This window comes from Numenius arquata, chromosome 3, assembly GCF_964106895.1.
Source record: "Numenius arquata chromosome 3, bNumArq3.hap1.1, whole genome shotgun sequence".
NCBI classification, from domain to species: Eukaryota; Metazoa; Chordata; class Aves; order Charadriiformes; family Scolopacidae; genus Numenius; species Numenius arquata.
The window spans coordinates 21,192,984-21,337,162 of NC_133578.1; the positions used below are offsets into that span (position 1 = coordinate 21,192,984).

The 144,179-nt window shown below is 36.4% G+C and overlaps 2 protein-coding genes across 3 annotated transcripts; both read right to left on the minus strand.

Annotated features, from left to right (window-relative positions):
* Nucleotides 1-4,904: 4,904 nt before the first annotated feature.
* Nucleotides 4,905-43,845, minus strand: TTC21B (tetratricopeptide repeat domain 21B). Its single transcript, XM_074145037.1, has 29 exons — nucleotides 43,825-43,845; nucleotides 43,501-43,630; nucleotides 42,323-42,433; nucleotides 40,880-41,046; nucleotides 38,553-38,675; nucleotides 36,434-36,591; nucleotides 35,953-36,037; nucleotides 34,308-34,406; nucleotides 33,510-33,702; nucleotides 32,389-32,486; nucleotides 31,666-31,866; nucleotides 30,095-30,224; nucleotides 29,471-29,628; nucleotides 28,027-28,251; nucleotides 26,990-27,228; nucleotides 26,603-26,674; nucleotides 25,974-26,115; nucleotides 23,966-24,104; nucleotides 22,394-22,500; nucleotides 19,613-19,801; nucleotides 17,395-17,505; nucleotides 15,769-15,850; nucleotides 14,863-15,013; nucleotides 14,196-14,357; nucleotides 13,614-13,809; nucleotides 11,599-11,823; nucleotides 9,832-9,952; nucleotides 7,467-7,534; nucleotides 4,905-5,766 (listed from the first exon to the last, which is right to left on the minus strand). Exons 1-29 carry the CDS (start codon nucleotides 43,843-43,845, stop codon nucleotides 5,689-5,691), a joined length of 3,981 nt encoding a protein of 1,326 aa, XP_074001138.1. The 3' UTR covers nucleotides 4,905-5,688.
* Nucleotides 43,846-48,801: 4,956 nt separating this feature from the next.
* LOC141462802 (sodium channel protein type 1 subunit alpha) lies at nucleotides 48,802-116,311 on the minus strand. 2 transcript variants are annotated; one of them, XM_074144845.1, is made up of 26 exons: nucleotides 116,045-116,311; nucleotides 108,737-108,855; nucleotides 103,845-103,934; nucleotides 102,914-103,042; nucleotides 102,113-102,204; nucleotides 100,932-101,204; nucleotides 95,080-95,143; nucleotides 93,920-94,061; nucleotides 93,558-93,764; nucleotides 92,770-93,075; nucleotides 91,662-92,042; nucleotides 90,353-90,485; nucleotides 89,263-89,501; nucleotides 86,811-86,984; nucleotides 85,830-86,186; nucleotides 84,638-85,120; nucleotides 81,091-81,208; nucleotides 79,471-79,625; nucleotides 75,509-75,682; nucleotides 73,248-73,370; nucleotides 60,274-60,555; nucleotides 53,155-53,208; nucleotides 52,679-52,816; nucleotides 50,939-51,043; nucleotides 50,304-50,574; nucleotides 48,802-49,964 (listed from the first exon to the last, which is right to left on the minus strand). In XM_074144845.1, the coding sequence occupies exons 1-26, from the start codon at nucleotides 116,309-116,311 to the stop codon at nucleotides 48,802-48,804; spliced, it is 6,039 nt and encodes a 2,012-aa protein (XP_074000946.1). The 2 variants fall into 2 exon arrangements, with proteins under 2 accessions (XP_074000946.1, XP_074000947.1); XM_074144846.1 differs by lacking the exon at nucleotides 102,113-102,204 and adding an exon at nucleotides 102,303-102,394.
* Nucleotides 116,312-144,179: the final 27,868 nt, after the last annotated feature.

A 144,179-nucleotide genomic window follows, 5' to 3' on the forward strand; every position in this document is an offset into this window, starting at 1 on the left:
AGCACTTCATACATGATGAAATATACCAGGGGAAGCTAGCCACTTACACAATGAAACCATCACCCTGCTGTTACCAAATCGGTGCGGTACTGCGGGCAAATGCTCGGGCGGGGTAAGTACGTGGCAAGAGACACCTCCCTCAGTCAATACTTTTGGTTTGGACAGTGCATTCGGCTGGTGGCCAGCACTTCCCGGAGACCCATTTGCCCAGCTGCCAGGCAGGCAGCAGCAGCTCCCTTCTCCGTAAGCCGGAGCTCCTCGCCCCGTTTCACGTTCGCCCAGAGCGGGGCACGCAAGGCTGGGCCGTCCCCGGTCCCCCGGAAGGCCCCTGTGGGGCTGGCTGCCTTGGTGGGATTTGAGGGGGGCACAGTGCGTGTGAGGGGCTGCCTGAGGGGGGTCTCTGAGGGGGATCCCCGGGCAGGCTGCAGTCCCACGTCCGCCCCACGACCTTTCCCTCATGTCAGGACTCCGTCCTGCCTGTTGTGCCCCGCTCCGGGTTCACCCGGACGGTCGGCGATGAACGGATGAGAAGCGGCACCGGGCGCTGGCCCGCCGCGGCCCCTCACCAAGGAGGAGCGGAGCCGCGCGGGGGCTCCTGAGGCCAGCGGGGTCCTCCCCGCCCGGCGGTCCCCCCACTCACCTCGTCTGGCGGTAGGAAGGCGATGGCGCTGCCCGCACGACCGGCAGCAAGCACAGGGAGAACCGGGTGCCGCTCCCGCCCCGGCCGGGAGGCCGCCCACGGCGCCAGGAGGCTGAAGCCGGGCGGGCTGCTCTGCGGCTTCCGCTCAGCGGCCGCCAGGTGCGCGCGGGGCTGGGGGCGGGGTGGGGGGAGGGAAAGGGAGACGGCCCTGCGCCTGCGTGGGGCCCCGCCCTCACCTGGCGCCCAGGTGCGCGAGGCGGCGGCGGCGGGAGCGGCGCGCGAGCCCCGGCGGCGGGGGGGGTGAGGAGACACCGGCCTCGGCCGCGGGACCGGGCCCAGGGGCTGTCGCTGGAAGGGACTCAGTCCACGCGCGGCCCTGGAGCGGAACGCTGTACTCATCCCCCTCGCCTCCCGTGCCCCCAGGAACATGTAATTTTTAGACAATTGCATAATGCGCGCCGCAGCGGGGCACGGCCATCGCCGCGTGCTCCAGCATCCACAGGGCAGATGGCGGTTCAAGCACCACCCCAGGGTGCTGGAGTATGTTTTGTTTTTGGGTGGTGTTTGTTTCTTTTTTTTTTTTTTTTTTTTTTTTTTTTTTCTTCTTCCAATGACCCAAGTGTTATGCCGTGTAAGACGTGTCTGACCAGCACTCCCGGCTCATGCTGCTGGGAGAGAGAACACCAAATCCCTCAGAGGTGAGATCAGAGTTTGAGAAAGGAGATCAGGCTGGGCTCCCCTCCTCCACCAGGAGAAGCTTCCCGGAGGGAGAGATGTAAAATCACTTTTCTATAAATGCATGGTTTAAATGTTAAAGGAACAATCACATGAAGTTTGCTCCTAACTTCCCTTAATATAGCGTAGTCTCCTTTTCTTCCTACTTTCACATAAAAGCAGCACAATTAGGGTCTCAGGCCAGCACGTCAAAGGTGGTACCTTTCAGCATGCTGAACTGCAGGCAGCTGAATTTTCCAACAAATTTTCGGGGAGTTAGCAAGTTATCCTGATTCTACAGCCGTGACAAAAGTGTTGATACCACTATTTTATGATTTAATTCACCTTCCCCTAAAATACTTAATGAAAATTTAGACCACAATTAATCAATATGTTCTGGTATTTCTAGCGCGGAGAGAATCCTTCCTTTTGCTTTTGAAAGTTGAGGCCTGAACTGCAGCAAGTACTGCATCACCCGAGACATGTAGCCAACATTCAACTTTTTGTAGCTCGAACATCAAGTAAGGCAAATTTCTAGTGTGAACATTTAAAAAGCTGCTGTTTTTCTAGAATAAAGCCTACATTAACAGGCATACTGTCCCCTTTAAAACAAAAGAACAACCCTTTAGACCATTCACTTAGCTCCTCTTTCAGCAAGCACCATATAATGTAATTACCAAACCAAGTCTTTGCAGAGATAAAAGCATGTGATTTTTGCAATAATTGTCCAGTTCTAAACATTTTCTGGCATGTCGATGTTTCCAAAAAAAAAAAAAAAAAAAAAAAAAGGTTCTGATTTCACTGCAAGATGAAGAGGTATAACCAGAGTGAAGAAGCCAGAAATCAAAGTCACAGTTGTAAGGAACCTAAACTGACAAAACAGTGATCTTACTTTAAAAAATGGCATAGTCACCGATGGAAAAGTAATTGCTAGTGCAATTTTTCCTTAATTCTTTTCTTATTTTTTTTTCCTGTTCAGCATTGTATAGGGAACACACTAATGATTTCTTTATGATCCATTTCCGAAGAGCCAGAATCCACCCTCACTACCAAGACTTCCCTGAAACGTCTCCTGGACCACTTTCAAAAACAATTCATTCAGAAAGTTTTCAACAAATTCTCTAACACTATAAACTCTGTTTAAACTATTACGTTTCTAAAGCTACTCCTCATCAACAAGATTAAGGTTTAGGTTACTAAACCAGAGTTGCCCGATTTATGAGCCTTTCTAAAAAATGGCTGTATTCACATTTGCGAAATGACCCACAACAGTCAAACCTAGTCCAAAAACAGGGAAAAAATGGAAAATTATTTCTGGTCTATTTTTCTCTAAGAGCCTTGCTAGTTTAGTTAATTTAGATAATTGTACCAATTATTTTACTTAATGATACTTTCTAGACCATCTTTCTAGTATTGGCACAAATCTGAAAAAGCAGCAGGGAATTTAAATAAAAGTATTTAGTACACTGTTACCAAAAATGTTTACATAAAGTCTAGAAAATATGTACCTGCAAGGGAACCGGGGGGCAAGAGAGGAGAGGAAGAGACACCTATGGCTTATGTTGCTATAGCTGTAAGATGCTTAGATTCCCAGTTTCAGTGAATGAATCAATGAAAACCACAGCTTCACTCTCCTCTTTTATTCACCACAGGCAAAATGGGAAGATGGGTTGCTAAGCAACACCACACTAAAGACTGCAGCTCTTTGAAATTAGCATTACTGACTCCCCTCCATCCCAGGAGTCTCTTCCATTCAAGCCCATTTATTAAGGAAGGGGCTAAAAAAAAAAAAAGAAAAAAAAAGCAGCTACCAGGACATGCATTTTTAAAATAAGAAACTGTAAAAGCTGAAGGAAAGCTGAAATTAACACTCTCAATTAGTTGGAGTAAAGAGAAATGAAAAGAAGCCATCGCTTCTACTGAGAAAGTAAAGATTTAGTAAGGAGAGAAAAACTTTAAATTGGATTACATAAACCCAAAGGGAAACAGAAAGGCTATTTACTTCTTCTGGGAATACTATATTAAAGTAAAAATTTCTCTAAAGAAATATTTATAGACACCCTTTTTTTTTTAAAATCCAAAGATGTACCTCATTTGCACTCTTCTTTTAAAGACCTCATCCATAAGAAGACACTAATGGCTAGATATGCTCAAGATGGCTAATAGGGAATTCAAAAATCTTTTACCTGCATCATATACGAATAAAGTTTTTTACCAAAATTTAGTCACAAAAAGCTCAAAGTCTCAATTTAATCTATCAACTGATTTCTGTATCTTACCATTGTCATGACCTAATCTGTTACCCATCCTATGAACGGGTAATGTCCATCCTATGCTCATGATAAAAACAAAATAAAGTAGATGTAGATGCAGATTAGTCTTGCCTTTTTTGAAAGCATCTCGCATGTTTTGATGTAAACCCACCTGTTTTTAGTCTAAACTTCAGCTAAATGTTATTCCAATGCTATTGAAGAAGTAAAAACACACTGATCCTGTATGAATAGGGCTGTGTACAAAGAAATGCTGTTTTACTGGAAGATGCCTTGAGAAAGCCTATGTACTTATTCTTTTAGCAGTGGGAATAAAACCAAAGCAGCATAGTTTAAGAATTCATAGTCTGCTGATTGCCACAGCCCAGCTCCCTTATAGTTTTCCCCAGCCTCAACGTTTTCCAGATCCTTCCATGTTCCTCATTCCACTCCCATACCATTTTTTCACCAATCTCCTAAATCATCTTCCTCATAGCTCCACCACGCTGCCCAACTTGCAGGCAAAAAACAGGAAGCCTGTACTGTGTCTGGTACAGTTCTGTACATACACACTGATTGCCAGTGGTCAAACAGAAGGGATAAGGCTACAGCGTAAGTTTCAAGGTTCCATAGGGAAGGAGAGGCTGTTTATTTGGGTCTTTTCTCAATTCTAATATTCACACAAATCTTGTAGAAGAGTTACAGTCCTGATACATCTCTACTCATTTTAGTTCAGCTGACCAGCAGCTCAAAGGTTACTGGAATGCAGAGCCTGGAAACCACCAGTAGGTAGCATCATCACATAAGTGATGTACGCCAATCTATTTAGGAAATAAGGCTATAAAGTTATTACCCAAGATACAGCACCCAGTTATTGATAAGCAAGATTAGATAGGATTGCAAGCAGGCTCCCTTTTGTAGCCTTAGCATTCAATTGTCATAAAAAAGAAACCCAAAAATCAAATGAAAGTGACTTTACACAGTGCCAGCATGAAAAGATAAAGATACCTGAGGAAGAAATAGAAACTGGTTATTTTAAGAAACTTAATCACTAGTATTAAGAATTCCCTTTTCATGCCAAAACATTACTTTTCTAGTCAAATACATACAACACCAAGTGCTGTTTGAAAACTAAATCCAGCAGCGTAACAGTGTTTTTTGTAAGGCATTTTTTTCAAAAATCCTGCATCACTGAAAAACCCTGATCCTTCTCCTTTCTCTCATTCATTTCTGACATGCCATTGCTCCCTTAAAGATCCAAAGGTATACTCCCTATGAAAGACAAGACCATAGTCCCCTGTAATCAAAAAAATTTCTCCAGATATGTATTTTATATGGATTAAACAAAATGAATGTCAACTTCTGCATTTAATACTGTACTGCCTACACATACAGTGTTGAAAGACTAAACACTTCGATTTGAAGTCAAACATTTCTCTTCATGGCAATCTGACACATGGCTAATAGCATGAGTAGAAAATAAATTCTGTGTAAGACTTGCATGATCTATAAAAGTCTTTACTGAATATTTACATAAGGTCTTAACTTTAAATATTAAATTTTCATTAAAGATGTAAGTTTCATTGAGAACAATGTATCTATCTGGTTTTTCAAGATTAAAAAAATAAAATGTGCTTATGAAATATGTAAAACAAAAAGCCATACTTTAGAAATATACATGTAATAATAAAGATTACACTCTAATTATGAACAAACAGTTTACATGAACTGAAATCCAGCATCTTAACAATGCACCTGCACTAGATAGAATAGGCGGTTGTTTTGGGTGCTATGTCAAATGGACAAAACAAAATACCGAGCTAATGCTTTAAAGCATTGTTTTGTAATGTTGATAGCACTTTACATAATACTGCTTACATGCATGCTCTCTTCTGAATAAGAATAAATACAATTTCTTTCAGGGCTGCAGATTTTTCTTGAAAATAATCCAGATCTCTAGTATAATTAAGTTAATCATATTCACAATAGTTTTGTGCTGATATGGTCTCTGTCACTGCAGTATTTCATCCATAGTTTCCGAAGTCAGATTAATCAAACAAGTCTGAGCCATACAAAAAAAAAAATTCATGCTCTTAGTGATGCACGGGCCTTGTCAAGTATTTCCTTTCTGATCTTTGGATAGTTTGGATGTGCTTCAAGGACCTGTCAAAAGACAAAACAACCCAGAAGTTCTGTGTCTAAAAGGAAAGAATACTGTGTGTGGTTGTCCCCCTCAACACTGAGTTTACACATTCCGAAACTAAAATAACAACACGACAAGTTTGGTTTAAGAATGCATAAAAATTTAACTGTGGCCAGAAACTACCATGTATGGAGGTCAAGAACAGCTTTATCAAAGACACCTTGCTTCCCTTTCACGCTGCCCTGTCACCTTGGTGCAAAAGGCACTGTGGTCAAGGGCTAAAGCCTATGGGTGGCTTGAAATGCATGTATTCCTAACAGTGACCTCTGGAGACATTGCCAAAAAGTCTTGAGTATACTTTCTCTGCAATGATAAACTGCTCTTACGTTTTCACTCCCTGTATACTCTACTCACTGTATCTCTTGCCATTTAATTCCCTCTTCTCTCTTATCCTTCCATTCAATTTTTCCTTTCTAGTTATCTTTATTTCCCGCTCAAAAGAGAAAATATAATTTATTATTAATACTAATAATTATTATTTCATAATGCTCACACTGCTTCTGTAATAGTAGCCCTTCTTATTCTGTATCTGCACTGTTTATGCTTGGACCACACAAAAATAATGCAATCCCAAGCACAAATACAGGCTGGGCAGAGAATGGATTGAGAGCAGCCCTGAACTGAAGGACTTGGAGGTGTAGGGAAGATGAGAAGCTCAATATGAGCCGGCAACGTGCACCCACAGCCCAGAAAGCCTACTGTATCCTGGGCTGCATCAAAAGAAGAGTGGCCAGCAGGTTGAGGGAGATGATTGTGCCCCTCTACTCTGCCTTGTGAGACCCCATATGGAGCACTGCATCCATCTCTGGAATCCCCAACATAAGAATGACATGGCCTGTTGGAGTGAGTCCAGAGAAGGCCATGAAGATGATCAGAGGGCTGGAGCACCTCTCTTATGAGAACAGGCTTAGAGAGTTGGGGTTGTTCAGCCTGAACAGGAGGCTCTGGGGAGACCTTATGACCTTCCAGTACCTAAAAGAGGCCTACAGAAAGATGGGAAGGGAATCGTATCAAGGAGTGTAGCAATAGGATGAGGGGTAACGGTTTTAAAATGAAAGAGGATAGATTTTAAGATTAGATACTAAGAAGAAATTCTTTACTGTGAGGGTGGTGAGACACTGGAACAGGTTGCCCAGAGACGGTAGATGCGCCATCCCTGGAAGTGTTCAAGGCCAGGCTGGATGGGGCTTTGAGCAACTGTGTCTAGTAGGGGCGTGTCCCTGCCCATGGCAGGGGGGTTGGAACTAGATGATCTTTAACGTCCCTTCTACCCCAAACCATTCTATGATTCTATGAATACTGGAAGTTACTTTCTAACAATGTTTTCTGATATTGACATTTGAATAACTTTCTCAGCTATACTTCTGTATGGATTTACTAAGCTGCAACCACAGGGCCAAAAGAAGCTACTGCCACTTGAATATGCTTTCACATACGATAGCCAGCCACTTTATCTCTTATTTTCCTGCTGGCCAGGAAGGCGCTTAGGTTAAAGCTGATTACGTGGAGGCTATTTGATTTAATCAAACTTATTACATAGGGAATCTTTCTGACATTAAGCTGTGTATTTCAGAAATTTAAACTCAACAAACTAAAGGATTACTATGCACAAAAATGTTGCTACAGTAGACAGAGTATTAAGTACATATTTGAATTCTACCTTATGACAAACATCGATTGCATCAACGTATCTCTTTCCTTTCAGGTAATTGAAAGCAAGCTTGTATCCTGTAAGTAGAAGGGGAAAAAAGGTGACAATTTTAATTTCTGTACTGAATAATGAAAATATCACATTCAAATTCATTTTGGTCACCAATTTTTTTCTTAAGTCAGTAAGTTTGTTTTCTAATATTCTCTCATCTAAGCCTGTAGAGATCAAAATCTCTACTCAAAGTCACTTCAAGTAGTAAATAAAAGTCCTTTACACCACTCATAGCTATGTCTGAATCAAAAGGAGACATTATTCTGGAGAGCACATGTTACCACAGAGAATACAGAATGGTTGTCCTCTTTCAATTACTATGGTACCCCACAGCGTTTCCCACTGTGACCTACAATACACTGCCCCTTTGTAAAGGCAATTCCATTATCAAAGGAAGAAAGAATCAAAAAATAATCAGGAGAGCAATAACAAACTAGGGAATTAAAATGCTATTCTGTTCCACTGTCAGCAGACCACTGATTAAGTCACATGGAATAGCTAAGTCGCATAGCAACATGTCAGGCTGATGCTTTCAACATAAAAGGTATAGCTCAAGTATATCGGCCTCGACAGAGATCAGGACTGCAGGGGGAAAAAAGGAAAGATTATAAGCATGCAATTTCCAAAAATTGAAATTTTAATTCTTTCATTTATGAACTTATCCTCAGTAGCAAATGAGCATGAGGAATCTGATATCAGGTATCTGATGTTTATAGAGTTTTATTTGCCAGATGCAGTTTGTGCTGCTTTAGCCATTTTAGTTTTAATCCTTGACAATTCTCACAATTCTGTATGCAAAACTAGAAAAACAATGTGCACATAGTACCTTCAATATCATACTCTCATTTTTTGTATGCAAGACTGTTCCACGGTTTAATTTCACTGAGGCATTCTCCTGTCCAGACACCAAATGATTTTGTAATTTGTTCAATTCCTACCCTTTAGAGGGCTTCAAAATAGCAAAAGCAAAGTCTTGATCTGTGTTCACTACAAACTCAAGAAATCACACCTTTTTACTATTATAACTTCTTTTTAATATGTTTTTTGATCAACAACTGTGATCTCTTAGCCAAGACATTCATAAGTCAGTCTACAGGAGCAGGAACAACTAGTAAAATTACTGCATACTCAGATATCTAGAGATTTTCCCATATAACCTAAGTCTGATTTCTATCAGTCATTTTTATTTCTGTTTTAACATCCAAGTCTTCCTTCTGCTTTGACCCTCCTAATTTTTTGACTCACAGTACATAGGGTTACGCGTGTTTGGCAATCCACCCATGAATGTGCATTTTTATATCTTTTACTGTGTTATAAAAGCAGGAGCTAAATCATAAAACATTTAGTTCCATTAATAAAACACTACTTTAATCTACAGATCATATTAGATAAAATCATGAACCAAACTATTGCAGAATCCAGGATTTAGAGTTACAGAAACAGAATGTATGGCAGCTCATATAACAGTTACAATTTTGTTAAAAAACCACTGGTTTTCCAGTGACAAAGGCTATCTTACCCTAACACTAAAAAAAAACCTAAGGCACAGAGAATACCACAGATTAAAGACCACAAGTAGTATATATTTTTGAGGGCCCATAAGCATAGACCAAAACCTGGAACAGAATTTGTGTAAACCACCAGCCTCAGGACCTACAGACAGACTCTAGGTGTTGAGTAAGAAAGGACATTTTATCCTATGTATCTGTTCCACAAAGGGTTTCCAACGTTAGTCTAAAAATGTGACAGTTTAATGTAGACTTCAATTAACCATCCAAATTGGAACTTTAATAGTATACCACATTTTCAGTCAACCATCTTTCTTAAAGCAGATATATTTAAAGACATTTAAGCAATTCATTTGTTAAATACTTATGTATATAAAACCTTATCCATATAAATAGATAATTGTTCTGATTATCAAAATGAAATAATTAAGTCAATGATCTGCCACCATCAGATATATATTGGGTATTATAAATGGTTCTCCACTATAGACAGTACATACTGCATTACTATAAAAGTTAATACTGTACTTACAGAGGAAGTTGCTCACAAAGAGCAAACCAAAACTGTTTCAGACCAAACCTTGTACTAAAATGTAAGTAGAAACTTCTAAAGTATCATAAAGCTGCTACCTCTTGTGATGGGGGCTTTCCAAATGGCTGTTAGGTACACCTTTAAACATATGAGATTTTTATGTGAGGAAAACCAGTGATACCTTATCTCTGTGTAAAATTAAAAGCAGCCTTTTCAGTAAAGTGTAGCTGTTTCATTCCTACTATAGTGGCTGAAATCATATGTATAAATTATGTATACATACCTATTGTTGGATTTGCTTGGTTTCCGTATTTCCAGGCCATCTCATAATTTATTGCTGCATCCTTATATGCTTGTTCCTTTTCCATTATGTATCCCATGTATTCGTAAGCCTTGCAGCATGACTACAAAATATAAATATTCATTCAAAATTTTATTTAGGTAAGTTTATATGTAATAATGCCGACAGCTTCATTGCTTAAATACTTCAAATCAATACAACTGGAAAGCATAAGTGATACTTGTACTAACTTCGATGATGAGATCACAATAACGTGTTTCCTCAATCTAATCAAATCTTCCAAACTGGAGAATACCACGCAAAATACTGTACCATGAATTAACAAGATATTTTAAGACCTAAAATATTCAACATCTATTTGAATAGTACAATTCCTGCTTAGCTGCTTTGCATGCCAGTTGGAGAAGAGTCAGTATCTTTACCATGCTGTTTTGTTAAGGAACCAGAGTTGCAGACTTCTGATTTGCCACCCTCCTTCCTATCAAGTAGAGTTTGTTAATCTAAGGCCCTCAGAAGTCTCAAACTTTTTAGAGGAAAACAAAATACCTGGTATGTTTTTAGAGCCGCTTGGGAATTTCTGCAACAAAGTGTCATTTGTGGTCTATATCTGCTCAATAGACCATCTATTTGAAGATGCCTCTTATTTTGGGAGATGATTCGTGTTTATGCTCCCGTGCTATGGATTTTGCAACTTCCCTTGGCCATCTGGACAAGTGTGCAACTGACCTTTAGGTAGATTTTTTTCTTAACTAAATTCAAACTCATTTTCTGTCAAAATGAAATTAAGTACATCCTATTTTAAGAAGCATCTCTGCAAAAGTACATGATACCATTTTACCAAGAACTGTTGTAGCCACCTCTTAATTTTATATGTAGAAACAAAAAGAGTACAAGTTCAAAAAAGTCTACCTCTCAAGAAGGCTGCAGACATGTGAATGAACAACAAACCTTAACTTCTGTACTGATGAATTCAGAAAAAGAAATATCAGGACCTTTTCTCAAACAAATCTGTGCACTATAAACAGTATCCTGAACTGGCAGCATAGCATTTATGGAAGACTAGCCTACTGGATGAGTCTCACGTGAAGGAAAGTGAAGTGTATAGATGGAAAAATGTGATCAGCAAAAAAGGACAAAATGAAAAATAAGCACAAGAACTAATAGCCATGCTTGTTCCCATAGTCAAAGCAGAGTATTGGGCAGTTTTCCTGCTCAGAAACCCTGAGGTAAAAACATTAGAGCTTGTCCCCAGACAATCTACCAGACAGTATCTTCACAGCAGAGAATTAATGCTAGCACATAAACAAAAGAAAACCTTGTCTAGTAGTAGGCTTATGAACATGTTATCTTCATATCTGAAAATATGTTTATAAACATCTCTCAATAAATGGAGAAAGTCTCCAAAATTTATATGGCTACATCTTTCTTCATCAGGTTTGCGAGACTCAGTAAAATACATCTCTGACATTCCATAAACACTTTAAGCTTCTAGTATCACCACAGCTAAAACTTGTGTAAGTTATTACAGAATATGAATAAAAATGACTAAAAAGCATTCACAGATTTGTGTACTATGCCCCACTGTGAAGTTGCTGGTTTCCTGGCTTGTTTTCATCTACTTCTTAGTGAGTGAAATACCAGGCAACTGGAAAAAGAAATCCATTTCAACTTATCTTTCAGAGGAAAACTCAATTTAGATGAATTAAAATAAAAGGTTACTAAGGTTATTTTTAATGTGCATTCACTTACCCTGTTATGACGAAGGCATCGTTTTAGTAATTCACCTGCCATATCGTATTTTGCAGATTGAATATATATATCTGCAAGGAGAAGCCAACTCTTTTCAAACTCCTCTGCATCAATGGGATTCCAGCTCATTTTTGAAATCCGTTTTAACTGACTTCTGGCTCGTGGAGTCTGTTTCAAGATCATGTAGGCTGTGGCCATTCCCAAAAGTGCTGGTATGTGATCCTTCTGCAGTAAAAAGCATAGTGACTACTTGGTGCTTTTTTACTTTGCTTTTAACATCTTAACTTAGACTTTCCCCAGGTATCTGAAAACTAAACTGAAAGCTAAATCTCCGGAAATAAAGAGAGAACTTTCAATCTTACAAACACGTTTTCCACCTAGTGCTATGATTATGTCTGTAAAACTAGTCATGATAAACACCACGTTAAATAATTAAGAGGCTGAATATAAGTTGGGCTCAAAACAACATTCTTCAGGGTCAGGAAATGTTGAAAGCATCCACAGGTATTTCATCTCAACAAGAAACATTCTGATACCATTAAGAGCTATCCTTCTGATACACAAGTAAATACTTCAGATAGAAGTTCAAGTGAGTTCAGTTTCTATTACAAGTGGTGTTTTCTACTTGTAGGAGTGCCTGTCAAACGCCAATAACAGGGACACCAACTCCTACAACTACGCGTACAGCTCCTAAAACTGCAAGTCTAAACTGCCTGTATTCAAAAGATATGTATAACAAAGAAGATTCTTAAAAGCCACCTCTATGCAAGAGCCTCAAGCAAGCATTAAGAAGTTCAGGAGCAAGTGTGATTTTTAAAATCCTGCCTTTATTAGCATGAGGTATAGATGAGAATGGGGCTCACACAATGAAACTGCTTTCTAAATGCAGAGAGTAGTTCTATCAGCAGCTAGTTTAAAAGCTTCTTTCTGCCTCTCAGTGCTCCTGGCTCACTACTGGTATTCTGCCTCTACACCTCTTTGTAGGGTTGTGCTGTAAATAGGCTTGCCATAGTGGGTTGAAAAATAATGACCCTACTAAAAGCCCCTCTTCTATGTAATGATGAGCTCCCCCCTTTCCCTCAATAGTCACACTTAGCATGGATCAATAACCTCTGGAGTCTGAAGAGATTTAAACTGCATATTTTATGTGACCCTGGAGAGAAGACTAAACAGAACGGAACATTCTTCCTGCTAGAATTATGTCACCATGTGAAAAACATTCACAGGACCTTAGATCAATTCTGAGCAGGACTGTGAAGTCAGTACTGGAGAGAGAGGGATACCTTGTTTGTGATTCTCAGAACTGCCTTACACACAAGACAGGCATCAGTATACTAAGCTCAGCCAAGGAGTTTAGCACACAGTTATTGTCTAGTCGTAATAAGTATTTCTTGGCATTCTGATGCACTAAATGTGTCTACATGTGCTTAAGTAAAATTTGTTGAAAGGTATTGGTAACAAGGGTACCCGTTATTAATCCTAAAGGTTAGGATTATAGTAGCTATACTAATACTATAGCTACTACAGGTAGCTATAAAAAATATTGATTTCCATCATAAGAATGAATTTTAAGCAGATGGGTAATCTTGCCCTAGAATCTATATTCTGTCAAATTGCCATGAAGTACACAAAGGCAGCTTATATTTAATTGTTTTTGCTTAGAGAATGAAGGCTCTATATGGGCTTACATCATCAGACACGCTGTGGCAAGACTGGGAACTAAAGAGCGAATTGAGCAACTCAAACCAAATAGTCTATTTGCAATTCAGTAATATTAACATTTAGTTGAGTTATAGATTTGCAATCCATTGAAAACTTCTAAAAGATGTTATTTCAGCATGCATTTTTTCTTAAAAAAAAATAAATATATAAAATATTCTTTAACAGGAAAAAGATTACTTAAAACAAATAACACTAACACATGCCACTATTCCTGAACGTTAACTGCAAGACTAGTTAAGAAACCATAGTAAGTGTGAAAAAAAAAGACTGAGGAAATGAGACAGGTTACTAACCTCAACCATCACTATTTCAGTGAAAGTGTTCAGTGCTCGTTCAACACTTGATTTTTGTTTGGTTGCCATGAGACAATAATTTTCCATGATTCGCAGTTGAATGTGACCCTGAATGGTCTGAGGCTTGAGTTCCTTCAGCAGATTTTCTGCTGTTCTTACAGCCAACTGAACAGACTCCTGCTTCTCTGTTGAATTACTGTTATCAGAAAGAAAGTACTTGTAAAAGCGTTTTTTTTTTTTAACATACACCAAACTAATTATAAGTTAGTACTGACTCCATGCTAAAGGCATGACATTTTGTACGATGGCTCTGTTATACAGACATTCTACATTGATTCTCCTCTGTAACAACAGCAGTTCCAACATAACAAGCTGCTTTTAACGCTGCAAGTGACCAGGATTCCAATAACATCATCTATATTTTCTGCTTGAGACTGACTTAACACAGTCTAGGATGGTCTCTCACAATATGCATTAGATAATTTAAATTGCTAGAACTTTGAGCTTAAGTCACATTATTAAGGGGTGGCAGAGGAAGGGGATGACAGAAGAACCCAAGTAATACTTACTTCATTCACTTACCCTATATCGGCATCCAGATTTTCAAAGACTTCACCACCCACAGTTTCATTATCTGGGTTCAAACAAATTTCAATCATGTTATAGACTGCATTCTGTCCCCAGTCACTGTCCTTTCGAGCTTTATTAAAATGCCGGAGTGCATCATTTGGTTCACCTGTATACCTAGACAAATAATTAAAATATTTAAAGCTGGGCAAGTAAAATTCACTGCCCCAAATCCCACCCAAATCTCAAGAACCCCGACTACTTAAAAATAGATGGCACTTGCACACACTGATAGTGCAAGATTTGAACAGCATGCATACTATTGCAAGGAAATTGTTTTGCAGACTAAAAACAGTCTGACAAATTTTTAAATTTGAAAATAAGTAATATTATGTTATTGAACCAGCAAGAATATCCCTTTTAGCAAGCAGGAAATACAAAAGATGTATGGGAGACAGATAAAATAGCTTCATTTTAAAGAGAAGCTAGTAGAAAAGCATTTCAGAAGAGAAAAGGAGACCTTTCCTAAAATCCTCGCATGTTAAGTAATTAGGAAAGTAGTGCTATATTACTTTTCACTTACGACACTACACATAGCACTGAATAATGGATGACAAGGAAGTTAATTTAAATATGTACTATATAATCAAATAAACCTTATCTTAATTATAATTGCAAGTACCAAAGATACAGTCCTTTGCAGTAGTGAAATCCTGGTTCAAGCTTTGTTCTAGAAGAATGTTTTTCAGCCATTAAAAGAAATCTTGGGACTTCTTCTAGTTTCCCAGCTCTTCTTAACAGATCAATTAATCGTGAAAGGGTTGCATAGTTATCTAAATACACAAATAATTAGAACACTGTAATTCTAGTTATTTGCTATAGGGATAGCTTAAAAAATAGCGAGCCTACCTTGTTTTTTTTCCACATACAAGAAGGAGATATAATGTAATACATAAGGCATATTACATAGTAACCACAGATACAAGAATAAAGATATCAAGTGATTCTTACCATACTTCTATAAAAACCCTGTATAAAGATAATTGTACTTCACTTTCAAACACTCAAACAAAAACATTTGCTGTAGTCTCATGACTTCTCTCACAAAGTCAGCTAGAAAGCTTTATATTCATTATAGTACTATTTTAATAGATTTTAGTAGCTTTCTCTCCGGATGTAATTTACAAATTGCTAAAATAAACTTATTCCTGTCCAAGAAACTTTTCCTTTATTAATCTTGAAATAAAATGCTAAGCTTTGTTCTGTGTTCATGCACTCATACCTTAAACACAAGAGAAAGTGCTGTACAGTTACCAGTGAATAACACCCTAGCTCTATTTGCCTTTAGGTAAACAATGCACATTACACTGCAGTAAATTATTGTACCTACAAGAAATAATTTTCTCATCCTCCCTTACAATAGCTTTATGTTTTTATATACAGTAATGATCTTTGGTTTTAGTATCTGTTACATTATAAGTACCACATTTCCTTTTATTCATACAAAATATTTTTTAGATATTTATTCTTCTATCTCACTAGAACTATGTATCAGAAAGAATTAAAAATATCACTGCTAAATACTCACCTGGCTTGCGTTCTAGGAGCTGCTGGAAATGAAAGACAGCTTGTTCATAATCTTGCTTCCTGAACATGAGATCAGCCATCATCTACAATATAGACCGATATAGACCAATTTAGAGAAAAGCAAACAAAGTATTACAAATTGTGGTTTATAATGAACTCTAGTTCTGCGAAGCAGGGAGCTGAAACTATAGCTTTAAAGTCCTGCAGGAATTGCACAAGTAGTAAACCAATTCGGGTTTTTCAATACTCTCTGGAAAATAAACACTCTCTATATACAAACACACAGGATAAGAATAAGGAGGTACAAACTCTTATCTCCATTTTTTCACTTCAGATAGAAATGAGAAGAAAAGAAAAGACTTTGATGCAGGGACACCTCCCATTAGACCAGGTTGCTCAATGACCTATCCAACCAGGCCTTGAACACCTCCAGGGATGGGGCATCTACCACCCTTCTGGGCAACCTGTTCCCGCCTCACAGTAAAGAACTCCTTCCTAATACTTGATTTAAATTCCATCCTTTTTCAGTTTAAAATCATTCCCCCTCAGCCTATCACTACACTCCCTGACAAAAAGTCCCTCCCCATCTTTCCCATAGGCCCCCTTTAGGTACTGGAAAGCCGCTATAAGGTCTCCCTGGAGCCTTCTCTTCTCCAGGCTGAACAGCACCAACTCCCTCAGCCTGTCTTCATAGAAGGGGTGCTCCATCCCTCTGATCATCTTCATGGCCCTTCTCTAGACTCTTTCCAACAGGTCCACATCCATCTTATGTTTGGGGGCTCCAGAGCTGGACACAGTACTCCAGGTGGGGTCTCACAAGAGTAGAGCAGAGGAGAAGAATCACCTCCCTCAACCTGCTGGCCACACTTCTGATGCAGCCCAGGATGCAGTTAGCCTTCTGTTCTGCAAGTGCATGTTGCTGGCTCACGTTGAGCTTCTCATCCTCCAACACCTCCAAGTCCTTCAGTTCAGGGCTGCTCTTAATCTATTCTCTGCCCAACATGTATTTCTGCTTGAGATTGACCCCACCCACATGCAGGACCTTGCACTTGGCCTTGCCCATATGGCAGGGAATATTCCTTTGGTCAACTGGCGTCAGCTGTCCTGGTTGTGTCTCCTTCCAACTTCTTTGTGCACTCCCAGTTTCTCACTGGTGGGGCAGTATGAGGAACAGAAAAGACCTTGACTGCTTTACAACAACCAAAGCCATCAGTGTTTTACCAACACTATTTTCATGCCAAATCCAATGCAAAGCACTATACCAGCTGCTAGTAAGAAAGCCAGGTCTATCCCAGCTGGAAAAATAACTTCTTCCCTGACCATTAGGCAATTGTTAATAGAACATGTTTTAAACCATGTCAATCTTGCAGCTACTGCTTTTTTCCTGTACCGGTACTTTTAAACACACATTTTTGCATAGAGATAGTACAAAGGCTACAATTGCTAGAAACTTCATATTGTATCATCATCCAGGATAAACAGAAAATAATTTTCTTGCAATGGATTTTTCACACGTTTTTTGAAATCAGAAGCTGTAGCCTTTCTTAAAAAGTAGTATTTTATCAATCAATCACATTGCAGACACTTCAAAAAACTTCTGATACAGGATTAGTATAATAGCCCATACCATTGTCGCTGCTTCATTATCTTGGTCATTCTTCAGCAGTAAGGAACACTGATGTTGACAGGCATCAGTATCATCTTGTGCAAGATATAAACGTGCAAGTTCCAACATCGCCTGTGGATTAAAATTTTAACTATATGTAATTCAAAGATTAAGAAAGTTCTACGAGTATTAACCTGAAATTTGCAGAGCCTCAGGGAAAATGTATTTCTCTTTTAAAGAGAGCACTTTCTCTGTTGTTTCCTGTGGGCTCTTGGTCAAGTAATTTCATTCATTTCCATTCCCTCACCTTTAAAACAGATAAAACTCCAGAGGGATACTCTGGAGGCATACTGAAAACAGAGCTGCTCAGATACCAAAATACTATAGTCTTTAGAGCAGTGCTAAGAATAATTTTCTTGGAAAAAAAAAAAAGTTAGTGGAAGTAGTTTTAAATTCATTGACAGAAGCAAATACCTCATTAACATTCACCAATTAGTTTTGGAGTATAAGCAAATTCCAGCAGAAACAGTTTTCTTAATTGCATTTCCAAACCTACCCCATTATGACTGTGTATGGATCCACTTCTGAGAAGCAATCACAGACAAAATATTAACAAACTGAAATGTACATAAGCATGCATCCTTAAGGCTGAAGTCTCATCATAGACTATTCTGAATAAAATGCCACAGAAGAGTTTATAAACACAAAAGCTACCACAGATTTAATCAAGTTCTCATTGAAGCATACAGGAGTTAAACTACTCACAAAGTAAAATTAACAGTAGACAAGTAGTAAGCAAAATAACCTGCCTAATTTTAAACAGTGTTTTGATTCTATTTCAAAAAGTAGGCATTTATAGTTGCATCACAATCCTGTCTCTGGTTACACTTGTGAAAGCTGATCAGAAATTCAGTCTTAGATTTTCTAAGATGTCATTGTATTCTGTGTTGCTAGTAAAGTAGGAGTAAAGGAAAAATCTTCAGTAAGTGCATCTGACAGATATTCAGTGCAAATGTGAGCGCACAGCATATCTTGTAACAATGGAAATCTCTCAATAGTATGATTTTAGCAAGAACTGAAGGGAAATGCCATGCTGGTATTTCAATACTGGTGTGAAAACAAAAAAGAGATTAAGGCTTCGATACTGAATTACTGGGATGGCATACCACAAAAGCCATAGCTGTACTTGCACTATGATAGGCTGCCTCCCGGCCCTTAATGGTAGAATGCGGAAGTCACCCTCCTTTGAACATTTTAAGGATGCTTTTATTCCTCTCCCAATTTTTCTTCTTCTTCATCACTCTTACAAGACACCTTGAGAAAAGCCTGTGTCAAAGATGCTGAAGTTGTAGATTTAGGAAGGACCTAGATTCTTGAAACCATAACACACGAGTTCAAGTACCAAAACCTGGTGATATGCTGATAATTTAGCAGCTGGTGAATCTGACAGCTGTTCAGTAAGAAACAGCAAAATAAGAAGTCTTCACATACATACAACACATGCTAGAAAATAGTGGAAATTTGACCGAAGTCATATTTATTTATTTTTAATCTAAAAAACCCACTAAAGTTGACACTTAATTTTGGTGCTCATAAATTTAAACTTTCACTCCTCCCTTTCTTATCTCTAAAACCCAGGGCCATGAAAGGAGAAGAAGAAGAAGAAGAAAAGAAGAAGAAAGGATTAAAAATAAACTCAAATTTACCAGCATTTATCAACATGCAGACTTTGGGTAAAGAGACAGTGCAGGCAATAGAGCAGCAGTGCAATAATCACTGCTTAACAGCAGCATTTTGTGACTAAAATCAGAATCCTATCAAGTCCAGACAAAAGTCTAAAAGTGATAAAACAGATACAGAAGAGATGGAAATTGTCTGAACTAACGAAAAATCACCGGGACTTCATTCCAGAGGACAGGCAACGAGCACGATTGAAACCATCTCCAGTATTACTGTGCCGTACCTTACATATGTTCAACTAGCATATGAAGACAGGCTAAACTATATAATCTAATCGACAACTCAGAGTGTGCACAGACCACCACTTCAAACAGGAGTTTGTGCAAGAGACAGAAATTAGCAGTACACACAATTATTTTATCATAAGCAATGAAGGGGAGAAAGTTCAAGGCTTTATGTATAGCATAAAGCAGAAACAATTGCAAATATACTTCTGCACTGTGGATAACTGGAAAAATGAATGGAAAAACAATGCTAAATAGTCAGAGGGAGAACTGACCTTCTTATCGGTTTCACAGTGAACAAGAGCTTCTTTGTAAAATTTAATTGCTTTTTCATAGTTCCGCTGGGCTGTAGAATGTTTTGCAATCTCAGCACAAATTTCAGCTGCTAACTGTTTCTGTGCAGGAACTGCATCCAGCTGTTCTATTTGAGCCCGTTTAAGCACTCTGGCTTGTAATTCCCGAGCCTAGTGTGAGGAAAGCAGTGAACAGTCAAAAATTTCTAAAGGAATGAATTTTATATTCTCTACTTTTTAAAAATTAAATTATTTTAATGTTCTATAAGCACACTATGTATTTTATAGATAAAAAGCCCCAAATAATAAAAAATCAGGTAAAAATGTCTTCGCTATTAAAAACATCAATGAAACAAGCAAAACAAAACACCCCTCCTCAATATCTCTCCCTCAAAAACCTGTTTCAAAATGCCTTGCTTCCCTAAAATTCACATTAAAAACCTGCTGGAAAGCAACCTGGTGTTCATCCCTTTCAAGAAAATGGAATCCCAATATCCCATATTGGGATATATGGAATATGGATATATGGAATATTGAGATATATGGCATCCAATATCCCATATTTTCTAAAATATGACAACTGCATGCCAATCCAATAAAGTACAGTCTACACTTCATAGAACATAATTTTAAGATAATCATACATACAGTATTTTGTGAAACTTAAGGAACAGGACATTACAGCAAAAACCCAGGGAAGGATCCAGTTAATCCCTTGTATACTTGAAGAAAAGGATGGTGGAACAAGCTTATTTAATACCTCATCTAAAGAATATTTAGGTCAAATATATTCATTTGAATAAAGATGACACATTTTGTTGGTCTAAATTTCCCCTATATTTTTGTGCCTTGCATTATTTATAAGTAACACCTTCCCCACTTCAAATGGTTATGTTCCAGTCTATAACTACTAGCAGAGCTGTAGTCACAAAAAATGCTGGTGTAGGACATCATTGAACAAAGCCTCATTAATACAGACAAACGCAATGCTTTTGCACACAAGCCCTATGGTTTTTCTTAGAAAAATTTTATCATCATATCCATGGGTCCCCATTAAGAACTTCCTTACTTTCTAAGCTACCTTCCAACATCAAAACTACATCAAAAATATTAAATGGAAGTGTTACATGCCTTTTTCCCTTTTTTAATTCTTCTTAAAATTAAGCTTTTGATAAGGGGTATAAAAATGACCTCAGGGGCCATCATCCACAAGCTGTATGTACTTAAGTCCTTTATTAAGCACAGAAAACTCATTAAAAAAACAAAGCGGCAAATAAACCTTCACTTTTTATTTTTTGAGGTCCTTGATTTAGGGAGTAATTAAGAAGTCTAGCAGAAGCACAGAGGTAGAGCACTTTGTTAACAGCAGATGCCCCAAAAGAGGGCAGATAAGGAAATAGCTATGCCCAATTCTGACTATGCCTGATCAGTTTTCTTTGATTTCAACTGGAATTCTAGCCAATTAACACACAAGAGATTCCCTCTTTCTGCTCAAGCAGTTTTGTAACTATCTTCACATTGAAGTAAAGTCTCAGAAGAGCTGCTTCACTCATTTAAACTTCACAAGTTGAAGAGAAAGAAGCACTAATATTATTCTGCTGCTTCTCACCCCTAACCATTTTACTTAGCAGGGAATGAGAATTAAAACTCGAAGTAGAATCTGGTGCAAACTTCTAACATCACTTTGAAAACCAAGGGAAGAAGCTTGTTTAAGAAGAGGCAATAACATGACCAAGCAGTTAGTCCTACTGAAATAATCAAATTACAGGTGTTTTTGTGTAAATGAATGTGTCAGCGAAAGGAGAAGGAGCAGGAAAAGATTTCAAAGAAGGCAGGTATAAGAAAGGACAGTTTTGAGGGCAATAAAAAAAAAAAAAACACCACAAAAGGAAAAAAAAAGGGGAGAGAGACAAACACAAAGCTTTTGAAGTGTGATATCGTATGAGATCTGAAAGAACTATAGTAAAGAAAAGAGAAGTAGATGGGGAAATTTACTAAAAATCAATGGGGGAAAAAAGGTCAGCTTTGAGAGAGGAAAAAGTACATTATAATGAAAGAAGTAGTAAGAATTTAACAAAATAGTAAATAGCAATATCAGTAGGATTTTAGCTCTTATGTACAATTATTTTCTAAGCAATCTACATAATTTACTTTTCTTGCTGGTTAGAAGATGCTACCAAGGCTTACTGTTTCTGTAACAGAGTGGAGATATAATGGAAGAGAGTGTACTGACCCAGTCTCTTGCTTAACCTTTGTATTGAGAAAGCATCTAAATGGATAAAATTATGTCTAGCTTCCAAATTTGTTCTTTCAAGCCTCGGTCTGAGTGATAACATTCAACCCCAGAATGAACACATCTTATTATTGCTATTTAAAATAAACAGTGGTACAACAAAATGACAGGTAGCCATTGAATGCTGCTGTTCTGAGTGATGCTCAATGCACAGCTAAAGACATGTAACCTAGCTATCCCCAAAGCCAATTTTGTTTTAACCTGCTCTTCTAAAACTATGCTCCACGCACAAATGAAGGTGTAGTATGACCTAAAATTCAGATAACACTGCTCACAGAAAACTTGTCTTTCTAACCACTTACATTCTTTACACACCAGTCACTAGTGTTTTATACCTACCATGTACACTTTTTCCTCACTTACAAAAATATTTAGGTTAGAATCTGGGATAAAAGTGGAACCAGGGGTAACAGTTGGGACATTGCAAGCTTTCATAGGTTGGTTTTTTTTTTTTTTATTTCCCCCTTTACCTGTTGTAATGAAACAATAGCTTCATCAATCTTCTCCATTTTGCTGTAAATTTTTGCCAGAAGCACCTGGTAACGTCCATCTTCCATCAGAGAAGACAGTTCATTACCTATAAGAATTGCATTAAACAAACATGATTCTTATAAGAACTGATCCTGATAAAGCCAAAGAAAGATGAAGCTCTCTCCAGGCAAGGGCTTACATGAAAAGTTCAGAGCTACTTTTGAATAATGGTTAAAATATATATGCATAAAATAATATTTGAAGAGTAGAAGTTCTCCCTGGCTTGTATTCATTTTAATGTATTGACAAAGTGGTATCTTGAGCACAATTCCACATTAAAAAATTTAAAAGCCACAAAAATCCATATTTTTATCTTTATAGAAATTAAAAAAAAAAGTATATTGAGCTATACTTTATTAGCAAAATGTCTTCAAAGTGCTGTAATTGTGTCATGCTATTCTAAATCAGAGATTAGGCCCTGTAGCCAACCATGTAAGATCATCCCTCCAGTACATTTCGTATATTTCATTTTTCTTTCACACAGAGAGGATATTTTAGCATTTCTAAAAAAAGATATTAAACTGTTCAATATTTTTCCAAATCAGCCAGTAAGATACACTTTCTTTCCATGCAGAGAATGTGTGTTTATCAAAGACGTACAAAAAGGATATTGGCTTATATACTTTTTGCTTTGTTGTGAGATGGAAGAGAAGATTTTAAAGTACATGAGGCAAACTGTGTTTACTGCTAATTTCTCTTTCCACACTGGAAGATCAAGCTGTCTTGAGCATAATTATTAAAGTAGCCAGATCCTCCAAGGCTTAGCTAAGATAGTAATATACATTTGATCACAGAACTTTTTCAGCAAGACGGAAACAAGACAGAAAACCAACGCTCCCCTGCACAGTATGATAGACCAGTAAAATAGTGACATAAGACTACAAAGACTGGCAATAAGACTTGATAATACTAACTGTTTCTGTATTCAGGCAGCCACAGAAGTTAACAAATATAATTAAACCACTGCAAAAAGATTTCCTTAATTAAGGGTATAGCTCAATAGATTACACTAAACACCTTAAAACTTCTTAACTGCCTTTTGACAAAAACAAAGAAAAAAATCCAAATGTTTTAGCTTTGTGAGTGCATATTCCTAACATGTAAAAGAGGTTCCTAAGAGACATCATAAACCAGTTCAATCTCTTTGCTCTGAAAGTTACTGCATAGCATTTACCACCTAAACAACCATTCCCTAACAGCAAGAATGACTTATCTTCATTTGATCAATTCAGAATCAGAACATATGTTAGCACAGAAGAGAAAGAACTCTGCGATTGTATTCACTGACTTCATCTATCGCAGATGTTCCAAGTTTGAAAGTCCTGCCAAAGCACCTCTAAATATTAATGAAGTTTCTTTTAGAGTGCATTTCTCATTTATCATTTAATAGTTTCCTGTGTTTTACAGTTAAAAAAAATTTATAGGGAACTTGTTCAGTCCTTAGAATCATGCAGAAAACACAAACAACAGTAGAAGTTGTATGTTTTGCTGTAAATTAATAACATTCCTACCAGGCTCATGATCTAAAGCTTGCTGAAGTACTTTTTCTGCCTTTTCATATTGTTTCAGTTTCATTAAAAGCTCAGCCAAATCGTAGCAAAGGAAATTCTGTTGACCGCTTCTCAATGCGGCCTCATAGTAACTGATTGCCTAAAAGGAAGAAACAAAAAACTGAGTATTATTCTAAAGACAACAACCTCACTACTTAATTATTTAATTACATGCCCTACCTTTCTCTACTTTCTTCACTGCTCTTGTAAACAAGTAATTTCTAATAAATACTGTATTAAAAAAAAGATGTTATTTAGTTGCAAGTTCAGGCTTCCAAAAATGTAATGCCAAATTAGAGATAAATAGAATAACTAGAGCCCACATTTTGATAAACATGCATTTACATAGCCTAACCACATTATAACATTGTCTTTGACATGATGACTGTCAATTAAACTACATTTTCATCAGCTGCTGTAGTTGTATAATTCTAGTCAGACTGGAGTTATAAAGTTCAAATAAAACAGATAAAAGATGTAATGAAAAGTTTAAAAAAAATAACAGCATAATCTGATAGGAGTCTTTTGTCTTTGTACTTTTAAACATAAAAACTGCTAGTCCTATCAATTAAAAAAGTCAAACATTTACTCAAGAAAAAAAGCAATGTTTTAGGATCAATAAACTATCAATCCATGTGTTTAAAAAAAAAACCACTTCAAAATAACAACTTAAATAGTCTTGAAACAAGAAGAAATAAAAAAACTAAAGTCCATAAAACCTTCAACCAGTATTAAGCCTGACAGTCCTGTCCTGAGTCCAAGGCAGAAAATAGATTTCATAGAATGGTTTGGGTTGGAAGGGACCTTAAAGATCATCTAGTTCCAGCCCCCCTGCCATGGGCAGGGACACATTCCACTGCACCAGGTTGTTCAAAGCCCCATCCTGTCTGGTCTTGAACACTTCCAGGGAAGGGGCATCCACAGCTTCTCTGGGCAACCTGTTCCAGTGTCTCACCACCCCTACAGTAAAGAATTTCTTCCTAATATCTGAATTCTATCCTTTCAGTTTAAAACTGTTACCCCTCATCCTATCACTACACTCCCTGGTAAGAGTCCCTCCCCATCTCTCTGTAGGCCCCCTTTAGGTACTGGAAGGCTGCTATGAGAGCTCCCTGGAGCCTTCTCTTCTCCAGGCTGAACAATCCCAACTCTCTCAGCCTGTCTTCACTGGGGAGATGCTCCAGCCCCTGATCATCTTTGTGGCCCTCCTCCTAACTTCTTCCAGGTCCAAGAGAGACAGACAGACCACTATTTGAAATAATTTCCATAAGTACAGAGGAAGATTGTGCTAAGCACTTATGGAAGAGGTGCTGCTGAAACAAAGCACTGAGCCATTTCTCTTACTTGGTCTCCCAGACACTGTCTGTACCCATTTACTGTTTGTTATTTCAACACAAGTGACTAGAAAAAAGAGCAGATACCGAAAGTTAGGAAGTTGGCACTGATTCCTCTGCAATTTAAACTTGTCTATCATTCCATGTTAAAGCCACTTGTACAGAATGTACATGCCAGCTTGGGAAGATGTTGGCTTCCTCCAAAAAAGAAACGAGAAACCCTCAGCTTCTTTTGCAGCACATATGCAGAAGAATACTGCAAGCAAAAAAGAGCAAGTCTTTTTGGTAACATGGATGCTATTTAAGAACATTGTATTAAAAGGCTCAGTGAGATGTAAACAAAACATAAAAGACCTAAGTTCAAGATTCCTGTAATGGTACAATCACACCGTTTTCCCAGCATTTCAGCCCTGCTTGCTTCCTTCCCAGGATGTCCCAAAATACTTTCTACCCTTCCCTGTTCTGTGCACGGGCCACTGAGCTGACTGACCAGATATTTTGAAGGGGATCTGCAAAGTGTTTTGCACATTAAAAGTGAAATGCTTCTTCTGCTCAACCTGAAAACAAAATCAGTCCACTTGTTCACAATAATTAACACAATACTTAATTAGCCTAACACATTATTTATAGAATACCTTTGAATAGTTATGTGTTTTGATTAGGGCTTTTCCGATTTTACTTGCTAAAGTTGGATCTTTTTGATTTTTCTTCAAGGCCTGCTCGTAGACTTCTATGGCTTCATCAGGCTTCAACAGTAAAAGATAAAAACACAGAAGTCAAGGATTAAGATAAAAAGCGTATGAAGAAAACAAAATCTGGTACAACCTCCAGGAATGACTGACAATACTTCCGAGAGAAGAATGGTCGCTATGAAACTGCAGGAAATGTAAAGCCCATGGAAATTTACATTTCCATGCTAAAACAGAATGTGCCAAGCTTCAGAACTCTTCTAAACATCTCTAGCTTTTTTCTGAATTTAATTTAGATCTCACTTTAGATTTTTGTTAGTCTTATGGGTCTGTGTTCTACATAAAATTATCTCCTTGACTTTCATGGTCAGCTATCAGAAGGAATGCATTTCAACAGCTTTTTCTTTGAACGTAAACCAGTTACATTTGTAGCCAGTAATTATGGTTTGTTACATTCTAAAGCAGTTTCTGTTTGCCAACTACCAATCAATAGGAGTCAGCATGCTACGTTGTCTGAACTTGCCAAAGTCAACAAATGACTCAATCATTCTATTCATCTCTAGCAAGCACTTACCTCTTGAATATTCATGTATGCATCACCAAGAAGAAGGAAAGTATGAGCACTTGGCAGTTTTTCTACTAGGTCTCTGGAAAGAGAAGACAGAACCTGGCTCAATATTTAACATGTCAATACTGGTATCTAAACAACAATAAATAGGGCACAACGATTTTATCCTCTGCAGACTTCAGTTTGTCTTTACTTCTGAAAATAAAACAAAAACCCCCAAGATATCTTTCCAAAATAGGACTTCCAATTACTGTTTTAAACGTTACAACACTTAAATGAATTCATCAAGTCACTAAATATTTCTGACTTATAGTAGAAAGGGGGAAAAAGTGAGCTCACCATGCTACCATTAAACACCTAGGAAAATATATATGCACACACCACAAACTTTTACCTATAGCAGCCAGCATATAACTTCTTATCTTTCCTGTACTGCAGATAAATATCTGCCATTTTTTCTTTAGCTTGCACAAAGTAGGGCTGTTCAGGTGTAATATTTCGGAGCATAGTCAAGGCTTGTTCAACATCTCCTTGAGCAATTGCCAGATCTGCATTTGCAATCACGACTCTTAGTTCCTCAGGAGTTCCAGAAAATTCATTAATGGCGTCTTGCAGTATTATAGCAGCCTCATGCTGCAAATAATAAAACCGATAGAATTAAAGTATTTCCTCTTGTTGAGCAGCCAAAAATAAAGACATAATCAGCAAACGAATGTCTGGGGGCATTACACAAACCAACCAAAAAAACCTACAAAACCCCCCAAACCATAGTATCCATTTGTTTTGCTAAAAGATTTAAAGTGTTTTTTTTCCTCTTGATTTTGTAAGTAGATTTTACGTAATATGAACTACAAGAAAAAGTTTTAGTAGAGAAAAAACATTTGCATTGTATATATACAAGGAGGTGCTCAAAATTCAACTGGACAATGCCTTTAGCACTTTGCTCTACTAAGTCCTACTTTGAGCAGGATGACCCCCAGAGGTAACTTCCAACTACACAATTGTACGGCTTCTCTTATATTCTTACACATATGTTGTGTCCTACCTACTGTTTATTACAATACAGCTGATAGTAAGGATGCTGATACACAAAGATAAGGACATCATCCAAAAACATTTCTGATAGCATTAGACAGCAAAACAGGAATCTACATCCTGGAAAATGAACATCAACAGTATCTCCTCCTCAAAATTAAAAGTTTTACAGACTCAAAATTGAGCACCTGCAATTAGGGTTTTTTTTTCTCTGCAGTTTAAGGTACAAGCTGTCAAGTCAGCTATTAACACCTTGGAAATTTTACCAAGCAAGTCCTCTTGGTAAAGGAGGTGGTGGGTTTTTGTTCTAAATTAACAAAGATACATACATCTGTTAATGGGAAGAGGAAATTGTTTTCAGGTATGTATCATATCTTAAGAAGTTTGCCATCTTACCGGTTCTCCATTCAAACGATGAGCTTCTACTAGCTCTAGGAAGACAGACACACGGTCACTTGCATCAATTTCAATTCTTTTTCCTTTAGTTTTTGAGGAAGCAGTAGGTTTCCTCATTCCAGGCAAATTCTTTGCCATCTGTAAGGTCTTAATAGCTTCTGATAATTCTCCCATCTTCTTCTGAGTTTGGGCCTTAATTAAGTGATAAACAGGATGTTCTCTCACCTAAAGAAACATAAGATAAGGAGTTTCCAAATTTGACGTTATGCATAGTATTCAAATTCCCTGAAAGAAATTTTTTTTTAAAAAAAGCAGCCAAACATCGACCTCTGTTCCTTCATTCCTGCAAATATATCCAATTTCAATTTCAGTAAGTTACTTACGAACATATTAAAATTTTCAAAGAGTATGCAAACTAATAAGTAAGTTTTTAATTAAAAAAAAGAAAAAATGAGATGAGACTTCGGGATAGAAAAGCATTCATTACAGCATTATTTGAAACTAGACTGAATTTTAAGAGATTTTGAGTGTCTCTCACACTACTGTATGCACCCTTCATTAGGCTATTAATTAAAAGAGGTATACAATCATTATTTCACACAAGTCCTGCCTGTCATTTTGCCACCTTCTTAAAACATACTTCATATGTAAAGGAAGTGTCAATAAGGGAAATTAACTATATTCAAATTTGCAAACACGTCAGTGTCTCCTAACTAGTTAATCTGCAGCTTTCTTGCATCACTGGAAAGAAGGGAGCACAATGGCAGCATGCTTGCAAGGAAACGGTAGTTTGTCACTTTTCAGCTAAGCTCTGTCAAGAGACTTAGCACAACTCAGACCTAATGAGTGATGTGTAGAATGTTAATCATACATAAAAGTTCCACTGATGTTAACAAATCAAAAATCCCATATTTCAGTGTATTACCCCCAAGAGTTGAAACTGGTGAGGACCACTGCAAAACAGTGAAAGTCTTCTAATACCATGCTTAATTTATAAATTTGCTCCTGAAAGGAGAAAAACGATGGTCAAAGATGTGACATTAATGGAAAAGAGCACAGCATATGGAGTGCTTAAAGCAGCATGAATTGTCTAGAGGTAACTACACATCCCTTCTGATTCCCTCATGCATCTGTGCATATACTCATTAGCAGTTGTACATCTGTGCAAAAAGTCCAGAAACAATGCTGGATCACTCTTCAAGTCCTTCTATGTTGGCTTTTAAAGACTCTTGTGAGGTTAGTCTGGAATTACAAATTGTTTATACAAGGTTTTCAATATTTATGTAAAGATTTGAGAAAAAGCTATCATTACTTTCTTTTGTATTTCAAAACAATTTCAAAATGTTGTAATAAGGTACTAGTTCTGTCCTTATGGTCACTCCTTTGATAAATATTCAGATACCATGTTCATATAAACATTTAGATATTAAACTTGTGAACTCACCTCAAAATTATAGCTCAGACAGAGTTCCAAGGATTGAGAACATAGTTTAGTATTGTTTTGAGCCAAATACACCTGGGCCATCAGTAAGTGTGCATCTGCATATGAAGGATTCCTTTCAAGGCAGTAATGCAGATGACTTTGGGCTGCTTCAATATCCCCTGGGAAGTTAAAAAAGGGAAAGTGGAAGAGCAGTTGATATGAAATACAGAGCATTTATTAATTATCCACCAATTTTATAATTTGGGGTGTGTGTGTTTTTTGTTGTGTTTTTGTTTTTTAAAAATAATATGAGCATTTAGTGAACAAACTCACATACGAAGTGTTGGGTGGCTATGGAATGAAATCAAAACCAGGTCAAAGCTAAGATATTTTCCCAGTGTTCCATCTGTAAATCATTCAGTAAGTGATTTTTTTTGGAAGCAATAGATAAAAAAATACCGTATTTATGTGTCTGTACAAAATCATACAAATCACAAAAAAAGGCAGCGCAAATGTTCTTCACTTAGCTGTAAGTAAGTGTTCTGCAGTGAAAGAAAAATATTCATTATGATTTAAAAGTATGAAATTATCTTTTATATTAAAGAAAGTAAAGAAGTGGATAGCTAGCATTCATGTAACATTTACCTGACAAGTATTTTACTTTTGCAATTAAAAAGATAGCTTGTTGAAGACCAGGCACAGTTTTTACCACAGTTTCAAGAACAGAAGCACAGTGCTTGAGAAGTGGGGAAGGAGACTGCCCAGGACTTGCAGGCTAGGAGTAAAAGACAAAAACAAAACCAAAAAGCAACACTGCAGTTGACAGGTTTTAGAGTTTAATTTCATTTTAAGTCTGAACTTCACTTTAAACTCAAATGAGCAATAGTAAAGCATTGTTATTTTCTTCAGCCCAAAATACTAAAAGCTGTCATTGTGAAGAAATATAAAAAAGTTTTAAATTTAAGGGGGCAACTCTTCATATCAGCAGGAACACAAGACACCCTCATGGACTTCAAGGATGAGAAAACACTTCAGACCTGACATAAGCTGAAGAGTCAGTCCATAAACATTTGGCAGCAGAAAGGGTTCTGGTCCTGTCCCTCCTACCCTCAATTCCACACCACAGAACATATCCCTACTGCCAGCAAGAAATTATTTCTCAACAAAGCTGAGAAATAGCTACTTTCACGTAAACTGCTAGTAAAATGTACCACATTTTAGTTCCTTATTATCAGAAATGTTGTTTATTTCCCTCTGTTACTTTAGCTAGTTGCTAACTGTTACATATAAAAAAGGAAAAGGCAATCTAAAGATCCTTCTGCTCACAGCTAACATTACCAGAGGACCCATGTCCTGGGGAAGCAGCAATCCTCCACTATCAAACCGGAAACCTCCACTGCCTGCTGAAACTCCTCACTTTCTAATACCATGGACTCCTTTTTGCAAAAAAGGAGATAATGAAACTTCAGGAAAAGCCTATCTTTTCTTTTACAAATCATTCTATGGACAGGAAAAAGTTTTCATTCCAAATTAAAAACCATCATCACCATTAAGTACTTCTGGAATATACCCCAAGGATATCTTCAGACAAGACACTACCTCACAGAATGACACTTCTTATTTTTCTCCATCCATGACACGAAATTGTCATCGCTACCGATGTTTTAGACTTTCAAGCATTACCGCTTTGTTATAGGTGGTAGGATGGATCATAACAATGGAAAACTACTTGTTTGCCTGTTAGATTTTAAAACTGTACATAAACAAATATTTATGGGAAGGTTCTATAATTAGACTAGAAATCTGCTGATGACAGGATAACAAGAGCCGTCTCCCAGCTATTTCAGATGAATAATCTATTTAAGGAAGACTCTTTTTAAAGAAACTTTAAACGTGTTTCTTCTGCTTTAGAGATGTCAGATCCCTATTCAATTTATTAAGTTCTACATGTCTTTGTTGCTAAAACTAGCACAAACAAATCCAGCCACAGAAAATCAGCCATCCAAGTGAGATTTTTCTTTGGGATTAGTAATCATATAAAAAAGTGGTATACCACTGATTTTTACCAACACACCAAAGAAACACACTTTTACTTAAAATAAATTCACATTTTAAGAGAGAAAATTTTTCAACTTTTACTTCGTGATTAACTGATCTCAACATTAAATCCAAGAATAATTTCCATTTTCAGACAGATGCGATCTACAGCCGCTTACCTGTGCTGGGCAAAAATTAAGATATTCCCTAATGATTTCTAGCAAGAAATCAGGGTTTAGTTTTTCAAAGTATTCCACACCAAGAGGAAAACCATGCAAAGATGAAAAGTGAGTATCCAGAACATCATTCAATAAGGCAAGAACTTCTTCCTGTCTCTTATGTTTTTTCATAGCTAGGACTGCACGCAAGAAAGATAATTCCTAAAAAAAAAAAAAAAAAAAAAAAAAAAAAAGAAATAAAGCATTCTTCATACTCCAGGTATGTTCACCTGTTAGTCATACAATGTTACATAATTAATAATGTTAGCTATTTCTTCTTTATATTTAGGGATACTGCAAGGTATTTAGTATGTTCACTGTAAATGACACTGATGATTATTGTATCAATGCATTCCTTTAATTTGTGCAAGAAGCTCTACATTTTTCTGAGCGCAAAATCCTGAAAATAATTAACAACCCTCCCTTCCTGACATTTCAAGCTTATATTCAGAGATGAAGCACTGCAGGAAGGCAATGATGTTTTTGCTCTGCAAGCAAACAGCCTGTGTTGCAAAGTCAGGCAACACATTACTTAGGTTAATAGGAAGAAAAACTGAAATTTCGATTTAATGGTACTCCATTATGAATGCTCTGCTCAAGTGACTGAAATATAGAATATGAAGTAGCCAGTAGATCACAATTCAGACTGTAATCAAAGGATTAATGAAGGAAGATATCCCCTACCCCAGATTTCCCAATGGACTGTTGAATTTCATTAAGAAACTCCAACTGCTGCTCTGCATCTTCTAATTGCCCTTGTATAAGCTGACAACGGATAATACCTGTAACATATTTAAGCATTTTATTGCAGATTTGTCTCCCTAGTCAAGCACATGCTTTGTTTTCTAAATTAATCTTTTCTCTCCTCAACCTCTTCATAAAGTGAGGATACAAGAAGAACAAATAGATCAAGACTTATGGTAATACAGATTTTACACACTTAAAAATACTTAGGATAGATGATGCATGGTTGATACACTAATATATGCAATGCCATAAAGCAGTTTCATGGAAAGATCTCATCCCTTATATTACAAAGTTTAGAACAGTGAATTCAACTGGTTCTAGACTAAGTAGAAAAACCATAAAGTCTGGCTTCTAAATTCAGAACAAGTACAAGCAAAATTAAATTAAAAAAAAAAACAAAACACAAAACCCCCCAAGCCCCAAACACACACACACACACACACACACACACCCCCCATTCCTACCCCCTAAATTTTTCACACTGTTTGAAGTTTCAGATTAGAAGGCAATAGTACAGCCAAGGAGAAAAAAGTGCAGGGGAAAATCTGTGATTCAAGTACACCATATTTACTCTCCATTTTTTTGACAGATATTGGACTTCACCAAAAGCAATGTTTATTTTTTCTCAAAGAATGTAACGTACATCAAAAGTATCAGATGTTTTGACTTGATTATTTTTTTCAATCTAATTTAGACACATATGTAGGCACGGACAGCTTGTTCAACCGCCCTTGAATTTTTTATTTCTCTAGCACCTAGGAGTTACCAAGCACTACAGAAATAAAATAATAATTAAAAAAAAATAAAATACAGTCACATCTCTGTCCTTGCCATTCTAATTCAAAGGAGAACAGTTTCATTTTCAAAAGGAAAGCCAAAAGATATATCTAGTGAGGAGAAACTGTTGCTACAGGGAAGACAGCATAACATTAACTGCCCAACAATCCCATTCTAATAGTTCTAGATTCTCCTAGTAGCAGTAGTAGGAAGACTTAATCAAGAAAGCGTCATCTTTGTCTTAAGACCAGTAAAAACCCAAAGAAAGTGTAAGACCTTACCAGTTAATGCAGAAACACTTGTTTCATCAAGTGTCATAGCAGTCTTGTACCATTTTAAAGCTTCTTTCACTTTCCCTTGTAAAATCATTTGGTAGCCAAGTTCAGTAGCAAATTCTGCATCGTCAGATGCCAAATCAGATGCTCTTTCAACTAAGGTTTGTGTATGTTGAAGGATGAGTTGGTTTCGACCACACTAATGGTAAGAATAATCTTTAAATCTTAAGTTTTTCTTATTTTTCAGATTCACTTAGAAAAAACACACTGAATATTACTGCAGCGTCTAGACAACAACATCTCTAACTAATATTATCTGTAGTAATTCTATAAAAATTGTGACATTAAAGTGTGCTGGATTCAAACATAAATATACAATACCATACAATAAGGAAGAGTTGATGGTTGCTTTGAATGCTTCCTTAAAACTGATCTAATCAAAGATTAAAGAAACCTCCAGTTTCAAGCCTATGTGATTAACTTTGTCACTTTGTTACATTAAGAATATGGTTCGTAGACATTTGAGTGTCTTTTCATTGGAAATCTGTTTCTCATTTAAAAGCAAGCAGTGAAAATATTTTTGGAATGCTTACATATTGTAATTCATACTGAACGTAAAACTTTAAATAATGTAGTTACCAAAGGATACACAAGGCAATTTCAATTGTCAGCAATCTTCTACTTTTTAGTAGACATCTAACATTTGTCTACCAGAAAGTAAAACAAAACCCAAGATATATAGATAGTTGTATGCTGCTTAAGAAAATAAACAAACCACAAACCCCAAACAAAAAACATACTCACTGTTCTACTGAAAGCTAAAGCCATTTTACAGAAGAGCTGTGCATTACGTGGTTCTAACTTGTCCAGTGCCTTAATTAGGTCTCCCAGTCTTGCTGATGCCTTGGAGAAACAGGAGTAATATAATAAATAATAGAAAGAATGAACAGACTAGGACAATTGAACAGCTTTCACTAGAAACTAGTCAATTTTACTGTGCAATATCTTGAAATTTAAACTCAGAAGTTATCAGGGCTAGGAGTTAGATTTATTTTGGAATTCCTAGAAAAATACTCTGGAATAGTAAAGTGACAATGAAGTAGATCATGTATCCTCTTTACATGCTCTAAAAAAAAAAAAAGTGGAAGACTTGAATCGAATCTGATATAAAGGAAGCATCCCATAAAGCAAGATAGTCTAAGGAATCCCTGATCTGTGAATCTTGCTCCAGTTTCACTGTGATACAGACGTACACGCTCAAAACCAAAAACACTTCAGATGCTCAGACTTTTAACATCACAGTTTCTCAAACCCCCTAAGGTACTTTAGATATCTCTGGAGTTACAAGAATAAGATATATGGGGTTTTTTTAAATATGATTTTACATGTAGACACTGAATCATGGATAAATTTCATCAGTTTTTAAATTTTTTTTCCTAGACAGGAGTCTTAGTCCCATGGGACTTTTTACCCCAGAATCTTTTGTCTACATGCTACCGCGTCCAGCAAGTTTCATTCCTGGACAGCTTTACTGAATTGGAGTCTGCAATCACTGTTTCTCCATATTTCATACAATTGTGCATAAGTAAGACTTACATTTGATTATAAATACACTAATGACTAAACAGTTCTTTGCAATTACTAATAACGTGTTAAACAACCTAAAATACCTTTTCCTCTAGAACTTGAAAAAACATACAAAACACTTAAAACACTTTACTTTTTTTGCTAAATCTCCACTTATATTATACCAGCATCTTTGTATAACGAGAAAAACATATATACAAATATTTAATGATTTTTCATGACAATTTAGATAATGTATTTTAAAATTTCCTGAAAAATGGCACAAGCATCATATACACAAAATACATGCATATATCCCTGTGCAGAAAAGGATCTTGGGAGTAGAAGGAAAAGAGAATTCTTAGAGCTAAAAAACCCCAGTAAATTGTCAAAAAAAGGGAACAAAGCACAGGTTCTACAATGTAATGTTCGCAGACTGTCGTTACATGACTATGACCCCCTCCAAAAATTTATCACTACAATACCTCAATATTTCCCTTACTTCAATTAATAAAATACTTAAAATTAATGGAAGGCTTACACTATCTTCTAAATTTATAAAAAGAGCATTTAAACACTAAAAGATTACTTCGATGATTTGGATCAACATAATTCAATTAACGGTCCAGAGGAGACTTCTGGGCTTGATTCCTGTTCTCTGGGTGAGTAAAAAATTATGTTTCCCTTGGCATCCAGAAAACACCCCAACAATAAAATAAAACAGCCATTTGAGTCAGAATAGACGAATATATCATAGATAAGTACTGTAGCACAGGACGAGACAAAGTTTATGAGGATAAGACATAAAGAAGATAGTGCATGTGGGATCTAGTCCCTACAAAGGCTGTGTTTTGCTCAACAGTCTGCTACTTAAAAGACTCACCTCAGAGATATTTCCTTCCCTGCACAGATAATGCAGGGCCTCCATTCTTATGGCTTCTAAATTGAGGGCATCTTTCTGCAATAGTCTAAAACCAAACAAAAGGCGAATGTAAAGAAATCAAAAACCAAACCTTTGCTCAGTCATCTGGTTTATTCTAAAAGGTGAATAAAATAACTTGTACTGCACAGTCACTTTAAGTCATAGCTCTCAACCGAAAGCACAGCTTTGTTTCTTCATGCATATGTCAAAAAAGGTCCTCCTCCATCCAAAATGAATTCAGGTATTGATGTAGTACCCTCACAGAACTGGAAGGCTGGGTTCTAATAACATGAATTAGTTTATATTTATTTAAAACACCATCCTGATTTAACATTCAAATTCATTAAGAATGAATGGAAACCTATCTACTTTTGTTTCGAAGTGTTCTTGCAGTGTAAACATGGCAAGAACATAATTAGTGATGTGCTACTTCATACTCAACCTGTGTGCCGTTTCAACTGCCTGCTCCCAGTCCTGCAGGGCTAGTTGTAGCTTCATTTTCTTTATGAAAGCAGGAATGAAGTTTGGAAAGTTTGCAATTATCTGGTTCACAGTTTCCAGAGCTCCTGAATAATTCTGTCGGACCTCAAAATACTGTGCCTAATGGAAGGAAGAGAAGTAACATCAAAAGCCTGTACACTCATATAGGTGAGAAGATCCAGAAATTCTTTCATATAGAAATCAGGAAAAAGAAGCTAGTAAGAGAAAAATCTTTAAGAGATAATTTTACTTCAGCAACAGCCACAACTAGAGATACTGCAACAATTAAATAGCAAAACATGACATGTAGTAAGCGCTCTATCACAAAGGTAATTGCAGTTCAACGATTACAAGTTACTGTTCAGTTGTTAGCAAGCAAAAGAGAGAGAGATGTAACCAAAGAGTAAAAAAGTCTTATTAGGTTTCAAATAACTTTGTATAAATCAGCTCACAATTTTAGGATATTGAACATAACCCACAGATTTAAAAATTTTTTCAAGCCCTGAGATATGTATCACTTAAAAACCCACACTCAGCAGGTCACTGCTGTTGTTGCCAGAATTAACATTTTTTTAAATTGTAAAGCAACTTACATGGCACTTTAAATACATAACTACTGCAGAAGTATCAAGTATCATAGTTTTAAATGAATTTGATTAGAAATCAATTTAGGACTTAAATCCTCTATACTGCTCCGATTTTACTTGCCATAATCCAGGTGCCTGTGTGGATGTCACTTTATTTCATATTTTTGAAATAGAAATGGTGCAAACATAGTAGTTTCTGAGATTTAATTTCTTAAGCCATAGCAAGATATTTATCTGTCTAAAATCTAACTGCAGTAACTAAATTTAAGATATACTGGCAATTGAACTCAACAGTCCACATACAGCCAAGCACACATGCCTAACCAAATACTACTGTGCGCACTCTCCTGGACTTTAGTCTTACTTTCATTGAACAATTCTTTTCTGCATTTAGCTTTAAAATATTAAATAAACATTATATTAATAAGTAGCAATGTCTGTGATATACTCTGAAACAAAAAATGTGCAAAGAAAACAATTCATGCCACTCCCTTAATGAAATATAATCAAAACAAACACTTGAAACAGACTGACAATGATTTAAATAGCGTTAACAATGTTGACAGACAATCACACTACAGTGTTTAACTACTTTTTTTTTTTTGCCATGGCACACAGCAATTTTGTAATGTGGACAGGTATCCCATACAAAAAGGAAGAAATCACACATAGTTTTACATTTCCAGATGATCTGAAAACTCATTTCTTACATATAAATACAGGAATTAGAACAGTTTTTCTTGTATATATAGTAAAATCATAACCTCAATATACATTTAGATTAATTGTATTTAATCTATACTTTTATTTTTTTATGCTGGTGTGCAATGGACTCTAAAGTATCATCTGGTAATTTTCTTTCAAGGGTGTCAAAAAAAAAAAAAAAAAAAGAAAACCACATAATTTTAACATACCGAAAAGAAATACAGATGTGCGGGAAGAAATAATTACCAGCTCCAGTTCATCCAAAAAAAAAAAAAAAAGTGGAAATTCTATCCAGTAAAACACTATCCCACTGCAGCAGTGTTTTATAGTAGAGAAATGTAATAATAGAAGAACACCCCCGAAATTCATAATTAGTATATGGTAACAGACACGGTGTAACATTACTGCAACCCAGGTATGCCCTTTTGTCTTAATCGACAAAGTGAGAAGTCTTACGAACCTCCACTGTTTGTTAAAATTAACTACAAACTACTTCAAATGGGCTGTCTACCACAGGAAACAGAACTGTCAGTGTATTTTTATTGTGCTAGTAATAAATTTGTGTGATAACTGTTCTATATTCCTCAAAAAAAAAATCATAAATCAATTAAGACTTAATTTCTGCTAAAACCTAGCCTTCTCCTCTGAACAAAACCAGCATGACTGAGCTATATTTCTATTTCCTGGATAAGCTCACTTATCATAGAAAACTCTTCTCAGCATCTCCCTAATCACTCTACAAGACTAATATGACATTTAGGAAGCATTAAAATCATGAAGCAAACCTACTTTACCAAGCAGAGCAAAAACATCATTGCCTTCCTGCAGTGCTTCATCAAAGTATTTCACAGCTTTTTTAATGTGAGTTTCTTTCCCACAGGTGAGATCAAGCCACGCTTTCAAAATTAACCCCTGTAAACAAAACATAAATTGGAATTCTTTGCTAACTAGGTAGTAAAATAGTATACTAGATACAGTAATAAGTAGAAATAACCTAAAAATAAAGTAGGACTTGAATTATCTAGCTATTAAAAATATGTATTTGAAATTATAGCCAGTCTACAGCACAACCTAAAATATTAGTAATTAATTCCAGCATGAAATTAATCAAATATGCACAATGGCACTGAAGTAGTACATGCTCAGCAGACAGAACATAACTTTGCAAAACTGATCGCATAGGATTGCGAACATTTCCACAGAATATTTTCTGACGATTTTGTTTATCTAAGACACTGAAAAACATACGGCTGCTGTCTTTTTTTCTACTGTCTGATTAAAAAGAAAAACCTGTATGTGAAGGGCAAAGATCTGACATTTCCCAAATCCTCAACAGTATTATAAAATAATACAGTACTTAGAACTTTTAAAAGGTGAAATGTGTTTTCATTGAAGAAATTATTACTTGTGATTAATGAATTTTATTTCTCTTATGTGTTCCAGACGTTTAATTATACCTTAAGTAAATAAAATCTATTTTGAAGTGCTGCATTATTTAACCAAATTATAATTGCCATCAAAACAAATATTTAAACTATAAAATATCACTAGCTCTTTCATAACATAAAGCTAAAGAAGTGAGTCATGCATTTAAAACTCAAAGGTTAGTAGGAGAGGCATATTTTGTAATTGCTAACCATCAGGGACATGATTTTGTTATGCAAAAGAAACTGGCTGAAATTCATATACTTAGGCATTCTAAAAAAATGGAAAGTATTTTACTACTATATTAGGAGTACATAAAGTATCTTATCAAAACAAACTGCATGTACTAAGCAATTAGTATTTCACTAAGTTTAAGCACCCCTAACCACCTCCCAAATGTCTAAAGTACATGTGACACTGGATTGCTGAACTAGGAAGAGGGATAAGCATAAGTGAACCCAGAAAAAGGAAAACTGTTTGTTTTCTATATATTTAAATGCTAATCTACATTTTTATGTACGGGCACATGCCTCTGTAAAAAAAAAAAAAAAAAAAGGTAATTATTTCAAATCTATTAAATACTTTATCTGGAAACATTTCCTACTAAGCAACATTCCCAAATAGTGTCTCTTAAAAACAAAAACAAGCAAACAAAAACCAACTACTATGCTTTCAATAAGCAAAGTCATAAATACTGCTAGTATACCAAAATGGCATATCCTTAGTCTTTTAGAAATTAATGTATTCATGCTTTATTATATCCTTAATTATTGCTTAATTAGTAAAAATTAGCCAGTAAAATAATTACCGATTTTAATTAATAATCAGTGATAGTTCAAAAGCTAAGACACTACTTAAATTCATAATGTAATTTCAGAAATTAATGTTTATTTAGAATAGTTGCAGATTTCTAACCCATGTAATATCATATAAACCATAAAACTGTAGATTACAAATTGAGCAACATACTGAACCACACAGAGGAACAATCCAGAAACGTTTATGTTTAATACATTAAACATATGTTTAATATGCATTCAAGTAACAGCTCTGCCTTGAAGACATCTGACAACAACAACAACAAAAAAAAAACGTTACTTTTGTTTTTTCTCTCCTTGAATTAAAGCTGATATCTCCTTTAAAAAAATAACACAGTAAGTTTTCAGAAACCTCTTTAAAGATCCTAGTGAATTTTGATGTCTGTATATAAATGCAGAAGACATTGTTACACACAACACTTAAACAGATTTTAAAATAGATTACATTCAGTAAAACCCCATGCAAATTTTGCCTTTAACAACTGTTGAAAATTTAAATCCCTGACACTCTGGGTATTTTTGAATCTTCAGATTCAAAACAGGTGTCTCCCTCTAGTGAGGCTACCACATTTAGTTTTTGCTAGAAATTATGATGCTCAGTATCAAAGTAGCAAAATTGGCATAACAACATATTATTTACATTTGTCAATGCAGACCTCTCATTTCTTAAGTGAAAATGAATACTTAGTGGGCAAAAAAATTAATTATGGGAATTCTACTCGGCCCTGTCAAATGAACTAATGACATCAAGAAAGAAAGTATTAGAACAAAAAAACAGTTAAATGAAACCTCCAAATAGCATTGGTGCAGTAAGTCTACCTTTGTAGGATACATGGTCCTACTACTATTTTACATAGAAAAAAAAGAAGTTACCTCTTTACCACCACCAGAAACTTTGATCATTCTATCAACATATTCACGGGCTTTGTCCTCACGACCAAGATGCCACAAAAATAAGCCAGCGAAGTAGAGAGCCTGCTGTCCTGCTGTTTTACGTTGCTCCTTCATTTTTGCATCCAACTCTAGAATAGCATCTCGATCTGAAAAGATTTTGTTCAGAGCTTTTTTGATAGCATCTCAAAATATCACAAGAGGAACACATAAGCCAAAGGCTTCCAAAGCAAATATTGTTCTCTGTATTGCATATTGATAAACACACAGGCAATCCCTCCCAATTTAAAATATTAATTTGGTACAGGCATAAAAGATAGAAGAAGGTTCCCTCCAACATGGTCATTGTGCAAGAACCCTGCTGTTTGTTAAATCTTAGCAATCGTAGCTGAGACTTCTGCCAGATAAATGGAAACTTGACAATAAGGTTCACATTTATACCAGTGTCTGCCAAGCAAGTAAACAGTTAACTGTAGAGTAGCCCTAAATGCTGAACACAAGATGATTTAGCTCCAGAATCCCTGGAAAACATGGTGCATTTCTTAACACTAAAGCTCATTTTCCTCCATCCTCGTTGTTATTGTCAGTTGCTCTCATCAGATTAACCCGATATAGAAATTTCATGTGGTGTGTGTGACCTACTGCCAAATATTTTCTTTCACCCACATTCATTTCTGCTCCTTTTTTAGGAGCCATTAAAAACCAAATGTCTGACTCTTATTGCCATGACTTCCTCAGACAGTCTTAAAATGCATGCTAATTTTGCTGCCCTACACTATTAATGCTCAGGGACTCAAATAAGAGTGATGTCATGAGTCAGAGCTGTTTCATATCATACTGCTTAACAAAACTGTCAGTAACAGTTATAAATCTGCACAGTCTGGAAGATACAAAGACAAGAGTTTAATGACAACTCTATTTACCAGATAAAGCAAATATGTTTTTGGGAATATCATACTTAGCAAAATAACCCCAGTTTTTAGTTGGAGAAAGGAATACCAACGTTCATGAAGTTATCTTCCCCATTTGTAAAGTCGGGGTAGCTTGAAAGACAGAAATGGCATGGCTTTAATGACTTCTTAAATTGCAGTTCTGCTCAAAAGTACTGACATCAGACAAGACAGAAAAACAATCACAAGAAGCTTGATTCAATTATTTTTTTCCATAAAAGATTTTTCATCTTGGTAGATAAATCATTATTTTTTTTAGTGTTTTATTTTAACATTCAGTCTTACTCTTCACAGTTTTGTGTTTTGATATTTTTGCTTACAATCTTGACAAATTTCACTCAATTCAGTACCAGATACCATGTCAAATGCAAAGCTGGAGTATACCTTTTTAAATTAGGCAGAATTAGTCTACAACTTTCAGATCTTCACACACAGGTGTTTAAAGCATAAAGCAGTATTGTCCTAATAAGCATACCTGGATTAGGGCTCTTTTTATGAGCATAAATCAGAGCCATCACTGTACAAAGTGACACCTCCTGTTTGTTTTTAATTGATTCCAACTGTCGAATACTCTCTTGGATGTCACCTAGTAAAAACAAGTACAGAACAGGCTATAACATTTTTCAAGACAAGGAATATCAGCATCAAAACCTCAACCTAACTTAAATTTTTCCCTCATTTTTTCTTCTGTATTTGATAACACCTTCTTCATAACTTCCTTCATTATTCACATACCCATTTTCACTTGTTTGTGCAAGTCTTTCAGACAGAGACATGAAAGAAAAAAGCATCTCAATGCCAAAATCTTAAAAGGAGTTATGTGCTAGTTCTGCCAACTCCCATAAAGATGACAACCGTGTTTATTATTTCTTTTGTACAGGACACTGTTTCTATATATATCCAGGATTTTTGCCTTGTTTGCGTGAATCTTTTGAATATCAATAGAGGAGACAATATCTTGATAAATAGGAATGCAAAACAGACAAGAAAAAAAAGTCAGGGAGTTTGGGAAAAGATACACCACCTCAAAATCTTTTCAATCCTTCCTAGCCCCCTGCCACAACCCTCCCCCACTTCAGGTTACTTATTAATCCATTATTATTCCCTGACATCCTTGAAATATGCATTTAGCTAAAGAAACTTCTTAAAACAGTTTAATGTACACAATGATCACCCCAACAGGTATCAACTGTTAGCCCCTCTGTAGCAGATAGATATAACAGAGTCAGATACAGCTGCATTAAAGGCAAGAAATACTAGCTCAAATAAACAAATTTACCTTTGTGATACAATGCAAGGGGCATTTGGATAGGGCTCAAATTCCTTCTAAGGAACCCGTTTACCTGACCCACGTTCATGTAACCATTTAAAAACAAACAAACAAAATAAAAAAAAAAAAAAAAAAAAAAAAAGAGATACTCATTATTTCTCACTTCAGATCAGTTTCATTCAAAACGCGTGAGTCTGTATGAGCCAGGTCATAAAACACGGGTAATCTTCTAAACATGGGAACATTCAGACTCCGTAATATGGACTTCTTTTTGCGCAGTAGACTAAATACTACATTTTGTGACGCCAGGAAGACCAGCGTTTTGGGAGGGCGGCGGAGGGACGGGACAGGACACAACCCCCAGCTCCCCAGCCCCACCTTACCTGCCCTCAGGGCGCCGTAAGCCCGGTAGAAAAGGAACACCGGATCGCTGCCCAGCCGCCCCAGCGCCTCATCCGCCGCCGCCCGGACGTGGTGGAAGTAGCCTTCTTGGCAGTAATAATTGAGCAGGGCCTGCGGGGGAGGCGGCCTCTGGTCACTCGCGCGAACGCTTTACCCGGGACGGCTGGAGAACTCCCGGACTAGACGGGACCGGACCGGCCCCGCCTGGCCGCTCGCCCTCCTGCCCCAGGCTCCACCGCCCCCTCCTGCGGCCCCACGCCCGCGGAGAAAACCGGGGCGTGAAGGCGCCCGGCGGCAGCACCTACCTGTTGCACCTCAGCGTCCATGGTTGCTACCCAGCACCGCTGAGGAAGGGGTCTCCGGAAGGGTGAAGGACCGTGCCTAGCCTCACGCTGCTATTGGCTGGCTTGCAGGAGCGCCCACTGCCATTGGCTCGGAGGGAAAGGAGGCGGGAGAGACTCGGGAAGAAAAACTTGTCGAGACCGCAGGAACGTCTCTGGCAGCCTATTGGATTCTCGGGAGATGGGGGCGGGACCACCCAGACGGGAGGCCCCGTACCATTGGGTGAGAGGTGGGGGGGCGGGGAGGTGCGGCTGGCTTTCCGTGAGGAGCGCTGCCGTCCTTTAGTTCCTCACTACCTGAATGCTGAATGGAAAGCTTTCAGAATTTATTTATTTTCTTGGGTTTTTTTGGCTGGACAATACGACTAAGTGGCCCACATTCCATATATTTCATCATGTGTCTTAATACTGAGCGCTTCGAGGTGTGCGAAGCTTCTCTGTAGAAATTAAATGGCAATGGGGTAAAATCAAATACAGAAAGTTCTTTTTCTTTTTTGTTTTTGTTTTTGTTTTTTTTTCTTTTTCTTTCCTCCTAGGGAATTACAGAGTTGCGAAGACTAGTACAATTCAGGTTTTCCCCTGGAGGTGAAAGCGTTCTTAGTTGTCGTTTCTAGACACAAGAAACAACCAACCGCTGGTAAATAACATTCCTTTAGAGCGGTTGTGCTGTCCGTCCAGCGGGAAAACCATTAATATTGCCATTTAGTACAAGGAGGCAAACCCATCTTCCATGGAATTAGTAGGTGAAGGTGGTTCTAGCAGAGAGCGCTCAGAGTAAGCTTTCCTAACAAATGCATCACACGGGGCACTATTCCATATCCCCAGTGTCAGGAAGGTGCCAAAGGCGGCGTATGTAAAGCATATTTAGTTGTCCTTGATGGCCAAGATGATCCTCAAAATTCCCTGTTATGTTTAAGTGGTGCTCTACTTGTTCCGAAGTAACATTTCAGCTTCTGTAACATTGAAAACCTAAAATGGGTATGAGAAACAAGTATTTTTGCGTGGCCGTGACCCATGATGTGCAGTGACAGTGGCATAGTTCTCATTTAGCTCAAAACTATTTCCTTGAGAAAAGCAAAAATTTAAAAAGCTCTGTATAGAGTATCAAAAAATACTCAGTTTATTGCCTTATTTTTGAAGCAGTCTAATATTCCTGTCAGTTTGTGGATAATTTACATACTTTTTAAGATAACCTTTTAAGATGTATTTTGTTTGCCTAGTAATCTGAAAACACCTTTTCATTTTGATACTTACACTTTTCTATGGAAAGTTTTAAATTTTTTTTCGTAATGCATTTCAGAACAATTTGAAGGAGAAACATTTTCCTTCCTCAAAAGATGTGTGGTGAATTTCAGGGAAGGTGCTATGAAATTTTATTTCTGCATATTAGCAACTGAGCAGGCATAGAGAATACTATTGCTCATAAACTGGTTCTATACTAAGTTCAGTATTCACTGCTGAGTGTTTTCAATATAAGTTGTAGAGGAATGCAACATAAAATTATGCAAGCATATAAATGAACATTTTCAGAAATTCACTGAAGCAATTGGTAAGGAATAACTGACAGGCACACTTTCCACCTGCATTTGCATTTTTCCATACCAGTATCCACAAATGATAGCTTCTAGGAACATAGCGCTTCCAGAGAGGTTCTTAAAAATTCCTGAGGACAAGACCAATGGTTATTCACTCCAATGCTGATTCACCTTTTTCAGAAATGCACTTGAATGCGAGATGTTCTGTAGCCTATTTGTGAACACTATACTAACAAGAATAAACTAGTTCTTATAATCTAAGTTGGTGAATTTCATGCATCTAGTACTATTTTCAGTCCTCACTTTCTCTGTGTAAACTCATGAATGCTCAGTTCTCATTCCTGTAAATGCTCCCGGCCTCCTGGGACACCCTCAGGACAGCTCTGGTATTTGGCAGTTGGGTACCCCACTGCGTGGAGCTGCTGCATGAACTCATAAAGTTACTCAGGGCAGTACCATTGATACGTGCAAGATCATCATGCTCAGTGTCTAACAGGCTGTCCTGGGTTGAGAGACACAGGACTAACTTTTCTTCTAATGCTGGGGAAAATTACACTTTTAGAAGACTCTCGTGTCTGAATTTGTGAAAATATTTACTTTACAGCCAGCCAGGCTCTGTGGGATTCAAGGTTAGTGTTTTCGAGCCTTGCCAGGTGCAGGGACAAGGAGGAGCAAGGCCTGGGCATTTGACCCAGGCTGGCCAACAGGAGTATTTCATACCATGAACGTCACATTCAATATAAATTAGAAAAGTTTGCTGCGTAGCTGGCTCTCTCCCTGATGGCGGCGGTCCGGACAACTCCTTGCCCCGGTGCCGGAGCCCTGAGGCCTTCCCTTCCTCCTGAAGCCATTGCGCTCCCAGTGTCCGATACTTGCTATCCACTGCTGGGAGTGCACAGCTTCCTGCTGATATAGATGGCTGAGTATAATTTCTGTATATCTTATATCAGTATCGGGATTAATACTGGTTCTTTAGTATTATTGTTAATTATTTAGTCTTAGTCTATTAAATCTATTTATACTTCAACCCTTGTGTTTCTTTGTGTTCCCCGATTCCCCTTTCCGGGTGGGGAGGGGTCATCGGGTGATAGAATAATTGTCTAACGACAATAGATTGTTATGGGCTCTCTCAAACCATAACACAGGCATTGAACTAGAAATCCCTAGTCGGTGGCTAACAAGCAAGTCCCAAGGATTTGCTTATGTGGGAGAACAGTATAGCTGGCTGTAAAAGGTTTCAGTATCCTTTCATTCTCTGCTTTTAGAAGCGTACCTTTTTATATAAATGTAAGATAATAAAGACAAAGGGAACATACAATAAAAAATGTAATCTTTATTATTTTGGCGCATTAATAATGTTGTTTAGCATCAGTTAGGGTAATAGTAGCATTTTCCTGCATGCAGTTCACTAATACAGTATTAGTCAATAATTTTAATAAAAGTCATCTATATTTAATTTTCCTGCGTAAGAAACATAAAATGTCCTTATGTGTTGGATTATACAATTTTGCTACTTTCTCTTTGTGAAAAAATATTGTGGACCCAAGATAATATTTAGAACGGTTCTAGTGCAGCATGAATCAAAAAAAAAAAAAAATTGTGAGTAAAGATGAGAAAAGATTAAGGATTCTGTGAAAGAAAGGTTGTATCTGGAAACTTATGATGCAGGCACTGCTTAGACATTCAGTTTGAACTTACACCATTTCCCAACTGCAAAAAAACTTAGATTTTTTAGAAGCAAATTATGAACTCATTTTGCAAAAAGTATTGACATGTTTGAAAATATTGTAAAAAATAAGAACCTACAGCTATCCATTCTCTTAGTTATATCTTGTTCTCTGGAGTTCTTCTGTGAAAAAGTGCTATGGACAGAAAGTAACAAAAATGGTGTGACATTAACCTGAAGATAAAATTCAGTTCTTGTTTTATGTACATAATGCTGAAAAATAAAATAAAATGATTTTTACAGTATTTATATTTGCTTATAAAATTCTAACCTTATTTTCAACAGGTTTAGTAGTTTTCAACATCTGTACAGTTTGGATATACACTATATGCTTTCCACTGAAAATTCAAAAATGTAAAACAAATAAGCTCCTAAGTAGCTGCAAAATATTGCTTAATGGTATGGAGGAATGAGGTCTTGTTGAGTAATTTATTTCATTTAGCTCTGATGTATGGCTTCCCATATTTAAGAATCCCGGACATTCAAAGGAAGAGCAGCATAGGCAATATAAACATGCATCGATAGCATCCAAACTATCTATAATGGTAGATAATACGTAATTTTACCTGTTGAAAGCTTGCACACTACACTTATTGTGGTACATATTTGATGCAATAAATGTGCTTAGGTCATTATCTGTTTGCTCAAACATGCACCACAGGTTAAAAATTACTATTTACAGAACAGAGGGCTTTTCATTAACATGTACAACAACATCAACCTTACTGAGAGCCGAAGATGGCTAAACAATACTGCAGGATAAAGCAGAACAACTTTATAAAGGGATCTTTTTGATCAATTTGGTGGGCTGAGGCAGATTCATTTAGTATTTGTATGCAGAAAGACATTTGACGAAGACAAAATCTGACTCCAGGCCTAGAAGGAAGTTCACGCTCTCTAAAACTTAATGGTCTGCAAAAAATAATCAATCTCTACTGTTCTTGTGAGTTATAAGGGACTTTACAGGCATACCAAGACTTGTTAGGACATGATACAACATGAATACATTAATTAAGCACCTCGAAATCTCTTACTCCTTTCCAGAAACACTGTGCTAAAAAAAATCTGTTGTTCTTTGTGACTTAATGTTATTTTCATGCATGATCTATAAGTGCAACATGCCTTCATGCAAATCATTTCTGTGTGTATATTAGTTGTATAATAGAACACCTGGCCCTTGTACCTGTAAAGTTGTACTTAATTCCCTTCCCCAACAGAAGCCCCATTTACAAAAATAGTCACATATAATAAACAACATATGAATAAAAATAAGATGAATCCACCAACACAGGTTTTGTAAAAATATGATGTATGTGGCAGTTGAAATGCAAACAGTGGATACAGTTACCGTATTGTTTTATGCTAAACACACAAATGCTTCATTTGCACCCCTTTAGCTGGTCCCTACAGTCTGAGTAGCCATTTTTTCTCTCCTCTTCAGCAGTGTCAGCTGGTAGTGAGAACAGTAACCTCCTGTCAAGGTTGTTTCCCCATATCACAGTCACAGTCACTGACAAGGGGTCACTGTCTTTTAATAGGCACTGACCTTTAATTTACAGTATATTTGTAAAAATTGTCAGTTTGGCATAGACCTCCAGCAGGAGTCCTGTTGACACAAACACGTGATCCTTACAGGCTAGAACTATTTTGCACATAGATGCTTTTGGTTGATATTTGCTTTTATTTCTGACCTCCTTTATCTTCATGCTTTTTTTTGTCTGGCCTTGTTACGTGATCATAAGAAGGTGGACAAACTGCTGTTGATGCAGTTATATCGGTTTTCTCTGTAAATGAGTTTTCATTTAACTTGTCAATAAGGATTTCATCTTTCATACCCTGACCAGCCCCTCCTTCGGTTTTGTTTTTGTTATAGATAAAGGAAGCTTGTTTTACTGTTCGTTTTAAAAGGTGACGTCTATAAGCCCGTTGAATAATGACAGCAGATACTTCCTCCTGTTTTCGTTTTAATGTGGTTGTAATTGGTTCGTAGGAAGCTTTTGAAGGATTGGATGCCATAAACCGATCTTCCATCTGTATTCTGAGGGCGTCCATCTCCCCACTTTCCCCCAAAACACGCTTCGTGAAAGCAAACAAGATGTCAAGGCAGTGAATTCTGTCACCGCTTACCATGGGCAGATCCATTGCAATAAGCTGGACTTTGTTTGGTTTGGGTAGATGAAGAGGAGGCTCAAGTGCTGCTGCAAAATCAGACAATTTCTCAAATTCCATGAATTGTGTTGCATCGGGATCAAACTTCTCCCAGACTTCATAGAACATCTCAAAGTCATCCTCACTCAAGGGTTCAGCGCTTTCTTCAGTAGCAACACCGAAATTCTCCAAAATCACAGCAATGTACATGTTCACCACTACCAGAAATGATATGATAATGTAGCTGACAAAGAAGAATATCCCAACAGAAGGGTTGCCGCAGTCACCTTTCACAGAGCTCCCCGGATGAGCTTTGTTAGGGTCACAGTCTGGCTCCCCACTGTTAAGAATTGGGGCTAGCAAACCATCCCAGCCAGCAGATGTGGTAATTTGAAAGAGGCAGATCATGCTGTTGCCGAATGTTTCAAAGTTGAACATGTCGTCAATCCCAGCTTCCCTCTTAACATAGGCAAAGTTGGACATGCCAAAGATGGCGTAGATAAACATGACCAGGAACAGCAGCAGACCAATGTTGAACAAAGCAGGAAGAGACATCATCAAAGCAAAAAGCAGAGTGCGGATTCCCTTGGCGCCTTTAATGAGACGCAGGATTCGACCGATTCTGGCAAGTCGGATCACTCTGAATAGTGTGGGGGATACAAAATATTTCTCAATCATCTCCGCTAAGAACATACCTAAAACAGAAAAAAATAAAACCAAGACACATGAACACAATCCATATCATAGTAGAAATTTAGAAAAATAGTTTTAAAATTGGTGGTTCTATGTATCAATTAAAGACATTCTGTAGATTCTGTTATACCAGTTATACATAGTATTTGCAGATGCAATATGTGTTGAATTATTAGAACAGTTTTGATAGTACGATTAGGCAAATTATTAGATGAAATGAAAAGTTGCTTGACTTAATTGTAAACCTTGCAATGTCAAAGGCTAACCATATAGGTCTATTTGAGTGAAAGTTCCCCTTGTAATCATTTTACCCTATTTTTAGTTTAATAAACAAGACTTACCTACTATTGAGAGAATGACAACTACAAAATCAAAAATGTTCCAGCCTATAGTGAAATAGTAATGGCGAAGTGAAATTAATTTCAGGACACATTCTCCAGTAAAAAGGACAATGAACACCAGGTTTATCCAGTATAAAATATTTTCCATTTCTTTACTCTGGTCATCAGTTTCTACCATCATGGTAACCATGTTAAGACAAATAAGAATCATGATGCTGATGTCAAAGACTTGCTGTGTCACAAAATCAAAGACCATGCCTTGGAATTTGTTCTGAGGAGAAAAGAAAAAAAGAAATATCCAATACAAACTGCAATTGTTTTTTGTCTTCCTGTTAAAAGAAAGAAGAAAAATACATGCAGTTAGGCCTATAAGACTTCAATAAAAATTTAACTAGTGATCTTAAGTAGAGTAGTCAAATTAAAGTGAATACAACAGCTTAGTTCACCCTTTTTCATTTGTATACATAAAATGGTTGCAAGGGAAAAGTAGTTTTATTTACTGTGTTTACATTTTTGCTGACTGACACACTAGTTAATGATAATTTTCACACGGGCATATTTCTGCTCTCTGTATATCAATAAAAAATGAGCTGTTCGTAAATAGCTATTGGTCTGATGTATATAAATAATTTTACCCCTGGTCTTGGTATAGGTTTTTGTGGTTTTTTGGATCCCAGCTTTTTCATTGCATTGTAGTATTTCTTCTGCTCTTCTGTCATAAATATGTCTTGACCTCCAAAGTAAAAACATGAAATCAAAATTGGTTATAATCACATTTATATGCAGTGTTGAAAAAACTCTTAGAAAGAAATGTGATTTATTTGTTTATTTCATGAAAATCAAGACGACTGAATTGGGAAAAATCTCACAGCTATCAAATGCAGCTGTCTGCAATCCAGCATTTAGTCCAGAAGTTGTCTGGACATCCAGTACTGCATCTGACAAAAAACCACTGCAGTTATTTTCCTTGAATGGCAAGAAATCCTTTTCAGTCCCTCTTTTCTTTTATAGGAAGAGGTACAGTAAACAGCACCTGAGATAAGCTCGAATAGTCTGGGCTGCTTCAGTACTGTCGCCTCTGAACTGCGATTTTAGTGAAACAAAGGAAGCAGACAAACTCGGGTTTTCAGTACATGAATAAGTTAGTGCTTTAGGTATCTTTAGTTTAGCAATTCCAACACTAGGAATGGGACTCAAACTCTTCAAGGTTTTCAAGAAGATGGATTATCAGACTTTGGAGAAACTGAGCTGAAGATTGAAGCACTCCTGATACTGTTAACAGCAAAATGCTCTCTTTTAATTATTTTATCTTGATTAACTTCCATGTTCACTGAATTTTCACTGAATTTCACTGAATTTTTAGAGTTGGAAGGGACCATAAAGATCATCTAGTTCAACTCCCCTGCTGAAGCAGGATTGCCCAGAGAATGTTAGAGCACATTACTCAGGATTGCATCCAGGCGGGCCTTGAAAATCTCCAAAGAAGGGGACTCAATGAAGTTCAATGAAGTTCTGATTAGAAAAAGCCAGAACTGGCCTTTGGAGTTTGACAGTAAAGATAAAGAGAGAATTATGGGTCTTTCATGGCAACCTAACGAAAATCCACTGCCCATAGTATCTTGTAGAGACAGCTTGAATGAAAACCCATCAGACTCCACATACCTCTTAAAGTATTTTTTTCCTGTATAAAAGATACTTGCAGACATCTAATTCCAGGAATGTCTATGAACACATAAGACTGGATGCAGCCCTTTGTGGACAAGTGTTTGGGAAGCTTGAAGACATGGGAATGCATGCACCGTACACTGGATGGGCATGAGCATCTGATACTCTGACCATCTCTACGACTGAGATTATCTACATCTGCACTATGAAACACTAAAAAAGAAGCCCTGAGCTAGTCACAAACCACTCCTGTTCTGTATAGATTGTTCAGTGCCACAAAATAGAACTTGAATACTCTGGTTCATTAAAACAGCGTCTGTAGCAGCGTAATGAAATAACGCTTTATTTTTCATAACCAGGTAGTTATTTTTCTGTGCTGATAAAATCACTACAAATCAAGCAGAAAAAAAAATCAAGAAATTATGAGTGCTTTAATATAGAGGCCTAAATCAGGGGTTTGATTATGTAAGGAGATTTCATGAAGTTTAGACATGGAAAAGCAAATGACTCAAGGAAGACTAAACTGGACATTGGAAACATTCACTACAATGTAAAATGTTATGACATTAATGCATATTACATATTGGTAAGATCTTATATCTGAATATACTTCGGCTTTTTCAATTTTGAACAAACCTTGGGTGTGCATTGGACCTGCAAAAATTCAGTATTTTAGAATATCTTTAGAAGAGAAATGAAAAAATACTTATCTTCTTTTTTTGCTGATTGAAGTTATCAATAATGACACCAATGAACAGGTTCAGGGTGAAAAAAGACCCAAAAATGATAAAGATGACGAAGTACAAATACATGTACAGGTTGTCTTCATACTTGGGTTGCTGTAATACCTAAGGAAAAAAATGTGTAATATCATTCCTAAGATTTCATGTGGAAAAGTCAACTGAACAAGCAGCAACCTTGGGCAAAATGTACTTAATATTTTGTGTTTGGACAATACTCCTGTCACTTACATTGATGCATTTTGTCCATTCCATCTATTACTGACAGCATCTGGCAGTTTGCATTCAGTTTTCCACAATTTGTTACAGCAGAAGCTCATATTAGTTAATTTAACTTTGTTTCATTCTATTGTATGGATATTAATTGCTTTTGGAAGATATATAAATACACACTCGTTGATAGACCTCAAGCAAAAAAGATAATTTAAAATATTGGCAGTACTTACATCTCTTGAGTCAATTGCTGCATACATAATATCCATCCAGCCTTTAAATGTAGCCTGTAAACAGTACACACCTGTTTAAGCATAGAGCTTGAAGACAATTCATATAATTATTTTCAGCAACTGAGTAAAGCACCAGGGATAATTAGCATAACATGAAATTTCTAGATAATTTTGTCTCTTAGCTTTCTTCATGGCTGCTTATCAGATACACTGCTGTGCATCCCCCTATTTTGTCTCTATATGAACATTTTAAGCAGTAAGTGTAATTAACTTATTTCTAATTAATTATCGTGAATAATAGAATGTAGTGTCATTTTAGTGGACTAAATGTTCATCAAATCATGTCAGCTGCAAAGGCTATGTACAGCTGAGGAACAGCCTTGTGTAACTGAGTTGCCACCAATGAAGACTGAGGTGTAGTCCCTCCCTCTCAAATCAGTCAGAAAGGTGGCAACCAAAGGAAAGCAAAAATTTGATCAGCTCAGAAAGGGTATTTTCCTATCAATGAGAATTTTGAATTGTCTCTAGTTTGAAAGACTCTACCCGATTTAGTAATTCTATTTTCATTTTAAATATATTGTATTGTGTTTTACAGAGGCTAAATCCCTCAGATATGTTCTGAGATAAACTGGTAAGAAAAGGATGTATTTTATGTGCATCAAAGATTTAATATGCCTCATACATGACAGCATTTAATGAACTTTTATAGCTATTTTCTCTGCCCAAAACCTGTAAATTTTTATATTGGACAGTGAGCTGTAGACTGCTTCATCTGGGTGTTCAAAACAGAAAGTAATTTTCTCTGTTGTAGCATTTAGTTCTGTTTTGACTAGGCAACATCTCCAACCAGAAATCACTCAGTTTTTAATTCAGTTGTGCCCAGAATAAAACAAAGAAGTGAGAAAGTTCTCTGTCATTTGATCCCTATTATGATTTTGCTAAACAAGGCTGCAGATCATTGATTCCTTCATATTCCTTGCCATAGAGACCAATCGCAGAAACAAATAGGCAATGGAACACTCTTCTTCCATGGTTATTGCTGCATCTCCATCATCTTGAGGTTTCATTTCTAGTGGAGGTTTCAAAAAGGCTTTGCTTATGCAAAATAAGCAAAATATGCAAAACTGCAAAGCAGTTGGCACAATCCTGAAGTGAACTTAAAATAAGAAGGAATTATTTTCTTCAAGGAAAAGAGGTCCCTTACACTTTTGAAATAGTGAAATACTAAAAATTGCATGATTATCCTGAGATGCAAATCCCGTATGCAACAACTTTCACATCTTGGGGCCGACACAGAAAATACGATGTTCAGGCAACTTACAGTACCATGGTGAAATCAAAGAGTAGTATCAGAGGCCTGATAAATCAACAATAAATCTGAAGCAAGTAGAGGTCTCAGCTGAAGAATGTAAAGTACTTATGGAATATTTGGACTGCAAGGGATTCGGAGAGGTAGGATCAGCTTTATTTATGCAATTCCTAATATATGTTTAATCTGTTCTCAAAGACTTTTAATGACAGACATTTCACAACCTCATAAAAAATATTTATTCACGCACTTGTCTTTAGTGTTTCGTAATATCTAAATCCTTCTGTTGCCATTTAAGACTGTCACTTGTCACAATCATTATATATCTGGAGAAGAGAGTACTAATCATCCCTTGTGCAGAACCTTTTACTTATTTGCAAACTGATTATTGCTGCCTTTCTTCTTTAGGCTGGGATCACTGTTCCTTCAATCTTCCCATGTAGATCTTGCGTTCCAGAACTCCGATCATTCTCATTATTTTCCTCTGAGCTCTCTTCCACTAGGTTCATCTCTTGAAATGGTAACCAAAACTGGACTCAGTATTTCAGCTGAGATCTTACAAGGTCTAAATAGGGCAGGATATGTGCTTCACATATTACAGGTGCTACTTTTGTTTCTGTCTTCATACATTATTTGCATTTTTCTTAATGTCAAAACTTAAGTTGAAATAAGCACTTCAACCTGAAAGACGAAATGCAAATAATGGGTGTTCTTTTACTTCAGAAACATGATGCAAATGATGGAGTGGCTCTTCTGCAAAGGGTGTGCGGTTGCTTCAGATTCAGACACATGATGATCCTTGTACATCGTCCTCCAGGCACAGTGGAATTATTGGGTTTTGTGAATTTATTGGTGTAGCCCAGACTAACTAGAGTGAATGGAAAAAAATAGACTAATTTTAAAATATTAAGCTTCACCGTCATCAGTAAAGTACTTCATTAGAAACAGTCTATACATTTTGGCTAGCGCTAGGAAAAAGCTCTGAAGAACTGAGCTGTTGAATGATTATCATTATTATTAAAAAGGCAACTTGAAAAGAGTATGGGGGTGGAAAAATATAACATATTACTATCTTGCAGTTCAAAATATCTAAAGTAAAATGAGTATTTTGCATGGAGTTTTACAAAACCATAAGATATTACTGTTATTGAAGAAATGAAGAAAAAAACAATCCCAAAACCTAGTTAAAATTAAGTCATGTTATTTTTTTAATTCTAAATCCCTCATGAAATTCAGTAAGAATCAGTGAATATATTTATCATTATGCAAAACCATTTACACTAGTTGAGAACTTAGCTGTGAGAAAATGGATTCTTAATTCCCAAAGCAGAAGCATCACTTCAGCACGAGAACTTTTAATTTTTAAATGTGTTGTTTGAACAATAGCAAATAAAAGAACTGGAGTTTCAGTGTCAAGACATCACATTTAGTGAGAATATGTTATTTCTACTGCATTCAGTAGAAGCTTAGGACTAAATTTATCTGCAATACGTTTTCTTTAACAGAAATAAGGTATTATTTGGGCATTTGTGCATACTGAATAGAAAATAACCCAGAAATATGCCTAAGAGATCAAATTCTTAGTTTCTTTTTTGTATATTCAAATACAAAAATATATTGTATATTCTCAGTGACACTAAATCAGGAGTAATTCATTGATTTCAAAGATTACAGCAGTGTAACTGAAATCAGCATCTATTCCAAATGGTTTTTTTCCCCAAGGCAATTTGAAAGACTTACATTCAAATGCAGATTGAAATGTAGTTAGAAAAACCAAATTGGGCATCAAAAACGGCCAATTTACTTTACTATTGTTAAAAGTATGTAGACTTTTTTTTCCTGAGGAATAATTTCTGATGAAGTTATATATAATTCTGGAGTTCCATGACTTCATTTCTTTACCAGAAATAACCACCAGGAATATTCACATTCCCTTTTGGAGATCCAGTAGCATCTTGCTTTTAAAATACTAACCTGCTAGAACTTTGAAGCCACTCTAATCTTATAGCCCTAGAATTCTGCTTCAGATTTTTTTTACCCTACACTTCGCAAGATGTGTTTTCTTATTTATATTAGTAACAGCAGAATAATATAACATTGTGCTTTGAGACATACTGCTTTGCTATGTTTTATCCTGATAAGCAGGATATACGCTTTCCAGCAAGGATAAAAGCAGGCCACTGGGAGATTTACTTACCAAAGAATCCAAACACTAGGTTCAAATTAAAAAGGCATAAAGCCATAAAATTAGCAGGGCAGGTGCCACATCTCTTTGTGTACACCAACCTCTTCCTCTTCACTCACTGATGCATGAAAATTGTGAAAGGAATTTCTCCAGATCTGTCTCTGCTTTCATGCTTTTCTTTAGGGACAGAGAAATACTCAAACAAGTTCAGACCAAGAAATGAAAAAAGAAGTTTGCAGATCCACATAGACCAACATGAGGTATGCTGGATTATAGAAGAAAAAACTCCTTAAACAGAATGTCTATTTATATGACCGATGGCATAAATCTTTACACTCCAAATCATGTAAGAATTTTGGAAAATAGTCTCTGAGCAACAAAGTCTATAAAACTTGGTTATATCAATGGCACATATTGTTAGCCTGTATTTCTGGGCAGAAAGAATTATAACACTGCTAGGAATACTAAAGATTTTCCACACTCCCTCCTCCCCCAAAGAAAAAAAAATAAAATATGCAACCCCCAAATTAGTTTATGTTCTTTTCTTCAGTCCCACTTTTCAGAAATGAATCCCCCATCACCAGTAAGGAAACTCAAGGAAGAACTTCTCAGAGAGTTCTCTTTGCTTAAAAAGCCACAGCCACACAGTTCTAATATATTTTTGAGGCTAAAATATTTATTTCTGAAATTATCCCACTTCTTTTGAGTATTTCTGTGTGAGATATCTATGTTTCTTTTCAATATTACTCTTAAAAAGAGGGTTTTTTTTCTGGGATGAGCAGACCCTTATACTATCAGAAAAGGCTTTTCGTGATTCATTTATATTTTTCCCAGTGCCAGGGTTTGGAATTCTTTTGGCTTGTTTTCATTTGGATTTTTTCTTGGCATGAAAATGGCACTACGTCCAGTAGTATTCACTCCAGACAGAAAACCTCTGATGCAGAAAATAAAGATTTTTGTTGTATTACCTCTAATACAGAAAAGCTGAGGGGATTTACAATATTATTCTTTGACTGGCCCAAAGAGTATGAGTCAGAGGATAGAATGGAAATAATACTGGATTGTGAGAGGCAGCTTTCTGTAGTTTCTAGCTTCCTGAAAAAAGGACCTTGTGCCTGTAATTCATGCACTGATACTTATCACTGAGTTTGTCATTAGAAAAACGCCATTGACCTCTGTGGTGTTATTTTCTCAGATCCATCACAACCTAAACAAAAGTCTGCGCCTGAGGTTGTTAAGGTGGGGAACCAAATCACTTCAGTAGACTTTCCAATTTATCATTGAGATGTTAAAAAAGGCCATTAATGTTCACATTGGGTACACAGGAAACATACCCACTTTCAACCATGATTTTTGATTCTGATTTTTCAGGCTTAATACCTTATACCAATTACTGAAGTTTCATTAGGTTTATCTTTATTTCTGACACAGTAATGGGTACCTCTAATTAATTTACTTATCTTTAGTATTACTAAAGGATTAGGAAAGTTAAGAAAACCTAGGATTGTGACATACCTATTCATTTCTCATATTTCTTCTGACACAGTGGCTTTGGAAACCTATTCTAGATTCTCATGAAAAGCATTTTATATATTAAATAGAAAATCACCTTATAAATACCTTCTTTGATGGAGAAAGTGAATCTCAAACATTTATGAATTGTGGCCTTTCTTGTGTTCTTGAAGGTGAAAAAAACATAAATTCTGTATATTTTAAAGCGTTGGCTGAAAATCAAGCTGATATTTTGCTTTCTCTGCCCTAGGGCTTTTATCATTCCATAACTGCAAAATCACTACTAGTGGTTTACTTACCAAACCCTAAAAGATGCAGGGTCAAGTGTCTGTTTTGTGGAATGAGAGAAGTGCCCCATTTTTTTCTGGTATGTCAAACAAAAAATCTCTTCATGCTTTTGTAAGAATTTTAGTAATACAGAAAATAGGTGGTGTTGTCATTGACATTCTACTCGTACAAAAAAAAAATCCATCCATTAGGCAAGCCTTTGATCAATGCAAAATCTCATATTGTAGACACTGCAAAAACAACTGGCTTGTCCTCCCATGAGAACTAGGTCCCTCCGTGGTAGGTCTAGATTTATTTTTCCGTTGGAAGCGTGGAACAATTGGCAAATTTCTCCCAATTTGCCTCCCAGAACAATCCAATAATTTAAGAATCTAAGTCTTCATGTAAGAAATATTCATTGCTTTTCAATGAAGAGAAGATGGAATAAGCTATGCATAGACGTGACACTGAAATATGTATGACTGCAAATAGCTGAGGGGTGGTGGTTGTGGGCAGAAAGCCAGAAGAAAAGGTACCTGGTGTTATCCCTGTCCCAGAACAGACTAGGTTACTGCTGGAAGAAGAGTTACAAACCACTTGGAAAGAGTTTCGTTGATGTCTGGTTTCTCCTGAACATGTTAAATAAAGCATTCTGGCCCCTCCAACCCCAAAGTGATTCTAGGCCAGTGGATTTCAAAAATAAGACAGAGAAAAAAGGGTTTAAAGTTGCTATACTACAATCCAATTTTGTTACCAAAATCAATTTGTATTCAGTAGTTTATTTATTTAATACTGCTGGTCCCTCTCTGCTCTTTCCTGATGTGACGGTAAAGTAAATAATTAATCATAGTGAAATTTAAATTGTTAGAGTTGTCACTCACACAGGTGAGATACTGTATTAGCTGGGAGAGGCAGTTCACAATGCTCAGAACTATCATTTTAGACTCTGTGCAGGACCATGTTGATACCACTGCATCATGTTAATGATTTGTATTATTGAGATTTTTTATGCCAACATAAAAGCCAGAAACATATTTAAAAACTATAAAAAGGAAAACTAAACTTCTGCAGAATTAGACAGTAACCTCAAAAAAACATAGAGGTTGCTGAATGCACACAACATAGGTTAGAGTCCAGCATTTTTTTTTTTTATTAAAGCTGGGTCAGGTTGTTAGCTACTCCAAAATACAAAGACAGTGCTGTGAGGACACAATCTTTGATAGGGAAGGCATAACCTTATAGTATCTTTCTGCATATATTTTCTTCCTTTTCTTCTCTCAGTTTTTGCTAAATAACCTCCACTAGGTGGTTATGCACAGAAATAGCAGGGAAAATATTCAATCAATTATAGCATCTAATGATATTTTTCTTTTCTTATTTCTCTTCCAAAAGAGAAATTGCTTCTTAGATCACATAAGTCTGCACTGGCGGCAGCCACATCATTGAGATGGGATTTCCTACTGGAATTCTTCTCTGTGACTTAATCACACCAACGCAGATTTTTGCTTTTCAGCAACAGTAAAACTTAAAATATACAGATAGCTGAATACCACCATTCCTAGGTACTTCTAGAAACTTTTAAAGTTAGAAGGGGCTGGAAGACTAAGGGAGCCATAAATAGTAAGAATAGCACTTGTTCTGTCAGACGTCCTAAAAATTCTGTATTCATCTTTAGTAGGCTCTACTTGCTGTTTACTATGAAAATAGTAATCAGTTATCAGTGCAGCGGTATTACTAAATCACAGATAAAAATCATCAGGTAAATATGTTTTCTGTCTTTGTTGCTAGAAATGCTTTTCACTATTGCATATAAACAGTAAGAGGTATATAAAGAGTGATCACTTACTACTTGAAGTAAAGAAAGATACCCAAATCCTACATTATCAAAGTTTACTTTCACGTTTTTCCACCGGGCACTTTGATTGTTTTTTATGAGCTCCTCGCACTGACTAAAATTGTTGATTTGGTCGACTTCAAACCTTTCATCAGTTGTGGTGTTAACACAGTAGTAGAACTTCCCAGCAAACAGATTTACTCCCATGATGCTGAAAATTAGCCAGAATATAAGACAAACGAGAAGCACGTTCATGATGGATGGAATTGCTCCTAAAAGGGCATTCACAACCACCTAGTACACAAATACAGGGGGAAAAAGAAAAGAGTGTAAGAATATTCACAGCAATAAAGGTTTGTATAATGTTTTACCAATGCTTAATAAATGACTGTTCAGAAACTAATACTATAAAAGTTAAAGCAGTACATTAATAACTGTAGCATTGCACTGTTCTTCTAATTACTTAACATTAGAACACGTAATGAAAGGAAAATAAGTGAGAAAATTAAAACAATTAAAAGAAAAACAAAAAAGAGGACCTGGTGGTAGTAAGATGAAGCCTGACACTGACATGTTCTATATAAAAAAGACAAACGTGTTAAATATAAATATGGACATAATAAAATTCTAAAAATGCATGAAATTATAGGTTTAAAAAGTTTAAAGAAAAATGGCAACCTGTAGATCAACATAGCTTTGAAATTTAAGCTGAAAACACAAATGCCATGAATCTAGAAACTAAGCTCTACATTAGAAGGATTATGCAGGAATTAAATACATATCTTTATTGCCTTATTGTTCCATGCAAGATTATAACAAAGATTTATTTCTTTGTATAGAAAAGCAAGACAGTTTTGCAATATGTGTCTACTTGAATCAACATAATTTATTTCAAGCTCCAGTCTTATTGTTTCACGTATTGAGTTTAAGTCAGTAATACCCTTCATTTATCTAAAGAAGGCCATATATCAAGGACAGGTTTAGGGGTTTTGATTTTGCACTTTAAATTACTTTTGGCCAGTTGCCTTCTCAGCCCCTTGCAGGCAAGATGTCAATAATTATGTAGATAAAAAGAGTATTTTTCTGATATACACAATAATTAATCACATGTGTCTGTCAGAGCTATCAAAACTTTTGTGGTATTTGGCTAATAGCTAAGCAATCATTTGTCCTTAAGTATCCAATACCAGATCTCATTTACAAGTTATATTTTATTTTAATTTTTTTTTTTGTCTGTAAAACTTTTAGCACCTTGTAGGAAGGTAAAATAAAATATATGGTAGGGCTCTGTTTCTCAGTAATCCAATTCCTGCAATAAGAGAGGAAAGGATTGGCATGGATACTTGGGGTGTATTACGGTGTCTTAGTCCATCTTTGGTCCCTGCTTTTTGCAACATAGAGGGATCTTCCCCACTACCAACATAATTCTGAGCAAGATCAGAGCTGCTCTATCTTACTACCTGTATTTCACGGCCTCTTGAAGGCCTTTGGAAGTGGAGTATTGTAGTTGTGTTACTCGTCACTCAGCACCCTCCTCCTCCCAAATGTTATGGCCAGGAATTAGAACCTGTTTAGAGATCTTAGGTAGAAATGTTATTTTCAGGGCAGATTATCTTCACATTTTAAGGGCCTCCTCCATTGCCAGAAAGTAGAAATGGGACCTTTCTGTAACTGAGAATTATCCCTATATTTTATAAAACCATGAATTTTTTAAAATCTGGCTTTTCTTGGCAGCATCTATTTTTGGTGATAACTTTAAAGGAAGTATGCTTGCTTCTTGAGATTTTTATAATAGAAAATGGGAAGTATCTAGGTGATGTATGCATTAAAAAAAAAAAAAAAAAGTTTAAAAAGGCTAACAAGGTCCCAGTAATATTCTGAACATAAGGAACCATTTTCAAAGGAGTGAGTGAAATGGTCTTTTATTATCCTGTGGGGAGAAGAAATCTGTTGCTACTTAGTTTGATGAAACTGAAAACAACATAAAAATTATTAACACAGTTTTTCTGGATTTTATTCCAGGTCTGATCTGATCTATGACACTGTTGCTGCTTTGAAATTCTAGGCCAGCTAGTACTTGTCCTATCTTTTTCTTTTTATTTTCCTTCACCTATAAAAATTTCCTGCCTGTGTTATACTAATTGAATTTCTCTGTTTAATCTTGATGAAAAACCTGAAAAAAAAGATGTCAAGAAAGATAGATGGGGATTTAGTCCTGCAACTTAAATAAATTAAGGGTACCTGTGCTCACATGAAGAATGTTTTTGTGTGAATTGAGTACCTGTAGCAATTACCTTTTTAACAACCCTGAGATCCATTGGACCACAGCACAGATCCAGAACAGGCAGCAGAATAATAACAGCTACAGGAATTGTTACAACAATTATGAATTGATTATAGTTGTAGAAAGGAAGATTTCTACTAAATGCCATCAATGTGTCTCGCATCTTTAGATGAACAGGTAATGCAGTCTCGCTACCGAGACTGCTAAAAGATCAGCCACCTCTTCTTGAATAAGAAGTGAACAGCTTCCAGCAACTGTTCCAACAACAGTTCCAACAACTTATTTCATATAGGTCACTGAAACCCCATCAAATGGTAACAATTTTTGGTCACTACTGACCTGGCCTGGATGCGAACTGGTGACCTAGAGATGAAAGGTTCTGTATCCTATTACCAACCCCTTGAGCTATCCAGTCCCCCTGGAAGGTTTTTTAAGAAAAGAAGAAAAGAAAATTAAAACTTTTAGAAGCTGTTTTCTGTTTGCGTTTTGTTTTTTGATTTTTTTTTTCCCCCACCAGTGTTGAGCCTTTGCCCTACCATATTTATAATGTAAAACTGCATTTTTACGTGCTGTTCAGATGCTTGGCTGACTGTAAAGTCCACCTTAGGAAGAAGTCTTTAATTTCTTCAACACATACACTTGGAGGCAATTGATTTATCAGCGTTTTTTCTGTTTACTTTTTTGGTATTTGCTTTGTGAATAGCTGAGGTATATCAGGATAACCAGGATATTAGCTTACATAATATATATCCAAGATAGCACCCATACATACACACATAACACCTATGCACATAAGTTACAGCAAATGGACAGAAAAAAGTAAGAACCAATTGAAAAGGGAACTGGATGCAGAAAAGAGATCAATTTGCATTTCTTAATGAGTTAAAAAATTAGCAAATAAAAACTGTCAATCTCTTCTTGTTGAAAAGAGTCTGTAGTGGGTTAAAAGAATGTTGGCAACTACAGCTCTTATTTTTGCTTGTTCTTCAAATCTAGATCAGATGTATGTGATTCTAAACGTATTTTTTATTTTAAAAGGGGCTGTTCTTTTGGGCCTATTTTCTGCTATTCCTTGAAACAGAATATAATGCCAATAAATTGGAAAAAGATGTTTGCAGAGTAGTTTGGTTTGTTTTTAAAATTACCTCTGCATTTCCACAAGGCGGGGATGTTGTTGGTCAGGCTGACTCTGGTGAGCAAGCTGTAAAAGCCCAAGCTGATTCTGCTTGTTCACCTTCCCATAGCTTCAGGTAGGTGGAATAACAATAAGAGCAAGTGAGAAGACACCTACAGAGACAAATGGGCTCTAGACTATTCTACATCTTAGTTGATATTCATCCAGGAAAAAAAAAAAAAGATTGTGGAAAACCATGTCTTCTCTAGAAGAAAGCAGTATTTCATATATATACACATTATTTTCATGTTTACATTTTTATAATATTTATCTTGCAACATCAGATATATATGTAAGATAAAAAAATTACTGCAATGCTAATTGTCTGTCTTATCGTCTGGCTGATATGACATTATGTCAATACAAATTAGTAGTCCAGTAGTTGTTTGTTGTTGCTGTTTGCATCTTTTTTTGGACAACTGTCCAAAGAATACAGCAAAATGGAACTGAAAAAAAACCAAAACAGGTTTTGCTACCGGAGCTATGCATATGTATAGGATGAGGATTATGCAAAATACCAGCTTATCCCTGCTGTATGAGTAGAATATAAGGAAGCTTTACTAGATTCAGCCTTGCTGTGGAACACATACCTGGAAAACATAGTGAGATATAAATGTATTATAGTTCCCTCAGCAAAATTGCTTTAATAGATCCTGGCATCTCAGCAGCCACAGGCTTTCCAGGAATTCCTACATTGGACCTGACTAATAGATATATCAGGGTCGGCCTCCTGAAATCTGTAAACAAACCAGGAACAGTCTTCAGTAGTACTTAGCCATTTTTTCCATAACTTTTATAGCTTCTCTGAAGAAATTCCAAACTCTGTCCATGGTGCAAATGAGGAGGAAGTTACTATCTTTGGGATGGAAAAGAAGATTACAGGATTAAGTTTGGAACATACTTAAAATGACAAAATACTATGTTTGTCTCCACATTGGAAGTTGTACTAGGCTTAAACAGGAAAAGTTTCCCAAAGATTTGGTGTGCCGGGTTTCATAACAGAGTCCTGTGAAGGAGTCCATCAAAGACTAGAGAGGTTGTTTAACTGTTACCTCATATGTTATTCTGCATGTGCATTGTCACATAAGGTTCACATACAAAAGCACAGAAAGCCAAATAATTTTTACTTCACCAGAACCGTTGTGGATGAAATCAAACCTTATCTTCTGTGGACACTATATGGCCCTAAAAAGCATAAGACATATCCCTCCTGTATTCAATTCTTTCATAGCTGGAAAAGCCCGAGAAAGCCTTCAGGAACTCCAAGGAAGAGGAACAAATTGTGGGCTTGAGTACATATGTCCAAAAAAATTTATAGTTTCCTTCTCTTTATTGACTACCTGTATGGTCACACAGTTGTAGACTTCAGATGGTGCTTGTAACAAAAAGCCATTCACCTCCCTCTTAGCAGTACAAAGATTGAAGAGCCAGTTGTTCAAAGACAGCAGCACGCAGAGAAAGTTTGACAATAGCATATGCAGCATAAGCCACATTAGAGCAAAGCAGAAAAATTAATTCCTGACTCCAATGAAACACTGACACTGCCTTGGGCAGGATTTCAGAGTAAGCTACGAGTACTGCCTTGTCTTGAACAAGTATGGGGTAAGAACATTTGCCATAAGATCATGAATCTCCCCTGCTCAACTGGCTGAAGTTCAGAGGTACACAAAGCTGCCAGAGAGAGAATTTGCACTGAAAAATGAAGAAGTGAGCAAGTAGCCATTGGTTTAGATTCTCGGTCCACCACAGGGTAAGATTGCTGGAATGAGCAGGTACGTGTGTTGTGAGTGGACCTTGTGTAATCCCTTTTCAACATAAACAATTCAGAACAAGTTATAAAGTTGAAGGGACTGCACTTGAATGGCAAAACAGGGATTTCATCTGGATTTCTATTGTTTCAAAATTCCCCAAAGCCAGAAAATTCAAAGTACTATTTTCTTACTCAGTAAACATGACACTTGGGAGCATCTTGATTTCCTAAAATAAAGAGAGAAATTTAAAAAAACAATCACCAAGAAATAATTTATCAATAATCACTGATTTTTTCAGGGTATAGTATACATGTAATGTAAACATCTTGCAGCAGTATAGTACATGCTCTGCTTGTGTGTTTACAGTCCCTGCTGAAAAACAGGGACCATTTTGTTTCTGCAATGTCATATGAAAGCAGCACCTTCATTACTATTGTCCCTTCCTGCATGTGACCTGAGAGCATTTGTAAAGCGGCGTGACAAAAGTGGTGGGGGCAGTCCCTTTGTTCTGACCAAATAATAACAAAAATGAGCTGTAATAATGTCTTCCTGTTCTCCCTGGTCCTATAAAATAGGTGATAAAAGCTGCATTTCTCTGAAGTTAGAGAAGCCACTTCTACAAGTTACAACACAGCAGAAAGTCAGTGGGATTGGAGGAAAGAGGTATGGGGCTTAAATTTGGAGAAGCTATGTCCATTGGAAATGTTCCCCTCACAAGGCAATGGAGGTACCTGACCTGTGGGCCAGCAGACAGAATGCAAACACTCACTGCCCAGTGCAGAGGACTGAGACTGATCCTTAGTGGTGGCTTTGGGCTCTTTGCCGCAGTTGCTCAGTGTGAGGTTTGGAGGTGCTCACGAAGGAAGAAAACTAATGAAGCAGTGGGAAAAATATTCCCACACAAGATAGCCTGTCTCATCTGAGTGTATCCATGGAGTTTGATAGAAGAGGCATGTCATGTCTGGATATATAAGGATTAAAAGTTCTTTATGTTGAAGAGATAACGTATATGTACATTCCCACAGCAGTAATGTAGATGGGAACTTCTATTCAAAGATAATAAAGAAAAATTGTCACATTTTCCTACCATTTACATCAGGTAGTAAAACATATCTGACAATGCAACCTAGTAGATGAGGACAGAATGGGGAAGGGAGAAAGGGAGAGGAGGAAGAGAGAGAGAGAGAGATTGTGACAATTTTACTTGCAAATACATACTTTAACAAGACACCTCAAACCTTCATATTTCCTCATTGAGTAGCTTGGAACTGGTACATTAGGAAGAAGCATGCTGCATATACTTGATGATCAGCTATGAACTGGCTTTAGAGACAACAAAGGATGATTGAATATTTCTATGAGAGAAAGTGCAATGTACTTGACATGATCCAAATAATGATTCAAGGGGGGAACTATGGTGAATCTAAAAAGGTAGATTCATCCAAGTTATTAAAACTTTCTAATTTTCAATTAATTACTCCTCTGTTTTATCTTATAGGATTTCTTGTGAGAAAATCTTACCTCAAATAAGAATGTCCCATAACCCAACTTGTGTCTGTTGCCTCTTGTTATCACTGTGCACATCTGAAAATAGTCTAGCTTTGTCTTTTCTCTATCACCCAATCAAAATTTGAGGTATTTTATGGTTTTTGTCTTTAAGAAGTCCATAATAAAAGAACTAGAATATTGCCACCTTTGCTACACAGTTTGCCTTTATGCCATGTACTTAGATATAACTTATTCTTAACTACATAACCTATGATTATTTAAGCCCAGAACTAAATAACATTTAGAAAAATTTTTAGAAAAGTTAGAAGCAAAGGAAAAAACAAGACCGAAATCTTATTCTAGAAAATCCTTATCCTCAATTCAGGATTACTACGAAGTAGCAAATAGAAAGTATGAAAGAGTAAATTGTGATATTGAGACTAGAATATTATTTAAATCTAGAAAAAAAGCACAAAAATTTGTTTCATGAAAGAAATGAATGCATTTTGTTAGTGTTAGAACCTGCACGGGAAGCACCTCACATGTGAAACAATTGAAAAAAATGAGTATTTTAGACAAGATTTATGACAAGGTTTTCAATTTTTGAGTCAAATGAAGACTGCATCTGGAATGCAGACTGAAGATTATTAGAAAAATATCATTTAAAGCAGCAACTGTAAAGAAAAATTTGGATTTAACTGAGAGTACGCAAAGAGAAGACAGGCAGATGGAAAGAATCAGCGACCCCTAACAAGGAGATACAACTAAATATTAACAGTCACAAAAAAATAAAATTGAAGCAAGAGATAAAAGATCTCAGAGGAGAAGAAAATCACTACCTTAACAATTACAGTCTTTTCTGTTTTTCCTTGATTGTTAATGTGCAAGTGTGGTTGACTGAAGAATGCTTCTGACAGAGAATTCTATCTTCGAAGAAAGCAAAATGCTTCCTCAAACACTTAATGCACAAACTATTTTTACAACACTTCGTGCTGGAAAAATTTAATGCTATTGGGTGGTGAGTTTATACCTTGGAATGCTAGAACTGTTAGCAGGGAGGTTCTACTAGATGATCTCAGGAGGTCCCTTCTAACCTCAGTCATTCTGCAGTTCTATCCTAGCTTTTGTAAGAAAATTTAACTTGGTTAAAGTAGCAATAGAAGAATAGAAGCGTTTCTTAGTCACATAACAGTATATTAAAAGCAAGCTACACTGTTAGATTTAACAAAATACTGGAGTTCCCAGAACAGTTTTGATTCTGTTTCTCACCAGAAATCAAGTATGTGACAAACTACTTTTGAGTACAACATAATTTAACATATTGTATATTGAAATACAATAATTATCTGCCAAGCAATAAATCATATGGCTGCATTTGTTTGAGAAGACCTAGTAAATATTGTAAATACACATGAGCATGAAAACAGAGTAATTATTTGACGTGGGGACAATACCTTTAAATTTCACCAGATGCAGTGAAAAAAAAAAACAAACTTTTTGGTCTGCCTGTTGTATAAATGGAATGTTATTGAACTTTATGTGTTCTTTAACATTTTTAATTAAAATGTAAACTGCATTATGTATCTCATTGAAATTTCAATAAGTTTTGATCCTAAAAGTAAGGATTTTCTTCAAGATGCAACAAACACAAATCTGGAAAAAAGTCATATCAGTTTCAATTATATAAGAAACTTCTTCAAAAGTTTTGTTCTAATGGTAGAATTATAGTCTAAGAGAAATCTCTAAATACAAGATATTTCCTGTATGATTTATGAACATCTATATAGAGAGTCTTCTTACATAAAAGTTTGTAAATTTTTAAATTGTCTTTCAGAAGACAACACTTCTAATAGACTTTTCCTAAAACTCAACAGTAATGAGTAATATCACAGTCCTCAAAAAATCTTTCAAAGTGCATAATCTTTTGATCAACAAAACATATTCCTCTATATTTAAGAGAAACTTGCAGAAGAGAGAGAATACACTTTCTTGAGAGTGAGTAATAATTCTTAACTGTGAGGTAAGATGCTAAATTTACAGTAAATGCTACTTATGTTGATATATCACTTACACTGAATCTATAAACCCTCTGCACTAATGATACTCTTCTACAGTTGGTGCTTGCAAGGGTGGTAGTCTAAGAACTGGATTTTTCTAAGGATCTGATAGTGCATGCAAATTTTTTATATCACTGACATGTCTCCTGCAGGACATTTCTAAACTCCAAGAAAGATACTAAAAAATAATAGTTATTAGCATTTTATAAAAAATTTCAAAAACTAGTTTCCAACACAGGCCAAAGAAGATTGAATTCAGATTCCAAGAAAGGATTATATATGTTATATGATGTCTTGTGTTATCTATATACACTTGGAATGACTTACTTAATGTAATATATGGGGGCTTAAAAATTATGCACAAATTTAAACTGTAATTATATAAGTATTTGTAGTTGTGACTATTCATAGTGTTTTGGTGTGTGCTTAAGGTATTACAAGTAATGTTCAAAACTTTCTATGGGATATTTTTGAATGCATCTAGCTATAAATTGAGTAACAGAATAAAGCACGGATCTTTCCAAAACAATGTAAAAGCCAGATTCAGACTTTTAAAGAAAGCCATTTTAATCTCCATTAAAAAAGCATCTAAAAACCTATAAATAGCTGAGCTACCTTTCTCCTGCAAGAATAACTCCATTTTCATGTTATTTCTTTAACATCAGAAAATTCAGAGGACTATTTTCAAAGATTTAAAGCAATTAAGAAGGGGGTATAGGGTGAATGTATATAATCTACTTTTATTCCTACTGGGATTCTCAGATAAGATTGTCTTTCCTTCTAACCCTAAATACACAACGTAGTGATAAGTCACAATGTAATTATTAAGGGTAGAAAAGGGGGAAATACTGTACCCATAATACAGATAAGGGGAGGAACCAGTGGTCCACCCCATCCAATCTGAAGAAAGGTTATCCTATATGAAATAGAAATATATAGCCTGTTATTAGTTATGAATCTGTAATGACAGACACTTGATGTTATGTTTTATAACTCAGTCATGAGAAATGTTTCTTTCCTACTAATGAAGTCTGAAGTACTCTTGAAAATGTCTCATTATCACTTTCCTGGTAAGGGAATCTAAGGAATAGCCGTTGAATTTTAGAGGATATTTAAGACATCAAATACTCTAATTTAGTTTTACAAGTTATGAAATTGGACTGGAAATTTGAAATACAGTAAATGTTTAAAGCCATCAGCCAGAAATATGCATAAGGCATGCAAAACTGAAAGTGCAAGTGGATTTCAGATTGTTTGCTGCCTTCTACTATTTCTCTAATAAATAAATCAAGCACGGCATGACATGCTTTGTTTTGTGAAATTCGACACAAATGCATGCTTTATTGTCACTTAATCCTCTAACTCAGCAAAGCAATGTATACTCAGTATTCTACATTTACAAGTAGCATACCAATTCAGAACTAGCGCAAAAGCATTATATTGCAAGTACTAAAAAGCTAAACAAAAAGCAATGGGTATATTCAAATCTCAGGTTGCAGATACTGCGCAGTACATAGACTAATTGAGATGAGAATATAAACCCTAAGACAGAAGTATAAATTAAATTAAAGCAATTCTTTACTTTGCCTTCCAGCATCCGGGTGGAGTTGTTTTTGAGATTCACTATAGAAAGTATTAAAATTTCTCAGAATTCAGTACACTAGCAGATATTTTAAATGCCTTTAATAAGGCACAATTAACTTCTGTGCTCAAGGCAAGCACAGGCTATGGACTGCTTAGCCTACTTTGGTGCAAGTGATTCATATATCTTACATTCACTTTGGAAAGAGAATTTATCCCATTTATGAAACAGCATAATTACAAAATTAAGTTGTAACTGCAGAGTATAACTGTAGACTTCTAAGAATATAACTTAAAAAGTAAGTATGTTTCATATTTAGGGATAACAGAATACTTATTAGTGTTAACTGACTGTGTAAAATGCTGTATTCTTCGAATTCACCAGAATGGTAAACTTCTTTACGAATAAGATTGATTTAAAGTAGCTGAGAACTTAGCAGATTGTTTTACAAATTGATGCGGAGCTTTTTATATACAGGGACTTTTATGGAATACATACAATCTCTTATATTTTCAAGGCAAAATTTCCACAGCTTTAAACATGGAGGTAAACATTAAAATTATAAATACATGCTGAAAAAAACTCAGCTTCTTTTGTCACAGCTCAGTGTAGGTATAGACAATATGAGAAAGCACAGAGGGTTGATTTATTTTAACTTTCTGTTGGCAGATAAAAGAATCTGGGTTTATGTATTTTTATGAAATGAACTCAGTTTCTGAGAAGACTGTAATTTGACTATAGTCTTATCATGAGCTGGTTAATTATTTGTTATTTGAATCTTTTTACTGTTGATGAGTCATTTCATAAAGTAATGCTACTATCTGTCAATAAGCTGTTGTGAATACTTTCCAAGTGCTTTGGAAAAATCATTTTCAGAAGTACATGTAATCGTAAAGGTAAGGCCTGTACAGTTGGCCAGTCAAATTTGCTAAGTGATGGGAATCGGGTACTTCATTGATTATCATTAATCTTGGAGAACAGAGCTGGAACATTCTCTGTGATTCCTGCACAGTAGGTTCCTTGTGAATTATTCATGTTAGGCATCTGAAATTCTATATGATTTGGCTTCTGGCATAATTGCGTAGTTATTCAGTGAGAAATAAGGGAAAGCAGTAAAGAGATTTCAAATAACAGGTATTTTTCTTTGAGCATGAATATCCTAAATCTTTTAAGTGGAAAATTTGCTAAGGCAATCATGTAAAGATATAGAAAAATGGAGTAAAACATCTGGAAATCAATTGTGTCATTATCTTTCTAGAAATGATCTGTTTTTTTCCAACGTCATCTAAAGAGCTGCATTTCTTGTCCCTGTGTAACTTCTGTACTGGTCTTCCAGTCCTGCAGCTGACCAGAACATTATTTAAAAAGTAAAGCTGAAAGCAATTTCCCAACATTTCTTTGCACAAAACCACATTTACCTGAATGTTCATGAACAGTAAGTACAAAGAAAGAGAGAGAAAATGGCTAAATCAAATAGTCATTCCAAACTTAAAGGAAAACTCGTACATTCTGTAGTGCTTGACCAGCTCTTCCCCTGCTGAATATCAATTCATGAATTTCAAATGATGAGAAAACTGTTAAAAGTCAATTTGCTATATGAAACTGAAATTTATTAATCTAGAAATCATTGGTTAGCAATATTTTTTTTCTGGTGCATTCTGAAGTAGAGATATGTAGCTTGATGAATACAATTTAACAGAATTCTAAGCCTCAATTTGACTTGATTAAGCTTAGATTTGTATCTAAAGGATGTTCAGACAGGGTATTCCAGGCTATTCCACTGGTTTATAATTGACTTGAAATTCAGTAGCGTGTTGTTTCCTCTTAGGTTTCCATGAAGTAGCAAAAAGCATTGTCTTAAAACATATTTCAATGACATGCATATAGAGTTAGTTTGTATTCAGTGGCTTTAAGGAACAGAAGGTATAAACAAAAGAAAAAATAAGTTAAAATGCTTTCTTGAGTGAGATGAATAGTAAGCAGGGCCCCTAAATTACTCAGAATAAGTAAGAAATAACCTTATATACATTGTATTGAATATTGAATAGAGATTCATTGAAATAAGAAAAGCATTTACCTTACAAAAAGAATAATTTCACAGAGAAATCAAATAACTTGATTTGTTTTTAAAGTCAGCCAAACTCAGAAATAGATTTAAACCACTAGCGGGTATCTCTACTACCATCTAGTAAAATTCAGTGTGACTAGACCAAAGGTGGCTTATCAAATATGAAGAAAAATGAAGGATTTCAACTAGTAACAGAAAATATCTTCATTAAATAATGCTAAATTAGATTCCTATATAAATATTGTGATTTGTTTATCGGTTAAAAACAAATAAAATCTTGTTACATTTTATTCATTATTAATCATCTGTTAAGAGAGTTTGTAGTTGGTAATTTCAAAGCCTTATATGCAAAACTCCTGAGATTGGCTAGAAAGTAAAGTAACCTTAATGAATGTAACTTCTATGTAATACTGCATATGGATTTAGGTGAATTGATGAAGCTTTTTGCTTGTCTGTTAGTAAAAGATATGCAATAGATAAAAAGATAGTGCAGCCTTTCTGCATGGACTTGTCATTCCTTATTCTGCATGCATGGATTCTTTCTATGCATGCATAGTTTCAGATTCTTTCATGTTGTCTTACCCTCATGCCTTCAAATCGTGACAAAGCTCTTAGAGGTCTCAAAGCTCTTAGTGTCCTAAGGGACTTAATGGCACCAAGTTCAGAGTAACCCAATGCATTTGCTGTTAAGCTAACCAAAGAGACCTATATGAAAACAGGAAAGTAAAAATTATTACATTGTACATACTACTTTACATACCATAGATGTGAGTTCTAAACTTCTTTAGAAGAATCTAATTTTGGACCACTTTCTTCAGGAATAGGAAGTCTTTTAAATAAATAATAAAAAAAAAGTAATATGAAATAAGAGTAGGATAGGTAAACAAACAAACAAAAAATATCATAAGGTAACAATATCTGGAAGCATGAACACTTCTGAATTTCATATTTTGCTAGTAATTTGAGGGCATTCAAAACCACAAAAATAAAATTAAATTAATCTCTACTTTTTACCAATTTAGGTATTGCTCTCACTTTTTCTTTGTTTTACAATGCTGTTGAGATCACTAATTACAGTTGATAACACTTATTTGGTTGCCCAAAACTAAAAGGGAAATGATTGAAGTCTGTTTTGAATTAATAGATGGGTCACAGAGCAATATTGCTCCTCTGGAAATTGGTAGAAAGGATTAGTTTCTATATATGGTTACACTGACTAATCCTTTTTCCTTACTGCTGAATTTATATGATGTACAGGCTGACATTAACCTGGATTATGCCATTTTTTAAAGACCTTATAAGAACAGTTCCACAGGTGGCAGAACTCCACAGGCCTTTGTATATTCTATGTCCCTACATTGCCTCAGCGAGGAATACCATATTCTCTGCATTTGCTATGGCTCTTGTCCAAAATAATACCTTCTGTTTTCTTCCCATTTCCCCTAATAGCTCCTTCATTACACTGTTCTAATTCTGTGACTATTTATTGGGCCAAAAATAGCATAATGGTCTTGTGTACTCTTTCATTATAAAGAACAATGCATCAGGTAAAGAGAACTCTGCGACAGTGCTCTTTATGAACTATATTTAAAAACAAGCATTATATGTGAAATCTTTGGCTTTTAAAAGTTAATAGCTTTTCTGTACTTGTCAATCCTGAGCTCTAGCAACCCACAAAACTAGGTTCTTCTGAAATCTGAATTTCTTTCTCCACCACATTCATCATACTACTGAAAACTTGCGAGCTTTCAAGCTGCCATAATCTAAAGCCAAATTAAAGAAAATATCCAGGTGTTTAAATTCAGGATTTAATCGTGAGCTTATTCAGACACTTGAATATGTGTTATACCTGCCCCCAAAGAAATATTCAAATTTTCACATTCACAGGGTGGCTGTTTGGGATATTATGATTTTAACAATGTCAAATATTAATGAAAATGAGTTTAGAAAATGAACAGGTGCTTCTGCTTGCATGCTTCTTCAAGCTTTTTTGTGCCACTGAAGTACCCATTTTGAGATTTTAGTTACTAAAGAACAAAAGTTTTTTCCAAAGAGAGGATACTATCTTTGTATGAGTACTATGTTTGAATGTGGTTATCTGTAGCTGTATATGCGAAGTTAAATCTTGGATATATTTAATACATAATGTGCACCAATCATAAAGGTTGTAGGCACCAGTCACAAAAGAAAGCTTGAGAAAATGAACTACATTGATTAGCCCTTGTATACTGGGAACATATTCAGAAACTGTTGGATTTTCAGCAATTCTTTGGGTCAATAACTGCTTATGAAGTTCAACTTTTAATTATTCACTGTCTGTTTCTAAGTCATTGAAACCAGGACAAAATGCAACAATTTTAAAACTGAGCTTGTTTAATATTTGTTTTTCCTATAAGTTTTACCAGAAATTTTTGTCCTAAGAATAGAGTGACTGGTTGCAGTTTCATAACTATGTAAAACAAAGCATTTTAGTTTCACACACAGAACTTCATAGGCTGCAGAAACAGTATGCGTTTCTGCACATTGGAGGTTTTCTTAAGGGGTTATACTTAGGACATTACTTCTTACATTCTCTGTAACTGTAGCAATGCATTAAGAAAGGGTCGCTCTCATTTCCCAGGACAGCATAGTAGAGTTATAACTATGAGATAACCCCTGCAGGAAAGACTATTGAGCCTGGTGTCAAATATTGCTGTGAAGACTGCAAGTTCAATAATATTTATTGCACTTCAATACCAAGTAAGCCACACCACCAATGCTACAGATAAATCTTGCATTCCTTGTAAAACCCTAATTCAGGTAAAATAAATATAAAAGTAACACCTAGGAAATACAGTACATACATCGACAATCAGGAAGTCCAGCCAGCACCAAGCATTAGTAAAGTACGTTTGATAGCCATAGGCCACCCACTTCAGCAGCATTTCCAGAATGAAGATGTAAGTGAAGACCTTGTCAGCATATTCCAGCATAGTCTTGATAGTTTTGCGCTGTTCAATATATATGTCTTCAAAAGCCTAAGAGTAAAAACATTCAAAGATACAAAGATATTTGTTATTCCATTTTGATACTGCACATTCTTTAGGGGAAAAAAAAGCAACAACAACAAAAAGGAAACAATCTTTCTTCAAGAAAAGACATGGGAACTATATTTTCCAGCTCACAGGAGGGAGAAACAGATATTACACAGCAACCACTCCGCTGGTCAGAGTTATTATTTATTTATTTATGATGGTGAATTATTCTTCTCAGATCTCACAAATAGCATTGATTCTGCAGAGTGGTGTGCCTGTACTGAATTCTGTTGAGAATATTTGGTTTTTATGTAGGTAGATCCATATTTAAAATTCAGGGCCACAGCTGTAAAATATTCAGGACAACGACAATACAATTGACCTTTTGTTTTTATCATAGAATCATAGAATGGTTTGAGGTTGAAGTGACCATAAAGTGATAATCTAGTTCCAGCCCCCTTGCCATGGGGAGGGACACCTCCCACTAGACCAGGCTGCTCAAAGCCCCATCCAGCCTGGCCTTGGACACTTCCAGGGATGGGACATCTACCACCTCTCTGGGCAACCTGTTCCAGTGTCTCACCAATCTCACAGTAAAGAATTTCTTCCTAGTACCTAATCCAAAATCTATCCTCTTTCGGTTTAAAATTGTTACCCCTTGTCCTACCAGTACACTCCCTCATAAAGAGTCCCTCCCCATCTTTTCCACAGGCCCCCTTTAAGTACTGGTAGGCGGCTATAAGGTATCCCCAGAGCCTTTTCTTCTCCAGGCTGAACAACCCCAACTCTCTCAGCCTGTCTTCATAGGAGAGGTGCTCCAGCCCTCTGATGATCTTCACGGCCCTTCTCTGGACTCACTCCAACAGGTCCATGTCCTTCTTATGTTGGGGGCTCCAGAGCTGGATGCAGTACGCCAGGTGGGGTCTCATGAGAGCAGAGTAGAAGGGACAATCACCACCCTCGACCTGCTGCCCACATTTCTTTCGATGCATCCCAGGATGCAGTTGGCTTTCTGGGCTGCAAGTGCACATTACCAGCTCATGTCAGGCTTCTCATCAACCAACACCCTCAAGTCCTTCTCCTCAGGGCTGCTCTCAATCCATTCTCTGCCCAGCCTGTATTTGTGCTTGGGATCACCCCAACCCACACACAGGACCTTGCACTTGGTCTTGTTGAACTTCATGAGGTTCGCACAGGCCCACCTCTCAAGCCTCTCCAGTCCCCTCTAGATGGCATCCCTTCCCTCCAGCGTGTTGACCGCACCACGCAGCTTGGTGTTGGAAAACTTGCTGAGGGTGTGCTCAGTCCCACTGTCCATGTCACCAGCAAAGATGTTAAACAGCATCAGTCCCAGCACTGGCCCCCGAGGAACACCACTCATCACTGGTCTCCACTTGGCCATTGAGCCATTTACAGCAACTCTGAGTGTGACCATCCAGCCAATTCCTTATCCACCGAGCAGTCCATCCGTCAAATCCATGTCTCTCCAATTTAGAGACAAGGATGTCTCTTAAGTACTGTTGGATGTCTCTTTTAAGACACTTTAAGTCACTTTTAAGTCTCTTTTAAATCCTGTTGTTTTTTGAAAATTTCAAGCAATAAATCATAAAACAAGTTCTTCCTTTCTTTAAAAAAATATTTACCTAAAACAACTATCTGCTTTACTGTATTAATCGAATTTTATGATATATAAAATTTCTGAGAGCCTTGCAATGTCATTTGCACTGTTCATGTGTTTTCACTTTTAGACATTTGAAAAAACATATAGCTTCTGCTTTTCAGAAATTCTTCCTGTCCTCCAAGAAATTTTTACCTGCAATTTTTGCTTTTAAATTTTAATTATGCTATTATTTCTTATGGAGAACAATTGATTTTACTGGATTGAAAGAACTGGAATGATCTGTTAGCCTGGAAAGATTAATATATTTACTGATATTAACATTCATTTTTACCCAGCCTGCTTTTGAATCACTTTACATCTGTCAGCTCAAATGATTAGTGTTTGTCTATCAATCACCAAATTAACATCTCTGTTTCAGTAATTTTGGATACTTAGATGAGGCAATAGGGTACCTGACATTCATATGAAATCACTAACAACTTAATCGCAGAAAACCGGTAAGAGTCAACACGTATCTCTTCTGTTTTATAGGTGGGAGTATGCCAGAGGCTAAGCTAGCAGTGCTCTTGGCAGCTGGAAGTGTGTCTGCTCCCTGCCTGAATGCCCCCAGGGTGTGGGTTTGCAGGCAGCCTGCAGCCTGCCTGTGCCTGCCAGACTTCCCAGCTGTAATGACAGTGAGAATCCTCTGGAGTGTGGTCTTGGGACGAACATTTAGATACAGTCCAGGTCCAAAGAGACCTTTTCACTATCACAAAGGAAGTTGAAGGCGGAGCAGGGTCTCACATCTCCAGAGCCTTGGCCTAATCCCTGGTCTCTGAAGCATTTTCACAAAAGAAATATTCTGTGGATGACACACACCTTCACAAGCACAAGATGCTAACACTGTGGGATTTCATCTCAAACTTCCTCTGAATACAAGGATGGAAATTCACCTTTACCAGATCTCTTGCTGGTACTTTTCTCTCATTTAAATTCTTGTCACTAAAGGTTTTCTCCACTTGGTAGCATTAACCAAAATTCAATAGTATAGACATGAGTCTTTTGTTATTTCAGGGTTTTAAATCATAGGGAAGGTGTCACATGACGTTGAGTAAAAGTTGCTTATTTGATGGTTGTGTTGGTATTAGAGCAAACAAAAGAAGAATGATTCTTAAAGATTTAACTGAAAACAATGATAGGTGTAATCTTAAACCTCTAACCATTAACAATATTTAATAGTGTTGGGAGTAGTCTATAGAGTTTATAATACAACTTTGCAACACAATTTTGGTTTATGATGTAGGAACTTAAGTAATTTACAACAGGTAATTGCATCTACCAGGGTAGATGCTAGATATAAGGGCTATCACTATCTAAGGGCTAGCAGTTTGCCTAAGAAACTTCAGCTCAGTATGTATCCAGGCTCACCTTTATTTAACAGTTCCTCTCCAATGTCTTTATTCTTTGTCATTCTTTGCATTTGTGAAATAACTTATTATTGGTATGTTTTGTTTCTTTTATTGTTATAGATCTATATTACGGTTGGCTTATTTTTATTCTGCCCCCACATACTAGTTAACCTTAAAACAAATTCATGTTTTTACAGATATTGTTTTAGTCTACATGATTATATGTCAGTAGAAGTTGAATTAGAAGCATACATAATAAATTCTTATTCTTAGAAGGGAATAACTACAAACACACAGTCTCAGTCTTTCTTGCTGTTCTAGCACATAACATTTATAAGACTGTATAAGCCAGCTCTGGCTCTTGCGAGCCATTTATGCCACTAAAATTACTTCCAAACTCTTCTTTTTCCCCATCAGTGACAGTTCTTTTTCCCAAGTTATATCAGTAAACACCAGTAAAACTAGAGAACAAACTCAAATAACAAAATTAAGTATATTCTCTTCTTCACATGTTGTCCCTCTCCGTGCTTCAGGCGTGTCACTATCACTTTCAGCAAAGGAATTAAGCTCTCTCTAATAAACTATGCCTGTTCCTCTGTTGACATATTGTTGAGAAGAGACATTTTCTACCATTCTTTCAAAGGCCTGACTAAAATTTATGCCTGTCATTTGAATTGTGTCGTCTTTCTGGCAGAGAAAACTAAGTTAAAACAATGTTTGAAGAGCCAACTTTTAAGAAGTTTTCTGCCAACGTTGTGACACTCTGTTCATGTTTTACTTACCAGAGCTCCACTACTGAGGAGAATCATAAAGACAATGAAAGTCTCAAACCAGTTGTGTTCAACAATCCTGAAGCAGGTTTTTCTAAGGTTCCACCACTGCTTTCCTCTTCCTTCTTCTATACTTACTTGACAGCACTTGAACCTTCGCACACAGCCTTTAAAACAGTGTATGAATCAAGGAGGGGGAAAAAAAGAGATTTTGTTGAATTGCATTAATTTTCGTTATTCATTCTGTTAGTACTACAATGCTACCTTTCCAGAAGCTGTGCTATTTAATAAAAACCCAATAGATTTCCACCTAGGTGACCTTTTTCTCCAAAGCAAAAAATTTAACAAAAAATGAAAAAATGAACAAATGAGAAGAAAGTATTTCTATATAAGTGCTCAATACAGTGCATGCAAAAAGATAGAAGTCTATGGAACAAGAAGCCAAATTACAAAATACAAAGTATGAATAAAAGTATGTATCTTTTCATACAAATACTTTTCATACAAATCTATAGTAGGCTTATGTAGTATGATATGGGCAAGTGTTATTAAATTGTACTTTCTTTTGTTTCAGATACTAAATTCAGACAATGTTACATTAATTGTATGAAAAAATTCTAACTCTCCTATCTGAGTTCTGAGCTTTTCAGTACCAGCTAACTTCTCTAACTTGTGTCCTTAATTTACTTAAGCTTTTATGATTTAGCTGCTGCCTTAATTTTGTTTCTTCTTTCATTTAGGTAGAAAAATACTAGTGATCAATAATGGTATTTTCTTTGCCAAATCCAAGTCTGTTACAGTACTGCTTCTTACTAGTTCAGTGTAAATTTCTAAAAAAATATCTATTATCATGTCCAGAAATCACCCAACTCCAGCACTGACAGTAGTGTTTATCTTCCACTCTAAATCTAACTTTTGCTTACAGATACCATAAACGGCATTTGTATTCTTACATTACTGTTTTAAACCTATTCCTTTCCCCACCTCCATTAGATGCACACATCCATAAGATTTCTCACAAGAAATGCCTTTGCAAATAAAGTTTATAATAATCAGATTAAGTTTTGTAAAAGGGCTAATAGAAGGAAATATCAAAGATTAATGAGTCCACCAGGTGAGACTGTTCTTGCCCCAGGTGGCACACAAAGGCTCTTCCTTCTCTTTCTGTCAATTTGTAAAAGGTTCATTTAGCGTTTTGCACAAAACCATCCAGGTGCAGTTTTTATTTACCACTCAGCAGCTGTTTCAATAATGTATACTTTATAAAGCACTTAGATATCTATGAAGAGTGGTATAAATATAGTGTGTTATTTTATTATCTAGAAGACTAACTAAAATCAGAAAGTATAGTAGTTCATACTAAAATAAAACTTTCAGTAATATGTTTTTCTTACTTCAAAAATAATGATACATTTCTGATAAAATGTTTTCTAAATTGTTTATCTGATACATAATACAATTGTGGTATCTGTAACCATTTGGTAAATTATGGTCTAAAAGTACTACCACTAATAATAATAACTTAAACATTAACAAAAGAGTAATTAAATACATAAATATTGATACTTAGTTTGAATAAATAACTATCTGTATTCTATGAATAAGTATTATTACTATGTTTGTTCTAAACACCTTCTGTGAAGCAGGCCTCTGGCTCCTGGGCTTCTTCAGGTTCAGCTTCTGGTTGTTCTTCTGCAGGAAGTCCTATATCAACTGTGCTACCTTCGGATGAACTAGACGAATTCAACTTCTGTAACAGGGAAAAAAGAAAAGCATCACAAATGGGCAGCAAATATTTTTAAGGCAAATATTAGTTGTTTTCAGAATAAGTAAATAATTCTGCCGTGGTTTTGAATGTTATAGTATTAAATGTAAGTAAATTGCTGTTAAACATATGTGAAATTTGTACAATCTTTGGTTTTCCTTCTGCATTGTATGGATTCATTGTCTAGAAGATGTATCAGTGATAGATAACTATCACTAACCACAACTAGCTGTAAGTAGCAATGGTCTCTTGACCTACGCAGAAATAGTGAAGCTTAAATATATATGCAGGAATCCATAGCATCTACTGGAAAGCAGGTAAGAGCCTAAATATAACTATTTAAATGAGGTGGGAGTTAAGAGGAATGAGGGAAAAAAGCACTGAGAAGGCTATACTTTAGAGGTCAGCAAGTCCAGATTAAAATTGCTGAAAGTCTAGCTCAGAGTGAAGCAGAAGCTGAATACAAAAAGACTGAGGTAGATTAATGGTGGCCCATAAAACATCAGATTGTGTTTTTTAACCTAATCAAATTTTCAATAACATGATGAGCGTAAAGAGAGAGGAGTGGAAGGTGGAAATCAGATTTAAAAAACCTGAATGCCCTTTAGCTAATCCTATCCTAAAAATTCTCAAAGCATTGTTACATGTAGCTGAGACTTGGTTGCAACCTAGCTGGTTGGTATCGTGGCTAAAGATCGGGTAAAAATTGTGAAGGAAACATATTTAAGGATGTAGAGGTAAACAAAATAATGGAATAAATGCAATATAGGTTCATCAATGCTAGGTTGCAGCAGGCTTTTTGATACTGAGGACAAAAAATATCCCCAAACCCTAACAAAACTCTTACTAAAGCAGTAGCCAGTCTATTTTTTCAGCAACAGTTCCAGGACTCATCGACATTGAGATGTGTGATGCTTAATAAAATTTGTGATATTTTAAGTAGCTAGTTTTTAGTTAATTTCATCTGGTGGTGACTATAGACATGGGAAGAACAATTTTTCAGCTTTATCAGGAAAAAGGGTTGATGTATCCAGTCTCAGGTTCTGTCATTATTTGTCATAAGAACCAAATTATAGAGGGTTTTTTCCAAATCACAATACAGAGTTGCCACTCTGATATTTTTACAAAAATATTGTATACTTCTAGAAATACATTTTTTAAAAATCATCCTTTGCAGTATGATTTATTACTTTCCAAAATAGATTTTATAGTACCTTTCAAAACTTTTACAAAGCTTTTTCATTTTTGGAAAAAAACGTTTTAATTTTATTTCTCTATTTTCTTCTGAGAAGCAGAGTTTCTGTAATTATTGTCAGCTACTTTTTGCACACTAAAACTAAGGTCTTTGAAATTAATGGTGTAGTTTGTAATTTGATGATGATTAATTTGTTCCTTTGCTAAGGCAGAAAAAGAGTAGTCAACTGAAAAACAAAAGAAAAGAAAATAAAACAAACAAATAAACAAAACCCCCACAGAAGCCTCCCACTTCTAGAGCTGACCCAATCAGCGAAAAGGGATCCTGGCCAGCACTGTAAAACTCCAAGAATGGTGCTGAAACACTCAATCTGGTCTGAAACCAGCTGGAACTCACCTGTTAGTGCCCTCTGGCCTGAGAAGTAGAGAATAAATACAATCTTTTGTAAGTGGGATCTCATGAAAAACTCAGCTAATTCAAAGGCTCTGCTGTTCTGGTGTTTATAATTTCTTTTTTACAGTCCTATTATACTAACAGTCAGTAGAAAATAAGGAGTTGGACTCAAATCCAAAACAGCACTGCTGGATGGATTTTCCGTGGAAAACTATTAACAGATCTGCTCTTTCATAAGCTTCTGGAGGAAGTCAGAAATGTCATAGTACTTTCTCAATGGGATAAAAGGTAACCCTGGTCTTACAGGCAGTAGCTTTCCTAAACTGAATCTATTCCTTGTTGGTCAGTCATAAACCAGCTTGTGTCACTCCACTTGACTGACTGCTGTATGATGGGTTGGAAGGCTGGTCTGGCCTGGACAGCATTAAAGTAGTTGTGTGAAGAGTAGATGACCAGTGGTTATTTTTCTCCAATGGATCTTCGTTTAAATGCTGTATTAATTAGAAATTCTTCCTGCTGGGGCAAGTTCATAATGTGCTCAAATATATTCTTATAACCTCTCTTTGTGGCAGCAGTTCAGAAACTTGAGTCAAAGCCAAATTCTAAGACATTTTGGCTAATATTTAACAGGAAAATAAGTATTAATGCTTCAGATATTACTTGGGAAATGGGAACACCACTATCTCTGAAATAGGTTGCCATGAGGAGAGGCTGTTTTGTACAGGTCTCCTTTCTCAGGGGAGGATGCAAAGACTGCACTTAGTTTAACGCTGGATTTTTGTTGAGAGCACTAGAGGGCTTATGGACACTGAAGTGATGGCAGTACAGAATTCGGCTAGCCTAAAATTAGGCGTCTTAAGTACTTTTAGCAATAAAACAGTGGCAGAGGAAGATAAGCTATCTCATAAAGAAACTGGATTGCTACCAGAATGGAAACTAGCTATTTTAAGGCTGAGGTTCCTTAAGTCAGAAAATTAATTTTGTTAAAATGTCTGGAAAGATAATTTTCTGATTTGACTAAAATGTCAACAAACTAAGTCACTGAGGGTGTAGTTGTTTTTCAAATTATGTTATCAAATCAATTTAAATTATTTTTTAAAAATAGCCACAGACAAAAAGTCATGTAAAGGAACAGTTACAGCCTTAATAAATTTTTTAAAAATACAGTTCTCAACAAGTTTTATATCTATAGCCTGCTTTGGCATTCCCTTAGATACTTTTGTCTGTTGATAGTATTTTTAATTTTTAACATCTAAATGAATCTGAAGTATATGGAAGACCCCATGGTTAAAACTTCTTTTTATGGGAATCTAGGTCTAAAAGAGCAGACAATTTTAAAATCTAGAAGAATTCCAGTGTCTAAAGGAAATACATAAACTATCTCTATGTTTTCTGGTTTATGCCTGCTCACAAAAAAAAAGCCCATAGAGCGGGATTTTTTTGAGTGGCAGAGAGATGTATGACATGCCTCATAGGACCCTTGTTAAAGGAAGCAAGCAGAAGTTTCTGGTGGGATAAGGATGGAGCTAAGGCACTGCTCTGCTTTACCAGTTGTTGCAACTACCATATGGACCATAAACAGTTCTTATGGATTAGCTCATTTTCCCTTTGCTTGGCCTCTTACCTCCTCTTGGAGACTGTAATTTTTAACCCTTTCTCACACTTTTGTTCATCAAGAATTAAACCCTCCTTTATACACTCATTTATGTCCATGTATAAAGAAGTGTCAAAATAACAAATGATCAAGAACTCAATACACTGTCTTATGCTGAAAAAAATACAAATACTCAAAAGATCAGAGAGAAATGCAGAAATTATCTAAATACCTCTTTGCTTTCTTCCAGGTCTGATTCACTACTAAATTCCTCTGTGTTTAGATTTTCAAAGTCGGATTCACCCACAGCAATGGGCACTGTCACAGTGAGACTTGGGTTGTTTATGAATGACATGTAATCACTTTCATCAATTATGTATTTTTCCACACTGCTACCTGTGCCTATGCCACTAGTTGTTCCATTCGCATCTTTAATATAGTCATGGTCCTTGCTTAGATCCACAGTTGTATGGTTAGAAATACAGCTATTTTTGTTGTTCAAATCTTCAAGTGGTTTGATTTCATCTAAAGCTTTTTGTTTTTTAACAAAAGCTTTTTGGATGAATTCACGTGCTTTTCTCTTCACATAATCTATGCCCTTCTGCATTCTTGCTACAGCAATTTGGAGATTATTCATTTCATTGTCATCATCTGTCACGGCAAGGTTGTCTGCACTAAACGAGCTCAAGAGCAAGGCCAAAAATAGGTTCAGTACCTGCAGAAAGACAAAAAAAAGGATGTTCTAGGCTTTACCTCAACAAAGAATATCTATTTTCTTAAAAATTGTTGTGTAAGTGACATTGAAGACTAAAATCCCAATAATTCATCATAACCAAAGAAACGCACCTTCAAAACTTTTTCTCTTCTCCATAAAAAAATGAGCTTTTTAAATTTTGCTTAGGTCCTTTTCACTATTAAAAAATATTTCTGCAACTGACTAGTATCTGTAAATGTGTCTTTAAATCCCCACAGTATATAAATATTTTGGTGCAAAATCTTATAATCTAAAAATGGAGGTAACAGATTTGCTATTCAGCATCATTAAAAAGTTTAATTTATCCCATCACACAGTAGAAAGTAGATTATTTAGTTGGCTAATCATATGGGAGAAATAATTAAAAAATCAACAGCAAATGGTTTATAAAGATCCCATAAACTAAAATTATTTGAAGCACAAAATATTTACAAAGAGCCAGAAGACAAATTAAGAATGTGACTAAGTGCTCACTCTAACATTCTTAGGATTTTGATATTGCAGAATACTTTGTTCTCAATCCAAAAAAGCTCTTAAGCTTAACTTTAAGCATTGCTTGAAACCACTTGCTTAAGTGCTTTGTTGAAGCAGAGCCAGAGCACTTAGTTCACTTCAGGACTGAGCCCGCTTTATTGCCAAATAATTTTCTGCTAATGCTTTGATTACATACCACTAGGTTTCCAATCACCATGACCATCATGAAGACCGTAAGGCACATGGCTTGGCCTGCAACCTCCATGCAGTCCCACATTGTTTCTATCCATTCTCCACACAACACTCGAAATACGATCAAAAAAGAGTGAAAAAAATCTTGCATGTGCCAGCGTGGAAGAACACAGTCACTTGCAATTTTGCAGACACATTCCTTGTAGTTTTTCCCAAACAGCTGCATCCCAACCACAGCGAAAATGAACACAATGATGGCCAATACCAGGGTCAGGTTCCCCAGAGCTCCCACAGAGTTACCAATAATTTTTATCAGCATATTTAGTGTTGGCCAAGATTTTGCCAGTTTGAAAACTCGTAACTGGAAGAAAAGAAAAATATTGTTAGTACAACCAGCAAGAAAAACACAAAGATATTTTAAAGTGAATTCATGGAAGGATATTATTGCAAAATATGCCCTGAGTATGACTTTCGGAGGGTATCCTCTTGTCTAAAAGCACAAAGATGGAGGGTTCAGTCAACAAAATTTTGTGATGCTTGAGCTCAATATCCTCAAAGCATAGTTTTTACTGAAGGTCAAAAAGCTACCAGTCATATTAGATGGAATTTGAAATCTAGGGTTCATCTGTTAAAATCACCTGGGACACTTTTCTACTGGTATTCGTAGAGCATATCTATTCCTGTGATACCAATTACAGCACAGTACATCTAGTGAGTTGATTTGTTTTTGCATAGCAGGATGTTTAAAATGTGTATATAGAATAAATACATTGGAAATAGGATCAGGGCACCCATTGCTATCTCTTTGGATCTCTATCAATTCCCATTGAAGACAGTAAGATACTGCAAGTAATAAGGTTTTGTACTAATGAAAGAGACATCAGGACCAGTATCACGGCAAACATCAAGCAGATTTTTAAGGAAAAAAATGGAATTATTCTAATGAAGCCCTTCTGAAAAATCAGTGCAATTGATGCATATTTACCAATCTGAATGATCGAAGAACTGACAGTCCTTCCACATCCGCAAGACCAAGCTCAACCAAGCTAAGGGTTACAATAAAACCATCAAAAATATTCCAGCCCTCCTGGAAATAATAGTAAGGATCCATTGCAATTATCTTGAGAAACATTTCTGCTGTGAAGATTCCAGTGAAGACCTGAATTCAAAATACAGTTTGTTATTTCAGTGTGGAATATAATATTACTGATTTAGCTGTTTGGGCTTTTAATTCAAAGTACATATCTGCAATGTCTTAACCAAAACTAGTACTTAAAAATAGTTCAGTACTGTAGTGATTTCTTATGCCCGCTTTCCCCTAACAAGTGTCATACAAACCAAGTAATTTTTTCAATTAATTAAATTTTATACTACACAAATAATACAAACTTCTGTTTCATAACATTTATAATCCAATTTCAACTCTATCAGGATATGGACTTTCTCATGTACTGTACAAACACAATCCCAAATTTGATTTTCACAACATAAACCAGAATGCTTTCCAAGAAATTACATGGTATAACATCTTTCTTGGTATACTAATTACATTATACAGCAGCATGAATGAGGCCAAATCTAAGACTCCAGAGGGGCCGTTCCTTAGCTGCTATAACCTGCCATAATCCCATTCAGTTCAACAGAGATAAGATTATACCAGGTGAGGATCAACTGAGATACAACAATTTGCTGAAGCTGAGGAAATTCTACCTGGGTGTTGCCAGTAAGTTCAGTGAAGTTCATTGGCTCAATCACTTTAATGTCAGGAATCAAAAAGCATTTAAAAATGCATTTTAAACGTGATATTGCTGGCAATTGTTTCACATCATTATGCTATGCTGAATGAAGTAGGAATAATATTTAGGAGCCACCAAGGTAATGACCCTGAGTAGCTTTGAGAGAAATTTTAGAAGAATTTCCCGTAAGGTAGGAATGTAAGCCACTGTTAAAAGCTGCCTGAGCCCTGGTCTGAAATGCTTTCCCTTTTGGTTTTGATAACCCATTTTCAAGCAAGCTGAACAGAAAATGGGACAGCTAAAGAGAATAATCTAACTAGGATAATCAGGAGATGGACAAGAAGAGTCTGACTTTCTCTGCCAAGGAACACCAATGCTCAAGGTGGATTTTATTACAGTCTTTACATACATTCCAGTTATAAACACTGGAGAGGGAAAGGTTACTATTTTTCAAGCTACAGGATTGGAACCACTGAGGAAGAGGTGGGAGTGAGTAAATACAGTTTGAAATGCTGACTTAGGTTCCTAACAATCTGGACAGTGAGGGTCTGAAGGAGCTTTAAAGTGGAACTGTTGGAGCAGGCGAACCCTCAGGGCCTCTATATTGCAGAAGGGGTTTATGTCAGGGAGCCTAAGACTGGAAAACCGTGGTGCTTATAGCCAGATTGTCTCGCACTCCTGTAGTCAGATATATACCAAGACTTATATGGCATTTTCTTGGTTGGAAAACAAACCTATAAAATGCTACAATACAGGATTTTACTTTTTACTAGGAAACTCAGATTCAGAGTTTCCCTTGTTTTAAGTATACGAAAAACAGCTATGCATTTATCTATTAATGCTACCTTCTAAATCCTGTAGTTATTTACATGATCTGAGATATTTTTTCCTCATTACAAAACAAGGATTATTAAAAATCCCATTATCACAAATCATTTCTTAAAATAAAAGACAAAGTAGGACTGCAGCTGCAGATACTTCTATGTGATCAAACCTGTCAGTTCAAAAGCATCACAGCTACAAAAAATTAACTCCTGAATTCTTTAATAATTTATCTTTTAGAAGTAAAAGGGAGAAAATATAGCTGACGACATGAGGAAAAGATATCTTACTAATTTTCTGAAGATAAAAACCATAAAAACTATAAGAGGAAAATGTACTGCAGGATATTTTTCATAGTTTTACATAAAGCATATAAAGAAAACAATCAACATAAGTCTTTTACAGCAAATTCTAGAAATGCTTTTAAATGGCTCTTTTAACTATTGCAGACCTGTGCTCAGGAAACAGAGCAATTAAAAACACATTCGTAAATTAAAGATTTGGTTTGTATTGTATTGATTGAAAAAATATCACTATGTTTATTTACATAGTTTCTTTTTCATGGAAGTAATGCATTTCCTGGTTTAGTAGCTAGACAAATCAACTTCTGTTTAAGGTGGACTTTACTTAATGTAACATTGATGCCATTTTTAAAATTTTTAATTTGGCTTAGCAGAACACTAACACATATATTGATTTTACAATATCCTAAGTTACATAAGTCAGGGTTGAAAGTGAAATTTTCAAAAATGTTCTGATAGAGTCATATCTGGAGACCAATAAATGTCCAATAAATCTACTTTCTTAAAACTCCTTCTTTCAGTTATTTCAAACATACTTCCTTCTATAATCATGAACATAAAAACCCAACAGACTTACCAGATTTCCAACTGAAAGTACATTATTGAATTCATCGGTCATTGGATAATGTTCCATAGCCATAAAGAGTGTATTTAAAACAATGCAAATTGTAATAGCCAGGTCAACAAATGGGTCCATGACCACTAAGTTGACGATATGTTTTACTTTTAACCAATGTGGACTGCAGTCCCAGATCAAGAAAATATTTGCAAATTTATACCAACATGGCGGGCATTTCTGTCTTGATTCTTCAAGTTCTGTGGGAAAAGGAAGATCATACAGGTAACTATGTAATTGCTTTAGCATTCCTCAATCCTATATGAATTGTACCAGTCAAGTTGTCAATCTGAACCAGTACTGATTAACTTTATACTTTTTTACAGGGCTTTTCAAGAAAGTCTTAAAAAATTGCAATCAAATGTATTTATTTTGTTCAAAGCTTATCTATCAAGCACAACTTCTTTGTATTCCAATCACTATTCTGATCAGTATCAATTTATCAATTTGTATTATGTATTTTATTATTCTTTGGTTAACACTTCAGTCTGTTCCTCCCACTTACTTTTCTATTATGTAAATATTTTTATTTTGAAATTTGTGATGTTTAGGTAAAAATTTTCAATATATTTTTTGTTCCTAGTTCAAGAAAAAAAAAATTATCACCAAGAATAGCCCTTCCTTAAAGAGTAATTGAATAAACATAACTGCAAAAGTATATATCTTTTTTAACAATAGTTGCATACATTTGAAAAATGTTCAGTGGCCTTTTTGTTTCCAATAATGTATTTTTAATTAATATGCATAAGCACCCACTCAGTTATGACCACCAAACATAACTCGTTAGTCCTGATGACCACATGAGGTAGATGATGGCAAAAAAGGAGATAGAAATGCTTACTTATGTAATAACTTTAATGCTTACCAAAACCATGACATCATGTAATAACCTTAATGAATAAAGAGCTTTGAGTTTACTGATAGATGTGTCAGTTTGTGGGATGCTATTTGTTAATTAAGCAACTTTAAATCAGTTTTTAAGTTTCAACACAAATTTTCAGAAGTCCAGTGAAAAACAGGTATTAAATACTAAGCTATGTGTAGCATATACCTTCCACAGTGTTTGTGAGGATGCTAGCAATACTCATGGCTCTTTCCCTTAAAGCAGGATCTTCGAGGAAGTCCATAGAAACGTGGAAAGAGCCTGATATTCTCTTCCTCATTTCTGCTTCTGTAGTGGTGCCCTATACAGGGAACGATAATAGGTTAGACCATGTTGGAGTAATAAGATAAGCAAATACTATATAGAACCCTGTTATTAATGTCTTAGCTTGGATACGTGCTTCGTGCACTTCAATTTCTATCATGTCAGACTTCTATTACTTTTTAGTATCTTTTAAATAATTTTTAAAAGATATCAGGCAATAGTTAACTACTGTTCAAGACTGAGAGTTTATTTACTTAACTTTTGCATATCTTTCCTTCAAGCTATGAAAAATGATTTAAACAAATGGAAAAGGATTGAGTTCAAAATAGTGTATAAAATTTTTACAAACTGTAATTTTTTTTCCTTGCTTCTGCTGACAGAATATTCTGGGTTTTGCAAAATAATAGTCTGTCCCCCTAGGCAAACTGTAGCAAGTAAGAAAAGTCTGACTTCCTCATGCTTCCTCATGCTAGTGTTTTTTCAGTAATATGAGTAGACAACTTTGAACTAAGCAAGAAATTTTTTTGAGACATCTTCTCTTACCTTGTATATGGTAAGAGAATGGCAACAATATGCACTGTGCATATGTTCACAGACATCTGTATTTTTGGAAGTATGTATTGAAACGTGATCTTCCAATAAACTATTTGTTATCTACACTACAGAACTGCACCAGCAACGGATGTAAAATATATAGGAATGAGAAATAAATGATAATAAAGAATTGACAACTTCCTTACTTTTTTAATGGGGCTGATAAGGAAGAATATTATCAAAATTAACTAATAATGTTAATTTTGATAAAGTGGTAATAGTATCATCATATTGAGTGCAGTTATATGATAAATTTTTTGTATACTATTTTCAATTGTATAGTAACTACGGTTTTGCAGACCATAGCCAGATCTTTAGATCAGCCAAAGTAAAGTATAGCACAGTAATATTGTATAGTGCTTTAATGAATGTGTAAGTAAGTTAATATTTTATTACTTAGAAACTGAAAATTTCATTTGTTAGTTATGAGAAATTTGTAAGTAAATGCTTAGGTTGCAAACCTATCTTAGCTGTTTTACTTATTAAAATTTTACAAGATGCAGAAGCATTCACAGCTTGACCAACCAGGAAGCATTGCCAAGGGTTCCATTCTGTAGAAAACACTGGCTGGTGCAGTAAGAAAAGGCCACGATGCCTAAGCTATTTAAAACTTTCTTACATTGTCATCAGTAGCTGGTTTATCTATTATCACCTCTGGCAGAAGCTGTCCAACAGGCGATGTAGGAACAGATGGTCCACCAACTAGGGAAACCACCCCATTGCAATCCACAGTGCTGTGCATCTTCCCATTCACTGGAAACACTGCCAGCATCCTGGATGACCTACTGGCCTGGCTAATGTTACTGTTGCGCCGTTCACCGTGTCTGCGCGGCACAAAGAGAGAATCTCTTCTGCTATCATTGTCTTCGAAAGTACTGTGCTCATCATCAGCAAAGTCATTTTCTGATCCTATATCCTTTGCTCTACCTCTGAAGCTGAAAAGACTTGTTCTGCTGTTACGCCGCGGAGAAAACAGGGAGCCTCGAATGCTCAGCAAAGACTGCAGGCAGAAAACAAAATAATTGTGATTATTAGCTGAAGCCTTCAAACTTAGCATTGTTACTAGGATAGCATGGGTGGTTTTTTTCTTATAGGAGAGTAACGATTTTTCCCAGAAGATAAATGCTGCTGTGAAATCTTTGTACGTATTTAATTATATTTGGCAGACAGAAATACCACTGTTCATGGATTCTTAAGACAAAACCCATTTTGAGCACCCCTTTCTCCTAATGTCAGTTAGAGTTGCTGAGTAGTTGCACAATACCCATCAAGCAAAAAAGGGAGCCTATACATGAACATTCTTTCATGTACGCAGCATCCTGCACATATTAAACCAACCTCCAAACATGGAAGCAGGAGGAAAATATGAGGCTATCAATAATAAAAAAATACTGTAACATTTTAATAAGTCTAGATAATATATAATCACACTAAAAAAACACCCCACAGAATCAATCAGAGAATATTTTAATATGATTTTTAAAAAATCCTACTATAAAAATAGAGATATGAGGTTACACTTAATTCTCTGTGGTTTTTTACAAGACAATCTAGCAGCTACAGCACTTTATCTCAAGCACTAACAATAAAAATAAAGTTTAATGAAAATCTCAGCATTTCCGTTCTTTATGCAGTAGGGTCATATTACAATACCAGGAAGACTAAAGTAGATTTGTAACAGCCTATGAAGACTTAAATGTATGCTTCTACTAAACTATATGCAATACCTGATGTGGAGAAGAATACTTCTTTTCATATGTCAATCTATTGCCTTCAATAGATAATCGGAAACCTTTCCTTCTGATGCTGTCTTCTGATTCAGACTTGTGAAATTCATCTTCATCTTTTTCCTCTCCTCCAGACTGTTCTTTCTGTTTTCTTTTTTTCCTTCTGTTTCTCCTCTCTTTTGCACTCTTTGAGCTCAATTTTGATGCCTCTGAGGAACTTTCTGAGAGCCCTCCTGCTTCTCCCCCAGCGCTGGGCTCCCTTGACTCTGCAGATGCTGTTACTGCTGCTGCTGCCACCGCTGCTGCCTGCCATGATGCAGAATGAATTTGTGTCACTGAGCAAACCCCAACATCACGGATTTTTTTTTTTAAACTTACTTATACAGAATTTCTGATCCAAACATGCTGGATCTTAACACTTTCCATAGGATATCCTCTCCCTAGTTTTTTTCTAATTTTCGTTACTCAATTGACTCAAGATATGTGTTGGTCATAGCCTTCTCCCATCTTTCATGAGTAGTTTTAAATGTAGAAGTCTAAAAGACTGTATTAACGACACTAGACTAAGAAAAACATAAGAATAATGTATAGCTAGTTTTGAATATTCCTTCTTGATTATGGCTGGATGTCACAATGTCTTTAGTGCAGAACAGAAAAATCTCTAAGTTGTCTCTGTTGTTGAAGGCCCAGCAGGGTGTTTTATAATTCCAAATTCAGAAAGCAGAGGGTGAATATCTCTAGTAAATTTACTTCCATAAAATTCTGCATTATTACATCGTAAATTCTACCTGAGCTGCTTCTTGTTGCTTCTTCAGTTGTTCCAGCATCTGTTGAAATTCTGCCTCTTTCTGTTCTGCTTCTTCCATGGTTGCTTGATTCTGTTCTTCATAGGCCATGGCGACCACAGCCAAGATCAAGTTGATCAGGTAGAAAGAACCCAGAAAAATTACCAGAACAAAAAATATCATGTATGTCTTCCCAGCAGCACGCAGTGTCTGGAAATAAGAATACATTTATAAGCAAGAATACCTTAACAAAAATTCTGGTTTTCACATTGTTAAAATTAAGATAACATAAGAAAATTGATTTTATGCCTCTTGCATTATTGGGACAAACATATTTAGTCTATTTTGCATTAAAAAATTCTTACCAATTGATAAAGGTTTTCCCAGAAGTCTTGAGTCATCAAGCGAAACAGTGACAAGAAAGCCCAGCTGAAGGTGTCAAAACTTGTGTAGCCATAATTGGGGTTTCTACCAGCTTTCACACATGTATATCCTTCTGGGCACTGCCTACAAAGACAAACTGGGTGTTACCTTATATTTTAATATTATCGCCTGGAATGTCCAGGAGAAGAATAGGGTTAAAAAGTGGATTTTTCTCTAGTTAACCAGACTAGAAATAATAGCAGTTGTGATTTTTAGTAGAAAATTATTTTAAAGGACACTAGAAAAATTAAGCAGGAAAAGCACATAAAATTAGTGTAAAAAGTTTAATCTAAGCTTCCAAAAAATAATATTCCAAATAATTTCTTTAATTATCACAGAATAACAGAATGATATGGAATTGGAAGGGACCTCTGGAGATCATCTAGTCCAACCCCCCTGCCAAAGCAGGTCCACCTAGAGCAGGTTGCACAGGAATGTGTCCAGGTGGGTTTTGAATGTCTCCAGAGGAAGAGACTCCACCACCTCCCAGGGCAGCCTATTCCAGTGCTCTGCCACCCTCAAAGTAAAGAAGTTTCTCCTCATGTTTAGATGGAACTTCTTATGTTCAAGTTTGTGCCCATTTCCTCTTGTCCTATCCCTGGGCACCACCGCAAAAAAACTGGCCCCATCCTCTTGACACCCACCCTTTAAGTATTTATAGGTGTTGATCAGATCCCCCCTCAGTCTTCTCTTCTCCAGACTAAGAAGACCCAAGTCTCTCAGCCTTTCCTCATATTTATTAATGTTGTAACGTTGATGTCAATGTCAGTGTTTTCTACTGTCTGAGCCTGTAAGTACTCATATGTGCAGCTGGAACTGCAAAATAACATAGGTTTTCCAGCTGCTGTGTCTGTTACTTCTCATCCAGGCAGGAGCTACACTAATAACAAATTACTGATTCATTCATGCAAAGACTAAGCTCATCTAACCAACCCACTGAGCTCTGACAGGCAACCCAAATCCTCAGTCCAGTGTAAAATCCTAGTATTTCTTATGTGAACGAAAGTGGTTACTCAAAATACAGCCCCCCTCCAACTGCACATCTAAAAACCATGAATCTATTTTCTACATGGTACAATAATATGATGAAATTTGGCCTTACCCAGCATCAGAGCTATTTCCGCAAAGCAGAGCATCGTTTTGCCCTTCCAGAAAATAAAAATGACCTGTTTAGAAAAGAATTTTTTTTAAATTTTAAAATTCTGAATATGAAAGTTTTCTATGAAATAAATAGTCCTGCTCTAAGAGTGTTAAGGTGGTTTCAGATGCAATTTTAAAAAATCAGTATTGTTTTTTCAGCATGACCATAACTTTAGAGTAAATGACAGTACGAATTGCAGTCAGGGCTATCACTCACAGCACTTATTGGTAAAATGCCAAAAATGTACTAAAAATCCTGTCAAATGCTGATGGATGTAGATGAAATGTACACGTCTCCCTTCAGTCTGATAACTGAGCTAAATCACACTTTGTGAAATTATATTGTACAGTTATTTATTATAATAAATAAATTATATCTGGAAAAAATGTACTGGTAATTTATTTCAAACTTTCTGATCAGTATTGCCAAGGGTTCCAGTTTGTCACTTACACACACTTCTGACAGTTATCTGTGAGCTCTGCAAATATGTGCAGCTCTGAAAATATGTGCAGCTCTGCAAAAAAACACCCAGTTGCCAATGGCTCTAACTGTTACAGGTGTGTGCACACTGCAATCAGCCCTCTGATTGGTATGGAGGCCCTGGTATATATCTAAATTTAACTCGCACAGAATTACTGCAACAATCAACAACTCGTGTAGGCAGGATTTTAGGAGTATATGATGAAATTATCGGTCACTTTAGGAAAGAAAAATTGGGTAAATTCCACCAAATTGCCCTGTAGCCAACCATTCCATAATCTGTATAGTAATCTTGTATTTAAATGACATTTTAGATGGCTTAAACAACAAAGACATTGACCTATGTATTCTTGGAAGAATGCGCAAAACGTTGTTCTTATTAAGATTCACTTTGACCGTATCCTTGAGAAGTGCTTTTCTTTTTCCCCTTAAAGCACATGCCTACAGTTGCCAAGCTCTTGATTTTGGAAGAATTATCACAGGAGGAGCTTCCTCCTGTAGAAAGGATCTGCCATTTGGTCACAGGCTTGAGGATGCAATTTACACAGGATCAGACCAGTGTAAGCCCAGTATCTCATTTGTGATGGAGACCAAAAGCATTGCCTCTGGATGTCTGTAAGGACAGGACAGGGCAGGGCAGAACACCTCCCCAGCTTCCAATAGTTCTGAAGTACAGCAACTTCAGAGTTAAGGTCATACCTTTTTTGCTTCCTGAGAAGATTTAAACCTCCCATTTGTTTCTCTTCCACTGAACTGGCCTGTTAGATTTCCTTAAAATTATCTCATCTGAAATGCGACCAGTGCAGCTGAGTTTAAACTTGACTATGGCTGTACCAGCTGTGCCCCCCAAGCAGGGTTACTACATAAGCTAACGAAGTCTGAGTCTGAGGAGATGTCAGAAGATACTGGCTCTGAGCATTGAATTGCTGCAGGAGGGTCACGATCCCCGGGCCAGCTGTATCTCTCCATCCTGTGAGCAAAATCACCCTTTGAAAAAGGTAGTTTTTAAGCTGTATGTAGACCCTGTTCTGACACTGTGTAGGACTCAATTTCAGTGTCTAATGATACACCTGCATCTTGGAATCATAGAATCATTTTGGTTGGAAGAAACTTTAAGATCATCAAGTCCAACTGTTAACCTAGCACTGCCAAGTTACCACTAAACCATGTCCCTCAGCACTACATCTACACAGATTTTAAATACCTCCACGAATGGCAGCCTGTTCCAATGCTTGGTAATCCTTTCAATGAAGAATTTTTTCCCAATATCCAATCTAAACCTCCTTTGGTGCTACTTGAGGCCATTTCCTCTTGTCCTATCACTTGCTCCTTGGGAAAAGAGATCAACACTCACCTCACTACAACCTCCTTTCAGGTAGTTGTAGAGAGCAGTTAGGTCTCCCCTCAGACTCCTTTTCTCCAGAATAAACAATCCCAGTTCCCTCAGCTGCTCCTCAGAAGACTTATGCTCTAGACCCTTCACCAGCTCTGTTGCCCTTCTCTGGAAGCACTCTAGTACCTCAATGTCTTTTCTTGTAGTGAGGAGCCCGAAACTGACCAGAGCATTCAAGGTGTGGCCTCACCAGTGCCGAGTACAGAGGGACGATTAGTTCCCAAGTCCTGATGGCCAGACTATTTCTGATACAAGCAAGGATGCTGCTGGCCTTTTTGGCCACCTGGGCACACTGCTGGCTCATACTCAGCTGGCAGTCAACCAACACCCCCAGGTTCTTTTCTGCTGGGCAGCCCTCCAGCCACTCTTCCCAGAGCCTATAGCGCTGCATGGGGCTGTTGTGACCCAAGTGCAGAACCCAGCTCTTGGCCTTGTTGAACCTTATACCACTGGCCTTGGCCCATCGATCCAGCCTGTCCAGATCCCTCTGTAGAGATCTCCTACCCTCCAGCAGATCGACACTCCCGCCTAGTTTGGTGGCATCTGCAAACTTACCAAGGGTGCATCTTACAGGGTACAATCTTCTGTACTGTGCAAAGTGCACAACCTTATGTGCGGCCACTGCCATTCTGGGCTGGTATGCATTGCGGAACAGCACTGTGCTGAAACACAGCTGTAAACAGTAAAGGTAGCTGACATGATGCTGACCACAGCTGACCCTTATGAAGCAAATCTTATTCTGCATTATGTCAGCTAATCATGGTTAAAACATGCTGGAACGTAACAGCTGGTTGGGAAGAATGCAAACCTGACTTGATATGGTTTGCATGGAGCAGTCAGTCATGATCAGTACTGCATCAACTGAGCTGAATGGCTAAAATAAGGTCTGTATTCAAGTTCTGTGGTTGAGACAAGATGTACCCTGTAAGCATGCTGTACTTGTCAGCTCCACAGGAAATAATAGCCACCCAGGCTTTCTCCAATTGCATGGATAAAACTGTGAAAAATGCTCAAAATATTACCATGGTAAGAAAATTTTTATAACAAATGCTGAGCATTATAAGCATGTGTCCCTAACTAGATGCAAAACTCTGAATTGTATTTTACCAAAGTAATGTGAGAAATCCCTCACTACATCTGGTGTATGTTTGGCTCCCCCTTATTTCATTGGGAAATGGGAAAAAATCCCTGGTGAGTGAGCAGTTTACTTCAAGAGAATTTACAGTTGTTTGGGTAAACCTAGGGTGATGACTGAGATTAATTGTTATTTCACAAAATAGATTGAGATGGTATTTCCCAGAAAAAATTTCTTATGGCAAGCCTGCCAAGATAAACTTCAATTTATCTAGCATTAATTTTATCAGATTTGCTATCTTGGAAAAAGAAAAATGAAGAAAAAAGAGTGCTTGACTCACTAATGCCAGGAGTGCTTACATAAAGTCTCTAAATTGTATTTCCAAAAATGAGCTCACTGGCAAAATTAGGGCTTACATGCCTTTTTTGCATAGTATACACAACTCCTGGCATTACTTTTATAATTCCTACAAAAGACAGTGCCATTGCACTGCTCTGAGCTCCAGGTAAGTCCCTTCTTACTGCCCTGTGACACAACTGATCTAAGAAACATCTCTGTATCCTGTCTGCCCACCTGCAAAAAAAGAGCAGGAAGCTGTGACAAGATAATTTTTCTCTTTGAAAATGCTGGTAAGCAAGGACAAGCTTATTAACTTCATAATAAGACTCATAATTTCATTATAAATTTCATAATACATAAGGAATCCTGTGTAAATATACCAAAGGTTGAAGAAGGCATTCAACAAAGTACCTTCCGTAACTAATTCAATTCAGCTTTGTTTTTTAGGGGGCTTCAGGTCTTCTTTAAATCAGATGAAATCAGAGCTTGAGTTTACAGATTCTTCATTAAAGAAACAGGAAATTAAGTCTGAACTTGAACTCTAGATCTTCATTAGGAGACTTTGCTGAGACTTTTTTATACCCTGTGGCATGAGATCTCCAGTAATTCACATGTTCAAGTAAAGTGAGCTTCACAAAAAGATTGCATCTTGATTTAAGAAATTCAGATGGAAATCTATCACAGTAAATGATCAGCTGTGTGATCACAGTTAGAAGCTGTCTGTCTTCTATTTGAAATCTGTCTGGCTTTGACTTGCAGCTATTGAACCTGTTATAACTCTTCCTCCTAGATCAAAGATATGTCTATGATGAAATTTCTGTTCCCCATGAGGTTTTTCTCAACTGTGATCAAATCACCCCTTAAACCTTCTCTTTGATATGCTAAGTAGGTTGAGCTCCTGGTCTATCTTTGTATAAAGCATGTTTTCCAACCCTTTAATCATTCTGCTCTTTTCTGAACACCCTCCAATTTTTTAACATTCTATCTAAATGGAACTTTATATAGTATTCCAGCAGCAACTGCAGTAGCACTAAATACAGGGGTAAGGCTGCCTTCCTGGTCATTAATTTATTTATGTGAACAGGATACTATTTAGCTTTTTGGCTGCAGAATCTTAGCCCTAATTTGTCAGAGTCCTGGCTACTCCACAGTGCCTTAGGTGCTCTAGCCTCTTTATCACTAACGGCTTTCCAACTGCATTTCTCAGTTGCAACTCCACAACCTTTCATATAAGCTGCTGTGGCAATGTTTTCTAGAGCCTCTGTGGCACTATTTTTCCTTTGTTCTCATGCTGTTTTTCATGTTGCTGTTATTCTCATGACATTACACCTGCAAACAAATTATTGTTGCAGCAGGTGCTCACAAGAAGCAATTGTCTCTGGTGGGAGATTCACCCCTCTTTCTCCCCCTTTTTCCTACTCCTTTCTTGTAGCTTTTGGTTTATATTAGATGACCTAATAACGTGCATGTACAAGTCTAAAAAAAACCAACCAGCCATGCAGCATCCTCCCTGATTCAAAGTGCATTCCAATTAGTGCTAATAGCACTGTAAGCAGGAACAACCTGTAGGGAGTTAGAAAAGATGCTAATGAAAAACACACAGCTGCTATGGGAAAAGTATTATGGAGTGATCACTGCTGCACTGGAAAGATGCTCAGGGGAGGAGACTCATCTGGGGACCCCACCGTTTCTCTTCACAGCTGGCTATTGTAGTCAGTTTTCTCTTTCCCCTTCCCTTTTCTTCCTCTCTCCTTTTGTTCTTCTTTTGCACCAAAAGTAACTTTCACTGTTAGAGATTATGTGTTGCCATCAGCTACCATCTTTATGCATGTGAACCTGACTCAACATGAATTGCGCAGCATTGGCTTTTAGTGTTTGGGATCTTAGATTTGTAACCTCACATTTAACTGTACTGAAATGCATTTCTTTTTATGTATTCTTAGTTTGCCAGACTGCTCTGTATCAGCAAAAGTGGTTGGAAAATCATACTTTGGGAAATCATCAAAATGGAAAAATGCATCAAAACAACTTCTGAAGAGGTTTGTCTGAGATTGCTGCTGTTAGACCTTAAAAACCACCCCTTTCTAATAATAAGGATAGTGAAGCACAAGAATGGATAGATGATGAAAATACTGAGGAATCCATCACTGAAGTCCTCACTGAATGTTAGAAGTCTCTGACATCTGTCAGAAATAACATAGCAGCCTGGTGCTCATCTTGTTTTGGAGTATGGGAATGGAAAATGCTTAAGACTATTAAATAATTTTAAGAACTCCTTTGGACCTCTTTCTGTCTCAGGAGAGAATTGGATCTGGCAGAGGGAAACGAAAAAAAGAGCAGTATCACATAGAGAGACCGTGTTCCTTGTTCCCTCTTCCATGCTGGCCTTTGGAGCGGACCTGTGAGAGAGAGAAAACACTTCTCCTGCTCTGTCTTAACTAAATGTATCATCCCTTCCCCTCCTTATTTCTAAGAAGTGGGTCAGCCACAAATCACTTCAATAAGAATTATGCTGACAATACTTACTTTCATCTTCAATGTATCCCTTCCAGTCAAATGGAGTCACTGTTGAATTAACCAATGTACCGTTTTCACCTATGGTGCTGTTTAGCTGGGAAGTAATATTTGTTTCCAGAGTAAAATTGTCTGGAGGCCACTGCAGGCATTTATTCCTCAAGTTGCCCATGAACAGCTGCAGCCCTATTAGTGCAAATACACTCAGACAAAACACAGTCAGGATCATAACATCCGAGAGCTTCTTCACAGATTGAATTAGGGCTCCCACGATAGTCTTCAAGCCTGAAAATGCAAAGGAACTTTTACTCTGATGTTCAAAACTTTTTGAAAGCATAAAAATGACAGTGTCTCCCAGTAAAGTTATAAATTTCATGCAGAAGCCCAAATAAATGTAATGTCTGTGAAATAACATTTTTGTGAAGAGCTTTTTCACTTGTGAAAATGAATAAATAGCTGAAATTTATGTTCATTTGAAACCGTGAATGGAATGAGTTGCATATATTTCAAAACACTTGTTTTAATGCTAAAACAAGTGACTTTGTTTTATTCATGCTATACATGAATCTCATATAAAAGTCCTCTTTCTTTTTATTTGTCATTACCTCTTGCCCCAAACCTTTGCTACTATCAGTTTTATAACATACTACATTTAGAAGACAGTAGTAAAAAGCCTGTTCAACAATAAATAGGATTAAAATTTAATGCTATAAAACTGGAGATGGTTTGGAAAATCATAGAATTTTAAGATAATAAATCCCCCATGCAATGCCCATGCTATTCTTTATTATCTTATTCCTTCATCTTCTTACTAAGTCAACATTTTGAACAGTTCAGTTTTTAGACACAAATATTCACAACAAATACCACATAACATCATGTAGGTAAGATACACATGGGTAAGAAAACTTCAGGATCACTGATATTCGTTGAATGTGGAGAAGAAAGCTTGACATCATACGATGCAAACCACACACGCTGTGTACTGCAATGTCTCATGCACAAATCTGTTAAACTCAAAGGCTGATTTCAAAAGAAAAGAGATCATGTTAAAAAGCAATGAATCAGAGATTTCAGTGAATTCTAACATCTTCTGATTCCTGCTTTTTTGTGAAAAGAAATAAGACATGTTTAAAAAATAAATTCTGTTTCAGTGAATTAAAGTCAGCCTCAGTGTTTAACCTAGCTCTCACCTGGAATGACTGATATTGTTTTCAAAGCTCGGAGAACTCTGAATGTTCTCAACGCTGAGACATTGCCCAGGTCCACAAACTCTGTCACATATCTGTAATAGGGGAGTTCACACACAAACACAATGACAGGATAAAAAGGAACAGTTGGGAGGTACAAGGGGCCTAACACCTTACACCAGTTACTTCTTACCTGGGATTACAGAAATAGTTTTCAAAGCTCTCAATACTCTGAAAGTTCGAAGAGCTGAAACATTGCCTAGGTTTACAAATTCTGTTACATACCTGTAGGATTAAATCACAATTATTCAGAATTTAGGCAAAGTTTATGCTACTTACTTGGGTCTTTCATCAAGACCGCTTTGGCGTTTTTAGCAAAAAAATTAAATAGCAACAGTCAGAGGTTTACCTTTCACTGCAGTTTGCCTTGCATTAATATGATTTCAGAGCCTTCAGTTAAATTAAATGTCTCTGAAGTGAATCGCAGTGATTTAACTTTGAAAGCCTAAAATTTATCTAGACTAGATTGGTAAGTTTGGAGAATGAAGTCAAAGGGATGCTCCTTTTCTGCTCAGAGAAAAAAACGCAGGACATGAAATTAGCCTCTCTAATACTAGCTGTACTAATGGCTTCTGCAGTATTTATGTTTACATCAAAATATGCTTATTAGAATTTCAAAATCATTTTAAACAAAAGTAAATCCATACAAGAATTTCCATTTAACAAAATTGATATGTGTCGATACTAATTTCATGCCCTTTTTGCCCTTCTCTTTCAAAGAAAAAGCAAAAAACAAAAACTTACGCAAAGGTAATAACAGTGAAATCAAGCCAGTTCCATGGATCTCGAAGAAAAGTAAAATCTTCTAAGCAAAAGCCTCTTGCAATGATTTTTATGAGTGACTCAAATGTGTAAATTCCAGTGAACGTATACCTGGAAAATATAGGAAAATTTAATCAAAATAAGTAGCAACATTTTACATTGGTATTCTGATAGAAATCTGATGATCAAACGGAAGAGTTTTTTATTTCAAAACTGGAAAAAAATACAGTAAATAAGCAATTTATTCTCAAATGCACGATAGTCATTGTATATACTTGTATATTTATATGCATTAGTTGTGACATGCTGTTGAAGTACAGCAGTCATCTTGTACACATATCAAAATAAATAAATCTATTAAATAAATGACATATATTACAAATTTATTGGTGACACAGTTTGAAAGTATGCAACACTAGATCTGTTACTGATAACCAAGAAACTTGTGAGCATAAGAAACTGCATACTGTCTGAATCATTAACATCTAAAACATCTAGTATTAACTCTAAAATGGGAAGAATGCAAGCATGTACTGAATTCTCACTTTAGGAATACTTTTGCTTATATGCTGTCCTTAGCTGACATGTACAAATAGATGGCCATGGTTCTGCTATTAATGCAGTGCTGTAAAGGAGGGGTAAAAACATTGGGTAGATGCTAAACCATGAAGATGAGAAAAAACTAGTGGAATCTCAGTAGAATACTATCTGTAAACAACTTTCATTTTTTTTCTACCCAATCATTCTACTAGAAGGAGATTTAAATAATTATTCAACATTTCTACGTATTTTAGAGAGGAAATAGTGGTAGTGTCTCATGATAGTTCCAGCCAGCACACATGACTGCAGTCACTGGCATGCTGACTCTTCGAAGAACAGTCAAGGATATCTTTAAATAACATATGCAACTTACTCTACATTCTTTGTCCAGTCTGGAGGGTTACTCATGGTCATAAATACACAGTTGGTCAAAATAGTGCACATGATAAGCATGCTGAATAATGTAGATATAGTTAAGGAAAACACAATAGTAATTGATACAATATCACATCAGCCATATATCTTAAGTACATTAAAATATTGCCACTTAAACAAATCTTTTAGACTTTGGTAAACATTGCACATATATTTTGCTTAACCTGGTAGTTTTAACTTTAGAACATTAAACTTTAATATTAGGCTTGATTTGTTCATGTTCCAATGTTGATTTGTTGATGTCCTCATGTTTTGTTTTCAGCTGGTACTGAAAGGCGAAGGAGACGGCTCTTGCGTGTCTGGGAGTAACATGTGCTGAGAAACAGCCAAAACCAAAATAATGTGCAGAAGAATACTGTTTTACTTAAGTACCTAACATGACTGAATAAGTGTTAGTCTTTCACTTCTACGATTTTGGTACTAAATTCAACAGCTGGCATACACAAGGTAAAAAAAGTTTATCCTATTTACCTATTTATTTTATTTTATTGAGAGTTGTAGAGAAAGCACAGACCATCCCAGCACAGCCAGTCTGTCAAAAACACAGAACAAAACACAGAATACTGTTTTTAATTGCTGAAGTGACTGCATTCCGTGTTTCCCTATCACTCACTTAGCGCTACATCCTTCAGTCAGTGAAACAGAATCCACAGAGAGCTCACAGATTAAGGTGAATTATTTTCCAACATTATTTTGGGGCTCTCTCAAAACATGTTAGCAGCAAAAGAAGAATCCCTTGTTCTACCAATGCTATAATTTGAGAATGGTCAACTGCTTGAAAAGCATGGAAAACGTGAAGATTAGCATGAAAATTACTTTTTATTTAGAGTACCAGCAAGGAACAATTAGGTACTCTGGGACTATGAAACCCAGACTAACAGCTCAAAGGGGCTTATGGCAGGGAGGTGAGACAGTTCACTGAGGTTTCATTATACCCAATGTGATGGCGTTGGTTCACACTGGCTCTACAAACATTGTGGTCCTTCTCTTTTCATGGTAATAAAGTAAACTCGATTATTTAAACATTTGGAAATATGGAAGTAACAAAACTAGACCAAAACCTGACTCAAAATGGCCACATGATGGCAGCAAAAAATAAGAACCACTACGCCTTTACACCAAATGGTTAACTCAACTCTAATTTTTCCTCTAGTCATCTCTCTAAATTACATGTTCCTTAAAAATAGTTGCATCAACATAACTGGAAAAGAAGCTAGCTTAAAGTAAAGAAGGACATTTACAGACAAACTTGCATATAAGATCCCAGGATTTTTAATTTCTTTTTTGTTTGGCCTTTTTTTTTTTTTTTTTTTTTTTTTTAATCAAGAATAAAGCATTTTTTTGTTTGGAGTACATTTTTATGCCATGGGCAAAAAAACCACCCAAAAGCCAACCATTCATTCGTGGTGAAGGAGGAATAGAAGTAACATCTCAGCCTAAACTTTGCAGAAAATTTGTTCAAGCATTAAGATCATCGCTTACAACTGCTGAACAATTCAAACTTGAGCATATCTTTTCAAGTAAACATTCAAATAGCTGGGAAGGATTTAGCTGCCTGATTCCCATAGGTAGGTCCGTGACCTTTGTCTAAATGCCTGACCAAGTAGTGAATATTGTGGTATCTTTCGCTAAGTTACTTAACTCATTTTGAATATCATGTTGTCATACAAGCTCTGTACAGTTAAAATTGTTGTTCGGTGGCTTAGAATAAATGATTAGAATGCCTTACAATGCTTGTCCTCACAGTCCGCAGACATGTCTAAAGAATCTGACTTAATATAATTGGGAAATTCCTTTAAATAAAGAGAATCCATTTTGGTAGTTGAAAAACTTGGAGATGCCTGGCTGCAGCTTCAGTAGCCTCATAAAACAAAGAAGTGAAATGACCTTTTAGGAGAGCTGAGGTTTTATCCCCATACATTGTATTATGTGTTTAGAGCTAAGTATCATTCATAATAAAGGCCACAGGTAGATCCTTGCACATTGCTCACTCTGTACATAACTCACCACATCTGTGAGCTGCATAGCCAAACTGCTGTTCACTCTTAAAGGGAGCAGATGCTCAGTAGGGCTAACAGACTTTGAAATCTAAACTCTGGCCATGCTTTCCCTTTTGGGAATCTCAAATATAACTGACACATTCAATGTCTGTGCCTCTCTTTCTTCTTCTCCCACATTTTGAGTGTCTGATTTACAACTTCAGTGTTCCCTTAATGTACTCTTTTATGTTCTATAATAATTCAACTATACACATAGATAAACAATTCTGATATATGATGACGTCTTAATGGAAATGTACTGTCTTTTTTATGCTCTTCCCATATAGGCAAGCAGTAGGGTCAGAGGCACTATACAGCCTCAAGATAATCAATTACTGAAGCAGCTGAAGTCTCTTATCACCTGTGTGGACATGGTGGAAGATGAAGATTGGAAAAAACAAATGTTGCCAATTGGTTTCAGAGATACCTTCTGGCAGTCAGGCCACACTGAGTAACTCCTTGCGCTCTGCAGCTCCAGCCACTGCCACCTCCCTTTTTTTTTGTCTGCTCAGCCCTTTACCTATTCTTATGTTTTCATCCTTTCCTATTAATTGCCAAAGCCTGGCCATCTCCCATTGCTCTTGTGTTGCCCCCTTGGTTCCACACTCTACCTTAACTCAAATCAGGCAGGCAAAGCAGAATACTAGGAGGTGAGTCAGCAGAGCATGAGAGAGAAATTCATGCTGTTACCAGTTCCGGTATCTGGGATTACATTAAGTCCTGGCAATGAGAAAGAGTAATTGCAGGGAAAGTCTCTGAGCACTGGGAAGAGACACTCTGTTTCTTTGCAGGGGGAGCAACATCTGACCTCATGTCTGGGCAGATGTGATCAGAGCACCCTGTACGGAGGTTCAGAGAATTTGGAGGACATACAGATGAAGTTTTCCAACCAACATGCCAATTTCATCGTGCTCAACACATCTTTCCCGCTGAAAGTGAAAGGCACAGTTCTGTTACAAAGGCCAAAATGCCAAACACCCATCTCAAAACATGAGGGCAGTAGAGCTAATTGATAAAAGTCACAATATTATTAAAAATAATAAGAAACTTTACCTCCTAATCTTTTCCTTACAGATGGTTAACCTTGTATAAGCAGCTGAAATCTAAATTGCATTACGGAACATATTATGTGGTTCTTAGTTAAACACCTTCATATTTGCAGTGTTTGTACTATACTGCATAAAAAAAAAAAAAGGAAAAGAAAAAAAAAAAGAGAAGAAAAGAACCTGTACATCTATTCTTAAGTTTAACACAAAAAAATGAAAACACTCTACGTCTATCTCAAGATAAAAATAGCCCATCGCATAGTTGGCTGTTTGGATAAGAAATCAGTCCATATAGTGAAAGGAAACCTTCTCCTATAATAGAGCTAAATTACATGATCACACAATCAGTTAATAGACAGAAGGAAAAATATCGTAATTGCATATTGCTTATTAGAATTGCTTTTGTTCTGACTGCCATCAAGACCAGCTGGATAGTCTTCGAACACAATTAGGAGGAACTTAAAACCAAAACCAAACTCAGCAATCAGTACGCCAGTAAAAACATTACCCACAACTAGCACAGATGCAGGGTTGGAAGGTATTGTAAATCAGTCTCTAGCTTGAATGGATGAGCATTCATTAAAGGCTCCAATCTGACAGTATCTGAGTTTCCTTGCCATCACCACCACTATGTCTGTAGGTTTCTGTCAGGTCATTTAGCTACTGTCCCCAAATGCTCCCTGACTCCTCTCCAGACACCTTCCTCCCCTTCTCTCACTGCTTTAACTTCCAAGGAGCTCAGAGGAAAAGGTCTTCTGAATCAACAGCAATCAGCCTTGTTTCTTCCTTTTTTCCAAAGACCTAGAAAATTCTGCCAGCGGTCTCTAACAATAAAGCATCTGCCTTTGACTAACTGTTCAATTTTAAAAGTCTTACTGTCACACTGAAGTTTTCATTTGGTGACTACTTTTCCCGGTTCTGGAGTTTTGCAAGAAAAGTGCACCAAAACCTCACCCGCTAGAAATTCCCATCAACCTGCTATGGACATCGGGCACCAATCCCACATGCCAGTCTAAAACTTTACCCATCAGTCACGGTCCCCCAGTCTGTCCACCATCTGCAAGTACAGATGCTTTGCAAGCTGCCTGCAGGACTGCTGCCTATGCTTTCTGGCAATGTATTAAATTTAGCAGAGGCCTATGGTGCAACTGGGCAGGTTTGGGAATGTGAGATTCAGCATACGTGAATCAGGCTTCCAGGCACACTGCTGCAACGAACTATAAAGCTGGTCTTGAGGGTGGCGTCAGAAGGACACCTAAAAAGCAATATAAACATACCTCTGAGTTAGCTGCTCCCGAGCAGTTGCATATCTGCCTAACTGCTTGCAAAACTGAGAGCTCTTCTGGAATTTGTGAGCACAAATTGCATTTTTTTTTTTTTTTAAAAATTGTAATTATTTTATTAATAAGCTCCATAGTGCAAAAAATAATCTGGGATGCAAAAAATTTCAATGTTAAAATAAATCTGAATAAACTTCTGAAAAATTGATCAAGATGGATTCTTAAATCCATCTGCAGATTTGTACAGCAGAAGTATTGAAATTCAAGACAATAGCTAAAATGTAACTGATATATACATATTTTCTAGTATTTATTAAACCTTACCATAAGTTTTTCACTATAAAATAAAAATAAAATTAACAGTCTTTATGAAACAAAAACCTTTATTTACAATGAAATAAAAAAAGTTATGAGTTTTCTTAATTTCAGTGTGTAACGTTTTGAAACACCATTGAAAAAGGATATGAATGTACCAAAATTTTAATAGCTATTTTTCTAAGAGGATTGAAGGGAGTTAAAATGTACAGGGCAGAGGTGGCACTGAATCGGAAGATTGCCTTCCCTTTATTCAATACTATAAAGGTCTGAAAAAGAGAAAAAAAAGACATTTTATAAGTGTGTATTCAGTGTAGATGCTCATTTTAAAACTGTTCCTAGTGAATAATAACCAAAATTGTAACTTTTTGAATAGTTAATATTCAAAAACCATGACTCATATTTTAAATAAAACTTATTTCCAGTACTTACCTGAAGTACCTGACATATGAAAATGTAATTCTAAATATGGAACATTCAATTCATTAATGTTTTTATAATACTTCTTCATTAAACAACCTCAATAGAGTAATATGATAAATTTACTTGATGTGTTTCTTGTAAAAAAAGGTGCAGAAATTAACTATAATTATAATTTTATTTATGCTTTACCATAGAAAACACTCTCTTCCATTTTGAAATACCATAAGCAGGGAAACCTTACTAACGCATCATTGACATCCACAGGTAAGAGAAATCCTTACAGAAACTGATTTAATAGACTACCCATTTGTTCATTGTTTTTTATTCCAGTCTGTTTCTTGGTCTTTGTGCTGAGGAGAGAGAGAAATAGCAATAACACATATAGCCACAATTAGGTAGATCTCTGAGGACTGTGGGCATCTGAATACACCTTACCAGAGGAGAGCAAGAAATACACCCCAGATGACCTCCCTGCACAATTGGGGTTTGCAGGTGTGAAACTTTCTCAGTTCCCATACAAGAACTTGTTAAATTTAAATTTTAACAGCTAAAGAGCCTATCAAATTCAGAGAAACTTAAAGGCATGCAAGCCTTACTTCAGAGAATTGTAGAAGACTCTGTAGGCTGAAAGCTTGTCTATTTGTCTCAAATAAATCCGTGAGCCAAATATAAACGGTACGAGCAAACCCTACAAACATTGCTTTGCTTCCACTGCAGGCCATCATGGCTGCAACAGCATTGAACCTACAGCATGGGAAATGTGGACTGTCAGGTTTCTTTGTGGCACTAAGGTGCTCTTCAACTGCAAGATCAATCAGAAAAGAATGAAAAACACTGCATAAGGAAGGCTTAGTAGCACAGAAGAAAGCTGCATGCAATGGAAGGGATGATGCAAGGATTTTAGCCTAAATTCAAACTGAATTAAGAGGCACTGAAGAATCTACCCAAGAGAAATGTCCAAATTTGCTTTTTTGGCTTTGTCAGAGTTATGTATTTTGTAAAGAAGCTATGATAAAGCCATAAGGCCTCCTTTTTTTTCATTGTGCTGCTAACAATGGGAGCTGCAAACTAGAAAGCCAGTGGAAGTGTGAGAAAGGGTATGCTGGTCTCTTCTGGTGTCCGTGACATCAAGCATCACTTCAAGACTGTAAGCAAGTGGACTACAAGGCTATGTCTGGGAAGGCCGTCAGACAGAGAAGATATGCCGAGGAGGTTCAAAAAGGATGAATCTTCAGTCTGCTTAAATTTGGGAAGTTTAGTATGTATAGACCATGGAGTACAGATACATATCTCTAGGAGAACCCAGGAGGTGGAGAGAGTCGTGGAGATGAGGATTTCCACCAGTCTGCGACAGATAGTACTGAAGGCAGAGGAGAGGCAGGGATTAAGCCCTGAGGAAAAACTGTCCCCATCCCAACTCGCTTGCTGGATTCTTCTCTGAGCATTCTCTCCATCATAGCTCTGCACATCATACCTTCCTGTACAGACCAAACTCCTGAGACTAAGAAAGAATATTAGTGAGACTTAATATTGCCTGAGTACAAACTCAAGATGTGTAGGAATAGTACAAGATATGTACAAGTGATTTCCGCACTTCTGCACAGAAATGGAGAAACTGTATAAAACTGAGGACAGAAGGATAAAGCCTGGGCTAATGTTTCCAAATTACACTTCCAGTTATGGATTACAGATAACTACAACCTTCAAAGCATATCTGCAGATGACCTGACCTTAAATGAGGCTTTCATTTTAAATACTGAAGCAACCAAGCAGATGAATGATTTTTTGGCACAATGTTACAAAGCCTCACATCCCAAGGGGGAAGGTGAGTTTCCTTTCCCAGGTCTGTCCCCAGCCCCCAGGACTCACAGCTAAGAAGCCTCCAGCTCACGCTGTTGGCTTTTGTAGCTATGAGGTAGTTGACAAAATACATTAAAAATCACACTGCCTACTAACTGTATCTAAGCCTACACCACCTACATTTAGTCAACCTACATTTCTTTAAAAATCTTTGAACACAAGCATATTAAACATACATCTCTTTTCTAACATGCCTTATGGAAAATAACAGCATGCTGGCACAGCTCCAGTTTCAGTTGGAAGCTGCTGCTATTTTAGCTGTTCTACTTTCTGCTGCCCTGCAAAAGCAGAACCAACAAGACATAAATTCCCTACCTCAGTTCCAATATTTCACTCAAAGCATCTTTGTCACTGGGGCCTTCAAGAATGACTTTGTTAGTCCTGTGACTTCTAGCCTTGAACATCAACTAAAAATTGTATCTTATCTCTGAAGAATTTTCATGAAAAAATACAGATAACAGCTGATATCCCACCCCTGCATATGCTTCCCTCCTCAGTAAGCCTGCTATATTTCACTCCAGTCTCAACCCAGATGCAAGCCAATGCGTAGGCAGTGTGGATGAACATGAAGTATTGTACCCAAAGCTGCCAGGACAAAGTAGACATACACTGAGAAAAGCTAAATAAATTCTCAACAAATTGTAAGATTAAGGTTCGTATATGAAGGATTATGTATACTTTTCAGGGCTTAGGTTTTATGAAGTGCTTTAATCATTTTATAAAGGCAGGAAAACTGCTCACACTCAAAGTATTAACTGTGAATATAAATTCAAAGAAATCCCTAAAGAGAAGTCTCTGATTTGCCACTTTTGCATCTGTAACCTGGATCTCAGTTCTGTAACTTCTGCAATACTTGATTTAACTCAGAAATTGCATTCTTAGCAGGGCAAAGAAGGAGGACTATTTTGAGAAGATGTAGCTAAGAGGGAAGAAGTGTCCACACTGAACAAAGACATGGTCTCCGAGAACCTTCTTCTTCCGAGAACAAAGAGTTCCCAAAACCTTATTTCTTTTCTCGTTGCTCCAAGTTAGTTTTAAACGTAGTTTCCTGAAGGCTACATTTTTCAGGCCGCCTGCTACTCCTTTGCATTTCCACTTCCTACAGTTAAATAAACACTATCTAAAACCTCATAGGACCCTCTGAGAGGCAAGAGGCGACATACTGTTTAGCTGGGTCCTTAGCTTCTTGGGAAAAGCCCCAGGGGCAGCTAGAACAAGAAACTCATGACATATTGGAAGTTGGCTGCTTTTTTTTTTTTTTGTGGTTATCTTTTGAAACCATGTTTTCTAGCAATACCTTAATTTTTTACTTTGCTAGAATTTTTCAGTTAAAAAATCTTTCATTTGCAGTTATCAAATATATCTAAGATCACTAGCGCATTCTCCTTTTCTGATGTAATGAAGTTCAGTAAAGCAACTTCATAGAATCTTTTTGTTTCTGCAATCTAAGACAAGACTGGGAATCCCAGGAAGTAGTGGTTTGATCAGATTAGGGACTGATATTATCAAGTGACAGGACAAATGGAGGCACCTTTCCTGACAGACATCATTCAACATCCTTCTGGCAAGAGGCAGGGCATGGAGTGACAATCAAAAATGTTATATCTATATTATAGCAAGGAAGAAACTGAAGTAAGACCAATTTAGTTCCACCTATTCTTTCCCTCCTCTTTAATGTAACAGCCTAGGTTCAAGAGAAAATAGCCAGCCCTTAAAAGTATGAAACCAAGTGGACCAGATTTTGATGCATGCCTGGAGGTCAGGATCTTAGGGGGTTCCAGCTGATCCTTTCTCTGTAGACAGTGATGTGAACCTCCTTGATCCTTTGTGATGGCAGCTTGAGCATGAACAGACAGACACTATTATACTGGGAACACACAGATTTGCACTTACACAGAAGCAGAACGAAAAAAAATGAGTAAAGTCCAAGTTCATTTTTACTCAATTTTGGATTTTTAAAAAAAAGGAGCATTGCAACCATTTAGGATGTTAAACTTCACAATTCTAAAGATCAGCATTATTGACCACAACAATCAGCAGCATTTCACTATAATAAAATCATAACAATGTAAGAACAGGTATTATATTATAACAAAACAATTATGTTTCTTATCCTTTCAATTTCAGGTTAATATTGGGCATGAATATGTCCTCTTTGGTTGTAGGTTCTGCATAGAAGCATGGTTACAAAACCATAAAACTAGCACACCTATCTGTTTTTGTTTCTCTTAAAAGGTTTTCCCATTTTTAACTTTTCATCTCAGGGATACCTTTTCCACAAATTATAGCTGTCGCACCAGCTCAACACATTTTTTTATTCCTGTCTTATTCTGTATTAAACCGTATTAACTCATGGCATTCACAAACCTATGGCTTAGAAAAAAGTCCCAAAGATGAAATGTAAAACACATTGAATGTTTCTACATTCAATGCATGCAAAAATACAGTGAACTTGCTCAATCTTCCTACAAAAATAGGAAAAAAACCCTCTGCAAGTGGGATGCAATACTTGCATATGAGGCAAACGATGGATGATTTCACTCATGACCCAAATTTGGAATAAAAAAGATATTTCTAAAACTCTTGTACAGGTCTCCTGAATAAACACTGACCATGTTCATTGGTATCATTTGATCAGTGCTGTAGGTAACTTTTTTTTATTGCCTATTTGAAAGCTTAGAGGCCAAACTGATCCAGTTTGTGTTGATAAAACAGGTATAGTTTATGCAGAGATCTTGATAGACATCTGAAGCAACAGTGGCATCTGCTAATCCGTACACTTGTCCTAACCCTTCCTTGCAAATAAATATTTTCCTTCATTCTAGTGCTTTTCATTAGATACATATCATTTCAGATAGATGCTTCCCCAGGCACAAATACAAAATCTCTCATGCGCAGTTGTCAGATCATTGCATTGGGATAGAATGTGCCGATTGACTCCTTGGCTTTACAAGGTGGAATTCAGAGAGGGGTAAAGAGAAAGCTGAAATATTAAATGGCATGGAGGTGAACGCACTGAGCACTAGCGATCTTCACTTCTTCCTGCAGATGTTCCCTTCTGCTTCAGCCTTTTCTCAAACTGTTTCTCCTGAGAGTTGCCGGAGCATCACCTGCTACCAATGCTCTCAAAAGACAAGTGAAACAAGATAAAAGTCTTTCTAGAATTCATATACAGCTAGATAAGAAAATCTAAGAATTTAGATATTTTAAAGTCAAATTACTGATGTAAAATTGAAATAGATGTTGGAATTTCTATTAGGAAAGTCTACTTTCCTTTTATGGAAGGGAGAAAAAATGGAGAGAATTGTTGTGGTGAGAAATTTTTGTCTTGTCATTGACTGACAGGGCTGTTTCTATTTCTGTCCTGTAGAAGGCTAAAGCACACGCCTAGAGAGGACGTGTGGACTTCAGCACAAAGAAGAGTATCCCAGCAGGTACATGACTTGCCCATAGAAGTTATTTAGTATTCAAATAAAAAGATTTCTCCTTTCAAATACTACAGAAACTTGGTTGAATATATTCGGCTGGTTTCACTCCATTTCTTGCCTTTGTAATCAGACCAGACCAGGCTGAGGTAGTGAGTTTTCAGCTCCGCCTGTGAATGGACTGAAAGAGTCTTCCATTTCTAAGAGCTCAAGAGGTGTACTTGTAGGTCATACCTATCATGCATCTGTTTTCACTTCAAGGCATACAAGACAGACTAATTTGACTATGAAGGTCCAGGATGACCTGTGGGCATCTAGGGATATATGAATTTGTATTATAAACAGACACAATTAGTACAGAACTCTACAAGTCCTGCTTTTATAGAAACACATCTTTTATCTTTGTAAAAGTAGAACTGTGATTTAAAGATAAATCTTCATACACTGTGAATGGCAGATAAAGGCTCTTTCAGAGGCATCAAATAATAAAGATAAAAATATTATTCTTTCACATAGTATTCTGTCTCTTGTCAGAATAGGACTCATAAATCACATGACATTTAGCAAGCTAAGACACTTAGAACACAGCACTTTATGAAAATCAAAATAACTCCTGTCTTGATATTTATAGAGTTTTCATAATCACAGTATCTAATAATTAAAGTACCACCCAAGCTAGCTATCACCATAAACTGTGAACCTTTTCTGCTGTATATGGGCTGTGCAACAGAATCAGCCTGAGAGGATTCTAGAGTTGTTCAAGGCCAGTTCTACCAGAAACTTTTAATTCAGTTTTACACTCTCTTTATCATAGTTTCTGCTTATCCATATGTTTCTCTATTGATTCTATAAATTTCCTAAGAATTTGCTATCAAAGCAGATTTCTGAGAACAAAACGTGCTATGCACTGGTTCATACTGTCAGTTTTAAATCTGAAGAACCTCAGAGAAAGTGTGGCATGTTGGTGTACTCAGTTTCAAAATATCTTCACATTTTTAAAGTTTGCAAGGTATGTAATCTATTATGTATACGCATTTGTATAGGTTATCGTATATTGTATATAATCAAAGACAACATAGAATGATACTATGTTTCAGTTTCAAGGTAAATGTTCCTTTGATACAAATTCAGTTATATCAAAGGAATAAATTTTGATGCAAATTAAAAGAAAAGGATGAAAGGTTAGTAAACATTAAGGATTATGGATTCTGTCCTGTACCACAGAGGACAGTGGGCACTTTGCTAATGATTGAGAGAGCAGTGAATAGAAGCCTAGAATTTTACACTATTTATTTATACCCTGCTATATCCATTGTACAACCATATTATACAATCTGTCTTAATGTTACCTTTATTGCCAATTTTATTAATTTAATTCTAAAAATGTTACTGCAAAATTCCTTCTTATGTAAAGCAGGAGGACCAGTGTGCCAAGAGCACACAAGGGTAAATGTGTTCTTAAAACATACATTAGCTAAATCAACTTTTTATAACTAGAAGATATCAAATATTTATTTACTAACTTTCTGAAGATAGAATATATATGTATCATGGGCATCAAACATTTTTTGCTCTTGTTGTACACCTAGTCCTTTTAGCAATGCTCAACGGTTTCCATATTACTAGAATGACATTTTTCCACATAGCTGCAAATTATCAGACTGAAGTAACAAGCTATAGGACTGCACAGAAATGAACTGAACAAGTACTCCAAATGGTGGCATATGAGCAGAACTGATATTAGACTCACTTTTTTATTGATGTAGTATGGGTCCATGTCTTCCAAGGGCTCAGACACCATTCCTGGAGGTATGTCGCCGTATATAAATGGAAGTGTTTTTCCTGCCTCCAAATCACTGTTTGGTTTTGGCCCGTTTTCATCATCGTTGTCTTTACGATCTTGTTTAGAATTCTTAGCTTTTTCTGCAGCAATGCGTTGTTCAATAGCTGCAAGAGACTCTCTAGTGAAGTATTGGAAGCTGTCTGGTCCTGGTGGTACAAGCACTGACTGCTCCATCTTTTCATCCTGCACATTTTAATTACCATTTATTCTTCTGCATAGGAAAATACTAAAAGAAAGCAGAAAATAAAATTTAAACAAACATGTTAAAATCAACAAGTAAGAAAGATAAAACATTTATTTTTAAATGCTTTCGTTTTTCCTATGTTGGAATGTTGAAATACACAATAATGAAAATTATGTAAAGAAAAATAAAATAAGCAGTTTAGTTGGTGATCTGACCTTTGTAAGAGGCACTTGTATGGTTCTCATGCTAGTTATATAAACTGCAATAATTTCTCAATTCTACTTACTCTCAATTCTGTTTACTCCAAATAAACAAAAGCATGATACTTAAGAACAATCAGATACATTCTTTCCTCATAACTCTAATTCTCTTAAAATCACCTCAGACTCCTCTGGAATCAATCAGGATTATATTGGTAACTATAAATAGCACAGTTCATCAGCCCTAATGCAGAAATTTCCACTGAGTTCAGCAAGAGTATCAGAAAACGTGCACTGTAGAATCAAAATTTCTACTAAACAAATCAAAATCAACTCTCTGTATTATGAGATAGTAAAGTATTGGTTCCGAGTAAGTTTTTGTACAAGTTGTTATTCTTGATAATAAAAAGATCAATTGCCTATTTTTATTTCAATTTAACTGTTAATATATATATGGTTCTTTATTCAATAGCTGTAACTGGATAATTCTGGAAGTATTCTAATATACATATTTATTTATATAATACAACTGAAAAAATATACCCCCTCCATCCACACCCACCACCCAATAAAAAAAAAAGGTAGTCCAGTTAAAACTACAGATCTGGCATCTTTCATGCTGCTGAATAATTTTCTGATGACATCAGACATACAGATGAAATGTGTATTTGGGCACACAATGGCACATATATCCCTCATGCCTGAATATAAACACATATTTGCAATCTCCATCCATTGCTGGGATCCTTGCGAAATGATCAGTCAGCCTTTCAGGAGACTTAGGGGTCAATGCAGGTCAGTACTCATAGAAATAGGCTAGAGATATGGAATGACAGAGAAGTAAGAATACAAGAGATGGTTGGGGAAAACATATTAAAACAAATGAAAAGGTGACAAAACCCCCCAGGAATTATGGAAAGAAGCTGAAAAAGATGAGGAAAGTAGAGCAAAAAATGGTAACAAGAGGAGACCACAAACTAATGTAGAAAGAATTAGGGGAGAAAGTGAAGAATGTGGAGAGAAAAAAAAAAATAACAAGATTGGAAGATTAGCAGTATAAAAATGCAGAGATGAAAACAAAGAAAAATAGAAAAGTAGGTGGAAGAACAGAATACTGGGAAAGGAGCAGGAGGGGAAGCAAATATAATAGGATTAAAATTTCTATTAAGGAAAAAATAAGGAGAATAAGAAATTAGATGAGAAATAAAGGGAGAAGAAAGAAAAACATAGCTGGGAACTGAAAGAGGAGGTCACTGAAATATATGAAGTAATAAAGCCCAAATCCTCTAGAGCATTAGCGCCAGGAGGAGGACAAACATCTTAAGCACACGTATGTTTTGAGTAGTGGAATACAGTGGATAAAATAAGAAAGAGTGCTTATGGGCTGCATAACCCCAATTTTCTTGGTTTCTCAGAAAAATTTAAAAAACGTATTTCACCCAGATGTACAGAATCATCACCCACAACCAGAGGAATGACTTCTAAAGAATCAAGGTGGCAGACCTCTCACTGTAAAAAATTAAAGGGAGCCAATCTCCTACCACAACAAAAAGCATTGACCCATGCAGAGTGCAGGCTCATGCCAAAACCAGTTCTCTGAACCTTTCTCTTCTTCCTAATCCCGAAAGGAATTGGAATGATCCTGTTTTCTCCCCATTAGGGAGAAAAAGGATATAAGAAAGTGTACCTCAACCAACAAGGATTTAAAATTTTCTCTTCTTCCACATAGAGAACATCCTCCAGACATTCCACAGCTTGACATTTCATGGTTCTGTTTACTTCTTGGAATTGACTCTTCAGTCTCTTAACTACTGAACAGTTATAAACTCACAGTTTCAATCACAGTATGCTCATGTATACTGGGAAAGAAGGAGAAGAAACTACCAGCCACACCACTATCCTTGTTGATCCTCAAACTGATCCCCATATGTAGCACCATAATTTGGGAAACAGGTCTCATACCAAGCCACTATTCAAACACTATGGGAGCCATAGCTGTAGGTGGATCCTACTTGCTCTGTTGGCTTCAGGGAGATACAGAGACTCATGAGAGACGGTCAGGCTCTCTTTTCTGCTCAGCTTATTTGGAAAAGGAAGGGACGAAGACCTTATCTTCTCTTCTGTCCCTTCTCTCTCAGCATAGGTATAGTCCCCACGGGCACCAGCAAATGAGGCTACGCAGCCGCCTCTGCCTTTCCCTCTCTTCCCCCTTGTGAGATCCAGGAGGCTGGTTTTCCCCTTTGCCATTTTTCCTTTGAAAACTCCCTTCATTGTCCGAAAATCCCACAGCACACAGCACTCGGTGTTCCCTGCCACGGTGGCCAGCAACGGCACGGCAAGCCAAAAGAGTTGAGGCACAGCAGGAGGGAGGTGCTGGGCAGTAGCAAGGGCAATCTCATGTTTTGAAGAGGAAGGAAATGGACAGCCAGTGAGCAGTCAGCAACAACGAGCTCTGAAACCCTATGGTGCTCTGTCAGGATCACACTCAGCTGAACTAAAGGTGATCACCTTTAGTTCAGCTGAACTGGCATGCAGAACAAGGAGGCAACCCATCAGGATTTGCCTGCAGGTGCACAGAAACAAGCTACTTCATAGCCATTAGTTAACATTGCAAAAATATTTGATATTTGAAACTGGGATTAAAACCAGCAAATGTTGTGGGCTTTTCTAATTATACCTGTATTTTTTTTTCTGTAGAAAGGGACATTATTTTTGTATAATTAACCCCAGAATGTTCTCAGGTCTTTTCAAATATACATGGAGCTAGCCAGATATATACCATTCAATGTATCTAAATCTATGTAGGCTGTACTTAACAAAATGTTTCAGGAGACTTTTGTGAAGATTAAATACTTCTTATCCTCTACTTAACAGATTAAAGGATGATATTCCAGATACATTTTTCCTTTTCTTCATGCATTTCCATGATTATAAGTCTTCAGAATTGCAAATAGAGGTCTTCTACAAATTTAAAATTCAATATTAAATACCTACAGAATGCAATATGCTTTTAATCCCAAGTCACTTTCATCCATCATATCGCAGTGGTTAAAAGAAAAGTTTGTATTTCCTTTATTATAGTTAATGAATTTATTCTCATTTATCTGTGTAGGGAATGGTTAACAACTGATATCGGGCCAGTTAATTACCTGATATCCTTCTGATTTCTATCAACTGATTTATTAAATATTAATTTAATAACTAGAGATTGCTTACATGATCCAAATGGACTTATCTTTTTTTCTTTAGGATAGCAATGGTAATTCAACAGAGGCAAAAAATATAAGAATACACAATATAGATTTCTTACTAAATTCTTTTCTACTCTCCTGGGGTGAACAAATTTTTTTTTCCTTCATCATCTTCAATTGTGTTTGAGTGACTTGCTTACGAGCAGTGTATCAGTAGGCAAAACATTTCAAATTTTGGAAAATAAGGCACTCAGAACATTTGAGAATAGAATCATTCTGTTTCTTCTGAAATTTCTCAGGCAAAATATATTCATATATACTTTGTAGTATACATTGTTGTAAGCCAGGTAATTCCAGAGCACACTCAATATACTCTGTGTGAATGGACCACGTGTAAACCACATGCAGAATAAGTCTGAAGTTATTCAGCTGCATCTGTGTAATTGCACAACGCACAGTTGATCTGCCCTTGTATATTAAGTCTGAAGCATCCAGAACTACACTGGATTAGCTATGCACATGCTGACCATCTGGGCAATACACATGCAATTTGTTCAGCACTTCCCTGATAGATGTGATCTACTTACACCTTGAGTAGTTGTAGGTCTGCACATACTTAGAGAATAACTCAAGCTGTCAAATATCCACAGGAGGACAGGAGGACCTTAGTATAGATGTAGAATTACCATACTGCAAATACCGAGCTTTAGCAAGCTATTTTCTTCATATTATCCATACGCTTAAATCTAAACCTGTAACATGCTTTGATGTTTGATCTTCTGTGACAACACCCATGAATTACAATTTGGGTTCTATTTGCCACAGAATATAATGAATGTTGAGATGTTGAAGTTCCACTGGATCCTATGTGCTAGAAATTTGATCGTAACAGACCAGTTCCAACAATGCTTCCCTGGTTCTGCTTTATACTTTCACCTACACAAATACCTATACAAAGCCTTCCATGATCACCTTTGTATCCAAATGCTGAAATCAAACCTGATCTCTAAAAAGAAAATTGCTTTCCTGCTTCTCCCTCCATCCTTAGGTGCCAAGATTCTCATCAACTTTTAATATTAGTCAGCATTTAATTTTACTCAATTAGCATAGCAATATGACTAACTTAAAAAAGCTACAGCTTCTCAGATTTTCCATATAGCAATGTGCCATAAGCTATGTTTTCTAGAACATACTACACAGATGTTCAATTTCTTCTATGGTTAACTGCAGGTGCTGAGTGCTGTGAATATATTTCTAATATACAGACACAGTGAATAGACCAGAACGGTAGTTTTACTCTTCTGTTAGCCTAGCCATGTCACACACAGATAAACCTGTGACAGGTATGAACTAGAGAATATGCTCTAGAGAATAACTAGAGAATAATTCATGTTCTTTGCTTTTGAAGGTAAAACTTCGCATACATTGGAAGTAGTGGTGAATTAATACTTATGGCCTCCCCTGCCTCGCTTTTTTTTTTTTTTTATTCTCCAATTTTTCAATTTGGTGAAAGGCCATTGAGACTGGACTTATACACAGCTACATGATGCAATCTGAGATAGTGCAGCTCTGGTTTGCTTGATATGAATGCGTGTCCAAAATGAAGTGGAAAGATGATTGCAAAAGGGAATGCACATGAATCTTTCAACAAATACACTGGACATTCTTTTGCGCTGCTACTTGCAGAATTAATGACTCACAGGACCCTTCATTATATACATCACAAAATGCGATTTGTTACACTTAGTGCTATAAGACATAAGTCTTCTCTCACCGCTAATATAAAATAAAAATGACACTAAATCAAATCAAATATTAAGAAATTAGCCAATGAAACTGGACTGTTTTCAGTGCCTGGTTAATCTCCCTTTAAATTTCAGGAAGGCACCCTTAAATGTCTGTACAGATTGCTGTTTCCTTGTACTTTCCAGCACTGTGAAAATGATTGCTAAGGGAAAACTTGGGCAAGAGAATTCTGCTAGAGTAAGCAGAATTTAATCTTTGCCCTTCATTTTGCCCTTGCCCTGTGACACACATTATGTTTTTCCTTTTGGCATAAACTAACAAATCAGTTCTACTGAAAATTATTTATCTTACTATTTTGAAAAACCATCAGAGTAGTAAACAGTAGCATTAATATTTTGAAGTGCTCTAGATGCAATGATGTAACATTGGTAACTTCAATTTTATAAAGAGACTAACTAGGTACTAGTGAGGATTTCAGTGATATGCACAGGGAACGCCACCTGGCTGATTCAAGGCACAACTAACAGACCACACCTACAACAAAATAGAAGATAAATCAATGAATCTACGTGTAAACTCACAGAACCAAAATCTCTATATTGCACTACTTCTCATTGTTTATGGGCACAGCTTCTCCTTATTTTTGATTTATCAGCTACTCATTATGATTCTTGTCTTCAAAATACAGAATAAATATAAATTACATTCCTCAAAGTGTGGATTTGTGGGAGGAGAGGAAATATGTTTTGTCCAACTACTGCAGTTTTGTAAGTGAGGCCTTAGCTAAGAAGAAACTCCTGTTCCTTTCTTCATAGAACCAAGCCTGTATCTGGTCTGTTTCTCTCTATTTTAGGGCTACTACAGGTAGCAAAGGTAGGTAGGATATCCAAAGCAACACACTTGGCAGAAGGACAGAAATCAGGTTAGAATAATGGGACTCTGCATCTTTTATGAAAGCTAAAGCTTTTATGAAAGCTCTAGCTCATATATAAAATTAAATTTAATTCTCATGGACAACTTTATAAGGGAAACGTGTATTACCAGACTGATAATAAGATTCTCCCATATCTTTTTTCGTCATCTTCTTGATGTTCCCTCTTGGCATGGATAATGCAGATCCGGACAGAAGGACTTGCTTGCATTAGATTACGTGGACTTGGCTAACTATATTTATTTAATGCATATTAATTTTAAATAAAGGGTAGATACATTAATATTGCAGACATCAGAATAGGGTACAGACACATGAACTGAACTATAAATGCAGTACCTGAAATATTGGAAGCCATCAAATGCTATATAGTAGATCAAGCGAAAGCCTATGCTTTGCAGCTAAATATTTCCATTAGCTAAGCTGATACACAAACAAGGTTATGGGCACAGGGAAAGGGTCACAGAAGGGGTGTGATGAGAGGGCAGGATGACTATTTGGTTTGCCATGGAGTCACAAACAACCATGGATAGCTATGTGATCTAAGAAGGCAGTTTAGTGCCCCAATCTAGGCTGCCTAACAGCCAGAAAACAGAACAGCCAGAGACAGGAAATATAGCTAATGTCTATGATATCCACACTGTTGTATAATTGCTTAGCTTACATCTCATTACATGAGTATCTATGCTAAATTCTCTCATCAGCTCCAGGGAATTCAAAGCCACATTTCCCATCAATCAGCAAAACTCTTACACTACCACAGGCAACAGACCATCTGATCTCTTTTTGCAGTGCTCTGCCATCACTACACAAGAATGAAATCAAGATTAATGGGATAGAAGGAAAGCCCGTAAGAAAACAAGAACTTGGCATTCTAATGGTAAGCCTTCATTTGGGAAAGCAATCATGGCTTCTGATCCCTGCTCCTAGAGCTATTTCTCTATTATATCTAATAAATTCACTTGAGAAGAGTTAGTTGAAAACCGCCAGAGGTGTATTTATAGCTGAGAAGAAAAAAAATTAGGAATACCTATAGGAAAAAAGGGTTTAATTCTAGTTTAGTTCTAGTTTTTACTCCCAATTAATTTCTTCAATTCAGGAAGGAAATACAAGCCTCAGTTTTGAAAAATAAAATAAAATAAAATAAAACAAGCCAGCCCTCCCCAAACAAAATAACTTACCAAGCAAAACCCCCATCTTGGGAAAACAAGAATGCTCCCTGTGAGCTATCTGTACTAGGAACTGTTGTCTGCTGCAGTCAAAGCAGACTTTTGTGTAGCAGCAGCCTTTTTCCCCCCAAATACCTAGATTCTTAGTGCTATCCCTGTTTCTTGGTTAGAGTAAATCACAAGACCGCATGATATGGACACAGCATTTTATTCATCAGTATTAGTTGTATATATGTATGCATTTTGAGATTGTTATTCTCATTACATTTTAAAATTTAACTAATATATCTCTAAACCAAAATACAGCTAATATGCTTTGCTTTAGATTAAAAATAAACAGCTTGCTTCTGCTTGCTGCTTTGCTAGCTTAATTCCATTAACTGCAACCAAGTCATTTCTATTTTAGAAAGCTGAAAAAACAAAATTAGTTATGGAGTTCCATAGAAAGAAAAAAACTATTTTAATGGGACAAGTCACAATGCATCTGTGTTACTACTTCATCTAAGCAAATATATTTAATAGGTTAGAACTACTGGACTGCTACCAAGCTGAATGAATTCCATACTTACTGTGTTCCTGCAGTGTATCTTGTGCAGCAAATGACTGCAGTACAGAATAGCAATCTTTTTGCTTTCTTTCATTTGATCAAAGCAGGGATCCCTTCTATTGGCAATTTACATCACTAATTCAAGATTAATTTTCTCAAGCCATGTCTGAAACATCTGTTTCCATTTACCTTAGCAAACATAATAGCACCTGCCTTCAGTTAAAAAAAAAAACAACTGACCCAAAGCAATGTAGGCTATGCAGTGTAAATTATATAATGCTACTGATTCATTTTACATTAAAGTAAAATTGAATTTAAGACAAGATTTAAGTTCTGGTTTTGGCATATTACCACACTTGGGAAAAAAGAAATAAAAGAGATTGCTCTGTACGCTGGAATGATGTCAAATTTGCAGAGCTAACAAACTGAAAGATATCTCCACACTCAAAAAAGTTACTAAATTATGACCTTTTTGGGTTGCTTAACTCCATTAACAGGTTTCTGGTATTTGCTGTTTCATGTGGTCAATGCAAGGGCCAGTTTGACTTCATAACTAGAAGCCTTAAAGATGCAATAATGACAGTATTTACATTTTCAAAACTTTCTGACAGTTTTAGTTATGTGTGTATTTTTCCTGAAAACAGAACAGCAAACACTGATTTAACGCTTGAGGTTCACCTGAGTCAAGAAGGTGGATGTGGAGACAACAGGAACACATTTAACACACAAGATAATGGGAAAAAATCAACTGTAATTAAGGAAACCATAAGAATTGCTGGTTTGTAAGTAAAATGATTGGACTTCTGTGAAGTGATAAAAACCCCAAAACTGTAGAAACTTGTAAATACTTTTTGTAATGCACTGAAAACCCAGATACCTTATGATGGGTAGAAGAGTTGAGTTTCAGCTTTCTCCAATTAAATATTAGAAACAAGTTTTCACACTTTATCCCTTTGCTCTCACTCACTGTGCACTCAAGGCATGTTGTCTTTGAAAGGAGGGAGTGCTCAAGGAATGGGAGATACTCAAACCACCAACCAGTGCTGCAGCCTAGGAAGTGCTATTCCAACTGCATGACGTCTGCATAGCTCCTATGCCCATCATCGCTTTCTGCAGCTGTCAGTCTACCTTAGGTTTTATGGTATGCAACAAATACTCTCTTTGGGCTACCTGTGATCAAGTGTTTGTCAAAATAATGTCTATGCTATATGCTAATGTCATGTAAGATGTAACACATGTAACATAACACATGCCTGTAAACACATGGCATTTTTATTGCTGTTTATGTGGGCAAGGCAATGTATACTTTTTACTGGTCACTTCCGATCCTGCTAAAGCCACACATCTACAGTTCTCCTGACATGTCCCTCTGCAGTTTTGTGATTCTGAACTCATAAACAAGCAATCATTTTTACCAACAGTAAGAGGACTCTGCTTTTTCTTAGTAGGCTGCTTCTAACTTATTAAGAATTTGCTAATAATATGTGAGAAATGGCTTATTACTAGGAGATAAACAATTTCTCTTTACAGTAGCATAATTAGTATCTGTTTTGCAGATACAACTTCAACTTCGTAAACTATTTTATATATACAGATAGCTCTCAAAATTTATTATAATGAATAGTCACATCACTGCTGTAAAGAAACTTCTTCCAAAACCCAGACCTGGTAAAAAATAAACAAGTAAACAACTCTCAGCTATTACCTGGTTAGCTTTGAACTGATTTTCTAGAAAATTTGAATTAACAATGTTAGTCCAGTGTCATTTTACACAAATTCTCATTAAGTGGACATCAATGAGGCTACCATGTCTCAATCTTCTGTCCTGGCATGGCTATCCATGACAGTAGTCTTGAGACCTGACAGTGCTCACGCCCTGGCACCTTGTGCTCTAAAGTAATATTGTTACACAGTTACTGTGCTATATCGAATATTAGATAAAGTAATTTGCACTAACAGCCATGAATTATTGCTGCTAGTACTTCAAGTATGCAAGCATGTTAGAGCTAGTTTCTGTGCGATTGAGATGATGTACTCCCCTTAGGTTACATGTTGCCTTGATAACTCTCTCTGACGCATCTCCTAGGCAAAGACTAACTTCCCTACAAACGGCACCTACGGTTCAGCAGCCATCCTAAGATCCCAGCACCAGTGCATATTCTCACACTCATCGTGTCTTAACAGATTCACCCCAAAGCTTCATGTTTCTGACAGGGGCGTGCAGCTCACCACTTAGAAAAGCAGCAGCTGAAGCATGTGATTCAGAAAAGCAGCATTTGAAGCAAGTGGCACAGAGACTTTGCAGAAGTCCTTGATACATTTATACTTTACTCTGAAGAGAGTAAAAGAGGTAAAACCAAAAATAAAAGTACTTCTCCATTATTACTTCTCTGAATTTCCCAGTAACTCTTAGCTTAATCTTTGCGGTTTGGTCTGTCATTTAAGCTGTCTCACACACAAAGCTTTTCTCAAAATGGTCAAGGAGAACCTCTTGCTTTTACTACTCCTAACTCCTGCATCAGGAGACCTGATCAGGCCCATTAGCTCATCAAAATCCATCCACTAAATTGCTATTTAGTTATCATCCTACTTACCAGAATGAGTTTTCTTGGTCAGCTCCCATTCACAAACATGGCAACTGTAATCCTGTGACTACATCACAATCATTTTACTGAAGCAATGCCAAGACCAAAGCTAAAGGCCAGATTTGCTTTCTGCTTGCACTGTTTCCCTGTGGAGAAGCCTGGAAGATGGTTGTGGAGCGACTCAGCTGGCAAGCCCACAGAAAGAATTGCTAAAAGTGAGTCAAACCTAGATGACATTAAAAGGTGTGTTGACTTTCTGCATGGGTGGGCTGCAGGCATATTTACCTTCCCCATCCCACCATCCATCCCATCCATAGTTGCCCTTGTGATAATCCAACAGATGATGCTGGGCAGAGGTAAGGTCATACATGTACTGCCAGAAGATGTCTAGGGATTTGCAAGAAGCCTGAGTTCAGATTGATAGTCTTGGTGAGCACCAGTGTCCACCTAGAGTTTCACATAGATACTTCATAAATTGTAAAAGCATTTTGTGTAGACATGGAACATCTTAGCCCAGAAAGCATGAATTAAAACATAATATTAGTAATTATAAAGGCTTAGGCATAAAAAGAAGGAAGTGTCTCAGAATAATAAACTGTAATGCATAATTCCAAATGATCATAGTTGGATTTAAGAGATCCAGCTGAACTGGGCTGTGTATAAAAGATTCCACGCTCATTTATTTCCTCCAGTATTTAGCTTGTTTTGAGATCTAAAGAGGTCCTACACAATATTTTCAATTGCTTAAAGGGGAAGAAAAAAATCTTTAAAATTCCTAGAAGCAATGAAATAGCTTTTGCTATTAAATGGTTAACTACAAGCAGCAGCAACAGCATCTGCTGCCTCTGCCACACCCTTTGAGCAATGCCTTATTGTAAAAAGCTTCAGATTTGCAAAGAAAGGCAGAGCCGGGGAATTACTATTTCTGCAGAGTCAGTGGTTTGAAAGCCACTGAATGAAGACTGTTAGCCACTGACTCTTATTTAAAAGCAAAGATTTCACCTTTTTTTTCTTTTGAGGTGCTGGTGAGTTTCCAGTCATTTAATATTTTATATTCTAACCCTACAATATATGTTCAGGATGTAAATTTGACTTTTGAAAATACAGGAATGTAAAGAGATAATAAATAATCCAGTCAAAAGCTAGAAGTTATAAAATTATAGACTATGAAATCTAGTGATAATTAGGATTCGTGAATTTTCTGGGGTTTTTAATCCTATGGTTAGCCAAGAAGAAAAATAGAGAAATGTGCTTCTTTAAAATAAATAAGAATATATTATGTGCAGAAAATTTAAATGTTCAGCAGCCCAGAACATTTAAAAATTAATGAACTTAATGTTATTAAGTATACTGAGAAAACAGACAGAATGTATATTGCAGGTGACAACAAAGTTAAAAATCAGCAGAATTAAGGGAATACCACAGGATAATGTGATATTTAAAAGCAGAAAATGATTAATCCAAAATTTCTGAAACATACTTAAAACTAGCAGAAATTATAACAAATTTTGCAGCAACTCACACAGTCACTCAAATTCTGAGCCACTTCTGGTACTTTCCTGAAGACCAGATCATCTACTAAAAACAGACTACATTTACTTTATCAAATAAAGTACTGAACTATGTGGTTAAAAATATAATTGTAGTACACTGATTATTTTGCAAAGAAACTGTTCTCAAATATAGGGACAGAAATATAAAAACGAAAGAGGCTTGAGATCTGCAGTTCCTATAAATATCATTCAGTGCACATCAAATGTGTAGTTAAACTATGCTAATGAAAATAATGAAGCAATAAAAAATATAATAATTTTAAAGGTTTCTATCTTGCATTCTTTCTTGATTTGAAACCAATAGATTACAAGGTCTGTACCATGTGAGTCTGTTCACGTGAAGCCACCTGTAGGATGAGAACTCAAATAGGAGCAGCAACATGGTATAGAGGAGACCACAGCAAATAATGACAGATCTGACTAATGGCAAACCACATTTCTTTCAGCCTCTGCTTCTCTGATGGGGAAATGACAGTTTACCCATTTTAATGAATTTGTGATTAGTGATTAAAATACTTTCAGCTATTCTTCTCATTCAAAAAACACACACTTGTCTTTTTAGTGACTTAAAGTACTCTTGCATTTGTGACTTGAACTGCTTCTTGCTGTCCTAAATTGTAATTTTTAAAGTTGTAACAGAGGTTAAAGTGTTTTGGAATTCTTTTTCTGAATACTAATTTTTAGTTTATATTAGTGAGTTATAATGTCTTTTGCTATTTTGGCACTGGGTGTCCAGGACACTATCTTAAATAGTTTGAAGATAAACGATAAGATTAGTCATTTTTGTCCTGTAAGTCTTTACTCTGCTAATAGTGGACCCAGTGTGAAAGCTAGTTCTAGCCCTACTAGATGAGAGAAAGCTTCAGCCACTCAAACTCCCAGGGTCAGGTATCAATTTACAATACACCCAGCTGAGAAACAATGCAGAGAGGCATTCCTCAGCATGTCACTCTTCTTGTCTGATCAAGGCGACTGAAGACAGGGCACCATTTCCTACCAGACTCTGAGACCGGAATAATGTTTCTGCAGGCGTCACATACACAACCTAGATGCATTTGTATAAACAAGCTTACAGTGAGAAGCCAAAGTAGGGAACTTCATTTTTTAAAACCATTTTTCAATGCACTTGAGAGAGGGCACAACAATGGAAATAAGTGCACTGCATGAAGACAAGAATATCCAGCTATAAAAAGCAAGTCTTTAGTATGTGAACAATGAACATTGTCAGAGAAGAGACCAATGCAACATGCAGGTCGTGGCTCTAAGGAATTGAAGAACATTTAAGTCTGAGGGAACATGCACAATTAAGAAGCTTAGAAATGATCGTGTTACATTGATTATGAGGCAAGGACAAATTGGGGACTTCATAAGTGGAAATGACATCAAAGAAATCTTAATTTGTTTTTGAGGAAAACGCCTATGACAAGCATAGATACAGAAGAATTTTCAGGGCTTAACAATTTTGAGTAGGAATTGGTTTGTTATGCCTGTTTATCCTGTTTTCCGTATTTATTACTCTTAAAATTCTTGTTTTTTCTCTATGACTTCAAATTGCATCAGAATGTATGTTTTTACTGTAACAGATGAAATCTTGATCCTGTTGAAGTTGTTCTCAAAACATGCTATTGACTTCATTCACACAGGTAAGTTCTATTACCTAATTGATATATTTGATGTATATCTCGAAGAAGAATTCTCATTTGTGCTAGGTAAAAATGTAATTTCAACCCAAACTCTTTTGTCTTACATTAAAGTAGAGGCGCATTAGCCTGGAGGAATACTTGCCTTTAGTTTTCTTTTACATACTGAAATTTTACCAGCTGACTTTCACATGTGCTAAAAAGATGCAGTTTCTTTTGCCGAACATATTTTGATATTCCAATGCTGTAGGACTAATACATAAAAAAGAAATATGAGTGAGAGATATTTGTATTAATAAATTACTAAAAGTACTATTGCAAATCATGTAAATATACATATACCATCCATCATTCAATAATCACTTATTAAAAATTTTGTAGAGTGTTTATAAATTCATTATGATGGAGGTCCTCTTTTGTCACTTATACCGCAAATTATTTCTCATACTTTAAGTTATGGGATGGTAAAATGCTTTTTACATTCAGACATGTAATGTCATACAACATATAACATCATTGGAAATAGTTGCTATAAAACAGCAATTCTCGAAGTGGGAAAGATTGAGAATGGCGGCAGTGATTTAGTCTGGGGAAAGTCATAAAAAAAGGCATGAAAACTTTATCAAAAGCTTTGCCCTCCCTTCCTCTCCTTTTAATTTCCTTGCTCAAACTTTCTTTTTCTCCATGAAATCTTTTCACCTTTCTGGCAAGCCCATGGGGGAGTTGAACTTAACATTGTCCTTAAGTAAACGGGTCCTAGGGAGTGAGATGCAAGTATGCTCCCTCCCTCCCTGTGTGCTCCAGCCTTCCCAGGCAGCTAGGCTTGCTGGAAGCTGAGTGCTGCTACCTGGGGAGCGTTTTGGGCTGGATAGGATCAGGGCTGGGTTTTCAGGTATGAGGTTGTGAAGTCAGGCTTTCTGCTGCGCTAGGTGGTGAGGGAATTCTTGGGTGTACTAAAGGTTGACTGCAGAAGCTTGGAGCAAACCAGAAAGCAAGTTTCCAAAATATTCCAAAACCAAAAAAGATAAAGATCCAAACTGTTACCACTGTAAAAGACAGTTAAAGACAGCTGAGAGTGTAGAGCAAGAGGCATTTTTTCAGTGAGAACACAATGATCTGATACATAACAGATGGCCAAAGCATAACACTGCAAATAGGTACCTTACACAGCCTGTCCCCTTAGTGACTATGTCCCTTAAGAAAGGACTTCAGTGAAAATGTGTGATATATTACAGTACCAAATCTTAAGATTCCTGTTTTGAAATATAAGCACATAGATTTATCAGCAGCAATATGAAATTTTAAGATTCTGTTTAATTCTACTACCTATTTTTCTCAGGTTACATCACTACTATTTTGACAGCGTGCAGCCAAAACTGCATTCTGTCACAAGCTGCTCCTGTATGAACCTGTCCATACTGCCTTTTATAGGAATTCCTTCTGGATTTGGGAGGCAGGTTGCTTGCAAATATACAAGTTTGTAGCAGCAGATACCTGAGCTTTTCTACGAAGATGTCTCTCTTGAGTTACTTTTGCTCTTGTGCCCTGAACAACAGACAGCCATACTGCAGTTCACACTGCAAGTAAATGCTTTTACACACCTTTGAAGATTACCTTTTCAGAATAGCATCAGAGCTCTCCAAACCATATTGGCCCTGCTGAAAGCAGGCAGAATGGATGGCTGTAGCTATTTCAGCCTCCGAGCTCCTTTCAGAAACATCCTGTTTATCCTATATGCGGTCCAACTGACCCAAGTTGCAATTATTTCAGACTTCCTTCCACTGCCGTTGCTGGTCTAAGTGGTGTGGTGGAGTGATTCATCCCAGTCTACGACTGCTTAACACAGCACATGAAAGGCTAGCAACCAACCCTAAGGGCTGCTGAGGATAGCGGTGTCTGTGCTACCAGTAGTCACATTAAATCTGATTCTTACATATGTCAAATGTCCTTGTCTAAGTTTTGGAGTTTATGTCTAAATCTTACTGTACTTTCCCCCCTCCCCATATGTACCTAAGACACAGTCTAAGCCATCCACAAGGTTATTATTGTCAAACAAGTCACTGTTTTCCATCATGCTTACAAGAAAGCAAGTTTCTTTGACCTTATCAAACAAAACCCACCCATATCCAGGGTGATTTTTTAACTAGTTGCTTAGGCTACGTTATCCTGCTGTATAAATTCTCAGAAAATACATGGCTGGTTTCCTCTCAGAGGGTCTTTACAGCCTTTCTTCATTATCTCAAGTGCCATTCTTTTACGTGTTAACTCCACTGTTCAAATTCTTAATTTACATCAACATTGTGCTTTTGAAGAAGATTCCCAGTCACATTTAGAAGATATCTGCAAAGCCCTTCCCTTCTTTTTCAAGATACCTTCCTTAAATGCCTTTCTCTCTGTGCCATCTGAGCATCTCTCCTTATACTGAGATCGTATGCTGGTTGGGGCAGTGATTCCCTTTCTCTCTGGTTTGGATAGCACAAGGACTGGGGTCCTAGATTCCCGGTAGGAACGCCTACCTGTTATAGGCATACAAAAATATGCATATGTATGCAAGGTAACAGGTAATGTTGGATGCAAACTGAAATAGAACAATTTTGGGGTAAGAATCTAGAATTAATGAGGTGTTAAAAGTTCAGGATTGTATACTTTAGGGAGTCATATGAAGGAACACTTTCAGAACTAGAGCCCAACAGAGCCAGAAAGCAGGAGGTTTTTAAGAACAAAGTTCCTGAAACTTCCAGAAGTAAAAATACGCTCTACAACACTGCAATATGGTATTTTAACTGAGATAACACATCAGTATCTCAAAATATTATATTTCTTGTTTTAATCCCTCAAAGCAGTTAACAATTACTGCATCAGGAAAGCCACCTGAAGTAGAAGCATTACATGAAGACAGACCTGCAGACCTTGAAAGAGACGGGAAAATAGCTTACTGCGTGAACTTCAGAATAATGCTAATCAGTTTCACTACCCACAGCCATTGTTTAGCCATCTTCACAATCTTTTCTCACATAAAAGAGAGCAAATGGCTCATATTTCATATCTGGAATTTATCTGAACAGAGAGCTAAAGGCATAAGCCATCCTTTTCCAAAGTGCTAAGCAATCAAGAATTCACACAAAAGTCAATATGAAATTCTTGTCACTCTGTTTTGGAACATTGTATTTTTTACCTAAGCACCTAAATATAGAATTAAATACATAAGCTTAGACCTATCTTATGAAATTTCAGCCTTATATCACAGTCAATCTTACCTTAATCACAGAAGAGAAAAAAAAGTTATTGCCGAAAGCAAGACATTTCCTGCATTTCAGAATTCTACAAAGCATATTACCCTGAGAAATAAATGTCACTGCTGAGACACCCATAGAAATATTATGAGCAAAGAGGTCAAAGTAAAATGGAAAGAGATTTTTGAATAAAACACTGTTATTACTATTAGACAGTTAAATAGTACTTAATGTATTGAAAACAGATCTGTTTTGGAACAGAGAAATAGCTTTCAAAAATAAAGTTGAATGTTTACTATTCTGCTACATTTTAAAAAAAAAATTAATCGATTCATATTTCCCCAGCTTTTTTTCCTCTTTTTTCATTTTTCCCCAAGAAACTTAATGCTAGCTATTGTCTAAGAATTAAGCATGCAGGCATAAGAGAAGGGATACTGTATCAGCTACTTTGCTTTCTCTTCTTAGCATGTGTCGTAATTTATCATTCTCTACTCTTGAGCAGTACGCATTTTTTTTCTCCCGGCAGAGCCATTAAATATTATTTAGTGCTGGTTCAGGATCAGTCTGAACTTGGACTTCACAGATGTACAGAAACCTGTCTTGAGGGGAAAGCAGAGGGCAAGTCTGAGGTCAATGCCCACAAGTGACAGCCTCACAGCTGGTCTGTGCAGCAGCTAGGCAGCTTCTAACTTAGAGTCAAAATTACCAGACGTACTGTCTAAAAGAGATGAGAATTTCTTTTACCAGGCTGCAGCCCTAGAACTCCCATAAACTGTAAGAATCCTTGGGAATGGCATTACATATAACAATTATCAATTAAAAAATCCCAAACCAACATAATGCGTATGCCCTTCTAAGCTTTTGGTCATTTTCAACTCGTTGTAGTGATAACATACATAAGAAAATGTGGTTATTAGCAAACCAAAAGAGACAATGGTTCTTTATAGTTTGGACTGAATTTTGTGTGCGAACCAAAATAGTAGCGCCACTGCTACTAGTGTTGCAAATAAAATTTTCCAAAAATAATTCCAAAATAAAAACTTAAAAATATTATTTGAATAAAAGTAATTTTCAATTTGAATTCTACTTAAAAGGTATTCAAAGTATTTTTTTTTTCCTAATCTCATTACATATGTGTATCAATAAAGCTGTAAACTTCTGTCTGCTATATGTCCCATTCATGAAATATGACAATGTTTTCTCTTCAGAGCAGGTACAGTTTTCATAACTGGTGATGCAAGACTGTGTATACATTAGCTTTTCAAATTTTCTGTTTATATTTTTATTAATAGAAATATTTTATAATTTTCTTATAATTTATATTTCTGTTTATATTCTCATTTTTTTGTATTTTGGTGCATAGTTACTCCTTATTACAGATGAATAGGCTAGTGACATCCTCCACCATGCACTCCCAGGATGTGGTTTTGTAATACAGAATCATAGACTGGCTGAGATGGAAAGGCACCTCTGCAGATCACAGAATCTTAGTGGTTGGAAGGGACCTTTGAGATCATCGAGTCCAACCACAGATGGGCTTCTGTATTAGAATAAAGATATTTTGCAACATTTTCTCATACATTTCTAGGTCAGGTGGGTATAAATTCTACTTCTACAGAAGGTTACAGGCAGTTTTATATTTGCCCATCAAAAAGCAGAAAAAAACCCCAGACAGATATATCCTGAAATAACATCGGGCAAGCCTTCCTCATCTTGCCGTGTCAGTAAATAGAGTTTTGCAAAGCTCCCCGGTCGCAAACAGTGCTATGGAGTAAAGTATACTATTTTGAAGCAGATTTTACGTATATTTGATATATCTTCCTTTTCTCAGACTCTATAGATGTCTTGCCTATCATTTGTTAAACAAAATTGATTTAGTTTGCCATTAAATAGGAATGTATTTTTAATGACTTGTGAACACTGGTTTTCATGCAAGCGTTCAAAATTATTAATAAGAAATAAAACAAGTTTTGGGTTGAATTAAGTCCAGTTTGGCATCTAATTTAGCAAGATACTTTCTAAATTGGTTTTTCATTTCTTGTAAGCATTGATTAACAATCTTCTACACTACAATTTCTTAATTAGTATTGAGGTTAAACAATCGATCTGAAGATGTGTCTCTCCATAACATTGACTTTCATGGAAGAAAAAGGAACTATACATTTCAAATTTATTTTTTTCCAACTATAAACTGTTCCTAAAGGACATTCAATGAAATATTGTTCTATTTCATTTTCAGTTGTTAATTCAGAAGTTAAAATATTTTATACTTACTCAATTAACTTGTTATTCCAGTTTGTGAACTTATTTAGCTTATTCTAAAGCCATACTTTAAAAATAATCTGCCCAATAAAATGCTATTACCTCTTCCTAAGTAAATATATACATATTTAGTTATATATATAATACATTTTTATAAATATGTAATATATATATTTAATATATATTTATATGAACAATATTTATTTTGTTTGCTCTATAACTAAGAAGTCAATGCATTAATAAACATTAAGAAATACTCCTGGATCTGGGGACACGAGATCTTGTTAAAAAGAGCTGACCCTGGTACAATTTTCATTTGTTTTAATTAGCAGTTTCCCAAGGAGTTTGGGGAAATGACTCAAGAGTCAGCTCACATCAGAAGGCATACCCAGTTGAGGTGCATGCAGCTGCCAGGATTTTAAGGACAAGACCCTTTGCAGACACAATGTATCTCCGCGCCAGTTACCCTTGTCTTAGATGGAGCTAAAATGACTAAGAAAAAACTTACTGTAATATATAGATTACTTTCCTTGAAGTGGAAAATTTTTGTTTCCGATATAAGATTTTATTAATTCAGAATCGTAGATTTGTAATGAATTTTACTTTGAGACAATATGAAGTCCTGAAAACATAGAAAAGGGTCATCCTTTCTGGTCTATCTTCCTCAGTATGTGTTTAAAGGAAAAATAAATTGAGCTGAAGGCAAAAATACTCAGATGTGTGGTTTCTAGATAACATTAGGATCACATAGTTAAAGTTTAAGAAAAAAAGCGAAGAAAATTGTTGGATAACTTATTTTTCAATTAAGCATTGTTAGTGTAGCCAGTATGGAGCTCTGAAAAGTTCTTTGTCTCTATCTATCACTGCACATTTCAGGTGATATATTTGGCGTTATTTAGGCTTTCATGTCAGAAAATAAAAGTATCAGATTGGGTTTCTCAGCTGTGAACATTAACATAAAATACAAAACATTGAAATGGCTCTGGTACAGTCACTTTATTTAGTCAGCTTTTGAAGTGTCCTAGTTCTCTCTGCTGAAGTTAAACTATCACTTTAAAAAGTCTTTTTTGTTAAATGTATAATATTCACCTAACAATAAGCAAAAATCAATCAGGTTTGCCAAATATCCTTTTCCTACTCCTTTTATTCACATACTCACTATGGTTAACCAGTAAAGCCTACTTAATCTAAAAGAAACCCTAAGAAATTAAATAACAACATATTTTCAGTTCTTTCTAGATACATTTGAAGTGTTGCAGAGTGTATATTTATCAAGACATACTTAGAATAAACCACAGAATAAGTGTTTTGAGGGGATGCTTATATACTTTACGAAAATCCTAATAAAGATAGCTTTTAGGAGGTTTATTTTGAACCCTATATAATTTATAATATAATTTTCTTTAAGTCTATTGTACCTCAGATATCTACTTCTTTTCATAGACTCACAGAAAAATCAGGCTGGAAACATTGATCAGAGGCCATCTAGTCCATCTCCATGCACAAGTCAAGATAGCTATACCTACTTCCCAACAGATGTTTCATCTAACCTCTTCCTACAGACCTTCATGGCAAATTCACAGCTTCCCCTGACACTCTATTGCAGGTATTCACTGTCCTCTCTACTAAAGTTTCTCCCCATATGTCATCTGGATGAGCCCGTTTCCTCAGTCTTCACTTCCTGTCCCACCCACTACGGATGTAAAGAACATAATTCATCTTCCGTATTCAGATTCTAATGATTCACCAGCCTCTTACCTTCCTGTTTCATCTGTAGAGCTACTCCAGGAATCCTGCAAAGCTACTGAAAGAGCTCTGCTGAGACATTCCTAGGAGGAGAATCTAGCTGCCTGAGAAATATCTCAGTCATGACTTCCTCTTGGCAAATAAATTCAACAATAATTTGAATCAAAACAGTTAGAGACTTTAAATCATTAAAGAAAATGAAAGATCTCACTCTGAAGGAAATACCACTAAAGAGTAAGTAGAAAATGGAGTCCAGGGAGGGATGAGAGGATGGAAGCATTGCAGGCAAATACATCTGGAACACAGTCAAGTCATTGGCTTAAAATGCACTTAAATAACCAAGCATTTGAAAGCTTCCTTCAGATACATTTAAAAGTACTGTAGCTGCTGCTTAGTTTCATCATCTTTGACCAATACCACTATTAAATAAAGCCCATTTGAGTCACACAAGCTTCTACATTTATTCTTATGTTTTTCTTTCTGACCTTGACAGGATTTTGGGTTTTATTTGATTTTGTTTTGTTTTACCAGGAGGATGATCTTCAGTGTTTTGTATTATGAGGTAATTTACAAAAAGCCGATGCTGGAAGCAAATTAGAAGATCTGTTTAAGGAATAGGAGAGAGATGAAAAAGATTGATCTGCATGTTTACAAGGTACTGAAATAAATTACCACAATAGAAGGCATGAGATGGGATAAAGCTTGAAAGCACAAACTGAGCTGGATGTTTCTGAGACCAAAAATAGAGAGAGGGGCTTAGGTCCTTTTTTTCTCAGACACTTGTGAAAAAAAGAGGAAATTAATAAAAAGAAGGATGGAAATGCTTTAAAATACAGCACTGGAAAGATGGTCAGAGATGCTTTGGATATTTCTGAGAGAGAAAGTGATGAAAACTTGCGTTCAGAAAAAGCAATGAAATGAGAAATTCCTAACAGAAAGAAGGAAGAGGAGAGCAACCTTCTGAAGCTGACAAATGCAAACAATAAATAGAATGGTGGCTGAGTCAGAAATGTGGTTTTTCAAGTGATATTTAATATGGCAGGGAAGGGCGATACATAGAATTTTGGCAATAAGTGCAAAATAAAAAAAATTATTTTTGTCAGAGACAAACAGCATGTCAGAAGAACATGAGAGGGGGCCTGGATCCACATACACTGGTGGAAACGGAAGAGACAGAATTGATGACACAATAACCAGTAAAAGACATGAAGCCTGAAAATACTGACCACCCAGGTATTTAGTGAGACATCACAGTGATTCTTTAAATAAATGTTACTAATATTGGATAAAAAGAGATCAGTACATTTTACAGAAATTGGACTAACCCCACTATAGAAAGGACAATGATTTCCGAGTCTACAATTGTCATTTAACTAATTACTTCACCCGTACCAAACTTTCAGTTGTTTCCATCCAACTTTTATATGTTTTTATGGATAGGAATTTACAAAGAATAAACCTATAACTAGAAAAATGAAAGTAACATGCCAGAACTACTGAGCTTTGGGAAAAACATTTGGAGAACTTGCCTGATACTCCCCATCTCCCTACAATATTATGTTCAGTCAGAAAAATCAGTTTTATCATTTGATGCTTAAAATTTACTCAAAAGTCCATTTTTTCCCACTTTAGAATATTTCAGCTTTATGATTTTTTTCTCTTTGAGCAATTTGATCTCTTAAGTGCTCTAAAACATTATGCTAAAAAAAACCTAATGGTATTCCTTATCTAGTATGTCTGACTGATGACATGAATTTTTTTTCTCAGTTTACAAGCGTGAAAACATATTGTTTAATTTTTAATTTAGTTTGTCTTCTGCTGTATTCTTTTTGGCATCAACACAAAGTCTACAGGTCAAATACAGGTCTCTTACTCTTGTGGAATCCTACTGCCTCCTATATATATCAGCTGTCTTCAATGGAGAAAAGGAAGGTAGAATATGTTCCTGCTATTGGAAGAAAATCAACAGATGTTTAGCCCAAAAGACCCAACATGTTTTCCCACAGGTGAGTTGGTTCTGGAGTTCAGAAAATTAATACAATGAAAGAAAAGACATTAATCCAGAAGAGTGTCACAGCTCTGAAGACACACACACAAATTAGACCAAGCTTTTTGCCCCTTTTCAAAATAAATTTGCAAAGAAGTACCACTTCTCTTGATTACTGCCAGAGTATTTCTCATAACCAAGAGCTGGAAAACTTTCACACTTCTGTAATCTCAGTTCTTCAATTGAAGATAGATAAAAATGATAGAGAAGCATCAGTAAAATACCATTTAAGAGACAAAATACAATGTTAAACTTTGTGGTTTGGTCCCCTAAATATATCTGCTTCTGTCATTATTGTACAAAACTCTCACAGTAGAATTCGCATGTTGGAAGGATGTGGTGTGATATGGATAATAACAGTGATTCCATCCTTAAAGTCAAAAAACAGTTGTCCTTAAAAGTGTCTGGCATTGGGATAGTACATTGAAGAGAAGAGTCATATTCATAGACATTCTAAAGGTTTCCTAGTTCAAGGCCACCTTCATTTAAAAAAAAAGAAATAATCTTTTATTTATTTTAGCTTCCCAACTATCTCAGTTGTTGACATTTGCAACTTCATGAAACTTCAAAGCAAGTTTAGGTTATAATATGACAATTTTAATGTAGACTTTAGTGACCAGTAATAAAGCACCCTTGCCCCCGATAGAAAGTTTTGTTTCAAACAGTTGATGGGATATAGGATTTCATGATATACATTCATTTATATAATTTTCCTGTAAGTCATTACAGTCAGACTTCTAAAATCATTTTTTTCTGGTACAAGATACTATGCAAATTATTGTTTTTTCCTAGAAATCCCTAGAATTGTACTGATTATACTATGCCTTATGCAATAAAAACTTGACATCCCTTGAGGCAGGCTAAAGGTCTTACTTTCTCCCCCTCCCATCATTGATACTTTCTTTAAAATACTGAAAGCTTTCTGTGACTACCTGGTAAACTAAGGACAATCACTTTAAGGCTGCCTGCCTCCAACTTGCTTTCTTGTGTCTAAATACTTCAGCAAATATTCAAGATCACACAAACCAGGCTCAACAGAACAAACTAACAGGGTGTCAGTCTTGACAGCAATCATCCTGTTATTGTTTCACATGAGATTCTCAGAGTCATTTTTAGCACAGTCTTTTTTCCTTTGTACTTTATATTAACAGATCGGTCAAGCCTGAAAAACACAATAGAAAAGTAGGAGTACTTCAAGAATGCAATGCTAACATCAGCCAATATAGCTCAGGAGTTTGACACCGTAACTACAAAATAAGCATTTCTGGAATAAGTACAATTGAACAGATTTTCAACAGGGACAGAAAACACCAATCCATTTTCAAATACTGCAGGAGCAACAACTTTTTGAAAGCCGGGGGGGTGGGTGGATGGGTTGAACAGACAGCCCAATCCCAGGTAAATTAGTTCAGTGGGAGGCTTTTAACCACATACCTCAGACAAGCAGCAGAGAAGAAATCCATTTTAGAAAAGATGCTGAAAGAGCTTGATGTCCACCTGGCAAATTTCTTGTGCTGTTTGAAAAAGCAAGACGGTTCACATTATGAACCGAGTTATATCTACAGTATCACAACCAGTCCTGATCAGTATGGAAATGACAGTAGGGCTTCTAGCAGTGTACCTGATCAGAAAGACCAAGGGCAGGGGGAAATAGAGAGCGAGAAAAATGAGGAGGGAGCCCTTTCCTCCTTTGGTGAACCTCATTTATGTGAAGCATTTAACCTTAAAGCAGAGTTTCTCTATGGGAAAACTGCACATTCCTGCAATGCTAGGATTTTGACATTGCTTGCTTTAGCCCTTAATATGTTTTCCGTGTGAAGGAACAACATGACCTCTGTTAACTTCTAAACAGTTCAGAGGAAAAATCTTGACTAACAATTTAAACATCCCCTCCCCTCCCCCCCGCAACTGACAAACACCCAAAAATATAAAGCCAGTGAAATCCATCTTGTAAGAAAATGCTGTGCTGTCAAAAAGATCTGACTGTAGCTTTTGAAACATTTTTAAAAACACTAAAATTGGATTTTCTCCTGAATTATATGCTTAACAATAACTACAAAGCAAGCATTCAGAAATGATAAGAAAAAAAGCCGGGGGGGGATGACACCCCATGCGGACAGCTAAATAAATGAAATAAGTCTAGGATCTAACATCTTGCTGGCTTACCTGATAGAACATGAATTTCAAATGTGTTATTAGGGAAAAAACCCAAACCAACAAAACCCAAGAGATAGTGATGATGAAATGCTTGAAATGCTCTCTAATAAACTTGTTCAGATTCCCAGTTCCAAAAGATTACTGAGTCTTTATAAATTGCTGCATTCTCATTGGGAAGAAAAAAAAAAAAAAAAGACCTCTGCAGTATCCTCTCTGCTTCATTGTCGGCTTCCTGTTCTGAGGCTCACTCTATGGTACCTAATACAAATCAGCAAATAGCAGGCAAAAAAAAAAAAAAGGCGGGGGGGGGGGGGGGGGGGATGGGGGAAGGAGGAAGAGAGATAGAGAGCAGGGTGAAAAAAGAAAAAAAGGGAAAATAAAAAGATACTGAGCTATCACCTTAAAGGACAGCCCCATCTACTGGCAAAAGAAATGAACCGGTTGTAAAAGATTGCTTTTTAAAAGATTTTCTGACTTAAACGAGTCTGAAAATCTACAGCTCCGCATTCCTTCAGCAAGGAACAAAGGGCAGGGGTTGTGCTGAGAAGTAGATTTCCTTATCCAGTGTTAAACGACTCAAAGTTTTCTTTAATTTTCACTTTTCTGTTAATTATTTGCCTCTGAAACATGAGAAGGAAATAATTTGGGTAAGGGTGGTCTGTTATGAAAGCACCAGAAACCTTTCCAGGTCAGCCCCTGGCATTCCATTAATAAATGCTACCTGTCCTCTACCTCGTTTTACACCTCCCCACTGAGCCGTGGTGGTAGATTCAACATATTCAGTCATGGGTTCAATCAAAAAAAAAAAAAAAAAAAAGGTTCCTGTGCCAGAGTCATATGACATGTCCATCTATTACAGACTCATTGCCAATCTCACAGCCTGGTACACGACTGCCACGTCAGATCTATACATTCCCGTGTATTCAGATGACAGCTGCGCTGCCAAATCTGGATCCTAGACAAAAAATTCTCCTTTTTAAAATTCAGACTGCTAAGTAACAGTAACTGGTAATACAACAAACTCCAGCTGCACTGGATCAGCCTCAGTTTGAGCTAAATTAGACAGCATTGTGTATTTCTCAGTTTGCTTTCTTGACAAAGAAAGAAAAAAAAAGTGGAACTGGGATGGCCATCAGCAAACAGTTTTGAAAACCCTGGTCTCAGCCATGCTGGAGAGGGGCGGATGCAGTATGGTAGGAAAGGAAGGCGGCAGTGACTAGGCAGGTGAGAGGTGCACAGAAAGAGGACCAAAAATAATACAGCATTTCTTTCATTGTGCAATACAATTTTGGCCTGTAAAGATAGAAGAAAATAAACCTAATTGATACCTGTATGGAATAAGGCTGTCATCTATTCATCTATGATATAACAGATACTTAACACATTAACCTGCGATTCAGTGACCCCAGGCAGCTATAATGAATTTGATCCACTAGAGCCAGTTCCAGGAATGTTCTGATATGTTCTGATATGAATGTTCTGATATGTTCTTTTTTAATATTTTTACATCATAAGGTTTTGACTACTTAAATTTTGCTTGAATCCAAGCTATGTGAAGCTAAATTTCTCCACCTCCCAGCAGCAGCCTGACATGCTTGGCCTTTCACAACAAGCACTTGGAATCTCTCAGTGTAATACTTAATTTTCAAGCATTTATCAATACAGAATATTATAAGCAATTGTTCTAACAATGAAATCATATCTCATAAATTTTAAAATATTTTCTCTGCAAATACTACAGTGATTAAAAGAACACAGCAAGCAACCTTGTGACACTAAATATTTAGTTAAAACATACTATAATACATCCAAATACTAACACTCAAATGCTGCCATACAAAGGGCGAGACCAAGCCAGATACAATCATGCAACCTCTCTCCTTTGCATATGCCTGAGCACTAATTTGGAAAGACTTCACATGCTTCCATGTTTCACTGCTGCCATTGTCACCAGTTTTGAATTTAGCTTTTCTGCTAGCACTATTGGTAGGCTGCTAAATATCTCAGGCAGATCCCCACTACCCAAATGCAGTTCAATTCTATGGCCTTGAGGTAGAAAGATCTACAAACGATTATCTTATTATTATCAGCTGGTAAAACGCTCTTTGACTGTTAGATTCTTATTTAGGTATAATTGTAAAAGCTGAGTTATCTTTTTGTCATGCATTTGCAAAATTCTTTGGGGTCATGAAGAGCATTTGCAGGTGAAAAATTACTTTGTAGTGCTACTAACACCACTAACTCAGAATTACCCTTAGAATTTTAAATACTAAACAAATGTTCATATACTATTGCTGATGCTAATTAATTATTCCCAGAAATATTTCTGTTCATGGAGGATGTTTCTGGAAACGATGAATTGCCTGGTGTTTATAAATACAAATTTATCACTAGGTTAAAAGATGGAATACTCACTCAGCTTGAATTTTTAATATTACTTCCTTCAGTCTTTGCTACAGTTTGGGCGTGTTTGATATTTTACAGGCACGACTCCTTTAAAATGTTGCATTTTGAAATGAAATGAACACCACAAAAAGAAACAATAAACCAGGAATCTGGATAGCTTAAAAAATAAACACCAGGTAGTAAAAATCCTAGAGATACCACAGGTACCTACAGTTTTAGTCCTGAACATAACACTGAACACACAAAATTTCCTCCCAGCTTAACGTATTATGAAAGCATACAGTTTTCAATAGTCCTAAAATGTCCTTCTCTAAGTATCAGTAGAGGTTCATCATAGGATGCTTAATATGACCAGTGACTTTAAGAAATCTTCAAGTATCATTAACAGAATACTGAAACCTTTTATTTGTAAGCAGCATTTCTCGTGGCGCAGATTTCACTGGTC

What these genes read in the sequence shown, in the direction of transcription:
- TTC21B (XM_074145037.1), bottom strand. Translation starts at nt 43,845, where the DNA reads ATGGACGCTGAGGTGCAACAG. An exon ending in ATAATGAAGCAGCGACAATG is followed by an intron (nt 15,851 to 17,394) that starts GTATGGGCTATT and finishes TCTATATTGTAG; the next exon opens with ATGATGGCTGATCTCATGTT. An exon ending in CAATCGATGTTTGTCATAAG is followed by an intron (nt 5,767 to 7,466) that starts GTAGAATTCAAA and finishes GTCTTTTGACAG; the next exon opens with GTCCTTGAAGCACATCCAAA.
- LOC141462802 (XM_074144845.1), bottom strand. Translation starts at nt 116,311, where the DNA reads ATGGAGCAGTCAGTGCTTGTACCACCAGGACCAGACAGCTTCCAATAC. An exon ending in TCCTCAGTAGTGGAGCTCTG is followed by an intron (nt 75,683 to 79,470) that starts GTAAGTAAAACA and finishes TTTTACTCTTAG; the next exon opens with GCTTTTGAAGACATATATAT. An exon ending in CAGCAATTGACTCAAGAGAT is followed by an intron (nt 52,817 to 53,154) that starts GTAAGTACTGCC and finishes TTTTTTCCTTAG; the next exon opens with GTATTACAGCAACCCAAGTA.